The sequence below is a fragment of the Erythrolamprus reginae genome, chromosome 1 (genome assembly GCF_031021105.1).
Source record: "Erythrolamprus reginae isolate rEryReg1 chromosome 1, rEryReg1.hap1, whole genome shotgun sequence".
Taxonomy (NCBI): Eukaryota; Metazoa; Chordata; class Lepidosauria; order Squamata; family Dipsadidae; genus Erythrolamprus; species Erythrolamprus reginae.
This window is the reverse complement of record NC_091950.1, coordinates 417,007,709-417,150,894: the sequence shown is the minus strand read 5'-3', so window position 1 is coordinate 417,150,894 and position 143,186 is coordinate 417,007,709. Positions and strand designations below refer to the sequence as shown.

General features: G+C 42.1%; 4 protein-coding genes across 9 annotated transcripts; 3 read left to right on the top strand and 1 right to left on the bottom strand.

The window, feature by feature from the left end:
- The first annotated feature begins 34,488 nt into the window (after positions 1–34,488).
- Positions 34,489–35,448, top strand: LOC139155646 (lysophosphatidic acid receptor 3-like). The gene has a single exon (XM_070730902.1). The coding sequence runs from the start codon at positions 34,489–34,491 to the stop codon at positions 35,446–35,448; it is 960 nt and encodes a 319-aa protein (XP_070587003.1).
- A 15,875-nt stretch (positions 35,449–51,323) lies between these two features.
- Positions 51,324–58,210, top strand: ZNHIT3 (zinc finger HIT-type containing 3). Its single transcript, XM_070742590.1, has 6 exons — positions 51,324–51,575; positions 52,903–52,934; positions 54,146–54,228; position 56,170; positions 56,381–56,461; positions 57,720–58,210. The coding sequence occupies exons 1-6, from the start codon at positions 51,481–51,483 to the stop codon at positions 57,908–57,910; spliced, it is 483 nt and encodes a 160-aa protein (XP_070598691.1). The 5' UTR covers positions 51,324–51,480; the 3' UTR covers positions 57,911–58,210.
- A 556-nt stretch (positions 58,211–58,766) lies between these two features.
- Positions 58,767–129,717, bottom strand: MYO19 (myosin XIX). The gene is made up of 24 exons (XM_070735294.1): positions 129,327–129,717; positions 117,044–117,179; positions 113,899–114,047; positions 112,917–113,030; positions 111,581–111,713; positions 107,355–107,424; positions 105,982–106,084; positions 98,805–98,901; positions 96,136–96,212; positions 94,265–94,355; positions 91,971–92,142; positions 90,862–90,935; positions 90,048–90,169; positions 88,752–88,865; positions 86,661–86,837; positions 85,083–85,241; positions 83,784–83,891; positions 79,991–80,061; positions 77,508–77,620; positions 70,483–70,655; positions 67,981–68,110; positions 63,399–63,484; positions 61,048–61,356; positions 58,767–60,124 (listed from the first exon to the last, which is right to left on the bottom strand). Exons 1-24 carry the CDS (start codon positions 129,333–129,335, stop codon positions 60,002–60,004), a joined length of 2,910 nt encoding a protein of 969 aa, XP_070591395.1. The 5' UTR covers positions 129,336–129,717; the 3' UTR covers positions 58,767–60,001.
- Positions 129,718–133,082: 3,365 nt separating this feature from the next.
- Positions 133,083–138,207, top strand: PIGW (phosphatidylinositol glycan anchor biosynthesis class W). Of its 6 annotated transcripts, none has more exons than XM_070735358.1 (3): positions 133,083–133,211; positions 134,416–134,877; positions 136,496–138,207. In XM_070735358.1, the coding sequence occupies exon 3, from the start codon at positions 136,506–136,508 to the stop codon at positions 138,009–138,011; it is 1,506 nt and encodes a 501-aa protein (XP_070591459.1). In that variant the 5' UTR covers positions 133,083–133,211; positions 134,416–134,877; positions 136,496–136,505; the 3' UTR covers positions 138,012–138,207. The 6 variants fall into 6 exon arrangements, with proteins under 6 accessions (XP_070591459.1, XP_070591456.1, XP_070591454.1 ...); XM_070735355.1 differs by having other exon boundaries at positions 133,083–133,334; positions 134,413–134,877; XM_070735353.1 differs by lacking the exon at positions 134,416–134,877.
- Positions 138,208–143,186: the final 4,979 nt, after the last annotated feature.

Sequence of the window (143,186 nt, the reverse complement as noted above, 5' to 3'; positions counted from 1 at the left end):
AAATAAATAAATAAATAAATAAATAAATAAATAAATAAATAAATAAATAAATAAATGTAAATAAATGTAAATAAATGTAAATAAATGTAAATAAATAAACAAATAAATACTAGAACATCAAAGTAATAATATATGTGTAGAAATAAATAAATAAATAAAAATCTAGAAAATCAAAATAATAAAGTAATTATATATGTATAGAAAATAATATATATTTTATACATATTATTGCAAATGTATAATTAATATTTATAAATTAGTATATTAATTAATATAATTAATAGTAATTTGTAATAGTAATATGTATAAAATGTAGACATTTTATTATGCAATAAAATAATAAAGTAAATTTTATTCATATTATTATTGCAAGAACTAAATTAATTTCCAAAACCAAACACTCCAACAAAAGAATAATTATGGAAGCCATTGAAAGAGAGAAACACCCCCACAATATGAATAAACGTGATGATACCTCCTGCCTACCAGACATCTGGAAACTAGCCCTAATCAACAAACGAATCCCAGCCACGAAAACTGTTACACCACAGACATACATTACAAAACAGCTGATTAGTCTGCAGGCATCAACTGCAACAACTACTCATGATCTGCAAACACCAACTAATCTGCATACATCAATTACTCAAGGTGTTGCCCCACCAACTAATCAGGATGTTTCAATACAGCCAACCAATCTACTTGCAGTAGATCATGTAATAGATACAAACTATTTGTAATTTTGCTTTCATCAGCTAGCCATATCTTTACCAGGACGAGAGTAGGCCTGTAAGGCAGTAGCTTTAACCTCTAAACCACTGGTTCTCTTCCTCTCAGCTCATACCAGGGAAGAGTTATATGGTTTTTTCTGATCAATCACCCTTGTATACCCAAATATGGGAGGGAGCATACTGCTTCCTTTTTGCCTCTTGGCCCCTCCAGGAGCCATCCAGGCAGTTAAATTTTTAAAGATGAAAAACTATATTGTTATAAATATAGATTATAGTTTTAGGGCATCTCTGGTTTAGGGTATGTCGTGTCCTTTTACGGCGGCTCATTTTAGGGCATCTTGCTCACTTTTGATCCCCACCTGTCATTCAGCTCTCACCTCTGGCTCCTAGCAGCTGTAGCATGTGCAGCGGCTACACCCTGGGCAACAGCTCCAACAGGCTGGCCAAACCTGGTTGAGAGTAGCCGTTGCATCACTGACCTTGTGTGAGATAGGGACTTGTCTATCCTGATCATGTGAAGACTGTTTCCTGCAGACTGAGTGGATGAAATCTACTAGAATCCTCCTCTCGAAACAAACTACCAACTTCAAATACTATGGCTAGACAATTGACAACTGCATAGCCTCTGAACTCATTTATCTGTTGTTCATAAGATCATACACCATAATGTCCTTCCGGTTAGTGACTACTTCACCTTGAACAATAACAACACAAGAGCACAACTTAATACGAACCGCTCCAAACTTGACTGTAAAAAATATGATTTCAACAATCGATTTATCGAAGCATGGAACTCATTACCGGATTCAATTGTGTCAACCCCTAACCCCCAACATTTCTCCCTTAGACTCTCCACAATTGACCTCTCCAGGTTCCTAAGAGGCCAGTAAGGGGCGTACATAAGTGCACTGGTGTGCCTTTCGTCCCCTGTCCAATTGTCTTTCCTTTCTCTCACTTATCATATATATTCTCTTTCTTTCATATATCCTCTCCTCTAAGTTCACTTTACACTTATATATATAACTACATTAGATTTAGATTAGATTTATTGGATTTATATGCCGCCCCTCTCCGCAAACTCGGGGCGGCTCACAACAAGGTAAAAACAATACATAATAACAAATCCAATACCCACCAATCCAATTACAATTTTTTAAACTAAAAAAATCATAAAAAACAACCCCACAATATTAAAAACACGTATACAGTCAATGTAACACCAAAACAACATGGACAAGGGGGAGATGTTTCAGTTCCCCCATGCCTGACGGCAGAAGTGGGTTTTAAGGAGTTTGCGAAAGGCAAGGAGGGTGGGGGCAATCCTAATCTCAGGGGGGAGCTGGTTCCAGAGGGTCGGAGCCGCCACAGAGAAGGCTCTTCCCCTGGGTCCTATGTATTTGTGTATTGGATGAATGAATAAAAATAAATAAATAAATAAAACCTGCTTTCCATTGAGGACCTATATTTATTTATTTATTTTATGTATTTAATTGGATTTAATTGGAAGGGCATGTAATAGATACAAACTAAATGTAAATTGCTCCAAACTTGACTGCAGAAAATATGATTTCAGCAACAGAATGATCAATGCCTGGAACTCGCTACCTGACTGTTGTTTCTTCCCCTAACCCCAAAATCTTCAACCTTACATTATCTACAGTCGACCTCTCCCCTTTTCTAAGAGGGCTGTAAGGGGCGTGCATAAGCGCACCATTGTTCCTACCCTCCCTGCCCTACTGTCCTATTTATCCTTTTTATCACTACTTTCTACTTTGTTATGTTAATAGAAACTGTAACTCTATACTTGTTTGACAAATGTAATCAATAAATAAAATAAAATAAATAGAGTAGGACAACGGTCATGAAGGTGATCTCTGCAAGTGATGTAGTGTGCTAAGAGCACAGCAAGACACAAAAGGTGCTCTGGTCAGCCACTGCACCCAGCCCATCTCCAACTCCCTTGACTTTTGTCCTGCTATTGGAGCAAGGTGGAGTCTGGGAAGAGAGAGTGAGGCTGGCTATGCGCACTTCTCCTTCGCCCAGTTCATCCAATTTCATGTGCAAGTCTTGACATCCCACAACCTGTTAGATGTCAAGGTCCTCTTCGAAAATGATGGACGAACGTCATCATATATTGTAGATATGTACAGTATTCTGTTTTTATTAATATTGATAGTTCCTTCATTGCTTGCTTGACCCCTACGACAATCATTAAGTATTTTACCTCATGATTCTTGACAAATGTATCTTTTTCTTTTATGTACACTGAGAGCATAGGCACTAAAGACAAATTCCTTGTGTGTCCAATCACACTTGGCCAATAAAGAATTCCTATTCTATTCTGTTCTGTTCTGTTCTGTTCTATTCTATTCCATTCTATTCCATTCCATTTGATTCCAGTGTTTGGCTCAATGTTACCCAGCAAACTTTCATAGATGTGGTGGGACTAGAACTCAACATCTTAATGAACTCAATCTATATAGTCTGAAGGACAGAAGGAAAATGGGGGGACATGATCGAAACATTTAAATATGTTAAAGGGTTAAACAAGGTCCAGGAGGGAAATGTTTTTAATAGGAAAATGAACACAAGGACAAGGGGACACCATCTGAAGTTAGTTGGGGGAAAGATCAGAAGCAACGTGAGAAAATATTATTTTACTGAAAGAGTAGTAGATCCTTGGAACAAACTTCCAGCAGAAGTGGTTGCTAAATCCACAGTAACTGAATTTAAACATGCCTGGGATAAACATAGATCCATTGTAAGATAAAATACAGGAAATAGTATAAGGGCAGACTAGATGGACCATGAGGTCTTTTTCTGCTGTCAGTCTTCTATTTTTCTATGTTTCTAAAGAATTCCTATTCTATTCCATTCCATTCCATTCCATTCCATTCCATTCCAGTGTTTGGCTCAATGTTACCCAGCAACCAGCTAACATTCATAGATATGGTGGGACTAGAACTCAACGTCTTACAGTGGTATAAAGTCACCCAATCAATTTTCATGCCTATCAATTTTCATGCCTAGGACAGCACTAGAACTCACCATCTCCTAGTTTCTAGCCTAGTACTAAAACTACTAGACCAAGCTGACTCACCCTGCCTGCAAATTTTATTTCTTACAGTCCTGGAGATCCCATTAAAATTTCCTATTACGTGGGCAGGAAAGAAGACTTATCAACCTCAGCAACTAACTGCTCCTTATGTGGCTACTTCCTTCCCAACCACCCCTTTCCATGCATTTTGTAAAAAATTCCTGACAATTTTTTCAGACCCATCTTCAGCGCAAAGTGCTAAACGAATACTTTACGGAAGCATAGGAGCCAACCAGGCTTTTATAGTTTAAAGTTTGCTAACAGTTTGGGACAGGTAAGGAAAAAATTATGGTGGTAGTAGTTGGTTTTAGACTTGTGGAAAGATCAAAAGTAACTAAGGAATTTAGAAAAGTGGGTTTTGTGCATGGCAGGGTTTTATTTATTTTATTTTATTTTACATTTATTTATTTATTTATTTACTTACTTACTTACTTACTTACTTAATTATTTATTTTGTCCAATACATAATACACATTGAAGAGAAAGATATGTAATAATATAAGTAAAGAAAAGAATAGAAGAAAAGATATAAAAGTATAGGTGAACATATTTGAAAGGAAGAAAAGATAAATGAGATAAGGAGAGACAATTGGACAGGGGATGGAAGGCACACTGGTGCACTTACGCACGCCCCTTACTGACCTCTAAGGAACCTGGAGAGGTCAATCATGGATAGTCTAAGGGAAAAATGTTGGGGGTTAGGGGTTGACACTACTGAGTCGGTTAATGAGTTCCACGCTTCGACAATTCGGTTGCAGAAGTCATATTTCTTACAGTCAAGTTTGGAGCGGTTAATATTAAGTTTGAATCTGTTGCGTGCTCTTGTGTTGTTGCGATTGAAACTGAAATAGTCATTGACAGTTAGAACGTTGTAGCATATGATCTTGTGGGCAATACTTAGATCGTGTTTTAGGCGACGTAGTTCTAAGCTTTCTAGACCTAGGATTGATAGTCTGCTTTCGTAGGGTATTCTGTTTCGAGTGGAGGAGTGAAGGGCTCTTCTGGTGAAGTGTCTTTGGACATTTTCAAGGGTGTTGATGTCCGAGATGTGGTATGGGTTCCAGACAGATGAACTGTATTCAAGGATGGGTCTGGCAAAAGTTTTGTAGGCTCTGGTGAGTAGTGTGACATTGCCAGAGCAGAAGCTGCGTAGGATCAGGTTAACAACTCTACAAGCCTTTTTGGCGATATTGTTGCAGTGGGCTTTGACACTTAGATCATTTGATATTAGTATTCCAAGGTCTTTTACTGAGTGGGGGTTGGCTGTGAGATTTTGTTTATTCAGTTTATATGTGAAGTTCGGATTCTTTTTGCCAATGTGGAGGGTAGAACATTTGCTGGTTGATATTTGAAGTTGCCATGTGCTAGACCAATGTGAGACAAAGTCGAGGTCTTTTTGGAGAGTAGATGTGTTGTCCGCGGTGTTGAAAAGTTTGCCAAGCTTGGCAACTTGAAGATGTGTCGGAAAAGGACAACACACAGCTCATTCTCTCTTTACCTATCTCCATCCGACAACAAACGGATACGAAGAGTTGTATACATTCCTTGGACTTAGATCAACCTTAAATCAATAGGATCATACAAACAATGGAAAGAACATCAGAAAGGCGCTGGGAGAGGGAACATCCTGATGAGATTTAATGGTCAAGAGGTTAACCTATTAACCATGATTAAGGAGAGGCTGGACTTAAAAAGAAACCAGGGAGAGAGAAAGGGAGAGAGAGAGAGAGAGGGCCAAAAAAAAAAAGTTTTGAGGAGCGTAAACAGGAAGAACTTCAAACAATGTGTGTCTTGGTCAGGTGGAGGTCACCCTTATTTGACCTTCATCAAGAGGCTTCATTTCTGAAGTGGTTGGAAAGGATCCAAAGCTGCTGGGAAACTTTGGAAGAACGGTGGAAAAGCAAGGAGGAAAATGGAAGGGGAAAGGATCAAGAAGGAGGTCTACCTGGCTTGGGACCAGGTTATCGAGGGAATGTCACTTCCCAGTCACATCTACCCAACCCATCAGAGCGGGGAGGCAGGGAATGCTGCATGTCCCATCCCCGAGGGAGATACACCTGGTGGGACCCAAACGAAGGGCCTTCTTTGTGGTGGCTCCCTATCTCTGCAACATCATTCTCCCAGAGATTAGAATGGCTCCCACTCTAATACTATACTGGAAGGCGCAGAACACCTGGCTCTGCCAACGAGCAAGGGAACCCAGAGCGGGATGGAGCCCATTAAATGGCTCATGTCACCAGGGCAGGAGTAGTGGGAGGTGGGGGGTGATTTTGTTATATTGTACTGTATTAATTTATTTGATTTTTTTTGTTAGTAATATTATTTTAAATGTGATTTTATATTCTGTAAATTGCCTTGAGTTGCCCTGAGTTAATAAGCAACTAGACAGACAGACAACAGACAGACAGACGGTAGATAGATAGATGGATAGATAGATAGATAGATAGATAGATAGATAGATAGATAGATAGATGATAGACAGACAGATAGATAGATGATAGATAGATAGATAGACAGATAGATAGATGATAGACAGACAGATAGATAGATAGATAGATAGATAGATAGATGATAGATAGATAGATAGATAGATAGATAGATAGATAGATAGATAGATAGATAGATAGATAGACAGACAGACAGACAGACAGACAGACAGACAGACAGACAGACAGACAGACAGACAGACAGACAGATAGATAGATACCGGTAGATAGATAGATGAGAATGGATGACATAGTACTCATTTGTCATTTGTTGAACTTTTGAAATATGGGGAGAAAAACGATTTATTTTAGCTTTTCTCATTACTTTATTGAGAATATAGATAGATAGATAGATAGATAGATAGATAGATAGATAGATAGATGATAGATAGATAGATAGATGATAGACAGACAGATAGATAGATAGATAGATAGATAGATAGATAGATAGATAGATAGATAGACAGACAGACAGACAGACAGACAGACAGATACCGGTAGATAGATAGATGAGAATGGATGACATAGTACTCATTTGTCATTTGTTGAACTTTTGAAATATGGGGAGAAAAACGATTTATTTTAGCTTTTCTCATTACTTTATTGAGAATATAGATAGATAGATAGATAGATAGATAGATAGATAGACAGACAGACAGACAGACAGACAGACAGACAGACAGACAGACAGACAGACAGACAGACAGACAGACAGACAGACAGATAGATACATAGATACATAGATAGACAGACAGACAGACAGACAGACAGACGATGATGGATGGATGGATGGACAGACAAACAAACAAATAAATATGGATATGGATATATAATTAGATAGATAGATAGATAGATAGATAGATAGATAGATAGATAGATAGATAGATAGATAGATAGATGATAGACAGATAGATAGATAGACAGACAGATAGATAGATACCGGTAGATAGATAGATGAGAATGGATGACATAGTACTCATTTGTCATTTGTTGAACTTTTGAAATATGGGGAGAAAAACGATTTATTTTAGCTTTTCTCATTACTTTATTGAGAATATAGATAGATAGATAGATAGATAGATAGATAGATAGATAGATAGATAGATAGACAGACAGACAGACAGACAGACAGACAGACAGACAGACAGATAGATAGATAGATGATAAGAAAGAAAGAAGGAAGGAAAGAAGGAAAGAACTTCATTTTTAAATTCCAGAAGGATAGTACAGATTTCTCTTTCTTTACCTTGCTACATCCCTTATCCAACAGCATGCATATTAAAAAAAACCCCATAAATGTAAATGTAAATCAAATTTCATTTAAAGCCACAGAGGCGGATGGAAGGAACAGCCTTTCTACTTGGCCCTTTCTGCCTCTGAAGGAGGACAATCCATCCCTTGACTTCATAAATATGCTACGGGCCTTTTTTATTCTACAGGCAGCCTTTCAGCTTTGGCAATTTTTTCTCTTTTGTCTTCTCCTGTGGTACGTGCACATGAAATTGGAATTTCTACCCAGTCTGAGCCACATCCTGTTTCTGATTCACACATCGTTACCTATGCTCAGCTGCTTATCATTCTCGTAAGTCCCTCTTCATTTGCAAACTCTCTTGCAAAATTGAAGGTATTATTATGGCTGGTCGCGGAGTCATCCAGATGTTTAGACTGGATTTGGTAGTTTTGTCCACCTATCGAGTCCTTTCCAAGGACCTGGGATAGACAGATGTTCTTGTCTGATGATATGAAAGGTTATCAATGCAAGTAAAGCTGCCTTTTGCAATTGATTGATAGGATTGACTGATATTACTCAGTTGATTTTCTATATATAAATACACACACACACGTAGCTGGATACCCATACAATTTTCACTACAAAATTGAACTACTTAACATGGAGTAGAATGTTTAAACTCCTAGCCAGCAGGCTGGATGAGTCACGCACTGACCACGCCCACCAGCAGTTGGAACAGAGTTCTTTTCAGGTGGGGAGGGGAAGTAGAATGCCTAAGTTCTTAGCATCAGAGCATCTTAATAATAAAATAAAATGATCTGACGGTCATTTCAAAAAATGCTACTCTCTCCGAAGAATGTTTTTTTTTAGCCCTAACCAGGGAATAAAATAATGTGCTGAAGCTCACCAGACTAAGGATGCTAGACAGCTGAATACCTAGTAGGAAGATTTTCCCCACCTATTTTCATCCCCAAAAACTAAGGTGCTTTTTATACTCTGAAAAATAATTTTTGCTTTTAATGTTTTATTATTTTTTATTGATTTTTTAAAATCTTTGTTCTTGTCTTTGGTGTTTGTAAATGCTGTGAGATGAGTGACTCCACTAAATAAATAAATATGCTATTTCCCCTTGTTTTATTCATTTCCAGCTTGGGTTTTAAAGAAGGACCGCACCTACAAAAAGATATTGACAAAATTGAACGGGTCCAAAGACGGGCTACAAGAATGGTGGAAGGTCTTAAGCATAAAAGGTATCAGGAAAGACTTCATGAACTCAATCTGTATAGTCTGCAGGACAGAAGGAAAAGGGGGGACATGATCGAAACATTTAAATATGTCAAAGGGTTAAATAAGGTTCAGGAGGGAAGTGTTTTTAATAGGAAAGTGAACACAAGAACAAGGGGACACAATCTGAAGTTAGTTGGGGGAAAGATCAAAAGCAACGTGAGAAAATATTATTTCACTGAAAGAGTAGTAGATCCTTGGAACAAACTTCCAGCAGACGTGGTAGATAAATCCACAGTAACTGAATTTAAACATGCCTGGGATAAACATATATCCATTGTAAGATAAAATACAGGAAATAGTATAAGGGCAGACTAGATGGACTAGGAGGTCTTTTTCTGCCGTCAGTCTCCTATGTTTCTAAGGACAGGTCTACCACTCATATGGACCTCCTGCTTGTTCTGTCCCGTCAATTTTCCTCCTTGCTTTTCCACCGTTCTTCCAAAGCTTCCCAGCAACTTTGGACCCCTTCCAAGCACTTCAGAGATGAAGCCTCTTGATGAAGGTCAACTAAGGTTGACATCTACTTGACCTCAACATATATTGTTGGAAGTTCTTCCTGTTTACGCTCCTCAAGACTTTTTTGTCAAGTACCTCTCTCTCAATGGGTACTTCTCATTTCTTTTTATATCCAGCCCTCTCCTTAATCATGGTTAATGGGTTAACCTTTTGACCGGAAAATCCCATCAGGATGTTCCCTTTGTCAGTACACAAATAGTCCTCAACAGTGAAAAATTGCAAAAAGATTTACTACCACACTGTGGGCGTGGCATATTTTGTGGGTGTGGCTTGTTGGCCATGTGATCAGATGGGAGTGTCTTGACGATCATGTGATCGGGGTGGCTTAAAGGTCATGTGACTGGCTTAAAGGTGGCCAACTTGATCTCACTCAACGTCAAGGGTTTGGGTTAGGGTTAAGGTGCCTGGCCTCTCTTTTCCTCAAAGAGATACAATTTCCCTATTTACTATGATTGAACATCCAAAATATACTATTTAATTCTATGAATATGTGTCATATGTGTACATACACATTACACACAGGCACACAAAAATATACATCATCTACTATATAGACTGTATGTGTATGTACACACACACGCACAGCTCTTTTAAAATTATACACATTCAACCTCATTTACTGTGATAGGAAAAACATACCCAGAGCCCAAGAGGAAAAAAAAGAAAAAAATTCAATTTTTTTTCTACCGGTTCTGCATAACTGACCAAAATTTTTCTACTGGTTCTGCATACCTGACCGTACTCGTAAGGGCCCATCACTGGTCCTCAACTTACAGCCACAAGTGAGCTCAAGTATCTCTGACATACTTATTAGGAAAGATCTAATGATAGTCTGGAGGACAGAAGGGAAAGGGGGGACACGATCGAAACATTTAAATATGTTAAAGGATTAAATAAGGTCCAGGAGGGAAGTGTTTTTAATAGGAAAGTGACCACAAGGACAAGGGGACACAATCTGAGGTTAATTGGGGGAAAGATCAGAAGCAACGTGAGGAAATATTATTTCACTGAAAGAGTAGTAGATCCTTGGAACAAACTTCCAGCAGACGTGGTTGGTAAATCCACAGTAACTGAATTTAAACATGCCTGGGATAAACATAGATCCATCCTAAGATAAAATACAGGAAATAGTATAAGCTGGACCATGAGGTCTTATTCTGCCGTCAATCTTCTATGTTTCTACATTCTTTGACATTCTTTTCTCTGTTGTGCCTAAGCTGTGTTTATACCTTGATGTCTTTGTTTACTGTGAATGACATAGGCAATTGTTCTTTTTCTTCGACTCCGGCATCTCCTGGTACAATGATATCAATAAACTGTTCTCTTCGGCCCTCAGCAACAGTGATATCTGACGTGTTGTGTTCCAAGTGACGATCTGTCTGTGTTCGAAAGTCCCACAAGAACTTATCGCATCATTTTCAGTAGCTTTTTCCACTTTGTGCTCTCATGGCTTTTCAAACACGGTCTCAACATCTTTTTTTCCCTTTTTCATAGTGTGTGTCTTGTGTTCACAATTGAGCTATTCAATTGTCTATGGAGATTTGCAGTCATCCGCAGCTGGCAATGACGGTTTAACACCGGTAAACAACAGCACACATCAGAAAAGCGCATTAAGGCTTAGTTGCTCATCCCTTGGTGTTGTGCCAGGGCTTGTTTGCCTGTCCCTGGATGTTCGGTGATGGAGCGGAGCTGGGGGAGCTCGAACGCTGGTGGTTGAGATCCAGAAATTGATGGAATATGTCAACTGAGCCCTAGGGCTGACGCTAAAGACTGTTGTGGGTAGCTCTGGCCCAGCTCCTGCCCCAAGGACTGTGGATGTGGGGGAGACATCCACATGCTGCAGGCCTGTTTTGCCCCCCCCCCCTGGAATCTGCTGATGAAGGCTCCTCTGACCAAGAAGACATGAGTGACAGGGAGGAGGAGAGTGTGGCAGACAGCTCAGAAGGAGATCAATTATCTAGCCCCTCCTTGGATTCAGAACAAGAGTTAATGACACAGCCACGCATGCGGAGAGCGATGCATAGGCAACAACAACTGAGAGATTATTAGCAAAGAAAATGAGGCCACCTGTGGTTGGGTGGGGCTGTGGTAATTAGTGAGGCTGCTATAAATAGCAGCCTGTGGGTTTGGCCATTGTGGAGGATTATCTGATCGTTGTGTTTCGTGCCTGCCTTGCTGACTTCGACCTTTTGTGTGCTGATTTCCCCCCGCTTTGACACTAAACCAGGGCAAAGTGTGTTTCACTTTGTGAAAGAAGAAGGACTGTGAATTGCCTCACAGCTGCAAGCTAAGTATCACAGAACTGATAAGGGACTTGTACAAATTACCAGTTTGTTTGGAGACGAGTGCTCTTTGCTATACCAAAAGAGGGCTTGGTTTAAGTGAATTTTCATTATAAAGAACATTGTTTTGAATTTTCAAACATGTGTGTGTCTGAAATTTGTACCTGTGAATTTTTGGGAGGATTCTACCAGAGAGCCCGACAGAACAAAGACGGCAAGTGAGACCTGCAATGCCGGGAATATCGCTGGGCATTTGAAGCGATGACGGTAGAGAGTCGGGTGCTTGCGGTAATGTCTAGATGCTGAGGGGCTACAAGGACGACAAAACACTAGGAGTGCCGGGGATACTGAGGATGGTGCCCAGGCATCAGGAGTGGCACGGTTTGCCCACATGGTGGCCGAGCACTGAGGACGGCATGGGAGACAGTGGCCAAGCATAGAAGGCTGAAAGCGGTGCGGAAGACATCATCTGAGCACCATAGACAATGGCCAGATGGTGAGCGGGCTGGGGTCCTGGCCATGGGAGGAGCCCTCGGACCTATTTTTAGGATGAGAAGCAAATCACTGCCACTGGGGCCTTGCCACCACTAGGGCCTTGCCCCCGCTGCTGCCCCTGCGCCACTATGGGGAAAGAGCCTTCTCTGTGGTGGCTCCGACCCTCTGGAACCAGCTCCCCCCAGAGATTAGGATTGCCCCCACCCTCCTTGCCTTTCGTAAACTCCTTAAAACCCACCTCTGCCGTCAGGCATGGGGGAATTGAAACATTTCCTCCTTGCCCATGTAGTTTCTGTGTATGATTCGACTGTGTGCTTGTTTGTTTGTTTTTAAATAATTTTTATTATATTACAGAAATAAAAAAGGAAGAACAAATACATCTTACTTTGCATCGTTATATCGACATATATTATTAATTATACAATCCTTGTGTTTGCTTCATATAATTATTCTGTACAGATAATCTATATCCTTTCAAAATAGCAAGCTTAATATATCAATACTTAAGAGTAATTTCTAAACCTTCTGTCTAAATGTTTTTTACATTCTGTCTCTTCCTTCACCCATGCCCCCCCTTGAACTGTTTCTTAACAGTTCTAAATTCCTATAATTAATGGTGTGCGGCATATGGAGCCGTGGTTTTATCATATTTTTTCTGATGTACCCTTTATCTAAGGTCAGTTTGGATTGAAGATGGTATCCAGTCAGTTAAAGATTTTCAGAATTTTGTGTTTGGTCACTTTCAATATTTTTTCTATGTGTCCGCCTGTTTTAGTTTAAATTTTTTCTTTTTTTCTTTTTGTTACCCAATTGTAAATTTCCCCCCAAATTTCATAGTATCTTGAGTCCTCTTTGTTTTTAAGTTTTTGGGTGAGTCTGTCCATTTCTGCACAGTCGTATATTTTCTTAATAATTTCTCTTTCTGATGGTGTATCCTCTTTTTTCCAGTTCTGTGCAATTGTAATTCTTGTGGCTGTGATTATGTGGTGAATCAAATAGAAATCATCTTTTTTATATTTTTGATCTATTATGCCCAAAAGAAACGTCTCTGGTTTTAATTTTAGCGTAATTGTTGTAATATCCCGAATCCATCCTTGAATTTTTTTCCAGATCTTTTTTATACGTGGACGTGTGCTTGTTTTTTATATATTGGGGTTCTTTTGGATTTTTTAACTTAAAACTGTAATTTAGATTGCTAAACATTAGATGTGTTACTATGTATTGTTTACCATTGTTGTGAGCCGCCCCGAGTCTACGGAGAGGGGCGGCATATAAATCCAATAAATCTAATCTAATCTAATCTAATCTAATCTAATCTAACCTAACCTAACCTAACATAACATAACATAACATAACATAACATAATATAATATAATATAATATAATATAATCTATGTTGGCTTCCCCTACTACGACTACTGCAGAGATGGGTGGGAGAGACGGTAGTAGGGGCCTCTTGCTTGGTGGTCTCCCAAGTTTAATTTGGGTCGGCCTTCTCGGGGTCCCGTCAGCCAGGCAATACCATCTGGCCGGGCCTAGGGGAAGAGTCTTCTCTGCTCTGGGTGACCGGCGGGTGCACGCACGCATCAGAGCAAAATTTGGATGAGTCACGCGCTGAGGGTTTGGGGGGCTTGCAGAGTGCTCCTTGGGGTGGGGGAGAACAAAAACATTTTTTTTCTTACTTACCTTTTTACTTTCTTACTTACCTTACTTACCTTCAATTCTGGAGACCTCACCTACAAAAAGATATTGACAAAATTGAACAGGTCCAAAGACGGGCGACAAGAATGGTGGAAGGTCTTAAGCATAAAACGTATCAGGAAAGACTTAATGAACTCAATCTGTATAGTCTGGAGGACAGAAGGAAAAGGGGGGACATGATCGAAACATTTAAATATGTTAAAGGGTTAAATAAGGTCCAGGAGGGAAGTGTTTTTAATAGGAAAGCGAATACATGAACAATGGGGCACAAACTGAGGTTAGTTATGTATGATTGGTTTTTAAATTGGGGTTTTAAATTAACTTAAACTTAAATATTAGATTTCTTTACATTGTACTATTATTGCTGTGAGCCGCCCCGAGTCTGCGGAGAGGGGCGGCATACAAATCTGATTAATAAATAATAAATAAATAAAATAAATAGTTGGGGGAACGATCAGAAGCAACGTGAGAAAATATTATTTGACTGAAAGAAGAGTAGATCCTTGGAACAAACTTCCAGCATACGTGGTTGGTCAATCCACAGTAACTGAACTTAAACATGCCTGGGATAAACATATATCCATCCTAAGATGAAATACAGGAAATAGTATAAGGGCAGACTAGATGGACCAGGAGGTCTTTTTCTGCCGTCTATATTTCTATGTTTCTATGTTTCTACCTCTTTGAAATCTTGGTGTGTCTTATACACTAACAGTCTGAAAAATTCGGTACATCATATTGCCAAAACTGTGATTCTTCAGCTGTGGAAATCCACCAAGATTGTGATTTTTGCTTCTTATGACAAAAACAAAATATTTGCAAAGATTTATGAGAGAGGGTGTGATATGGCATCCAGCTTAGAAGGTATTTTTCTAAGAAAAAACAGAAATGATTATTTTTTTTGGAAAACTTTAGAAATCAGGTTCCAGATGGCTGCTTTCCTAGTACACCAATCCAACAATGGTTTTATAAATTCCTACTGAAAAAGGAAAGGAAGCTTTCACGTGGCATCTCTGCTTTTCAGCCCGTTTTTCTTTTTTGGGGGTGGAAGGGGAAAAAAAGAAGAGTTTTTGAGCAGAAATCTTTGGGTGAAAAAGAAGCATAAGAACACAAAAGAAGAGCCATCCTGAATCAGGCCAAAGCCCATCGAGTCCAGCATTCTGTGTCACACAGTGGCCCACCAATTGTCCATGGGGATCTTGAGCAGAAAGGGAAGGCAACCCCCCCTTTCCCCTGAACCCCAACAAATGGGACCCAAGGGAATCCTGCCTGCCTCAACCAACATAGAGGCGGCACATGGACATCCGTTTCAATAACCACCGATACCCTTGGTATCCATGAATCTGTCTAATCCTGCCTTGAAGCTATCAAGGCTGACAGCTGTCACGACCTCTTCTGGAAGGGAATTCCATAAACCAACATAGACATAGAAAAATAGAAACATAGAAGTCTGACGGCAGAAAAAGACCTCATGGTCCATCTAGTCTGCCCTTATACTATTTTCTGTATTTTATCTTAGGATGGATCTATGTTTATCCCAGGCATGTTTAAATTCAGTTACTGTGGATTTATCTACCACGTCTGCTGGAAGTTTGTTCCAAGGATCTACTACTCTTTCAGTAAAATAATATTTTCTCATGTTGCTTTTGATCTTTCCCCCAACTAACTTCAGATTGTGTCCCCTTGTTCTTGTGTTCACCAACGACCCTCTGGGTGAAGAAATATTTCCCTTGATTTGTCCTCACTTTCTTACCTATGAGCTTTAGGGAGGACCCCCTCGTCCTAGTATTATGGGATAGAGAAAAGAACTTTTCTCTATCCACCTTTTCTATCCCATGCATGATTTTATACACTTCAATCAGGTCACCGTTTAAGGGGTGAAGAGTCATTCCTCTGACATTGTCCTCAACTTACAACAGTTCGTTTAGTGAAGGTTCAAAAATGGTTCTTGAGAAGAGGCAAAAAAATCAAATGGTTCTTATCTAGAAAAGTTCGTAAGTAGAGGCATTTGTAGGTAGAAGAAACATAGAAGACTGACGGCAGAAAAAGACTATTTTCTGTATTTTATCTTAGGATGGATATATGTTTATCCCAGGCATGTTTAAATCCAGTTACTGTGGATTTATCAACCACGTCTGCTGGAAGTTTGTTCCAAGGATCTACTACTCTTTCAGTAAAATAATATTTTCTCATGTTGCTTTTGATCTTTCCCCCAACTAACTTCAGATTGTGTCCCCTTGTTCTTGTGTTCACTTTCCTATTAAAAACACTTCCCTCCTGGACCTTATTTAATCCTTTAACATATTTAAATGTTTCGATCATGTCCCCCCTTTCCCTTCTGTCCTCCAGACTATACAGATTGAGTCCATGAAGTCTTTCCTGATACGTTTTATGCTTAAGACCTTCCACCATTCTTGTAGCCCGTCTTTGGACCCGTTCAATTTTGTCAATATCTTTTTGTAGGTGAGGTCTCCAGAACTGAACACAGTATTCCAAATGTGGTCTCGCCAGCACTCTATACAGCGGGATCACAATCTCTCTCTTTCTGCTTGTTATACCTCTAGCTATGCAGCCAAGCATCCTGGCTGGAGAATGCTAGGAATTGAAGTCTGCCCTTCTAAAAATTGTGAAGGTTGAAAAAAGGTTGGTGTAACTGACATTTTTTTATGCATGGGGGAACAATGAAACAATGAATCATGGATATGTATGTAGAAACCAGAATGTTGTAATTTGATTTAGGATGACAATCAGTGGTTGGCTGCAGCCAATTTGCCAACAGTTCAAGCGAACTTGGTGTTAAGGCTTTGCTTACTTTGGCAAACCGGCAAATCCCACCACTGGCTGACCCCTTGGGATGGGGTGAGAGTAAGGACTTTGCATTATCATTGGTCTGGGATGGAGTGGACACGAGGATTTTGCATTATGATTGCTCATAAGTAAGTAAGAACCATTCCAAGAGGAATGGAAAAATCCCTATCTGTAGATCAACATTTTTCAGTCTTGGCAAGTTTAAGATTTAGAACCAAACAAAGTAATAATCAAGAGCCAACGTGGGTTTGTCAAAAACAGGTCATGCCAGACGACTCTTACAGCATTGTTTGACAAAGTGACAAAATTAGTGGATCAGGGAAATTCAAAGGAAGGTTCTACAGTTAGGCAAGAAAAACAAAATGCACAGCTACAGTATATGTGATACATTGCTCAACAGTAGTAACTGTGGGAGGGATCTTGGAGTCCTAGTGGACAACCATTTAAATAGGAGCCAGTCGTGTGCAGCAGCTGCCAAAAAAAACCCAACAGGGTTCTAGGCTGCATTAACAGAGGGACAGAATCAAGATAAACAGACAACAAGTGGTCAAAATAGGAAGCACCATATCCACCCCCATCCCAGTTAAAAGTGGTGTTCCCCAAGGTAGTGTACTGGGACCAACACTCTTCATTCTCTACATCAATGACCTTTGCGATTACATCACAAGCAACTGTGTCCTCTTCGCCGACAATGTAAAACTATTCAACACCACCGATAACACAACTATTCTCCAAAAAGGCCTTGACGCTGTTTCTGAGTGGTCTAACACATGGCAACTTCAAATCTCAACTAGTAAATGCTCTGTCTTGCACATTGGGAAGAAGAATCTGAACTCCAAATACGAACTGAATAATCAAATTATCACAGATAATCCCCACTCGGTTGAAGACCTTGGTATACTAATAACAAAAGATTTAATTGCCAAAGCCCACTGCAACAACATAGCCAAGAAGGCTTGAAGAGTTGTAAACCTAATCCTACGTAGCTTCTGCTCTGGCAATCTCACACTACTTACCAGAGCTTACAAAACTTTTGCCAGACCCATCCTCAAATACAGCTCATCTGTTTGGAACCCATATCGCATCTCAGACATTAACACCCTTGAAAATGTCCAAAGATACTTCACCAGAAGAGCCCTTCACTCCTCCACTCGAAATAGAATACCCTATGAGACTAGACTTTCAATCCTGGGCCTAGAAAGTTTAGAACTAAGACACCTTAAACAAGATCTAAGTATTGCCCACAAGATCATATGCTGCAACGTCCTGCCTGTCAGCGACTACTTCAGCTTCAACCACAACAACACAAGAGCACACAACAGATTTAAACTTAATATTAACCGCTCCAAACTTGACTGTAAAAAATATGACTTCAGTAACCAAGTTGTCGAATCGTGGAACTCATTACCAGACTCCATAGTGTCATCCCCAAACCCCCAACACTTTACCTTTAGATTATCTACGGTTGACCTATCCAGATTCCTAAGAGGTCAGTAAGGGGCGAGTACAAGTACACTAGAGTGCCTTCCGTCCCCTGTCCTATTGCTCTCCTATATCTCCTATACCTTTCTTCTATTCCTATATCTCTTCTTCTATTCTTTCATTGATATGTTCTATTACTATATCTTCTTTTCTATTATTTCTTAAATATATTTTACTATGAGTATCTCCTCTATAACCTTCATCATGTATTTTACTATGTGTATATAGATATATACCCACTAAAACCCTCATTGTGTATTGGACAAAATAAATAAATAAATAAAAATAAAATAAATAAATAAGATCACATGAAATGTTAATGTGAACTTATTTGTTAATGAAATGTTAATACCACTTTACAAGGCCTTGGTAAGGCCACACTTGGAATACGGCATTCAGTTTTGGTTGCCACTATGCAAAAGGGATGTTGAGGAACAATAAAGAGGATTAGGGGATAAATGGAGGCTAAAATATATGAAGAACAGTTGCAGGAACTTGATATGTCTAGTTTAATGAAAAGAAGGACCAGTGGGGGACATGATGGCAGTGTTCCAATATCTCAGGGGTTGCCACAAAGAAGAAGGAGTCAACCTATTCTCCAAAGCACCTGAGGGTAGAACAAGAAGCAATATGTTCAAGTTTCTTTATTTATGTATTTGACTTCTGGGGCCCAGTCCCGTGGGACTCAGGGTTTAAGTTGTAAATTTAGTTTATGGTTTATGATTTAAGTTGTAAATTTAGACTAAGTAATTGGCTAGTAATTCAATCCGTATGGTCATAATTTCATTTTTTCCCTTCTTTCCCACAAATAGTCCAAAAGTAATAAATTCAATGTATTTTCTGTAATCCAAGCTGTCAGTTCTGCCATCTCAACTGACTCCATCACTTTTACTATCCCATGACAACTCCCAACGATAAATACCCTTGTGCAATTGTTCTTTTTTTCCTCTCTCATCATTTAACTTATCATTGCCTAGATGAACACAATGATAAAATGATAGATGTTCTTTTCCTTGAAGCCCAGGTGTGCCAAGGTGTGGCTGTGATGGTGCCATGCACAGAAAGCACAGATGGAACTTGCATCTCTGACTCTGCGGAGAGGGGCGGCATATAAATCTATTATTATTATTATTATAGAAACATAGAAGACTGACGGCCGAAAAAGACCTCATGGTCCATCTAGTCTGCCCTTATACTATTTTCTGTATTTTATCTTAGGATGGATATATGTTTATCCCAGGCATGTTTAAATTCAGTTACTGTGGATTTATCTACAGTAATTGAATCATTATCATTATCATTATCATTATCATTATCATTATTTTTTTATATTATTATTATTATTATTATTATTATTATTATTATTATTATTATTATTATTATTATCATCATCAATACAACACAGCAAGCGAGATCACTATGCTGGATTTCGTATTTCATCACCAGTCGGGCGCTTCCCAAGCACCTAGGACTGCGTGATGTAGCGGCGAATTATGTTTGCCGATCCCAGTAAAGCAGCCTTTTGCAATTGACAGATGGAGATTTTGTCACTTCCGATGGTTTTCAAATGTCCGCTGAGATCCTTTGGCACTGCGCCCAGCGTGCCAAGTACCACTGGGACCACTTTCACCGGCTTATGCCAGAGTCGTTGCAGCTCGATTTTTAGATCTTCGTATTTCACAAATTTCTCTAGCTGCTTCTCCTCAATTCTGCTGTCCCCTGGGATTGCGATGTCGATGATCCATACTTTCTTTTTCTCCACAATCTGGATGTCTGGTGTGTTATGCTTCAAAATTCGGTCAGTCGGAAGTCCCACAGTAGTTTTGCTTGCTCATTTTCAATCACTTTTTCGGGCTTATGATCCCACCAGTTCTTTGCCACTGATAGATGGTAGTTCTGACACAAGTTCCAGTGGATCATCTGTGCCACAGCATCGTGTCTATGCTTGTAGTCAGTCTGTGCGATCTTTTTGCAGCAGCCGAGTATGTGATCGATTGTTTCATCTGTTTCTTTACAGTCTGCACTTTGGATCATCTGTTGATTTTTCAATTCTTGCTTTGACAGCATTTGTTCTAATAGCCTGTTCTTGTGCCACCAGACTATTATTATTATTGTTGTTGTTGTTGTTGTTGTTATTATTATTGTTATTATTATTATTATTATTGATCAAACTCTGTTGAAACTAGAAGCATTTTGCTAAAACATATTGTGGTATTTTGCTAAGTAATTTTGTACCTTCCATTTTTAGCCAAGACTACCATATTTTTTGGTGTATAAGATGTACCTTTCTCCTCCTAAAAGAGGGTGGTAATTTGGGTGCATCTTATACTCTGAATGTAGTTCCCCCCCCCAGCCCTAATTAGGTGTTAACGATCTTCCCAGCTCTTACCTTGCAGGCTCTTTCATTGTTTCTCTTTTCGAAGAATGTTTTCCAAGCCCTAAGTCTTTGCAGGGGTTTTTTCATTGCTCTAACTTGTTCTGAGTAAGTTTCTTTCCAGCCCTAACCAGGTGCTATTAATGTTCCCAAGCTCTTTCATTGTTATTGTATGCAAAGAATGTTTTCCAAGCCCTAAGTCTTTGCAGGTTCCCCCCCCCCCATTGGTCTAACTTGCTCCAAATGTTTCTTTTCAGCCCTAACCAGGTGCTAATGATGTCTCCAGCTCTTACCTGCTTGCAAGCTCTTTTATTGTTACTCTTTGCGAGGAATGTTTTCCAAACCCTGTCTTTGTAGGGTTTTTTGTAGAGCCTGGAAAAATTTCCCAGGAAATTTGAGAGCGGCACGAAGGCCCAGCCAGTTTCCTGCCATTCCCCCTGGGTTTCTCTCTTTGGCGCAGTGTATGGGAGGTAGCCTCGCACCGGGTGTATGGGAGGCGCATGCTCCTCCTCACTGCCTCAGAGTCCCTCTTTTTTTTTTAAGCCTTAAAGTTTTGGAATTTTTTTTTGATTCCCCTCACCTCACCTTCTTCCTTCGGCAGTGACTGTCCTCCTCCTCTTCCTCTTCCTCCTTCTCCCACCCAAATTCCGAACTTTTATTTCTTTCCTAATGGGTTTGCACGCATTATTTGCTTTTACATTGATTCCTATGGAAAAAATTGCTTCTACTTACAAACTTTTCTACTTAAGAACCTGGTCATGGAACGAATTAAGTTCTTAAGAAGAGATACCAATGTATAAACCAATCATTCACATTCATAACATTCTTCACTCATAGGCCGGGGTAGATGTTAAGATTTCAGTGACCCCGAGCTTGTTGGCAGAAATGCATTTTCAGGGCCTTGTGGAAGACTGGGAGGGGGGGGTACAAATCTCCGAGGGGAGTTGATTCCAGAGGGCCGGGGCTGCCACAGAGAAGGCTCTTCCCCTAGGCCCTTCCAGATGGTATTGCCTGGCTGAAGGGACCTGGAGAAGGTCGACTGTGGGATCTAATCGGTCACTGGGATGCATGAGGCAGAAGACGGTCCCGTAGGTAATCTGGTCTCATGCCAGGTAGGGCTTTATAAGTTATAACCAACACCTTGAATTTCCCATTCTTGCATTTTGGGGTTGGGAAACACAGAGCAAGGCACAGAGCACATTGAGGAACTGGCTGAGTAATTTTTTTCTAAAACTTTTCAGGCAAAACAAGTATTTCTCAGGAACACCATTTATTCCCAGAAGGAGTGGCACACAACAATGGAAAGTGTGTTCTTTGCAGTTCTTTAGAAAAACAGTGGCTCCCCCCACCTAGCAGACAAAAGGAAAAATGTTCTAACCTTAGAGTAAGAAGTTAATGTATACCAAAAACAATGATTTCTTTAGATATTCCTTTCTCACTCCATCCTTTCCATTCCTCCCTTCTTTCCTGCCTCTTTCTTTCTTTCTTTCTTTCTTTTCTTTCTTCTCCTTCCTTCCTTCTTTCTTTTCTTCTTTCTTTTTTTCCTTCTCTTTCCTTCTTTCCTTCCTTCCTTCCCTCCCTTCCTCTCTTCCTGATTCTTCTTCTTCCTCCCTCCATCCCTCCCTCCCTCCTCTTTCTCTTCATACTTTTCTTCCTTTCTTCCTTTCTTCCTTCTTCCTTTCATTCCTTCTTTCTTTCCTTCTTTCCTTCCCTCCCTCTCTCCCTCTCTTCCCTCCTCTTCTTCCTCCCTCCGTCCCTCCGCCCGTCCCTCCCTCCCTCCTCTTCTACCTTCTCTTTCTTTCTTTCTCTTTCTTGCCTTCCTTCCTTCTTTCTTTCCTTCTTTCCTTCATTCCTTCCCTCCTTCTCTCCCTCTCTTCCTGACTCTTTTTCTCCCTCCCTTCTTCTCTTCCTCCTTCTCTTTCTTTCTTTCTTTCTTTCTTTCTTTCCTTCCTTCCTTTCTTCCTCCCTCCCTTTTTTCCTGCCTCTTCTCTTTCTTTTCCTTTCTTCCTCCCTCCCTTCTCTTTCTTTCTTTCTTTCTTTCCTTCCTTCCTTTCTTCCTCCCTCCCTTTTTTTCCTGCCTCTTCTCTTTCTTTTCCTTTCTTCCTCCCTCCCTTCTTTCCATCTTTCCTTTTCTGGTTGTGTCTAATTTGTGACTTTTATTCAGCACAGAATAGGAAAACAAGGGACAACATTCAAGGCTATGCAACTGGGTGATTTGCAAATGGCATGTCTCTGTGCTTTATCTCTGCTGCAGATAATTCACCATCGGTGATGAATTGAACAATATTTCTCTAACTCTTATTTTTATTGCCATTTATTGTCCTGGTTGTCAGGCGGTCAGAGTTAGCCTTATCTCTGTGGGTGGATTCTCAGTCTCCTACAGTTAGGTGGGTTTTACAGATGGGAAGCTGAACTGGGTGATAAGGAAACACCGAAGGGTTAAAAATTTTCAGGTGAATGTAATGATTGACATGTGTTAGCTTGCATTTCTAAAGAGAAGGGGGCTCCTTTGAATTGGGGGAGGGTATCACCCTTTCTTGCTCAGATTGCTCACCCACCGACACCAGCACAGACTTCAGAGGAGAATCAGAACTGCAGAAAAAACAATTGCTGCCAACCTGCCTTCCATTGAGGACCTGTATACTGTACTGCACGTGTCAAAAAGAGGGCAGGGAAAATATTTACTGACCCCTCGCATCCTGGACACAAACTGTTTCAACTCCTACCCTCAAAACGTCGCTACAGAGCACTGCACACCAAGACAACTAGACACAAGGACAGTTTTTCCCCGAACGCCATCACTCTGCTAAACAAATAATTCCCTCACTACTGTCAGACTTTTTACTAAATCTGCACTTCTATTTCTACTAGTTTTTCTCATCATTCCTATCATCCTTTTCCTCCCACTTAGGATTGTATGACTGCAACTTGTTGCTTGTATCCTAAGATTTTTATTAATATTGATTGTTTCTTCATTGCTTATTTGACCCTGGGAAAATCATTAAGTGTTGTACCACATGATTCTTGACAAATGTGTCTTTTTCTTTTATGTTCGCTGAGAGAATCTGCACCAAGATAAATTCCTTGTGTGTCCAATCACACTTGGCCAATAAAATTCTATTCTATTCTATTCTATTCATGCAGAATTTGTGCTGGGCATGAACATTCACACAATTGCTACATTATTGGGGTATTGTTTACTTTTTCATTGTGGGTCTAGTATTAATCTTGGTGTTAATCTCTGTTTATCTGGCTGCTGATTGATGGTGAGGAGGTAACTAGTATATCAACAGAGAACAAACCCCGCTCCTTTCTAGCACTGCTGATGTTACATTGTTGGGTAATAAAATGTCTGCACAAAACCCCCCAACCTCAGCTCAAAGACTACCAAGGACCCCGCAGAGAAGTCTTAGTTCTGGATTTTCAAGGATGTCTGCAAGAAAAAACTGAAAACCTAAAACATGACAAGGATGATGTTGGCCTTACAATCTTGAAAACGTTGACTTTTTATGCCCTACGGCAATGATGGCGAACCTGTTTGGGCCCACCCACACACCCTTTGGCCCAGGTGGGGGTTGCTGCTACTGGTACAATCTCCAGGATCATCACGGGCGCCCGTCAGCGTGAGATTTTACTTCGGTGTATGTGCAACGAGCTCAATCTCTCGTGTGAGAGATTTCACCTATTTTATGATTATGATTATGATTATGATTATGATTATGATTATGGTTATGGTTATGGTTATGGTTATGGTTATGGTTATGGTTATGGTTATGATTATGATTATGATTATGATTATGATTATGATTATGATTATGATTATGATTATGATTATGATTATGTTTATGATTATGATTATGATTATGATTATGATTATGATTATGATTATGATTATGATTATTATTATTATTATTATTATTATTATTATGTCAATGCAACACAGCAAACGAGATCACTATGCTGAATTTCGTATTTCATCACCAGTCGGGCGCTTCCCAAGCACCTAGGACTGCGTGATGTAGCGGCGAATTATGTTTGCCGATCCCAGTAAAGCAGCCTTTTGCAATTGACAGATGGAGATTTTGTGAATTCCGATGGTTTTCAAATGTCCGCTGAGATCCTTTGGTACTGCGTCCAGCGTGCCAAGTACCACTGGGACCACTTTCACTGGCTTATGCCAAAGTCATTGCAGCTCGATTTTTAGATCTTGGTATTTCACTAATTTCTCTAGCTGCTTCTCCTCAATTCTGCTGTCCCCTGGGATTGCCATGTCGATGATCCATACTTTCTTTTTCTCCACAATCACAATGTCTGGTGTGTTATCTTATGCTTCAGAATTCGGTCAGTCTGAAGTCGGAGGTCCCACAGCAGTTTTGCTATTATTATTATTATTATTATTATTAGAAACATAGAAACATAGAAGACTGACGGCAGAAAAAGACCCCATGGTCCATCTAGTCTGCCCTTTTACTATTTCCTGTATTTTATCTTACAATGGATATATGTTTATCCCAGGCATGTTTAAATTCGATTACTGTGGATTTACCAACCACGTCTGCTGGAAGTTTGTTCCAAGGATCTACTACTCTTTCAGTAAAATAATACTTTCTCATGTTGCCTTTGATCTTTCCCCCAACTAACTTCAGATTGTGTCCCCTTGTTCTTGTGTTCACTTTCCTGTTAAAAACACTTCCCTCCTGAACCCTATTTAACCCTTTAACATATTTAAATGTTTCGATCATGTCCCCCCTTTTCCTTCTGTCTTCCAGACTATACAGATTGAGTTCATTAAGTCTTTCCTGATACGTTTTATACTTCAGACCTTCCACCATTCTTGTAGCCCGTCTTTGGACCCGTTATTATTATTATTATTATTATTATTATTATTATTATTATTATTTAGATTTGTATGCCGCCCCTCTCCGAAGACTGGAAGCAGCTCACAACAAGAATACAAAATACAAATCCAATGATTAAAACAGGAAAACAGTTAAAAACCCTTGATTTAAAAACACGCATACAACCCAAACAAGCCATACATAAAACGAAGCGGCCGAGGGGGAATAATTTTCCCCATGCCTGGCGGCAAAGGAAGGTTTTTAGGAGTTTGCGAAAGGCAAGGAGGGTGGGGGCAGTCCTAATCTCTGGAGGGAGCTGGCTCCAGCGGGTCGGAGCCACTACAGAGAAGGCTCTTCCCCTGGGTCCCGCCAGATGGCATTGTTTTGTCGACGGGACCTGGAGAAGGCCAACTATGTGGGACCTAATCGGTAGCTGAGATTTGTGCAGCAGAAGGTGGTCCTGAAGCTATTCTAGTCCAATGCCATGAAGGGCTTTATAGGTCATAACCAACACTTTGGGCGACTTCTTTAGGACAGATTTCACTGAAGCCTCCAGATTTACAGTAGGACTGCTTTTTGCTCTCCCTGGGGTTCAGTAAAGACTCCTGATGCCTGGGTGGAACAAAAAACAGTCCAAGGGGCCTACCGGAAGTCAAAAGGCTTCAGTGAGGCCTATGCACCTGCCAACAATCTGATGGCCAGAAATGAAAGATACTATTAAGATAACAGAGAGCTTGATATTGTTTACAGTAAGACCTCACCTATCGCTGGTGTTACGTTCGAGACCCGGCCGCGATAGGTGAAATCCGCGATGGGGAATTTATCGACTGATAGTACTTATTTAAGTATTTATATTGTAATTGTTTGGTAAGTTTTCATTGTTTTAAGTGTTTATAAACCCTTCCCACACAGTATTTATTTTAGATACAGTATTTAAATACAGTATTTACAATTTTAGATTTATTTTTTTTAAAAAAAACCTGCCGATCGACTTCCTCAGAAACCCACGAACCAGCGAAGATCCGCGAATGATTTTTCTCATTAATATTTCTTGAAAACCCGCGATGAAGTGAAGCCGCAGTAGGTGAAGTGCGGTATAGCGAGGGACTACTGTATACTGATGTAATGGGATTTTTAAATGTAAGGTGGGAAAAGGACTGTTGTTTTCTGATATATTTTTTAACTTGATAATATTATATAAGTTCGAATAGAATGGTTTTTTTAATGGAAGAAAATAAGCCTCTGTTGAATGATCAATAGAAAAAGGAATTTTTTATGTTTTATTTTAAGCAAGGTTTTAGTGTTTGTACTTATGTACTGTTTTTAATTCCATGTTGGAGAAAAATAAAACTTCTATTTGGGGGGGGGAGAAATCCGCTGGGCCGTGTGTGCATCACCGCTGGAGCTGACACAGGGCAAAGTCAGGGTGAGCTGGGGTGGCGCATCAGGTAGAGTGCTGTACTGCAGGCCACTGAAGCTGACTGTAGATCTGCAGGTCAGTGGTTCAAATCTCATCACCGGCTCAAGGTTGACTCAGCCTTCCATCCTTCCGAGGTGGGTAAAATGAGGACCCGGATTGTGGGGGAAATAGCCAAGCTCTGTTTAAAAAGTGCTATTGCTAACATGTTGTAAGCCGCCCTGAGTCTAAGGAGAAGGGCGGCATAAAAATCGAATAAATAAATAAATAAGTAAGTAAGTAAGTAAGTAAATAAGTAAATAAGTAAATAAGTAAATAAATAAGTAAATAAGTAAATAAGTAAATAAGTAAATGAGTCTAAGGAGAAGGGCGGCATAAAAATCGAATAAATAAATAAGTAAGTAAGTAAGTAAGTAAATAAGTAAGTAAGTAAGTAAATAAGTAAATAAGTAAATAAGTAAATAAGTAAATAAGTAAATAAGTAAGTAAGTAAGTAAGTAAGTAAATAAGTAAATAAGTAAATAAGTAAATAAGTAAATAAGTAAATAAGTAAATAAGTAAATAAAGTCTCACGTGCCCTCGGATATGTGCCATACGTTCGCCATCACTGCCCCATGGCAAAACTCTGGTGTGTTGCAGCTTCACAAGTCCACGTACAGGCCACTTTCTACTCCATAAATGCCTAATGTCGAAGCCTAGTGTTGCTTTCTGATGTTTGGAAGCCAAATCAATTTTTCCCCTGAAGCAACAAAGAACTAAAGGGTCAAATCCTGAGATCTAATTTCCTGTGGCGTTCAAAGAAGAATGTTGTTTTTTTTAAAAAAATATGTCAGTGCTCAGAATTGTGTTTCAAGAACCGTGTGTGTCACCTCTCGGTGGACTTTCCTCAGATCAGCAAAGGTCATTCTGGTTTTCAGCGAGCTCATTTCTTGAGTGACAGACACTTCCTTTCACAAATCAGCAGCGACTCCAGTTTTATTTCCCCATTGAAGCTGTCAAAACTGACAGTTCTGATAACTGCATGAAGTCACGTAAAAGAAGCTGGTGCCAAGAACGAAACAGAACAATTGGCTGTTCCATGTATCTTTATTGTATGTCTGCTCTGGAGTGGCAGGATTATCCTTACCTTGATTGTGAATAGAATGTTTTTGCTGAATTTTTAAAATTAAGGGAGACTAGGATAGCGCTATTTCGGTCTTGTTCTGGCCATATATATATATATATTCGACACAAAAATATGTAACCCTTCCCTGGTGCAGAGCTGAAGGGATTGGATACTTTAGTCTAGAGGATAATTCTCTGCCTTACAAGGCAAAGGTTGCAGGTTCAAGTCCCAGTAGGTATGGCTAGCTGATGAGGCCAAAATGAGGCCGAAATAGATCTATCCTAGTCTCCCTTAATTTTCAAATTCAGCAAAAAAAACATGTGACACATACAGATAGAATTGTCGGCTATCAATAAAAAATTAACTGCCTTGGAAATGGCCCTGAGTTGGGCGGAGAGGCAAATAAAGAGCTGTGATGTTCCTTCAATACACCAGGGCGATTCGACACAAAAATACATAACCCTTCCCTGGTGCAGAGCTGAAGGGATTGGATACTGTAGCCCAGAGGATAATTCTTTGCCTTACAAGGCAAAGGTTGCAGGTTCAATTCCCAGTGGGTATGGCTAGCTGATGAGGCCAAAATAAGGCTGACTCAGGGCGGCTTACAATATGTTAACAATAGCACTTCTTAACAGAGCCAGCCTATTTCCCCCACAATCCGGGTCCTCATTTTACCCACCTTGGAAGGCCGGAAGGTGGAGTCAACCTTGAGCTGGTGATGAGATTTGAACCGCTGACCTATAGATCTACAGTCAGCTTCAGTGGCCTGTAGTATAGCACTCTACCCGCTGCGCCACCTCAGCTCCTAGAATAGAATAGAGTAGAATAGAATAGAGCAGAGCAGAACAGAATAGAATAGAACAGAATAGAACAGAACAGAATAAAATAGAATGGAACAGAACGGAACAGAATAGAATTCTTTATTGGCCAAGTGTGATTAGACCCACAAGGAATTTGCCTTTGGTGCATATGCTCTCAGTTTATATAAAAAGTCAAGATAAATTTGTCTGGAATCATGAGGTACAACACTTAATGATTGTCCTAGGCAGTGATGGGCTCCTATGGGTATGGTCAGGTACACAGAACCGGTAGAAAAATTTTGAATTTTCTTCTTTTTTTCCTTTCTGGGCTCTGGGTATTGCTTTTCCTATCACAGTAAATGAGGCTGAATGTGTATGATTTTAGAAGAACTGTGCGTGCGTGTGCGTACATGCACTTTATATAATATTATATTTTTGTGTGCCTGTGTGTAAAATGTAGTATATTTTGGATGTTCAGTAATTGTAAGGGAAATTGTATCTCTTTGAGGCGAGACCAGGCCAGGCACTCTAACCCTAACCCAAACACTTGATGTGAGTGATATCAAGTTGGCCCCCTTTAAGCCAGTCACAGGACCTTTAAGCCAACCCATAGTCACATGATCATCAAGACACTCCCACCTGGTCACATGGCCAGCAAGCCACACCCACAACATAAGCCATGCCCACAGTGTGGTAGTAAAAAATTGTTCAGCCCTTCACTGGTCATAGGGTACAAATAAGCAATCAGGAAACAATCAATATTAATATAAATACTGCTCAAAGAAAAAGTAAAGATATGCTTTTATTGCAATGGGCTATTCGTCCCCTAGTTGAGCAGTTGCAGAGCCATTGTTTCCTTGTATTTTATTTTACTTCATGGCTCAAGTATTTTTTTAATCTTTTAATTCCATTTCATGAATAAAGTATTTACGTCATTAAAAAAATATTTTTTAAATCTAACTGCCTTGCTTAGCAACAGAAATTCTATTGTAGTCATAAGGATGACCTGTCCCTTAATAAGGACAGTACATCTTAGTGGAGCTTGAATTCTATAGAAATTATTGGATTTGTCCCTGTAATTTTCTTCTTGGAGGTTGGTCATTGCTAGGCCTAGAGATGGGGATTTCCTAGTGGTCTCTCATCCAAATGTACATCAGGTCTGATTCAACCTTCTGAAATCAGCCAAAATTAACTAGATGGTGCCACCTATTGGGCCAATGCAGCCACAATCTTTTATTGGATTGTTATATAGTATGTCACTCAAGACTCACTTACTGTGATAGAAACATAGAAATATGTAAAACGGATGGCAGAAAAAACCCAGGGATCCATTAAACCTTTTAAGGTTTTAATTCCTTCATTTTTTCTTTGTTTTCTTGAGCAGCTATATAGATTTGATTAAGACATTAAGCAATTAAAATAAAGCATCAATGTTGCTAAACTGAGTGTCTACGGTGATTCTCAGTCATCTAGGTCAGGGGTGTCCAACTTTGGAAATTTTAAACCTGGGAGTCGAGATCCTCCACCCTTAAAGTTGCCAAGGTTGGAGATTAATTATTTTAAACATTAGATTTGTTACATGCTGTTTCTTACTGTTGTTAGCCACCCTGAGTCTACGGAGAGGGGCGGCATACAAATCTAATAAATAGATAGATAGATAGATAGATAGATAGATAGATAGATAGATAGATAGATAGATAGATAGATTGATAGATAGATAGATAAATAAATAGATAGAAAGATAGATAGATAGATAGATAGATAGATAGATAGATAGATAGATAGATAGATAGATAGATAGATAGATAGATAGATAGATAGATAGGATAGATAGATAGATAGATAGATAGATAGATAGATAGAAAGATAGATAGATAGATAGAAAGATAGATAGATAGATAGATAGATAGATAGATAGATAGATAGATAGATAGATAGATAGATAGATAGATAGATAAATCCCTAATTTAGGTTATAGTTGTCCCAAAGGTGGGTTTTTTTCCCCACTTCCAAGAGGCAACTGGATTTTCTTCTTTTTTATTTGATAGACAGACAGATGGACAGACATGGATAGATGGATGGACATAGACTGAACATCAAAAATATACTATTTAATTTTATGTATATATGCCAATGTGTACATTAAGAACATAAGAGCATAAGAAGAGCCATGCTGAATTGGGCCAAAGCCCATCGAGTCCAGCATTCTGTGTCACACAGTGACCCACCAATTGTCCATGGGGATCTTGAGCAAAAGGAGAAGGTAAAACCATCCCTTTCCCTTGACCCCCAACAAATGGGACACAAGGGAATCCTGCCTGCCTCAACCAACATAGAGGTGGCACTTGGACACCCATTTCAATAACCACCAATACTCTTGGCATCCATGAATCTGTCTAATCCTGCCTTGAAGCTATCCAGGCTGACAGCTGTCACGAACTCTTCTGGAAGTGAATTCCATAAACCAAGGACCTTCTGGGTGAAGAAATATTTCCCTTTATTTGTCCTCACTTTCCTACCTATGAACTTTAGGGAGGGCCCCCTTGTCCTAGTATTGTGTGATAGAGAAAATATTTTTTCTCTATCCACCTTTTCTATTCCATTTTATACACTTCGATCAAGTCACCCCTTAAACGCTGTCTTTTAAGACTGAAGAGACCAAAGTGTTGCAACTTGGTTTCATAAGGGAGGTGCTCCATTTCATTGATCATACTAGTTGCCCCTTTTTGCACATCATCATCATTATCATCATTATCATCATTATTATTATTATTATTATTATTATTATTATTATTATTATTAATATGTCAATACAACACAGCAAACGAGATCACTATGCTGGATTTCGTATTTCATCACTAGTCGGGCGCTTCCCAAGCACCTAGGACTGCGTGACGTAGCGGCGAATTATGTTTGCCGATCCCAGTAAAGCAGCCTTTTGCAATTGACAGATGGAGATTTTGTCAATTCCGATGGTTTTCAAATGTCTGCTGAGATCCTTTGGCACTGCACCCAGTGTGCCAAGTACCACTGGGACCATTTTCACTGGTTTATGCCAGAGTCGTTGCAGCTCGATTTTTAGATCTTCGTAATTCACTAATTTCTCTAGCTGCTTCTCCTCATTATTATTATTATTATTATTATTATTATTATTATTACTATTATTATTATTATTCTCCTTATTCTTATTATATTCTTATTCTTATTCTTATTCTTATTCTTATTCTTATTCTTATTCTTATTCTTATTCTTATTCTTATTCTTATTCTTATTCTTATTTATTATTATTATTATTATCATTATTATTATTATTATTATTATTTAGATTTGTATGCCGCCCTTCTCTGAAGACTCTGGGCAGCATACAAACACAATACATACATATTACACACAGGCACACAAAAATATACATTATCTACTATATAAAGTGTATGTACAAACACACGCGCGGATGTACAGCTCTTCTAAAATTATATACATTCAACCTCATTTAGTGCAATAAGAAAAACATACTCAGAGCCCAGAAAGGGGGAAAAAGAAAAAAAAATTAATTTTTTTTCTACTGATTCTGCATATCCGACCAAAATTTTACTACCGGTTCTGCATACCTGACCATACCCGTAGGAGCCCATGACTGGTCTAATCTTAGCTGTGGATCTAGGAGGACACCGAAATTGCAAAACCATTCTGAGGGGGACAATTTCTCCCCACCAGAACCAAGGATGGACAGTTGATACAGTCTTTAGGAGGCAGCCTAAACAGCCACTTGGTCTTATTTGTGTTAAGATGGAGGGAGGGAGGGACAGAGATAGATAGATAGATAAATAGATAGATAGATAGATAGATAGATAGATAGATAGATAGATAGATACATACATACATACATACATACATACATACATACATACATACATACATACATAGATTAGGTAGATAGATAGATAGATAGATAGATAGATAGATAGATAGATAGATAGATAGATAGAGATAGAGATAGATGATAGATAGATAGATAGATAGATAGATAGATAGATAGATAGATAGATAGATAGATTAGATAGATTAGATAGATAGATATAGATTATAGATAGATAGATAGATAGATAGATAGATAGATGATAGATACATACATACATACATACATACATACATACATACATACATACATACATAGAGACATAGATAGATTAGATAGATAGATAGATAGATAGATAGATAGATAGATAGATACATACATACATACATACATACATACAAACATAGATTAGATAGATAGATAGATAGATAGATAGATAGATAGATAGATAGATAGATAGATAGATAGAGATAGAGATAGAGATAGAGATAGAGATAGAGATAGATGATAGATAGATAGATAGATAGATTAGATAGATAGATAGAAGATAGATAGATAGATAGATAGATAGATAGATAGATACATAGATAGATTAGATAGATAGATAGATAGATACATACATACATACATACATACATACATACATACATACAAACATAGATTAGATAGATAGATAGATAGATAGATAGATAGATAGATAGATAGATAGATAGATAGATAAATGGAGAGAGAGAGAGAGAGATGTGTGTGAGAGAGAGAGAGAGAGACAGACAGACAGACAGATTGATTTGGCAGTTCGAATCTCACCGGGCTCAAGGTTGACTTAGCCTTCCATCCTTCCGAGGTTGGTAAAATGAGGAGCCAGATTATTGGTGGCAATATGCTGACTCTGTAAAACCGCTTAGAGAGGGCTGTAAAAGCACTGTGGAATATAAGTCTCTCTGCTATTGCTATCAAAGGCAGAAAATGTCCAACCTTGGCAATTTTAAAACTTGTGGATTTCAATTCCCAGAATTCCCCGGCCATCATGAAGCTCTTAAAGTCCCCAAAGGTTGGACACCCTCCCCCTTGATCTCTAAAGCACAACAGCTTGGTGAACGCTGATGTATGATGGAAAGAATGGAAATATCTCTTGTTTGCTTTTCATCAGCAATGTTTGTCCTTTAATTAATGCCATTCCAGTGTAGGTGGCCTGGATGGGCAGAGAGAGATTAGCTAGAATTTATTGGATACCTTTGCTAGGTGCGATCAACCTAGCAACCTTGGAATAAGGAGCTGATAGCCCTCCTGATTAGATGCTTGGGAGTTAACGTTTAACTGTTTGGGTTAAACAGGAATGCGTCATGTTGAGTGAGTCTTCTCCCCATGGATCAGCAAAACAGGAGGTCTTCATACCAATTGCCAGCCCAGAGTTGCAGAACAGGAGAAGAAAAAGAGAATATTGCACCAGAGATAGAACATAGAATCCTTGGGTTGGAAGGACTTTTGGAGTCTTCTAGTTCAACCCCCTGCTTATACCATTCTGGACAAATGGATGTTCAATCTCTTCAATGAAAACCTCCAGCACCCACAACTTCTGGAGGCAAGCTGTTCCACTGGTTTATTGTTTTCACCACCAGGAGTTTTTTTTCCCTTAGTTCCAGATTGGGTATCTCTTTAATGATCTTTCACCCATTGTTTCTTCACTCACTCTACGCTTTGGAGAACCTTCAAATCTTCCAGTTCATCTACATCTTTAGTTGGGTGAGCGGTGGCCTCATATGATCTACAGGAGTCCATGATTTGGAATATCTTCAGTGGCAGTAAGGATCCAATCAGAAAAGTTTCCTTCTAAGATCCAGAAAGTTGTATGAATAACAATCTGTGGATTTATCTGATCTCGCCTTTGACCTGGATTCTTGGCTTTAGCTTTCCATTCTGATATTCTTGCCTCTGATCTTCAGCTTTGATGGTTGTCTAAGGTTTCGGGGCCGATCCTCACCATGATCCGAAAGCATGAATGTTTAAACAACAGCACCGCTCCCATATGGAACCGCCACCTGGTTCTGGCCTTGGGCATCCCTCAACTTCTCATCACCTTCATCTCCGCACTCTTCAACTCAGGCGTGGTCCTTGGGATGGTGTTCTCCAAGGAGTTTCACAAGCCCATCTTCATCCTTTTCTGCAACTTGGCCATCTCCGATTTCCTCTGCAGCTCTTCCGGCTTCTGGATCGCCATGCTCTTCATCACAAACCCTCAAAGCACCGTTGTGGGGTCCAAGGAACTACTCCGAGCTTACGCCTTCTACGCCATGTCGATCCTGGCCACCATTTATAACCTGGTCATCATTGGGGTTGAACGCTACCTGGCTGTATCCAGAAGTCGAGGGATGAGATGCCGAATCACCAGGAACCAGATTTTGAGTACCGCGTTGGGTATTTGGGTGTGTGCCTTCTCCTTGGGTTTCATGCCTCTCATGGGTTGGAACTGCTTGGAGAAGGATAAGATGTCCTCTCTGTACAGTCCGCTGTGCATGGACTATCTCACCTTCATCACTATTCCTCACTGTCTGGTAGTGTTAGTTCTACCACTCTTCACTTACCTAAACATCATCATCTTTTTGCGGAAAAACCAAGGAACTCTGGGGCAGTGCCACACTACCTACCGCCTAGCTGAAGTCCAGGTTGCCAGAACCAGTGTGTTGATTTGGGTTTTGGCTTTGTTTTCCTACGCTCCTTTCTTCGCCGGGGTTGTGTTTGATTCCACCACTCAACAGTGTCCCAGTGAGCATTCTCGAGCTATCTATATCTTCAGAAACTTCACGGCGATCATGATCACCATCAACTCCCTTGGGGATCCTATCATATACTCCGTGAATATGAAGAAGTTGGGACACAAGCTCAGGTTTCTGAAACTCCCTTCCAACAACCGCATTGAAGTCCAAGTCATTGGACAGACCTGACTTTGGGGTGAATCTCCGGACCTGTGAATTTCCGCCTCCTGGGAATGATCGACAACTGGTATGATGGATGGTGCTGTCCTTTACATGTCTGCTTGGAAATGGATCCCATTAGAAGGAATGTTACTGGGAATTTGGAATAGAAAACATTCCAAACATACAGTGGTACCTCATCTTACGAACGCCTCTTCTAACGAACTTTTCAAGATACGAACCCGGTGTTTAAGATTTTTTTGCCTCTTCTTCTGAACTATTTTCACCGTACGAACCCAAGCTGCTGCTTCTGGGATGAAGGGGTTTCTTTTTTCCCCCTTTTTTGAAGAAAGAAAAGGGAGGGGCGGCTTGGAGAGGGAAAGAGTTTGCAGAGAACAGAGTGCTTGCAGAGGCACTGAAAGGGTGTCTTTTGAAGAAAGAAAAGGGAGGGGCGGCTTGGAGGGGGAAAGACTTTGCATTAACAAAAGTAGAAGAACAGCGTGCTTGCAGAGGCACTGAAAGGGTGTCTTTTGAAGAAAGAAAAGGGAGGGGCACCCCCCTTGCCTTTCTTCCTTCCCACTCACCCTTTAGCCTAGCCTTGCTTCTTCCACCCGCCCCCTTTAGCTTCTCCTCCCTGCCCTCTGTTCGCCTCCCTTCTAAACTTTGGGATTTTCCTGAAGGATTTGCACGCATTATTTGCTTTTACATTGATTCCTATGGGAAACATTGTTTCGTCTTACGAACTTTTCACCTTACGAACCTCCTCCTGGAACCAATTAAGTTCGTATCTTGAGGTACCACTGTACTTCATTTAGTGATGCATATCACAACCGCAGTCAGAATATCAATAGCTCGGATGTGGAAAAAAGAAACGACCCCAGTTATTGAAAAAATCTACCAGTTGTGTAGAGATGGATAAAATGACCAAGGAGATTAAGGGAACAAAAGATAAAGAAACCCACAAGATATGGGACACATGGTATGAATGGATCCAAAACAGATACAAAATATAATAATATATAGTGTCAGTGTACATAGAAATAACACCTATACAGAATAGAATAAGGCAACATTTATAAATGCAATAAGTAATTAAATGTTTTTTTAATTGTATATATTATAAATGTATATATGTATATTAATGAGATTATATTTTGAATTGAATACGCTGCATAATGAACGATAAATATAAATTGTAATAGATACAGGTCACAATCTGTGGAAATTTATCAATTTTATTTTATTATTCTGTGAAAAATGATAAATAAACTTGGGGGGAAAGGAAATGAATCACAACAGTAGTGCTTCTCCATTATTTTCTGCTATGCTCCCCCCCCTGAAGAATTAAAGTATGATCATTTTGTATCAGAACTTTCCTAGACCCAGAAAATTCTTGGCTGACCTATCCAGATCTTGAACTTTAGCCCTGCTTCATCTTTTTCTCCTAACCTCTCTCAGGACTACGGTATTTTATATTTAAGGGTCAAGTTCCCTAAGACAGTCAACACAACCCTAGATCTCTGAATTTATAGCAGATGCTCATTTCACAGGCCCCTAACTCTCCGATCTGGGTCCCAATGGCATTTTAGTGTCAATATTTATTACACTGCTCAAAAAAAATAAAGGGAACACTCAAATAACATATCCTAGATCTGAATGAATGAAATATTCTCATTGAATGCTTTGTTCTGTGCAAAGCTGGAGGTTCTGACAATATGTGAAATTGATTGTCCATCAGTGTTGCTTCCTAAGTGGACAGTTTGATTTCACAGACGTTTGACTTACTTGGAGTTACATTGTGTTGGTTATGTGTTCCCTTTATTTTTTTCTTCCAATTTTGGAGCTATTTCTAAACCTTGTTTCTTTCCCTTTATAGAATAGAATTCTTTATTGGCCAAGTGTGATTGGACACACAAGGAATTTGCCTTTGGTGCATATGCTCTCAGTGTACATAAAAGTAAAATTTTTAATTATTTTTATTTATTCTTTGTGCAATTTACAATACATATGAAAGAGAATAGACATTAAGTAATATATATAATGATAGAAAGTAAGAAAGAAGAGAAGTAGGAGGAAAGGAGAGAAAATGTATGATATATGAGATAAGGAAAGAAGATTGGACAGGGGACGAAAGGCACACCAGTGCACTTATGTACGCCCCTTAGTGGCCTCTTAGGAACCTGGAGAGGTCAATCGTGGAGAGTCTTAGGGAGAAATGTTGGGGGCTGGGGGCTGACACCACTGAGTCTGGCAATGAGTTCCACGCTTCGACAACTCTATTGTTAAAGTCATATTTCTTACAGTCAAGTTTGGAGCGGTTGATGTTAAGTTTGAATCTGTTGCGTGCTCTTGTGTTGTTGCTGTTGAAGCTGGAGTAGTCGTTGACCGGAAGGACGTTGCAGCATATGATCTTGTGGGCAATACTTAAATCATGTTTTAGGTGTCGCAGTTCTAAGCTTTCAAGATCCAGGATAGTTAGTCTATTTTCGTAAGGTATTCTGTTTCGAGTGGAGGAGTGAAGGGCTCTTCTGGTGAAGTACCTTTGGACGTTTTCGAGAGTGTTGATGTCTGAGATGTGGTGTGGGTTCCAGACAGATGAGCTGTATTCGAGAATGGGTCTGGCATAGGTTTTGTAGGCTCTAGTCAGTAGTGAGAGATTGCCAGAGCAGAAGCTACGTAGGATCAGGTTAACAACTCTGGAAGCCTTCTTGGAGATATTGTTGCAGTGGGCTTTAGCACTTAGGTCATTTGATATTAGTATTCCAAGGTCTTTTACTGAGTGTGGGTTGGCTGCAAGAATTTGTTTATTCAGTTCATAAGTGTGGTTTGGATTCTTTTTGCCGATGTGGAGGGTAGAGCATTTGTTGGTTGATATTTGAAGTTGCCAGGTGTTAGACCAATCTGAGACAAAGTTGAGGTCTTTTTGGAGAGTGGGTGTGTTGTCTGTGGTGTTGATATAAATATATTCTACTAAAAAAAATAAAGGGAACATTCAAATAACACATCATAGATCTGAACGAATGAAATCTTCTCAATGAATATTTCATTTGCACAACTATTCCATTTGCACAATAGCATGAGAAATTGATTCTCAATCAGTGTTGCTTCCTAAGTGGACAGTTTGATTTCACAGAAGTTTGATTTAGTTGGAGTTATATTCTGTTGTTTAAGTGTTCCCTTTATTTTTTGGGGCAGTGTACATTTGTCAAGAATCATGAATCATGATTATTATTATTATCTATAATTATTTAATACATTCTACCAGGTAGATCTTCTACTGATATTCTAATGCTGCCTCCTGTGTATCTCTCTATTTGACCTCTTTTGGGAAGTACCTTTTAATATGATCTATTCGGACTGAGTCTGCAGTCCTCCCTTTCTTTACATAAGAGAATTAAAGCTAAACGCCAATGATTTTTGAGAGGTTCTGAATGCAGATTTACAGTAGAGTACATATTGTACTGCTACCCAGTTTTCAGCACCTGAAGGAACGGACAGTTCCCCGCCATCAAAAAGCCAAACAAAACTGGGAACAACCAAAATTGTTTCCAAATTTAAATGTCAAGGAAATGCAGTAGAGATTCAGCTTTAAGATTCATGACTTTATTATTATTTATTAGACTTGTATGCCGCCCCTCCAGAATGAATTATTAATCAGAATAAATCTCTGATCATTACAAAAGCTTGCTTTATTTTTATTTTTTGCTCTTTGTTATAGTAAGTCACCTTGAGGTTCGACTACTGTAATGCTCTCTACATGGGGCTACCTTTGAAAAGTGTTCGGAAACTCCAGATCGTGCAGAATGCAGCTGCGAGAGCTATCATGGGCTACCCTAAATATGCCCATGTCACACCAACACTCCGCAGTCTGCATTGGTTGCCGATCAATTTCCGGTCACAATTCAAAGTGTTGGTTATGACCTTTAAAGCCCTTCATGGCACTGGACCAGAATATCTCCGAGACGGCCTTCTGCCGCACGAATCCCAGCGACCGATTAGGTCCCACAGAGTGGGCCTTCTCCGGGTCCCGTCAACTAAACAATGTCGGTTGGCGGGCCCCAGGGGAAGAGCCTTCTCTGTGGTGGCCCCAACCCTCTGGAACCAACTCCCCCCGGAGATTAGAACCGCCCCTACTCTCCTTGCCTTCCGTAAGCTCCTTAAGACCCACCTTTGTCATCAGGCATGGGGGAACTGAGACATCTCCCCCGGGCATATACAATTTATGAATGGTATGTCTGGATGTATGTTTGCTTAGAAAATGGGGTTTTTAAAATATTTTTAAACAGTAATTTAGATTTGTCATAAATTGTTTTTCACTTTGTTGTGAGCCGCCCCGAGTCTGCGGAGAGGGGCAGCATACAAATCTAAATAATAAATAAATAAATAAATATGTTACACTTGGCTTTTAAAAAAACCCAGTCGTTTTATTGATTTCCCCCCCATCAGTTCTATCTGTTTACTCAACTAATTGCCCCATGATGGATCTCAGCCAGATAGTTCCTCCAATATAACGAGTTATGACTTACTAAAAGCTTGCCCAATAATGAAATTTTTACTTTTTGCTGTGCCCCAAAATTTATTGCTGACATCTCAGTTTGGATTAACAGTGGTAAATGTTGGAGAAGAAAGAAGATTTAAAAAAAGATTTAGATTTAAAACAGATAACATTCACAAAACGATGCTTAACCTGGATTAAAGATACTGTATATTATTTTATATACCTGTACAGTGTTCCCTCGATTTTCGTGGGGGATGCGTTCTGAAACCGCCCGCGAAAGTCGAATTTCTGCAAAGTAGAGATGCGGAAGTAAAGACACTATTTTTGGCTTTGAACAGTATCACAAGCCTTCCCTTAACACTTTAAACCCCTAAACTGCAATTTCTCATTCCCTTAGCAACCATTTAGATTATTATTCACCATGTTTATTTATTAAAGTTTATTTAAAAAAATATTTATTAAAGGCGGATGAAAGTTTGCCGATGACGTATGATGTCATCAGGCGGGAAAAACTGTGGTATAAGGGAAAAAACCACAAAGTATTTTTAAATTAATATTTTTGAAAAACCGTGGTATTGCCGTTTCACGAAGTTCGAACCCGCAAAAATCGAGGGACCACTGTATATCTTTTGTGATAATAAAGAAGAAAATGTACAGTATGTTTTTAATAAATTAATAAAAAGGCTTTGCTGGAGGAGGTATGTTGCACCTCTGTATGATCCTCCTTTCCATTCTAATTTTTAGGGGATGGTTGTGCATAATATATCTCTCTATGATCCTCCATTCTGTTCTCTTTTGGTACCAGTTCGTAAAATGGGCAAAACTCACTTAATAACTGTCTGGCCTCCATTGTGGTCTTAAGTCGAGGACTACTTGTAAAGGAAAATAAAGCAAGAAGGATCTTGTGTGTGGTTCTTTTGCCCATGTGCAGAACCTTTTGCACATGTGCAGAGCATCCGTGATGATGTCAGGGCTAGTGGGCGGAGCCTCCCACCACCGCTACCAGTTCGCCCAAACCAATGTGAACCGGCAGAATATATCACTGGTGCAAGAGGATACGAGTTCATATTGGGCTAGGTATTTTTCCTTATCACTTAAAAAGAAAAACAAACATTTTAAATATCTTAATTCAACATTTCTCTCCAGAACATGTGGTATAGTAAACAATGTTATCTCCGAGACCGCCTTCTACCGCACGAATCCCAGCGACCAATTAGGTCCCACAGAGTGGGCCTTCTCCGGGTCCCGTCAACTAAACAATGTCGGTTGGCGGGCCCCAGGGGAAGAGCCTTCTCTGTGGCGGCCCCGACCCTCTGGAACCAACTCCCCCCGGAGATTAGAACTGCCCCTACTCTCCCTGCCTTCCGTAAACTTCTTAAAACCCACCTCTGTCGTCAGGCATGGGGGAACTGAAACACCTCCCCCGGGCATGCACATTTTATGTATGGGATGTTTGAGTGTATGCTTGTTAACAAAATGGGGTTCTTTTAAATGTTTTAAATTATATTTGGATTTGTTACAAACTGTTGTGTTGTGCTGTGAGCCGCCCCGAGTCTGCGGAGAGGGGCGGCATACAAATCTAAATAAATAAATAAATAAATAAATAAATAAATGTTAATGGGATATGAAAAACATGGCTCATTTTGCTGATAAAATGCGGATAAGTCCTGAATAAATTTATCTTTCATTATAAGGTAGTTACTGATTTGGTGGCTGTGCTCTTTTCTTTCAACCCAAACTATTTCCCACTGTTTTAAATATCACCAACCCAATTAAAGAAATAATTTATTTTGCGGCATTTGGCAACGGTTCTGCTTGCCAGCTAAAAAGAGGAATTAAATAGGTTTTATGACTGTGCCTTAAGAAATATGGACAATACATAAATTAAAGCAGGTTTATTGTCTGCCATTTCAGGATAAAGAACATTATTCAAAGTCCACAAAAGAGGTAAGAGAGTGGGTAAGTGAAAAAGAAATGCAACAACAAAAGGGATATACAGTTAGTCCTCAGCTTATGTCCATTCATATAACAATGTTTATATACAAGATACTAGTAAGAGAGAAACATTAGGACAGGGGACGGAAGGCACTCTGGTGCACTTATGCCCACCCCTTACTGTGGATACGCTAAGGGCAAAGTTTGGGGGGGGGGTTTAGGTGATGATACTACAGAGTCAGGCGGTGAGTTCCATGCATTAATTATTTGGTTTCTAAAGTCATATTTCCTGCAGTTCAGTTTGGAGCTGTTTACTTTAAGTTTGTGTCTGCTGTGTGCTCGTGTGTTGTTGTGGTTAAAGCTGAAGTAGTCGTTGACAGGAAGGACGCTGTAGCAGATGATTTTATGAGCTATGCTTAGGTCGTGTTAAAGGCGACATAGTTCTTAGCTTTCTAAACCTAGGATTGTAAGTCTAGTTGTGTAGGGTACATTCTGTTGCGAGTGGAGGAGTGGAGGGCTCTTCTAGTAAAGTATCTCTGGACATTTTTTAGAGAGTTTATGTCCGAAATGCGTTATGAGTTCCAGACAGATGAACTGTATTCAAGGATTGGTCTGGTGAAAATATTGTCTGACTTCGTTGCTATGTCCTATTCCAGTTAATGGATATTATTATTATTATTATTATTATTATTATTATTATTATTTATTAGATTTGTACGCTGCCCCTCTCTGAAGACTTGGGGCGGCTCACAACAATAATCAAAAACAATATAACATTGCAACAAATCTAATATTAAAAGAGAACAATATATAAAACCCCGACAATTTAAAACCCATGCAACACATACATACCAAAAACATAAAATATAAAAACTTAGGGGAGATGTCTCAATTCCCCCATATACTCTGACAGTATGGTCACTAAATGAACTGTTGTTAAATCAAGGTCAACTTATACAGAGGCCCAAGGATGAAATCCAGCAGGTTCTGACAGGTTCTGGAGAACCCATAGTGGACATTTTGAGTAGTTCAGAGAATCGGCAAATACTATCTACCCTGGCTGGCCCCAGAGTGAGGAGGGAATGGGGATTTTGCAGTATCCTCCCCCTGTCACAGCCACCAAGCAATGCCCACCAAGCCACGCCACGCCCACAGAACCGATAGTAAAAAAACAATTGGATTTCACCACTGCAGATGCCTCCTATTTTATTGTGTATTAAAGGGGATGGAAATATTTCATTTCAATTCAATTCAATTCAATTTATTAGATTTGTATGCTGCCCCTCTCCGAAGACTTGGGGTGGCTCACAACAACAATAAAAACAGTATAACAATGGAACAAATCTAATAATAAAATTACATTAAAAACCCCCAACAATTTAAAAACCATATAACACATACATACCAAACATAAAATATAAGAAAGCCTGGGGGAGATGTCTTAATTCCCCCATGCCTGGCGATATAGGTGGGTCTTGAGTAACTTGTGAAAGACAAGGAGGGTGGGGGCCGTTCTAATCTCCGGGGGGAGTTGATTCCAGAGGGCCGGGGCCGCCACAGAGAAGGCTCTTCCCCTGGGGCCCGCCAAAGGACATTGTTTGATCGACGGGACCTGGAGAAGGCCAACTCTGTGGGACCTTATCGGCCGCTGGGATTCGTGCAGTAGAAGGCGGTTCCGGAGGTATTCTGGTCCAATTTATTTATTTATTTATTTATTTGTTGGACTTGTATGCCGCCCCTCTCCGAAGACTCGGGGCGGCTCACAACATGTAAAAACAGTCACAACAATCCAATTAATTAAAATTTAACGATTTAAGAAAAGAAACCCCATATGATAACAGACACACATACAAGCATACCATGCATAAATTGACGTGCCCAGGGGAGATGTTTAGTTTCCCCATGCCTGACGACAAAGGTGGGTTTTGAGGAGTTTTCGGAAGGCAGGAAGAGTAGGGGCAGTTCTAATCTCCGGGGGGAGCTGGTTCCAGAGAGCCGGTGCCGCCACAGAGAAGGCTCTTCCCCTGGGACCCGCCAACCGGCATTGTTTGGTTGACGGGACCCGGAGAAGGCCCACTCTGTGGGACCTAATCGGTCGCTGGGATTCGTGCGGCAGGAGGCGGTCTCGGAGATATTCTGGTCCGATGCCATGAAGGGCTTTAAAGGTCATAACCAACACTTTGAATTGTGACCGGAAATTGATCGGCAGCCAATGCAGACTGCGGAGTGTTGGTGAAACATGGGCGTACCTAGGTAAGCCCATGACTGCTCTCGCAGCTGCATTCTGCACGATCTGAAGTTTCCGAACACTTTTCAAAGGTAGCCCCATGTAGAGAGCATTACAGTAGTCGAACCTCGAGGTGATGAGGGCATGAGTGACTGTGAGCAATGAGTCCCGGTCCAGATAGGGCCGCAACTGGTGCACCAGGCGAACCTGGGCAAACGCCCCCCTCGCCACAGCTGAAAGATGGTTTTCTAATGTGAGCTGTGGATCGAGGAGGACGCCCAAGTTGCGGACCCTCTCTGAGGGGGTCAATAATTCCCCCCCCAGGGTGATGGACGGACAGATGGGATTGTCCTTGGGAGGCAGAACCCACAGCCACTCCGTCTTATCCGGGTTGAGTTTGAGTTTGTTGACACCCATCCAGGCCCCGACAGCCTCCAGGCACCGGCACATCACTTCCACCGCTTCGTTGACTGGGCATGGGGTGGAGATGTAAAGCTGGGTATCATCGGCATATTGATGATACCTCACCCCATGTCCTTGGATGATCTCTCCCAGCGGTTTCATGTAGATGTTAAATAGCAAGGGGGAGAGGACCGACCCCTGAGGCACTCCACAAGGGAGAGACCTCGGAGCCGACCTCTGACCCCCCACTAACACCGACTGCGACCGGCCAGAGAGGTAGGAGGAGAACCACTGAAGAACAGTGCCTCCCACCCCCAACCCCTCCAACCGGCGCAGAAGGATACCATGGTCGATGGTATCGAAAGCCGCTGAGAGATCGAGGAGCACCAGGACAGAGGATAAACCCCTGTCCCGGGCCCGCCAGAGATCATCCATCAACGCGACCAAAGCGGTTTCCGTGCTGTAACCGGGCCTGAAGCCTGACTGTCGGGGACCTAGATAATCAGCTTCTTCCAAGGACCGTTGGAGCTGGAGCGCTACCACCTTCTCGACAACCTTCCCCATAAAGGGAAGGTTGGAGACTGGACGATAGTTGTTAAGTACGGCTGGGTCCAGGGAGGGCTTCTTGAGGAGGGGGCGCACAAGCGCTTCTTTATAGAGTGGTGGAAAAACTCCCCTCCCCAAGGAAGCGTTGGTAATCTCCTGGGCCCAGCTCCGTGTCACCTCCCTGCTGGCCGAGACCAACCAGGAGGGACACGGATCCAGTAAGCAGGTGGCAGAACTCACAGCTCCGATGGCCTTGTCCACCTCATCAGGTGTCACCAGATCAAACTCTTCCCAGACAGGTGGACAAGTACGTGCCCCAGTCACCTCGACTGACTCGTTGTCAGTCGACTCTGTTTTACAATTGGAGTCGAGGTCGGCCCGGATCTGAGCGACTTTATCAGCGAAAAACGTGTTAAACTCCTCGGCACTACTCTGCAAGGGCTCCCCAACTCCCCCCTGATTAAGAAGGGAGCGGGTCACCCTAAACAGAGCAGCCGGGCGGGATTCCGCTGATGCAATCAAGGCGGCATGGTACGCGCATCTTGCCGCCTTGAGCGCCACTTTGTAAGTCTTAATAAAAGCTCTTACAAGTGTTCGATCGGATTCTGACCTACTCTTCCTCCATCGCTTCTCTAGACGTCTCTTTTGGCGTTTCAACACCCGGAGCTCCTCGTTGAACCATGGGGCTCTACGGGGTCTAGCGCCGCGGAGAGGTCGCAAAGGCGCAATCCGGTCGAGAGCCCCTGCCGCAGCCCTGTTCCAGGCCTCAGCAAGGGTCTCCGCCGAACTGTGGACGAGTGCCTCTGGAATAACCCCAAGCGCCGTCTGAAAGCCCTCTGGGTCCATCAGGCGTCTGGGGCGGAACATCTTCATTGGTTCCGCCTCCCTGCGGGGAAGGATTGGAGCCAGGAAGTCAAGCCGTAGCAGAAAATGGTCAGACCATGACAAAGGCAACACTTCTAAGCCCCTTAATCTCGGACCATTACTCAATTGCTCGGAAAGGAATACCATGTCAGGTGCGTGCCCTCCCTCGTGAGTCGGACCCTGTATTACTTGAGTCAGGTCCATGGCTGTCATGGTGGCCATGAACTCCTGTGCCAGCCCAGAGGTTTCACCGAGTGACGGTAGATTGAAGTCCCCCAAGACAATGAGTCTGGGGAACTCCACCGCCAACCCGGCTACCTCCTCGAGTAGCACAGGCAGGGCTTTTGACACGTAGCTGGGAGGCAGGTACGTGAGAAATAAGCCCACCTGAACCCCTAAGTCCAACTTCAGCAAGAGAGACTCACAACCTGCAATTTCCGGAGCAATGAGTCTACGCAGGCAAAGGCTCTCCCTGGCTATAATAGCCACTCCTCCCCCCCTTCCCTGGGGTCGAGGTTGATGCCATATCTGAAACCCGGCTGGGCAGATTTCAGAGAGAGGAACCATGAAAGGCTTTAAATGTCATTATCAACACTTTGAATTGTGACCAGAAACCGATCGGCAACCAGTGCAGGCCACGGAGTGTTGTAGAAACGTGGGTGAATCTAGGAAGCCCCATGATAGCTCTCGCAGCCGCATTCTGCACGATCTGAAGTTCTGCACAATCTGAAGGTCTTTCAATGTTCTGCAGTTTCTTTTCCTTACTAATGTCTCCTTCCTGACCAATAAATTTGAATAGTAATTTCCAAAATTCATACCAAACAACAACAACAAGAGTTGGTAGGGACCTTGGAGATCTTCTAGTCCAACCCCCTGCTTAGGCAGGAAACCCTACACTACTTCAGACAGATGGTTATCCAACATCTTCTTAAAAACTTCCAGTGTTGGAGCATTCACAACTTCTGGAGGCAAGCTGTTCCACTGATTCATTGTTCTAACTGTCAGGAAATTTCTCCTTAGTTCTAAGTTACTTCTCTCCTTGTTTAGTTTCCGCTCATTGCTTCTTCTTCTACCCTCAGGTGCTTTGGAGGATAGGTTGACTCCTTCTCCTTTGTGGCAACCCCGGAGATATTGAAAGGCTGCTATCATGGTCGGCTGGAAGCTGACCAAGGGGAGATTCAACATGGAGATAAGGAGGAACTTCCTGACGGTCAGAGCGATCAACCAATGGAACAACCTACCAGCGGACCTTGTGAACTCCAACACTCTGGACATTTTTAAGAGAAGATTGAACTGCCACTTGACTGGTGTGCTATAGGGTTCCTGCTTAGGCAGGGGGTTGAACTCGGTGGCCTTCATGGTCCCTTTCAACTCTAACAATAAATAAATGAATGAATGAATGAATGAATGAATGAATGAATGAATGAATGTATGTATGTCCTGGTCCTTCTTTTCATTAAACTAGCCATGCCCAGTTCCTGCAACCGTTCTTCATATGTTTAGCCTCCAGTCCCCTAATCATCTTTGTTGCTCTTCTCTGCACTCTTTCTAGAGTCTCAACTCTCAACATCCTTTTTGCATCGTGGCAACCAAAATGTAAGTTTCAGTTTGATTAGATTTTTCCTCCTTCCATTCCTGTATAGTGCTTATTTTTACAGCAAGAAACTTGCCTGTTTTTTAATTTATTTGCATTTACCATGCCTCTTAAAGTTTTCTCTCTCCTCTGTTTGTTTCCTAGTTTTCGCTCCTCTTTAAATGTAACTTGTCACACTTATAAAAATGCGTCTAATGATAGTGTTCAGAGCATCCGATGCGATATTCAGATCAGCCTGCATGATTATTAACTCGAAATAAATTTTATGTTTTCCCGTGAAATTTTATCTTTAACTCAAGTGTTGCTTAGAAACAATAAATGCCGTCTTCACTTTAAACTGTAATGAGATTAACATTGTGCGTTATCGATAACAAACAGAACTTTGGCCTGGACAGAACTGCTTACTTTTCCTATTGCGCATCTAAATGGAGCTAAAATAAAATTCAAATATTATTGTTTTCTTAGTAGATTTTCATATTAAGTAAATAAGACACATAACATAGCCCTTCATGGTATCGGACCAGAATATCTCCAGGACCTGAGTTTGTTGTATTTTGCATTATTTCTGGCGATGGAGTTCATGGTCTTAATGAACTGTTGTTTGGTAGTTTCATTTTTGCAGGCTATTCTGCACAACCGGGAAGCCATTGATCCATCACTGTACTTTAGTACAGGGCCACTTCTAGAAACCTCTAAGATATCGTCAGGGGCGATTGATTGAGGATGATGGTTGTGGATGATACTACGAATATTTGATAGATCGGTTTCCCCATTTTCCTCTAGGCCAAAAGGTACGGCGTTATGGCGTTTTTGTCCCCGTTCCATGGCATCTTGTATCAGGGTAGAGATGTCGGTAGTAGGGTTTGGAGGTAGAGGTTTTGGTGGCCTTGGTGGGGTATAAAGTGGTGGTGGTGGGGTGGTGTAGGGTACTTGTTTTGGTGTTTTAGCGTTTGTCAGATCTTGGATGTTTTTTTCTATGGAGGCAAGCGGTGGTTCCATGCTTTCTGTGTATGATTGTTGAGTTTTAGAGACTGCTGATAGGATTACATCGGACAAATTGCCGAGGGAGTCTGGTTTGGGAGTACAAGATGGGCAGAAATATTTTACTCCTATATTTATATTTTACTCCTATATTTCTCTTCTATACTCTCTTTGATACATTCTTCAGATCATGCAGAATGCAGCTGCAAGAGCAATCATGGGCTTTCCCAAATATGCCCATGTTACTCCAACACTCCGCAGTCTGCATTGGTTTCCGATCAGTTTCCGGTCACAATTCAAAGTGTTGGTTATGACCTATAAAGCCCTTCATGGTATCGGGACAGAATATCTCCGGGACCGCCTTCTGCCACACGAATCCCAGCGACCAGTTAGGTCCCACAGAGTCGGCCTTCTCCGGGTCCCATCGACTAAACAATATCATTTGGCGGGACCCCGGGGAAGAGCCTTCTCTGTGGCGGCCCCAGCCCTCTGGAACTTACTCCCCCCAGAGATCGGAATTGCCCCCACCCTCCTTGCCTTTTGTAAACTTCTCAAAACCCACCTCTGTCGTCAGGCATGGGGGAATTGAAATATCTTCCCCAGGCCTATATAATTTATGTATGGTGTGTTGTGTGTATGTTTTTTTAAATTATGGGTTTTTAATTTCGTATTATTAGATTTGTATTGTACGTTGTTTCTATCACTGCTGTGAGCCGCCCCGAGTCTACGGAGAGGGGCGACATACAAATTAATTAATTAAATAAATACATACATACATACATACATACATACATACATACATACAAACATAAATACATAAATAAATACATAAATAAATAAATTTAACAAGTGGTAGCCTGGTGCCTAGCTTCATGTCACTGCTATCATGTCTCTCCTAGTCTCCCCTAGTCCTTCTTTTCATCAAATTAGACATAGCCAGTTCCTGCAACCATTCTTCATATATTTAGTCTCCCCGGATTACTCTTTATTGAACTTCTCTGCATTCTTTCTAGAGTCTCAACATCCTTTTTACATCATGGCGACCAAAACTGAATACAGTGATCCCTCATTTTTCACGGGGGATGCGTTCCAAGACCACACGTGAAAAACGAATTTCCGTGAAGTAGAGGAAAGATATTTTTTTATGTATTTAACGAGTATTTGGACTTTTAAAACCCACCCTTTGCATTAAACAGTCATTCTATATAATGTTTCTCAGCTGGAACTACATGTAATATCCTACCAATTTCTTTAATAGAGTACATAGAAACATAGAAGTCTGACGGCAGAAAAAGACCTCATGGTCCATCTAGTCTGCCCTCATACTATTTTCTGTATTTTATCTGCTATCCTATACACGTTTGACAAACAAACAAATTCTGACAGCCCCCCACCCCACCAGCACTCCCTGTAATGAATTTGCAATGATGACTGTACTAAAAATGATTATCTAGCACCTCCTTGTGGTGGAGAGTTGTCATTATCCCAAAGGTGCTTTTTCAGGAGGCAACTGGAATTTCTTGTTTTTTCCTTGAAGACCTTTTGCTTCTCATCCAAAGAAGCTTCTTCAGCTTTAACTGGATGGTGGGGAATGGAAGCATTGATATTCCTTGCAGACAGCTGGTCATTTGCCTTCTGCAGAAAATACAACTTCAGCAACAGAGTGATCAATGCCTGGAATGCACTACTCGATTCTGTGGTTTCTTCCCCAAACCCCAAAAACTTTAAAGTTTGTCTACAGTCAACCTCTCCCCATTTCTAAGAGCGTCTGTAAGGGGTGTACATAAGTGCACCACTGTGCCTACCCTCCTTGTCCTACTGTCCTCTTTTATCATCACTTTTTACTTATGTTTATGCAAACTATTATCCTATACATGTTCCGAAAGAGTTTAAAAACTCATCTTTGCCACCAGGCTTGGGGCTTTTAGATCTTCCCCCTGACCAATGAATGTTTTAAGTATGACTGTCGAATGATTGGATTGATAGGTTTTCTTTTTAATTGAATTTAATGGTTGTCCTATTAATTGGATTCACATTATTGTTGTTTTTGTACATGCTGTGAGCTGCCCGAGTCCTCGGAGAGAGGCGGCATACAAATCCAATAAAATAAAATAAATAAAATAAATAAAATAAATAAAATACATAAAATACATAAAATACATAAAATAAATAAAATAAATAAAATAAATAAAATAAATAAAATAAATAAAATAAATAAAATAAATAAAATAAAATAAATAAAATAAATAAAATAAATAAAATAAAATAAAATAAATAAATAACAATAAAAATAAATAAATGGCAGCCTACATGAACCAGGAAGCACGGCTAAGGTGTCTTTGAGGACATAGGTGATCGAAACATTTAAATATATTAAAGGGTTAAATAAGGTCCAGGAGGGAAGTGTTTTTAATAGGAAAGTGAACACAAGAACAAGGGGACACAATCTGAAGTTAGTTGGGGGAAAGATCAAGAGCAACATGAGAAAATATTATTTTACTGAAAGAGTAGTAGATCCTTGGAACAAACTTCCAGCAGACGTGGTAGATAAATCCACAGTAACTGAATTTAAACATGCCTGGGATAAACATACATCCATCCTAAGATAAAATACAGAAAATAGTATAAGGGCAGACTAGATGGACCATGAGGTCTTTTTCTGCCGTCAGATTTCTATGTTTCTATAGGTAAAACCTGATGGAGGGTTGGACCAGATCAGAGATAGGCAAAGTTGGCTCTTCAGTGACATGTGGACTTCAACTCCCAGAATTCCTGAGCTGGCATGATTGCCTGAGGAATTCTGGGAGTTGAAGTCCACAAGTCCTAGAAGAGCCAACTTTGGCTACCCCTGGAATAGATGACCTCGAAGCTCCCTCCGAATACATGTATGAACAGCCGAGAGATGGATTCGCGGGAGGAGCAGTTGCTGCCGAGTTTGAAGCCAAGCCCCGCCCGGGAGGCGGTCGGGAAGGCGGGCCGGAAGAGGCGGCCTGAGAGACGGCCTTGGAGCAGGCCATGCCGGGGATGCATGGTGAGGGTTGTTGCGTGGTCTGCGGCCGAAAGGGGCGCCAGGCCGCGAAGTACCGATGTCCGAGCTGCCGGGAGAGATAGTAGGTATCGGGGCCCTGTCTGTTTATGCTCAGCGGCCGCTTGCGTGAGGGAAGGAAGGGGCTTCCCGCTGGTCCCGGGAGTGGGATGGGGGGAATCTTGGGGGGGGGGATGTCCGGACTAAGGTGGCTTGAAGATGCTTTGCAAGAACAGGGGGCGTTCCGTTTATTTATTTTTCTATATATAAACTCCCAAATTCCCCAGCCAACGATGCAAAAAGCACTTATTGGATAAAATTGATTTGTTTATTGGCTGGGGAATTCTGGGAGATGAAGTCCACACGTCTTAAAGTTCCTAACCTAGCTCTGATTTAGCAAATGCATTCCGGGAATGTGGGGATCTTGGTTAGAGTTTTGTTTAGTTGCTCTCTTTATTGAAAAAAATTCTGTCTTGTGCAATTCCAGCTCTTTGGTCTGATGGATACTTTGGTACAGGGGTCCACAGACTTGGCAACTTGTGGACTTCAATTCCCAGAATTCTCCAGCCAGCCTAGCATATCATTCTGGGAATTGAAGTCCACAAGTGTTAAAGTTGCCAAGTTTGAAGACTTCTGCTTTGGTGTGTAATATAAATCTTGAAAGATGGGGTAAATTTGAGGAGCCAAGTGAGTTGTATGTTATCACCCTCTGGAATCAATTTGCTTCCTTAACTGGCATTTTGTTCTCTATTTACCCAATCTTGTCTGAAGGATCAACAAGACCTCTGTCCATGTGCAGAGTGCATTCCTCCCACCAGATCCCAAACTGTTGAAATGCAAAAACTTGGGATCAATCACCCAGAGTCCCTTGAAGTTGGGCGGCTTATAAATAAATCTAATAAAAATATTCATATTTTTGTTTTTGTTTAATTTAAAAAAAAACCTTTATTAAAATTTAAAATATACAAATACTTCTGTGACATGAATGCGTCCATAATAATTGAACAATTCAACATCGTTACAACAGTACTCAAATCTTAGCTCTATTCTTATATACTCAGATATTCCTTTTTGATCAAATATACGTAAATATAATTTATGCCTTATTTTGATCAATATATTCCCTATTTTTATTTTCTGATCATTGATACCAGTTTTCCCATGTTGAGCAATGTTCCCAGTCTTTTTATCATTTAATTCTATAGTCAGTTTGTCCATTTCTGCATATTCAATTTCCCCCCCCCAAATTATTACATCCTCTGTCGGTATAGTGGACGTTTTCCAAGTTTGTGCGAGTACAATTCTCGCTGCTGTAGTAATGTGGATAATCAAATATTTAATCATATTTTTGTTCTCTAACTCTTTTGCTCTTAAAACTCCTGCCCTAATGGATAATTCTCTTCTTGTTTCAGTTGTTCTGTGCCCTGTTACAAGAAGCACAAAGGTAAATTTCCTTTTTCATCTGCATCCCTATTCAATGAATTCAAATTGTAATTCTGTGTTTCAGCCTTCCCAAAATCTATATAACTGCAGTTAGTGCAAAATGCAGCCCAGCGAGCCGTTATGGGCCTTTCAAGGTATACCCGCATTTCAACACCACTCTACAAGCTGCATTGGCTACTGATTGCTCTCCGAAAGCAATTTAAAGTGTTGGTCATGACCTATAAAGCCCTATATGGCTTAGGACCAGGTAACTTACGGGACAGTCTTTTGTCTTATGAATCCCAGTGAGTGGTCAGGTTGGGCCTTCTCCAGGTCCTATCAGCTAAGCAATATCGCCTGGTGGGCCTAGGGGAAGGGCCGTCTCTGTGGTGGCTCCGGCCCTTTGGAATCAACTCCCTCCAGAGATTCGTACCGTCCCCACTCTCCTGGCCTTTCGCAAGGTTTTAAAAACTCACCTTTGGCGGCAGGCTTGGGGCCATTGAGCACTAGCATCTTGCTCTGCCTGAATGTATGATTGTGATGGAATGAAGGTGGATGATTGTTTTTTTTAATATTTGGGGGTTTTAGATTAGAAACATAGAAACATAGAAGACTGACGGCAGAAAAAGACCTCATGGTCCATCTAGTCTGCCCTTATACCGGTACTATTTCCTGTATTTTATCTTACAATGGATATATGTTTATCCCAGGCATGTTTAAATTCAGTTACTGTGGATTTACCAACCACGTCTGCTGGAAGTTTGTTCCAAGGATCTACTACTCTTTCAGTGAAATAATATTTTCTCACATTGCTTTTGATCTTTCCCCCAACTAACTTCAGATTGTGTCCCCTTGTTCTTGTGTTCACTTTCCTATTAAAAACACTTCCCTCCTGGACCTTATTTAACCCTTTAACATATTTACCGTAAATGTTTCTATCATGTCCCCCCTTTTCCTTCTGTCCTCCAGACTATACAGATGGAGGTCATGAAGTCTTTCCTGATACGTTTTATGCTTAAGACCTTCCACCATTCTTGTAGCCCATCTTTAGACCCGTTCAATTTTGTCAATATATTTTTGTAGAGTTAGATGAGTTTTAACGTTTGGGATTCTTATGTTTCATTTTGTATTTATTCTCATTTTGTAAGCCACCCTGGGTTTACAGAGAAGGGCGGCCTAGAAATCCGTAAGGTTTAGATGTTAAAAAAAAAATTGTGATTGGAATTTTAATAGAAGAATGCGCCTCCAGAGTGGATCCAGCCATACAGCCTGCATATTCCAGCCCCATTCAGAGAGAGAAATTGCGAAAGCTGAAGGTACATATTATTTTACTTGTGAATTGGAAGGAAAATGTTTCTTCTTCTTTCTGTAATGAGAAGCGGGGAGAAAACCAGATTATTTGGAGCAATGTTTCCCAACCTTGGCAACTTTTTAGATGGGTGGACTTCAGCTTTAAAGATGGCTGGCTGGGGAATTCTGGGAGGTGAAGTCCATCTGTTTTGAAGTTGCAAAAGTTGGGAAATTTATTTTTTTATTTTATTATCTATCTATCTATCTATCTATCTATCTATCTATCTATCTATCTATCTATCTATTTATTGGATTTGTATGCCGCCCCTCTCCGTAGACTCGGGGCAGCTAACAACAATGATAAAAACAGCATGTAACAATCCAATCCAATACTAAAATAACTAAAAAAGACCCTTATTATAAAAACCAAACATACATACAGACATACCATGCGTAAATTGTAAAGGCCTAGAGGGAAAGAATATCTCAGTTCCCCCATGCCTGACGGCAGAGGTGGGTTTTAAGAAGTTTACGAAAGGCGAGGGGGGTGGGGGCAATTCTAATCTCTGGGGGGGTGTTGGTTCCAAAGGGCCGGGGCCGCCACAGAGAAGGCTCTTCCCTTGGGTCCCGCCAACCGACATTGTTTAGACATTATTTGGAGAGACAGGAAATGGCAGAATTGAAATGTTTTGCTCCTTCATGCTATGTACCATATTTTTCAGAGTATAAGACGCACCGGAGTATAAATTGCACCTTAGTTTTGGGGAGGAAATAGGGGGGGAAATCTACCTCTGGCTACCATCCTTAGTCTGTTCAGCTTCAGCATATTATTTTATTCCCTGATTAGGGCTGGAAAAAAATATTTGGAGGGAGCAGCAATGAAAACAAGCCTGCAAAGAATTAGGGCTGGAAAAAACCTTCTTTGGAGTAGCAATGAAAAAATCCTGCAAGCCAGGAAGATTTAACCACCTCCTTAAGGCTGGAGGAAAAAGCTACATTATGAGTATAAGACGCACCCAAATTTTCAGCCTCTGTTAAAGGGGAAAAAGGTGCATCTTTTTTCCTAATGCTTTGTTTTTTCACTTTTAAAACGTCACAGTAATTTTACACAGATCAATACCCAATCTTTTATATTATGTCAATTCTATAATCTACTATTGTTGTTTATATTTACAATATATTTATGTATTGTTTATATTTACCTATTTCCATTTTCCATACATTCTTTCCCATTCTTTCCCATTGTTTTTATTTTATTTTCCATCCAATTATATTCCATCCATTTATTCCAAGTTTCATAATATTTTGAGTTGAGATCTTTATTGTCAGCCTATCCATTTCTGCACATCTATAAATTTTATCTATGTTTTCTGATGGTACTGCATTATTTTTCCAATATTGTGTGTTACAAATCCTTGCTGCTCTTGGGATTATTAAATATTGAATTTTTGGCGGATACTGTTTCCCCCCCAATTCCTAATAAAAAAACATTCTGGGATATTTATTTATTTATTATTTAATTTATTGGATTTGTATGCTGCCCCTCTCCGTAGACTCGGGCGGCTAACAACAGTAATAAAAACAGCATATAACAATCCAATATTAAAACAGTTTAAAACCCTTATTATAAAACCAAACATACATACAGACATACCATGCATAAAATTGTAAAGGCCTAGGGGGAAAGTGTATCTCAGTTCCCCCATATATTCTAGTTCCATGCCTATTATTTCTTGTAGCCATCTTTGCATCATTTTCCAGAATCTCTTCGCTTTGGGACAGGTCCACCATTGATGAAAGAAGGTGCCTAGTTCTAAAAAGGTGTATCTTATACTCTGAAAAATACGGAACCTTTTCAAAGCATGAACATAGAATAGCAAGAGTGGTGAATATCTGTAATTCGGGTGTAGGATGAGAGTGGGGCTCACAAGCTTGGAGAACTAACTTTCCCACTCATAGAATAATAGGGTGGGACGAGATTTTGGAGGTCTTCCAGTGCAATTCCCTGCTTAAACAGGAGACCCTACAACAGCAGCCCCCAACTGGTCCACAGATTGGGGGTTGGGGACCCCTGCCCTTCTCCATTCCACAGGCCTGTAGCACAATGGTAAAATCTGTGTAGATGCTACTTCTTTTGGACGTCTTTAGTAATGGAATTCTCTCTTTTCGGCTTTTTAGGCCATCCTTGGTCTGTGGAGGACATTTTGACCGAAGATGACGAAGACGATAGGGTGCCTCTCCAGAAACTTCAGCTATTGAGTAAGTTTTGGGCATAAAATAAATGAGCATCCAAGAGTTAAGGAAGCTTTCTTATTTCAATCTCCTGCAAATAAAGAACCGAGGTGGTGCAGTGGGTAGAGTGCAGTGTTGCAGGCCACTAAAGCTGATTGCTAGATCTGCAGGTCAGCGGTTCAAATCTCATCACCGGCTCAAGGTTGATTCAGACTTCCATCCTTCCGAGGTGGGTAAAATGAGGACACGGATTGTGGGGGCAATAGGCTGGCTCTGTTAAAAAGTGCTATTGCTAACATGTTGTAAGATGCCCTGAGTCTAAGGAGAAGGGCAGCATTAAAAAATTGAAAAATATCTATCTATCTATCTATCATCTATCTATCTATCATCTGTCTGTCTATCTATCATCTATCTATCATCTATCTATCTATCTATCTATCTATCTATCTATCTATCTATCTATCTATCTATCTATCTATCTATCTATCTATCTATCAGCGTATTTGTGCCTTCCCCAGGATCCAGGGAAGCCTCTAGAGCAGTGGCTCTCAACTTTTCTAATGCCGCGAACCCTTATTACGGTTCCTCGTGTTGTGGTGACCCCCAACCATAAGTCTAGCGCCAATTCTCCCAACAGAGCTTTAAGCTGATTGGCAGGAAGGTCGGAAGGACACACCCCTGTAAACACCCGATTGGTCGGATTGTAAAAATATGTTCCAAGGCGCCAGAATAGACGCTTTAGTTCCTAACACCATTGGAAATTTGTTTTTTCTAATGATCCTAGACTAATGTTTCCCAACCTTGGCAACTTGAAGATATTTGGACTTCAACTCCCAGAATTCCCCAGCCAGCATTTGCTGGCTGGGGAATTCTGGGAGTTAAAGTCCAAATATCTTCAAGTTGCCAAGGTTGGGAAACACTGTCCTAGGCGACCCCTGGGAAATGGTCATTCGACCCCCAAAGGGGACCCGACCCCCAGGTTGAGAACCACTGCTTTAGAGATTGGGGAGGGTGAAAAATGGGCCTACCAGGCCCACCAGAAGTTGGGAATTTGGGCTGTTTTTTGCTTACAGAGGGACGGGAGGGCAAGGGAGGCAATTTTTACTCTCCCCAGGCATTAAATTATGCTTGCGGGCTCCCGAACAGGCGTGATAGTGTGTACACACGCACTTCCGGCACCTGCAGGGAAAAAGGTTCGTCGTCACTGTCTTAGATGCTGAGAACTTTCCCATATTTGAAATTCTCAGCTCATCTTTCTTCCTTCTCCCTCCTTTTCTTAAAACAGAGGAATCGGAGGAGCTCCGAGGCATCCTTTCGAATCCTCACCTCCGCACGCTGCTGCTGACCATTGACCAATCCAAGGACAAGAGCGGTCTCCTGAGAAAATACATGCAGGAACCTGTCTTTGTGGAGTTTGCAGATTGTTGCCTGAGGACTGTCGAGCCGGAAGTGAAGGAGAACGAACTTCTAGAGTGAAGGTGTAGGAGTCAAGTAGAGGTTTCCTCCAGCCCTGGAAAGTGGCTAGCAAATTTGGAAATGCTTTCTCTCATTCCCTGATGACTCTGCGTTGGAATCTCTTGGAAAGAATGAGCTACGTTGCTCCCAAGAATGGTTGATCCAGGCATGGGGGTAGATGAGGTGGCTGAATTATTATTTTTTTGAGCCACCAAATCTTTGCCAGTTTCCAAGTGGCAATGCCTCTGGAAGGTGGCTGGTTTTGAAAAAGAGAAATATGCTTTTATCTTTTAAATAAATTCTCTAATCAAGTCTAACTAACCCACTTTTTGTACTCTTGTCTGATTTTATATTACGTGGGAATGGAAGGAAAGATTTTACTTCTGGAGTATAAAACCAATGTACAGTGTTCCCTCGATTTTCGCGGGTTCGAACTTCGCGAATAGCCTATACCACAGTTTTTCAAAAAATATTAATTAAAAAAATACTTCGCGTTTTTTTCCCTATACCATGGTTTTTCCCACCCAATGACGTCATATGTCATCGCCAAACTAATAATTTTTGCAAATAAATGACAAAAAAATAATAATTGTTAATAAATAATTATGTTTATAAATATCAGGATCACTAAGTGTCTTATTCAATGGTGAGTACCAGTAATAATGGTGAGTAAATGGTTGTTAAGGGAATGGGAAATGGTAATTTAGGGGTTTAAAGTCTTAAGGGAAGGCTTGTGATACTGTCCACAGCCAAAAATGGTGTATATTTACTTCCGCATCTCTACTTCGCGGAAATTTGACTTTCGCGGGCGGTCTCGGAACGCATCCCCTGCGGAAATGAAGGGAACACTGTAGTAAGAATATCAAAGCCAACAACATTTATAACCATCTCAAGTTTATTACATCTTAATTTATACAGAACATAATGTAACCCAGAAATTAGGAAGTGTGATCAGAGACTGTTACTTTGACCTCTGCCTTTTAATAATTTATTTTTTTTCCTGACATTTTATAAGAAATATTTTGAACAAAACAGCTGCATCTCACAAGAAAATTTTAAAATAACCCTTTAGATTTTTTTAAATGCCCAAGCATCAGGTTTTTTCCTCATTATGTTGGGAAACAGACAAGTACAGTACAGTAGAATTTTTAAAATATATATATAAAGTTCCCACTACATTAAAATAGTGTCTTTGGTAATAAATGAATATAATTATGTGGCCATTAAAAAAACCCTGAAAATTTATATCCAAAGGGAGCAGACTTTTGGTATAGCGATCTGCATTATAGTACCCTTTTGAAATAAACATTGCTCTATAGACACTTTAAAAAATAGCATCCTGAAAACTAGCAGGATTAAAATTCTACCAGCTCCTGGCTTCAATAAGATTTAGAGTTGTTATGAGTTTCAAAAATGATTTGGAACAACAATTTTGTTGGGGTACTGATCCAAAAACAGCACCTCTTTGCAATTTGTTAAAAAATCGGCTTTGACCGAGGCTTTTGCAGACATGTAAAACAGATGTTGCTTTAAAAGGTTTTACTTAAAGCCACTGGATTCCTTAAAGTGTCATTATTTAAAGCCTTGGGCAGAAACCTGGAAAAGGGTAGGCTGTTTTATTGAATAGCAGTAAAGTGTTGTGCTTTGAGCACTTCCCAATCATTTTCAAGGGGTGCACAAGACGTGTTAATATCTACTTCCTGATTCTGAAAATAAGGGATCAGATGGACCCTTTCATTAGATTGCTGGATGCTATTAGGCCAAATAAGGCATAGGAGGTAGCTCTGTTTCTGTTATATGCATACAACCATCCCAAATGGGGGGAAAGCAGTGCAATTTATTTTAATAAATTGATGGATTGAATGAATGGGTCAGGACTCTACTTCTGCATCTAGACTAGTGCTTCTTAATAGTGGCCGCTTTAAGATGGGTGGACCTCTGGGCGTTGAAGTCCACCCATCTTAAAGGGACCAAGGTTGACAAAGGCTGTTTTAAACAATCTGTATGTGGAAGAAGTGCTTGAGTTAAGTTCTCTGGTCCTCCAGGAAACATCTGAAGAAGGAGAGCAATAAATACAGGACAGATCAAGGGCCCAGAAGGACCCTTTCAGATTCAAGGTACTGCACATTTATCAAGAAGAATCTGGTTGAACCCGGTCACTAGGCAGCTGTGGCTGTACGGTCTGGTGTTGGCATAAAGCAGCGGAGACCGTCTGCAGTGGAACTTGATGGAGCCCTGAGGATAAAACAAGATGCTAGATGACCAAGGCATTATACAAATTAAAAAGTTACGACCATTGCAAAATGTGAAGCCAGTTAGATAGTTATTTACAGGGAAGACAAAACTGGGGCATATCTAAAGTATTTATTTATTTATTTATTTTTATTTATTTATTGGATTTGTATGCCGCCCCTCTCCGTGGACTCGGGGCGGCTAACAACAGTGACAAAAACAGGATGTAAAAATCCAATACTAAAACAGCTAAAAACCCTTGTTATAAAACCAATCATAGATACAAACATACCATGCATAAATTGTAGAAGCCTAGGGGGAAAGATTATCTTAGTTCCCCCATGCCTGACGGCAGAGATGGGTTTTGAGGAGCTTACGAAAGGCAAGGAGGGTGGGGGCAATTCTAATGTCTGGGGGGGAGTTGGTTCCAGAGGGCTGGGGCCGCCACAGAGAAGGCTCTTCCCCTGGGCCCCGCCAACCGACATTGTTTAGTTGACGGGACCCGGAGAAGGCCCACTCTGTGGGACCTAACTGGTCGCTGGGATTCGTGCAGCAGAAGGCGGTCCCAGAGATAATCTGGCCCGGTGCCATGAAGGGCTTTATAGGTCATAACCAACATTTTGAATTGTGACCGGAAACTGATCGGCAATTATTGCAGACTGTGGAGTGTTGGTGTGACATGGGCATATTTAGAGAAGCCCATGATTGCTCTCGCAGCTGCATTCTGCACGATCTGAAGTTTCCGAACACTTTTCAAAGGTAGCCCCATGTAGAGAGCGTTACAGTAGTCGAACCTCGAGGTGATGAGGGCATGAGTGACTGTGAGCAGTGACTCACGGTCCAGATAGGGCCGCAACTGGTGCACCAGGCGAACCTGGGCAAACGCCCCCCTCGCCACAGCTGAAAGATGTTCTTATATTCCTCACCTGGGGGGGAGCTCGGATGGAGCTGACACCTTGTACTGGGAACCTGGTCTCTGCTTTGGTCCAGTTCATCTTCTGTAAGACTTGAAGGGAAGTGAGGAGAGCAAGGTCTCTCTGAAGCCCTTCCAGCGTTGTCGGGGTGCTTGACAGAACAAGACTGAGAGGCCAGATGTGGAGGATGGAATTCAACGGCCAGGACCTGTCTGGTTTTTGAGTAGCATCGCCTGAGGGACCAGCTGTGCCAAGGACAGAAGGAAGGGGACGTTCCTCTATACCGTCCAGTTCTTCAGCAGCTATCACAGCCATCTTGGTCTATGGAAGAGGAATAAAAAAAATACAGTGATACCTCGTCTTACAAACTTAATTGGTTCCGGGACGAGGTTCTTAAGGTGAAAAGTTTGTAAGATGAAACAATGTTTCCCATAGGAATCAATGGAAAAGCGATTAATGCGTGCAAGCCCAAAATTCACCCCTTTTGCCAGCCGAAGCACCTGTTTTTGCGCTGCTGGGATTCCCCTGAGGCTCCCCTCCATGGGAAACCCCACCTCTGGACTTCTATGTTTTTGCGATGCTGCAGGGGAATCCCAACAGGGGAATCCCAGCATCGCAAAAATGAGCGCTTCGCTGGCAACGGAAATCCGGAGGTGGGGTTTCCCAGCGAGGGGAGCCTCAGTAAAATCACAGCATTGCAAAAACACTGAAGTCCTCAAAACCCCAACTCCAGACGTCTGTGTTTTTGCGATGCTGGGAAACCCCACCTCCGGACTTCTGTCCAGAGGTGGGATTTCCCATGGAGGGGAGCCTCAGGGGAATCCGAGCAGCGCAAAAACAGGTGCTTTGCTGGCAACGGAAGTCCGGAAGCGGGGATTCCCAGCGGCGGCAGTGGGTTTGTAAGGTGAAAATAGTTTGTAAGAAGAGGCAAAAAAATCTTAAACCCCAGGTTTGTATCTCGAAAAGTTTGTATGATGAGGCGTTTGTAAGACGAGGTGTCACTGTACTCCCAATTTACCCACCAAGTAATCATTGACAAAGAAAATATTTATTTCTCTTCTGGATTAAATAATCTGGAAGCAGTATAACATACAAGATCCATGGTGGCGCAGTGGCTAGAGTGCAGTACTGCAGGCTATTTCTGCTGACTGCCAAGCTGTTCTGCAGTTCAGTCTTCACCAGGCTTCAGGTTGACTCAAGCCTTCCATCCTTCTTGTTGGGAGAGTTCTGCGCAGACGGTAGGTAACCCACCAAGTAGCCACAATACACAACTATACCTAATTGAAGTCTTCAATGAAAAACACTGCAGCAGGCTTCCTTGTAAAAATATAGTTTACTTTTCTTCTTTATCAAAATGCTTCTCTTAATAAATAAAATCACTTTTACATTTAACCACTATAATAAACTATCCACAATACTATCATATAACTCTTATTACATCCACCACTGCAACCACTAAGCACTAATCACTAACTACAAACCACCCAGCACGAAGCCACTCTATAACAAACCACTGTAGCAAACCACTCTATAACAAACCAACCCATGCAAGGGTGTTACTCCTATTATATAGGTTACAGCCAATCAGGTTGCAGCACATTTAGCAACACCCATGATTACATGCTGACTATGGTTTACATTAGCCTTTCCCATGGTTACAAACAGTGAAGGGCTACCAAAGCTTTTACTACCACACTGTGGGCGTGGCTTATGCAGAATGCCCTGCATTTAATTTCAACTTTCAGTGCAAATTGGGTGCTCTGGGGTAGAACTCCATTTTTGCTAACCCACTGGGTTCCCCCCACCCCTAATCTGGGCAGCAACCCACCCCTGGTTACAAACCATTTACCTGCATTGTAAAATTACCTCCAGAAATAAACATAAGGTTGGTAAAATGAATACCCAGATTGTTGCGGGGTCATAGGCTGATTGTGTAAACCGCTTAAAGAAGTGTGTGAAGCACTGTGAAGTGGTATATAAGTCTAAGTGCTATTGCTATTGCCTAATCTCAAGCATCCAATCATTAAAAAAAAGAGATTTATTATTTATTCATTCATTCGATTTTTATGCCACCCTTCTCCTTAGACTTAGGGCGGCTTACAACTTGTTAGCAATAGCACTTTTTAACAGAGCCAGCCTATTGCCCCCACAATCTGGGTCTTCATTTTACCCACCTTAGAAGGATGGAAGGCTGAGTCAACCTTGAGCCGGTGATGAGATTTGAACCGCTGACCTTCAGATCTACAGTCAGCTTCAGTGGCCTGCAGTACAGCACTCTACTTGCTGCGCCACCCCGGCTCACTTTACAGATAGTCTTCAACTATCCAGATGATCTGGTACCTTGTTAAACTCGTTTCTCTTACCTTCCATTTCTTCCAGGTCTGTTTTATAATCCTAACAGCTTTACGTAACCTCTGGAAATGTTTCCTAGCTAGCCACTGGCGCACCGCTACCAGAAGAAGAGAGGGAAAAAAATGCATTAAGGGAATATGCTATATGAAGATTTGAGACTCATGAACTTCAACTCCCAGAATTCCCCAGTCAGTTATGCTGCCTGGGAGTTGAAGTGCATACAATTTACAAGTTGTCAACTTGAAAACCCCAATAGCATCTCTCTTAAACTAGGACAAATTACTCTTCTAACTTTCTTGGAACTTGGGAAAATAACAGAATAATAGAGTTGGAGGGGATCTTGGAAGTTTTCTGGTAGAGAGAAGCAAACCCTTCAATCCTTTTCAATAGTTTAAGAATTGTCTCCAACAGTTCCAATTCTTCTGCAAATTGCTTGTAATTTATATCTTCCATCTTTTATATCCATGTCCTAAATTTCTGATATGCCTGTTCAAGACTTGCAGTATAAATAATAAAGAACATAGTAGATGTTCTTAACTTGTGTTTTTATATTAAAATGTTCTGCATGGTTCCCATTTACAATCACTTTTGTTGTTTGTTTATGGTATATTGTCTTGATTACTTTTATAAATTTATTTTAAACCAACATCATTACTGAATGTGGATTACAAAATTTTTGTCTTAATACTAGCAGAGAGATTGAAAAGATTTTTGATTGCATTCATCCATTCATATCGAAATGGATTCTTACCAAAAAGACAAATAAAACACAATTTAAGGATTAGACCGTTTAGAATATTATGAAATACGCCCAGAAAACAAATGTCCCTATTTTTTTTAGATGCCCAGAAAACTTTTGATAATGTAAGATGACAATTTATGATACAACTAAATTGTATGGATTTTGGAGAAAAAATTATAAATGGAATCAAGCAAAAAACCCTACACCATTTCAGGCAAATAGCTTTCCAATCTCTTCTTCAAAACCTTCAGTGTTTTATTATTTATTATTATTATTATTGGATTTGTATGCCGCCCCTCTCCATAGACTCGGGGTGGCTAACAACAGTGGTAAAAACAACATGCGACAATCCAATACTAAAACAGCTAAAAACCCTTATTTTAAAACCAATCATACATACAAACATACCATACATAAATTGTAGAAGCCTAGGGGGAAAGAATATCTCATAATTCCCCCATGCCTGATGACAGAGGTGGGTTTTAAGAAGCTTACGAAAGGCAAGAAGGGTGGGGGCTATTCTAATCTCTGGGGAGAGTTGGTTCCAGAGTTGGGGCCACCACAGAGAAGGCTCTTCCCCTGGGTCCCGCCAAACAACATTGTTTAGTTGACGGGAGCCAGAGAAGGCCCACTCTGTGGGACCTAATTGGTCGCTGGGATTCGTGCGGCAGAAGGCGGTCCCAGAGATAACCTGGCCCGGTGCCATGAAGGGCTTTATAGGTCATAACCAACACTTTGAATTGTGACCGGAAACTGATCGGCAACCAATGCAGACTGCGGAGTGTTGGTGTGACATGGGCATATTTAGGGAAGCCCATGATTGCTCTCGCACCTGCATTCTGCACGATCTGAAGTTTTAAGACATTTCAGAGGGAGAAAGGAGGTGTTTCCCTATGTCAACCCTGGTGCCATCTTTGAGCATCTTCAGGGTTGCCACAGTGAGGCTGGCTGGAGCTATGGGCAAGAGAGGGTGGGTAGTAGAGATACCTGACAGGGATATGTAGCCAAAATAACATTCTTTCTTCTGGGAACCAAGAAAAGTCCCACCAGCACCTGGAGGGGCATGGATAGGAGGCATCCAGAATAAGAAGAGAGACCTGATTGGGGCATGTGATGGATGCGTGTAATGTGGGGGGAGAGCTCTGGATTTTTAACTTGGCAAGGTAAACCTGGGGTACTTCAGATTTGGGCTTTCACTGGCTGTGCCAATATGACATGCTTCTATACCAGTGATGGTGAACCTATGGCATGGGTGACAGAGGTGGCACAAGGAGCTATACCTGTTGGCACACGAGCCATTGCCCTAGCCCGGGGGTAGGCAAAGTTGGCTCTTCTATGACCTGTGGACTTCAACTCCCAGAATTCCTGATCCAATCATGCTAGCTCAGGAATTCTGGGAGTTGAAGTACGCATGTCATAGAAGATCCAACTATGCCTACCCCTGCCCGAGCTCAGCTCCAATTTGCATGTGTTTGTTTGTTTGTTTGTTTAATTTAATTTAATTTAATTTTATTTTATTGATTGATTGATTGATTGATTGATTGATTGATTGATTGATTGATTGATTGATTGTTAGAGTCGAAAGGGACCATGAACGCCATCGAGTTCAACCCCCTGCCCAAGCAGGAACCCTATAGTACACCAGTCAAGTGGCAGTTCAATCTTCTCTTAAAAATGTCCAGAGTGTTGGAGTTCACAACGTCCGCTGGTAGGTTGTTCCATTGGTTGATCGCTCTGACCGTCAGGAAGTTCCTCCTGTTGAATCTCTCCTTGGTCAGCTTCCAGCCGTTGTTCCTCGTCCGGCCCTCTGGTGCCCTGAAGAATAAAGTGATCCCCTCCTCTCTGTGACATCCCCTCGTATACTTGTAGACTGCTATCATGTCCGCTCTGGCCCTCCTTTTCTCTAGGCTATCCATGCCCAGTTCCCCCAGTCTCTCTTCGTAAGTCTTGGTTTCCAGTCCCTTAATCATCTTGGTTGCTCTTTTTTGCACCTTCTCCAGAGTTTCAATGTCTCTTTTGAAGTGTGGTGGCCAGAACTGAATACAGTACTCCAGCTGTGGTCGGACCAGAGCGTAGTAGAGTGGTATTAAGACTTCCCTGGTTTTGGTGTGTGTGCCGGCCAGCTGCTTTTTGGCTCGCATAGAGACTCTGGGAGGGCGTTTTTGGCTTCCAAAGAGCCTCGGGGGGGATGGGGGAGGGTGTTTTTACACCCACCCACCCCCGCAGCTCCAGGAAAGCCTTTGGAGCCTGGGAAGGGCAAAAAACGAGTCTACCAGTGTTGTGTTTGGGCCTGGGCCAGCCGTTGCCCCCACAGATGGGGGAGACACGGCACACAGTGACTGTGAAAGCCTGGCTGACAGCCAGGAAGATGTAGCAGACAGTCAGGAGGATGTTGCAGAGAGCCAGGAGGATGCAGCAGACAGCTCAGGGGAGGGGGCTGGCAGTTCGTCGGACAGTTTATCCTCTCTCAGTTCGTCTGCAGGGCAATACATTAATTTACGCAACCGAAGGGCCTTACAAAGAAGGGATCGCTTTAAGAAGCATGATAAGGCATGATAGGTGCACCTGGGCTGGGTGTGGTTCCCTTAATGAGGGCTAACGGCATAAAAAGGGAACAGGGGCCAAGGCAAACTGTGGCTGTTTATCTGGGTGGTTTGTGTGGCGTCGTTGTTCCTGCTTTGAAGTTTCTGCTCTTGGATTTCAACTCAGCGTTGTGGGAGTTGAAAACTCTGGGACAAGCTGCTGCTTTTGTGCCGTGAGAATTCAGAGACCTCTTGGAACATTTATGCTACGTGACTTTTGTATTTGTTTGCTTTTTCATGAACTTTGTAGCTGGCTGAATTTTCAACTCAACCTGTGTTTTACTCCTGAAAGTAAGGACCGTTTTCTTTAGACTTTTTCTTTTCTGCTTAATATAAGTTTGCTGACTAACTATGCACGTGTGTGTCTGACCTTCTTTCCTGGACCGTTAATCATTGCTTGAGGCCGGTCTGGCAGAACAACAAGGCCCATCAGAAGTTGGGAAACAGGCCATTTCCAGCCTCTAGAGGGAGAGGGGGAAGCTGTTTTTGCCTCGGCATTGAATTATGAGTGTGGGCACTCGGGCATGCGCGATAGCGTGCGCCCACAATCTTTTGGCATCCGAGGGGAAAAAGGTTCTCCATCACTGCTCTATACCTTGAAGCAGTGTTCCCTCTAGTTTTTTTGGGGGGTGGGCGGAAAAGTATAGTGTCTGAGCGGCAGTCCCTTTGGGACTGGGCGGCACAGAAATAAATAAATAAATAAATAAACAAACAAAACCCCCACCCTGTTTTGCCTCAGAGAATTTCAAAATAAAATACTGTACTGTGTGTCTATAACAGTGAGCTCATAATAGGGCAACTCTATCAATATCAAAATGCCACTTAAATAGTTGAGCTAGTTTTAAACTAGAGTTTGATTTTCTTTCTCTCTTCCTTACTCCCATTCTTTTTCTTTCTCTTTTCCTTCCTCTCTTTTTTCTATCTGTTTCTCTCTCTTCCTCTCTTCCTCTCTCTCTCCTTCCCTCTCACTCTTTCCCTCTCGGCTTCTGGGCAGGTTTGGAAAACTCTGAGTTGATGATGATTTTCAAGTGAGCGATTGCTCACTGCTCAGCTTAGAGGGAACTATGCCTTGAAGAACCCAACCTTGGAGTTTTGATTTCCTACAGGCTATGTTACTTGGAACCCAGACCTCCTAATTTGGGCCCTTTAAATTGAAATGGCCGAGATTGAACCTGCAAAGCAGAAGTTTCACTCTGAGCTCTGTCTCTCCTCTCAAAGGACATGTAGAAAATCTTCCAGATCTCTCAGTATAGGATCCTTTCCCCTCACCTGATTGGATGATAATTGCAGACTGTCTCTGCCTGGCAATTTTATTCCTCTTAAACCTTCTCCAACAGCACTGGATGCAAAACGCTTTCTCAGATAAGATAGCAGCTCTTTGAAGTTCGAAAAGCTCCAACTATGGGGGAAAAAATCTTTTTTAAATTTCTTATTAGACCTGGGTGTAGTCAAAATGCACTGCTCAAAAAAATAAAGGAAGCATAGAAACATAGAAGACTGACGGCAGAAAAAGACCCCATGGTCCACCTAGTCTGCCCTTATACTATTTCCTGTATTTTATCTTAGCATGGATATATGTTTATCCCAGGCATGTTTAAATTCAGTTACAGTAGTACCTCTAGATACGAGCTGCTCCACATGCGAGTATTTCAAGTTACGAGCCGAGACGTGAGCAAAATTTCTGTTCCACACCCGAGCTCAAATTCAGGATACGAGCCGAGCTTCCACTAGGTGGCGCAAGAATTCCTTGCTTCCAGTTATCTCCGCGCGAAAAACGAAGTCTAAAAGCATTCGTTCGAGATGCGAGTTAATTGTCATACAAGCTCGGGTCTGGAATGAATTAAACTCGTATGTCGAGGTACCACTGTACTGTAGATTTACCAACCACGTCTGCTGGAAGTTTGATCCAAGGATCTACTACTACTATAATATTTTCTCATGTTGCTTTTGATCTTTCCCCCAACTAACTTCAGATTGTGTCCCCTTGTTCTTGTGTTCACTTTCCTATTAAAAACACTTCCCTCCTGAACCTTATTTAACCCTTTAATATATTTAAATGTTTCAATCATGTCCCCCCTTTCCCTTCTGTCCTCCAGACTAGACAGATTGAGTTCATTAAGTCTTTCCTGATACGTTTTATGCTTAAGACCTTCCACCATTCTTGTACCCGTCTTTGTACCCGTTCAATTTCACAAGAAGAGTCCTCCACTCCTCTGCTCAAAATAGAATAACCTATGCCACCAGGCTTGAAATTTTGGCCTTGGACAACCTACAACTATGCCACCTACAGTCTGACCTAAGCATAATATACAAAATTGTCTGCTGCAATGTCCTACCTGTCAGCTTCAACCACGATAATACATGAGCAAACAATAGATGCAAACTCAAGGTTAACCACTCCAAACTTGATTGCAGAAAACATGTGGTCAATGCATGGAACGCTCTACCTAACTCCAATGTTACATCCTCAAACCCCCCATAGTTTCAACCTTAAACTGTCTACTGTGGACCTCACCCCATTCCTAAGAAGTCTGTAAGGCGGCATGCATAAGAGCACCAGCGAATCTACCACTTCTGTCCTACTGTCACCACTGATTTGTACTAATTTCATGTACTCATGTCCATGTTTATACTTATACAGTGATATCTTGTCTTACAAACTTAATTGGTTCCGGGACGAGGTTCTTAAGGTGAAAAGTTTGTAAGACAAAACAATGTTTTCCATAGGAATCAATGGAAAAGTGATTAATGCGTGCAAGCCCAAAACTCACCCCTTTTGCCAGCCGAAGCGCCGGTTTTTGCACTGCTGGGATTCTCCTGAGGCTCCCCTCCATGGGAAATCCCACCTCTGGACTTCTGTGTTTTTGCAATACTGCAGGGAAATCCCAGCAGGGGAATCCCAGTATCGCAAAAACGAGCGCTTCGCTGGCAACGGAAGTCTGGAGGTGGGGTTTCCCAGCGAAGGGAGCATCAGTGAAATCGCAGCATCACAAAAACACCGAAGTCCTTGAAACCCCACCTCCAGACCTCTGTGTTTTTGCAATGCTGCAAATTCACTGAGGCTCCCCTCACTGGGAAACCCCACCTCCGGACTTCTGTTGCCAGCGAAGCTTTTGCCAGCGAAGTTTTTGCACTGCTGGATTCCCCTGCTGGGATTCCCCTGCAGCATCACAAAAACACGGAAGTCCGGAGGTGGGGTTTCACATGGAGGGGAGCCTCAGGGGAATCCCAGCAGTGCAAAAACGGGTGCTTCGCTGGCAACGGAAGTCTGGAAGCGAGGCATCCCAGCGGCGGTGGTGGGTTTGTAAGGTGAAAATAGTTTGTAAGAAGGGGCAAAAAAATCTTAAACCCCGGGTTTGTATCTCAAAAAGTTTGTATGACGAGGCATTTGTAAGACGGGGTATCACTGTACTTGTTATCTTGTACATGTTTGACAAACTAACTAACTATTTCCCCTCAGAGTCAAGATTATATGCTCAGGGCTAAACCTTATCTCCTCTTTTTTGGTTTACAAAACAATTATGCCAATCAAAATGATTTTGCCCCCCCCTACTGCCTCCCTCCAAGATAGATGGAGAAGAGGAAGAATAGGAAGGCCTGAATCTAAGTCACTTAGAGTGTCTGTCCCCATTCTCAGACCTGTTTCTTCTAACCTTCATGAGGGCTAGAAAATTCTGATGTTACAGAATCCTATCCTAAATTCACCCTGATTCCATCCCTCCCCGGCCAACATTTTGTTTTCCTTTCCAAAACTTGCTGCATGATCCTTACCATGGAGTTGGTCAAAAATACTTTGGTCATGCCACAAAACATAGGTACGTTGGGTGATTTTGTTTCTCCAGGTTTGACAGAAGAATTAATGGGTTTCATCTGCTGAAGTATATCTTGGACCTTAGACTGCAAAGTGTCACACTCTTCTTCTATAGGAGTTGTCATTGATTTGCCTGTTAGGGAATTAAAAAAAAAAAAACCACAGTAAAATGTTTTAAAATATTAGCAGTCATTGTGGGTCAAACTACATGGGTTAGAACCTAACAAGTACTAAGTAAAATGGGACTGACTAAAATCTCTTGAAAATAGCAAAGCAGATGATGCTGTGAGATCTAAATATAATAATAATAATAATAATAATAATAATAATAATAATAATAACAACAACAATAACAATAACAACAACAACAACAATATTACTACTACTACTGCTGCTACTACTACTACTACTACTACTAATAATAATAATAATAATAATAATAATAATAATTTATTAGATTTGTATGCCACCCATCTCCAAGGACTCGGAGTGGCTCACAACAACAATACACAATGCACAAATCTAATGATAAAAGAACAATTTAAAACCCTTATTATAAAAAACACAACCTAACAGACCATACATAAAAAACCATAGTATGTATGTATGTATGTATGTATGTATGTATGTATGTATGTATGTATGTATTTATTTATTTATTTATTTATTTATTGGATTTGTATGCCGCCCCTCTCCGCAGACTCGGGGCGGCTAACAACAGTAATAAAACAGTATACAGTATAACAATAATCCAATACTAAAAACAGTTAAAAACCCATTATATAAAAACCAATCATACATACAAACATACCATGCATAAAATTGTAAAGGCCTAGGGGGAAAGTGTATCTCAGTTCCCCCATGCCTGGTGGCAGAGGTGGGTTTTAAGCAGCTTACGAAAGGCAAGGAGGGTGGGGGCAATTCTAATCTCTGGGAGGAGTTGGTTCCAGAGGGCCGGGGCCGCCACAGAAAAGGCTCTTCCCCTGGGTCCCGCCAGATGACATTGTTTTGTCGACGGGACCCGGAGAAGGCCAACTCTGGGGGACCTAGAGCCCAAACCTCTTGACCCAGGAGTGGACAAAGTTGGCTCTTTTATGACACGTGGACTTCAACTCCCAGAATTCCTGAGCTAGCATGATTGGCTCAGGAATTCTGGGAGTTGAAGTCCACAAGTCATAGAAGAGCCAACTTTGCCTACCTCTGCTCTGACCAGTCCACCAACAGCCAATGTGATGCCACAAGGTTTTTATGGAAACTTTGAAGTGCTAGGCAGATAACCAATAACCCTCAGGGCATCTGGGGCTTAAAGTCAGACTGAAACTGACTGGGAGGGAATCTGCTCCATCTCCAAAGAAAGTCCCCACCCCCTGTCCCTAATTCCCAAACAGTTATAGTCAAAGCGAAAGCTTGCAAAAATGTATTTATTTATTTATTTATTTATTTCATTCATTCATTCATTCAATCATTCATTCATTCATTCATCATTCAATTTTTATGCCGCCCTTCTCCTCAGACTCAGGGTGGCTTACAACATGTTAGCAATAGCACTTTTTAACAGAGTTAGGCTATTTCCCCAACAATCTGGGTCCTCATTTTATCCACCTCGGAAGGATGGAAGGCTGAGTCAACCTTGAGCCGGTGATGAGATTTGAACTGCTGACCTTCAGATCTACAGTCAGCTTCAGTGGCCTGCAGTACAGCACTCTACCTGCTGCGCCACCCTGGCTCCTTTTAAAATGCCAGTGAGCCTTCCGCCCCAATGAACTGGCTGGACCAGGGGTAGGCAAAGTTGGCTCTTCTATGACATGTGGACTTCGACTTCCAGAATTCCTGAGCTAGCACGATTGGCTCAGGAATTCTGGGAGTTGAAGTCCACAAGTCATAGAAGAGCCCATTTTGCCTATCCCTGGACTGGACAAACCTGACACATTCACTTTATGAGACAAAAAAAAAGTAATAAAATCAGATGTGGTCACGGGATTATCTGCTTAACAACCATCATGACTTACAATAGTGGTTACGGGCTCAACTACGGTAGTAAGTGGAAGAATAACTACTCAACATTCCTCTGAGATGGTATACTTGCTCCAGCTGCTACCTCACCTAGCAGGAGACCCTACATCTGCCTCTACATAAGATCGAACTCACAACTTCCTGATTGTGAGGCGAGAGCTCCACCTCTTAGGCCACAGCAGTGGACAAGCAGTTTGAAAACATGCAACTGCAGGTAGATAAATAGGCACCACTTTGATGGGAGGATAACAGCATTTGCCTTGGCATATAATCATAGAAACATAGAAGACTGACGGCAGAAAAAGACCTCATGGTCCATCTAGCCTGCCCTTATATTATTTCCTGTGTTTTATCTTAGGATGGATATATGTTTATCCCAGGCATGTTTAAATTCAGTTCCTGTGGATTTACCAACCACGTCTGCTGGAAGTTTGTTCCAAGGATCTACTACTCTTTCAGTGAAATAATATTTCCCCACGTTGCTTTTGATCTTTCCCCCAACTAACTTCAGATTGTGTCCCCTTGTTCTTGTGTTCACTTTCCTGTTAAAAACACTTCCCTCCTGAACCTTTATTTAACCCTTTAACATATTTAAATGTTTTGATCATGTCCCCCCTTTTCCTTCTGTCCTCCAGACTATACAGATTGAGTTCATTAAGTCTTTCCTGATACGTTTTATGCTTAAGACCTTCCACCATTCTTGTAGCCCGTCTTTGGACCCGTTCAATTTTGTCAATATCTTTTTGTAGGTGAGGTCTCCAGAACTGAACACAGTCTTCCAAATGTGGTCTCACCAGCGCTCTATATAAGGGGATCACAATCTCCCTCTTCCTGCTTGTTATACCACTAGCTATGCAGCCAAGCATCCTACTTGCTTTTCCTACTGCCCGACATGAGATCATGCTGGTCTCTTGACCAAGGAAGTGTCTTTGGATTAAGCTTGCTCTCTTGCCTAAGAAATTTATTTATTTATCTATTTATTGGACTTTTATGCCGCCCCTCTCCGAGGACTTGGGGAGGCTTACAGCATATAATAAAACAATACAAAACATCTTAATCCATTGAATTAAATTTAAGATCTAAACCCCACAAAATCATAAAACAGTCATTCATTCAATCAACTTTCAACACATTCATTGGCCAAGGGGCAAGAATCTAAAGGCCCGAAGCCTGGCGGCATAAATGAGTCTTAAGACTCTTATGGAAAGCAAGGAGGGTGGTGGTAGTCCAAATCTCCGGGAGAAACTGATTCCGGAGGGCTGGGGCCCCCACAGAGAAGGCTCTTCCTCTAGGCCCCGCCAAACGACATTGTCTAGCTGACGGCACTTGGAGAAGGCCAACTCTGTGGGACCTGACCGGTCGCTGGGCTTCATGCGGCAAAAGGCGGTCCCAGAGGTATTCTGGCCCAATGCCATGTATTATTATTATTATTATTATTATTATTATTATTATTATTATTATTTATTAGATTTGTATGCCGCCCCTCTCTGTAGACTCAGGGCGGCTCACAGCAGTGATAAAAACAATACATAATGACAAATCTAGTAATTAAAATCTAAAATAGCAATTATGCATATAAAAAATCTAAAAGAGAAATCCCAGTGAATAAAAGCATATACACAGTCATGTTGTGCACAGAAATACATAGGCAAGGGGAAAGTGTCTCAGTTCCCCCAAGCTTGACGACAGAGATGGGTTTTGCAGAGTTTACGAAAGGCAAGGAGGGTGGGGGCAGTCCTAATCTCCGGAGGGAGCTGATTCCAGAGAGTCGGAGCTGCCACAGAGAAGGCTCCTCCCCTGGGTCCTGCCAGACGGCATTGTTTAGTCGATGGGACCCAGAGAAGGCCAACTCTGTGGGACCTAACTGGTCGCTGGGATTCGTGTGGCAGAAGGCGGTCCCGGAGATATTCTGGTCCGATGCCATGAAGGGCTTTATAGGTCATAACCAACACTTTGAATTGTGACCGGAAACTGATCAGGAACCAATGCAGACTGTGGAGTGTTGATGTAACATGGGCATACCTGGGGAAGCCCATGATTTTTCTCACAGCTGCATTCTGCACCATCTGAAGTTTCCGAACACTCTTCAAAGGTAGCCCCATGTAGAGAGCGTTACAGTAGTCTGTAGGTTTATAGGTCATAACCAACACTTTGAATTGAGTCCGGAAACCAATTGCCAGCCAATGCAGACCGTGGAGTGTTGGACTGACTGCTCGCATAGCTGCGTTCTGCACAATTTGTATTTTCCGAACGCTCTTCAAAGGTAGCCCCATGTAGAGGGCATTGCAGTAGTCAAACCTCGAGGTGATAATAGCATGAGAGACTCCCTGTCCACATAGGAGATGAGCCGCTCCCTCCAGGTGAAATCTTTACCAACCAGGTAGTTTGGCCCCATGGCGGGGAGGGGGAGAAGTCCTAATCTAGGCTTACCTCTACTAATCAGCCTTGTTCTGCTAAAGCAAGGAGAGAGGAGTGAAGTGTGTTGCTTGGAGAGAGAGAAGCTGCCGTAGAGAGAAGCAAATTTTGGGAAGAGTGGAAGAGGAATCCAAGGAGAACTAGGAAAACCAAAAGGGCAGTTGGAAAGAAAGCAGGCAACTCATTTGATTCGCTGACAAAAGAATAATAATAATAATCCAAAACTAAACCAAACACCAATAATAATTCCAGGATTAGTATATAGGTAGTCCTCAAGTTACGACCACAGTGGAGTCCAACATTTATGTGGCTAAGATTTGTTAAGTGAGTTTGCCCCACTTTACGATATTTCCTGCCGCTATTAAGTGAATCGATTCTTTTATTAAATTAGTAACATGGTTGCTAAGTAAATCAGGCTTCCCCATTGACTTTGCTTGTCAGAAGGTCGCAAAAGGGGATCGGCCGTCGTAAATATGAACCACTAGTCCACAGTGATGGAAAAATTTTCCATCGCTTTTCCACAGCGATGGAAAACACCACTACTATAAAGAAAGAAAAGGTACAGCTGTTTTCGTGAAGCAAGGCACTCTGGGAATGAAAGTCGAACTGATGTTTACATTTCAGGACTTAATACAGAGGTACCTCTACTTACGAACTAAATTCGTTCCGTGAGCAGGTTCTTAAGTAAAAAAGTTTGTAAGAAGAAGCAATTTTTCCCATAGGAATCAAAGTAAAAGCAAATAATGTGTGCGATTGTGGGAACCACAGGGAGGGTGGAGGCCCTGTTTCCTAGAGAGGCCCCATGGAGGCTCCTCCCTGCCTTTTCTGGTTACAGTTTCAGAGGCTCGGGTTTATAAGTGGAAAGTGGTTCTTGAGAAGAGGCAAAAAAATCTTGAACAACTGGTTCTTATCTAGAAACATTTGTAAATAGAGGCGTTCTTAGTTAGAGGTACCACTATACAACGATGGGGATACAATTAAGAAAAACTAATTTCTTTACAATTAAGAAAGAGGGGCAGTTTGGTATTGCGATTAATTCAAATTCAGAGGGCTAAATGAATTCTACTCCTGCTTTAGGCATTCTTGTTTCAGTCCAGGGCTCAGGGCTGGATGCGGCCCGCAGGGTGCTTAGATCTGACCCACAGGGCCACCCTGGAAAAGGCAAAGGACCGGCCTGTGGTGTCTCTGCCAGTGAAAATGGAGCTCACGGAGGCCATACAAAGCCCACCCAGGCTCCCTTTTCAGCCGAGATGGCATCCTACAGCCCTTTGCCAGCAAAAACAGAGTTCGGGGACCGTACGCAGCCCGCCTGGGCTCCATTTTTGCCCACGACAGCCTCATGCAGCCCTCTGCCAGTGAAAATGGAGCCCTGGTGAGGCCGTGCACTCCGTTTTCATTGGCTGAGAGCTGCAGGAGGCCGTCACCGTCAAAAACAGAGCTTTGACGAGTGATGTCAAGCTGGCCCCACCCACCCTGGACTGCCCTTTGACCATCACTATCCAGGCTCCCGGAGACCAAACACCACCCTGATGCGGCCCTCAATGAAATCAAATTTGACACCCTTGGCCCAGTTATTCTCTGTCTCTCAGCTCTGGTAATAAGCAATGGCAAATCCTTTTGAAAAACTTTGCCAAGGAAACTGCATATAAACAACTTCTCACAACTATTACTTGCGACAGAGGAATGTTCTGCAAAAATATAACCCAACTTAACCCTACAGTTCAATTCCTATACACATTATGATTTCTGAACTCTTCAAATTCACAAATTTCAGAAAAATGACAGAAAGCAAAGGAAGAAATATGCAGAATAGAGAAAAGTGAACGAAATATTTTAAAAACGGAAGAGAAACTTAATGACTTTGAATGCTCCAAGCAGGTAGTTGTGAAGAGGGTGGAGGAAGAATGAAACTCTGACTTTGGTTTTGTTGATCAGAAAGATTTGGTGTTATAGGAATGGCTAGTTATATACAGTAGTACCTCTAGATACGAGCTGCTCCACATGCGAGTATTCCAAGTTGCGAGCCATGACGGGAGGGAAATTTCTGTTCCAGAGCCGAGCTCAAATTCGGGATACGAGCCGAGCGTCCACTAGGTGGCGCAAGAATCCTTGCTTCTGGTTATCTCCGCGGGGAAAAACAAAGTCTAAAGCCATTTGTTCCAGATACGAGTTGATCGACATACGAGCTCTGTTCTGGAACGAATTAAACTCGTATCTAGAGGTACTACTGTATTAATGTGTAAAAGCAAAAAGTTAAGGTTGGAGTGTGTTTATCTTGTACTGTGCTAAGAAGAGATGGAAGTGTGTCCAATCACATTTGGCCAGTAAAGAATTCTATTATATTCTATTCTAAAAAAAAAGTCAATGACCATTTTTCTTTCTTTTTTCTCTTTCCCCTTGTATCTCACACCACTTTCCCCCCTTAATTTCCTATTTTCTTCTTCTTTTTTTGTATTTTATATAATAAAAGAAAACCTTAATAAACATGAAAAAAACGTTTTTTTCCCCGAGATAGTCCATGCTATTAACACTTAGATAGACACAACCTTAAGCTTACCATTCTCTACATCAGAGGAAAAGTCATTTCCTTGACTGGATGTTGCCTTCAGATTCCGTTTCTTTAATTTCTTCAACAGCCCGTAACGTTCTAAAAAGCTTCCAAAGGAAATCCTGCCAGGAAAACAGTAGGAGGAAACAAGGATTTGATGCATAATTCAATTCTGTATATTTCTGTACAAACAACTCTGGGCTTATCACTACAATTGAGCCTAGAATTAGGGTAATAAATCACGCCAGTTATTAAACAGGTCTCCAGGTGACCAGACCCGATTTTTTTCTGGTGGTCATTAAGCAAATCCATTCTCTGAAATGGGCTATTTTTCATTCATTCATTCATTCATTCATTCATTCATTCATTCATTCATTCATTCATTCATTTACAACAGAAAACCAGAGGTAAATGCCGCATGATTATGTGACACTGAAAATAACTATAAATGTGGGCTGGTTGCCAAGAACCCAAAATTACTTGGTGTATGTCGAAGGTATCATAGCCTAGCCATACCGAGACATACCAACATACAGAATCAGCATATTGATTAATCTGAGTCCTCATTTTACCTACCTCGGAAGGATGGAAGGATGGGTCAACCCTGGTGAGATTTGAACTGCCGAACTGCAGTTAGCAGTCATATGAAATAGCCTGCAGAACTGCACTCTAACCACTGGGTCACCTCTAACCAATGTTCCGTCTAATTTTTTTTCGGTGTGGGAGGAAAAGTATAGTGTCTGAGCGACAGTCCCTTTGGGACTGGGCGGCATAGAAGTATGTATGTATGTATGTATGTATGTATGTATGTATGTATGTATGTATGTATGAATGAATAAATAAATAAATAAATAAATAAGAAAAAAATTCCCTTCTTTTTTTATTAAAAAAAATTAATAATAAAACAAAACCAAAATCTATTACTATTATTACTATCTTCTCCTCTTTTTCCATCCCTGTCTCCTCCCCCCTTGTGTGTGTGTGTGTGTGTGAACTTTTGAACCATTTTCAATAACAGGTGAGCTATTGGAAATGGTTCAAGAGTTCACACACACCCACACCCACCGCTGGGGTTTTTTTCTCTGTTATTATTTGGGTGCTTTTTACCATGCTTTAAATCAAGAGTCATTTCTCTCTCTTTCGCTCTCCCCCTCTTGCTCTCTCTCTCTTTCTCTCACTCTCTCTCTCACTCTCTTTCTATCTCTCTCCCTTCTTGCTCCCTCTCTCTTTCTCTCTCATTTTCTTTCTCTCTTTCTATTGCTTTCTTTCTCTCTCACTCTTTCTTTCTATCTGTCTTGCTTTCTTTCTCTTCTCTCTCTTGCTATCTCTCTCCCCCCTTTCTCTCTCTCTCTCTTTCTCACTTACTTTCTCTCTCCCTCTCTCTCTGTCAGCGAGGGGGCTGCGAGAGCGCTTTCTCCGAGCGCTTCGGGAATGCCTGCCCTGCCTCTACTGCAGCCCCCTTGCTGAAAGTCCGGGACGAAAGCGCTCCCAGCGAAGGGGGTGCGAGAGGGGCGGGGGGGCGGGCATTCCTGAAGCGCACAGAGAAAACCCTCTCTCGCAGCCCCCTGGCTGGGAGCACTTTTGTCCTGAGAAGCCGCAGCCGCCACCGCCGTGAGAGAAGTCGCGCCCCAAGGCAGGAGGCAGCGGAGGAGAAGAGGGGGCGGATCGGGCGGGCAGGGGGCAGGGCCGAGAGGCCAGGGGCGCGAGGGACCGGAGGCACCATGGGGAGGCGGGGGGCGGCCGCGGCTCCCTTTCCTCCTACTGCCGGCACCTCCCCACCCCCGCACGCCCCCCCGCGGGCTGGCAGGGGGATGGGAACCGTGCGCCCGTGGAAAAGGGTGTGCGGGGGGGATTTTGGGGGGCGCACGCGCGCGCGCACAGCTTACATAAAATGCTGCCTCTAACTATTTTACCATCTATGGCAGTGATGGCGGACCTATGGCATGGGTGCTACAAGTGGCACACGGAACTATATCTGCAGGCATGCAAACCATTGCCCTAGCTCAGCTGATTTTTGGCTCATGCAGAGGCTCTGGGGAGGCGTTTTTGCCTTCCAGAGAGCCTCCGGGGGGATGGGGGGAAGCCTTTGGAGCCTGGTGAGTGCGAAACACAAGCCTACTGGGCCCACCAGAAGTTGGGAAACAGGCCGTTTCTGGCCTCCAGAAGGCCTCTGGTGGACAGGGGAAGCTGTTTTCGCCCTCCCGAGGCATTGAATTATGAGTGTGGGTACTCGTGCATGTGCAATAGCGCACATCCACGCTCTTTCGGCACCTGAGGGAAAAAAGGTTCGCCATCACTGACCTATGGTGTGCCCAGAGAGAGAAATACTTGTCTCTACCTAGGATTGAACTCACAGCCTCCAGATTGTGAGGCGAGAGCTCCACCTCTAGGCCATCGCACCACAGGACAACGAGAGAAAAATGCAGGGGGGAAAATACAAGTCAGGAGAACCATAAATAAGGAAAGAAATGCAACCTCTCGAGTAGCTTTACCTAATTGGAAAGCCAGCTGCGCTGATGTTGACGGTTTCTACAATGCCGCAGGCCTTCAACTGATGCAGAACCTGGAAAAGAAAGAAGCTTTGAAGAGCACACCACCCGAAAAACTGACAAGAGTTGCTGGTTGTCCATAAATGTTTTTTTAGGGTGTCCAGGGAGAAAGCATTTTGAAATACAGTAGTACCTCTAGATACGAGTTTAATTCGTTCCAGAACGGAGCTCGTATGTTGATCAACTCGTATCTGGAACAAATGGCTTTAGACTTTGTTTTTCCCCGCCGAGATAACCAGAAGCAAGGATTCTTGCACCACCTAGTGGACGCTCGGCTCGTATCCCGAATTCGAGCTCGGGTGTGGAACAGAAATTTCGCTCCCGTTGTGGCTCGTAACTTGGAATACTCGCATGTGGAGCAGCTCGTATCTAGAGGTACTACTGTACCCTGATATTTCCCTGTAACTTGCAATCTAGTTAAGGCGCGGTCGTAAATGACGTCATACCAAAGGGCTAAGCCGTGGAGAAATATCAATAGCTGAGGAATGAGGTTGTTGCCACAGTAATGCTCATTTTTGCTTGACACTGCCAGACAGCGCGATCCATTTTTTTAACATGATTTCTCGTTGACTTTTAAACATTTTAATACAGTTTGTTTTTCCCCCCTGACGTATTCCATTTTTTGCATCTTATCCCCAACCATCTGTGTCCTCATTTTACCGACTTTGGAAAGACGGAAGGCTGAGTCAACCTTGGGCAGGTCAGGATCGAACTCCTGGCAGTGAGCAGAGTTTGCCTGCAATACTGCATTCTAACCACTGAGCCACCAGGGTTCCTCAACCCAGGAAAGGATTGATGGTATCAGTGAAACCAACAGATCCTTTATAAATATTCATGGGATTAATTTTTGAAAGACAGAAGAAATATAAAGAAAGGACTACCCAATATAGAAGATATTTGGTATTGATAGACAAAAATATTTGTAGCTCAGGGCCAATGTTCCCTCTAATTTTTTTTCGGTGTGAGCGGAAAAGTATAGTGTCTGAGCGGCAGTCCCCTTGGGACTGGGCGGCATTGAAATAGATAGATAGATAGATAGATAGATAGATAGATAGATAGATAGATAGATAGATAGATAGATAGATAGATAGATAGATAGATAGATAAGAAAAAAATCCCTTCTTTTTTATTAAAAGAAATTAATAATTTAAAAAAACCAAAATCCATTACTATTAAAACTAAAACAACCAGCAAAACCAAAAACATAACTATTAATAAAAACAGGTGAGGGCTGGCGTTTTTTTTCTCTGTTATTATTTAAGTGCTTTTACCATATGCTTTAAATCAAGAGTCACTTCTCTCTCTGTTTCTCTCTCTTTCCTGTCATTCTCTGCCTCAATCATTTTCTCATTTCTCTTTTTTTCTCCCCTTTTTTCTATCATTTCTCTCTCTCTCTCTTCCTTCCACTCTTTTCTCTCTCTCTTGCTTTCTTCCTCTCTCTCTCTTTCTCTCTCTCTTTCTCTCTCTCTCTCTTGCTTTCTCTCTCTCACACTCTTTCTTGTTTTCTTTCTCTCACTCTTTCTCTCTTGCTATCACTGGCGAAGGTTTTTCTTATTTTGAATGTTCCGAGCGGGCTGGCAGGGGGATGGGGAGCGCGCACACCCACGCGCCCGACAGCCAGTCTCCGCTGTGAGAACGCCTGCCCTGCCTCTCCTGCAGCCCCCTCGCTGAGAGCCCAGGACGAAAGCGCTCTCGGCGAAGGGACTGCGAGAGCGGCGGGGTGGGGGTTCCCCAAGGCGGGAGGCAGAGGAAAGAGGCGGATCGGGCGGGCGGCAGCGGCGGGCGGGGAGGAGCGGCGAGAAGCCAGGGGCGCGAGGGGGACAGAGGTGCGGGGGGGACGCGGCTCCGTGCGCGCCCTTGGAAAAGGGTGCACGGGGGACATTTTGGGGTGCGCGCGCAGCTTACAGGGAACAGTGCTCAGGGCTGAAGTATGGGATCCTTGTCGCTTCTGAGCTTGATGGTTTTCTTGCGGAAGTTTCATTATCGAAACTAGGTAACCTCAGTGCTAGCTTGCTCTCCCCACTTCAGCTAGAACTAAATGAGTGCTAAGGGTTTCCCTTTCTTATAAATTAGTTGGTGCAATCCTTAGTGGCAGCCAGCGGTGGGCTACGAACCGGAATGCTAAATTGCGCTCACCGCTGCGGCTCGTAAGTTCTTGCGGGGGCTAGCGCGATTTTGCTGCTGTACCTGTGGAGGCCGCAAAATTGCGCAGAGCCGCAGGTGCGCCTGCGTTTCGGCATGCACGGAAGCAAAAAATCCTCGCCGTAACATGGGCGCACCTGCGGCTCCATGCACGATTTTCCAGCCTCCACAGATGCAGCAGCAATATCGCGTTGGCCCCGCAAGAACCTACGAGCCGCGGTGGCGAGCGCAATTTAGCGTTCCGGTTTGCAGCCCACTGCTGGTGGCAGCCCTCCTGGGCTCCATTTCTCATGGCAAAGACACCATAAGCTGGTCCTTTGCTGTTTCCAGGATTTAAGCACCTGGATGCAGACCATGGGCCTTGAGTTTGACACCACCCCATCTCATAAGGTGCTCTTTGTTCTGATTTCTGGTAGAACTTTAGCAATTACAAATAACTCTTACTAAATGCAGTACAGTGATACCTCATCTTACAAATGCCTCGTCATACAAACTTTTCGAGATACAAACCCGGGGTTTAAGATGTTTTTGCCTCTTCTTACAAACTATTTTCACCTTACAAACCCACCGCCGCTGCTGGGATGACGCGCCTCCAGACTTCCGTTGCCAGCGAAGCACCCGTTTTTGCGCTGCTGGGTTTCCCCTGAGGCTCCTCTCCATGGAAAACCCCACTTCCAGACTTCCGTTGACAGCGAAGCACTTGCTTTTGCAATGCTGGGATTCCCCTGCTGGGATTCCCCTGCAGCATTGCAAAAACACAGAAGTCCAGAGATGGGGTTTCCTATGGAGGGGAGCCTCAGGGGAATCCCAGCAGCGCAAAAACGGGCGCTTTGGCTGGCAAAAGGGGTGAATTTTGGGTTTGCACGCATTAATCGCTTTTCCATTGATTCCTATGGGAAACATTGTTTCGTCTTACAAACTTTTCACCTTAACAACCTTGTCCCGGAACCAATTAAGTTTGCAAGACAAGGTATCACTGTATTTCATAAACAAAGAAACTCCATTTTATTCTGTTCTCTTCCTGTATTCCAATACATTTCATACTAGCACATTGCTCCCAGCCCGTTATCTTTCTTAATTGCATTCCTCGCATTCCTTCTAGCCTCCTCCAGTTAACAAGATTTATGTCCTCATAGCATGATTCTAAAACAGCAGAACTGACTGTTAATCAACACGGAATGCTTTTGCTTACTTGGAAGCGGAATGGAAACCTTCCATCTTTCACTCTGCAACGTTGAAACTCCACCCTTCTTCCCCACTGACGTACCAAATACATCACTACAGTATTTAACCCATTCCTCCCCTTAATATCTTCTTCCAAACACCTGTTCCTTACGTTTTTGGACCCTTCTGAATTTAGGATTTACCCAGCGAACGTCTGATTCTTCCTCGCTAGATCCTGGACTCATAGCCCCGTCCTGTGGCTGGCCTCCCACCTGTTCTACTACCTGTAACCCCGGGCCCACCACTAATTCATAAACACTATCTATATCAGAGTCCTCAATTTCCTCATCGTCCTCCAACTAACCAGGAATATGTACAACACCCTTGGGGATGGAGGGGAAATATAAACAAAAATTAGTGTACAAGTCACCTCCTCTTTACTGAAAAGGGCTGCCTTGCAGTCTGCATTGGGCTTAATGCACCGGATATAGTGCGGGGTAGTGCTGTGCAGGATCTCCATCAGCTGCTCGAGGGAATCCTGCAAGAGAAACAAGAGAAATGGGTCCTCGAGGGTTTTGGAAAGAAAAGAACTGATCTGCAGTGAAATTTATTAAGTGGACTTGTATGCTGCCACAAATGTTGCAGTTAATGCATTCCTGCTAAAAGTTTCAATCCATCAGTCTGTCTCTTTTCGGATATGGCTCTGGGTTGGGCCGAAAGGCAAAAGGAAGCACTAAGCTCCTCCCATATTTTGGCATACCAGGGTGATTCAACAAAAAAAACATATAACACTTCCCTGGTACAAAGCTGAAAGGAGGAGATCCTGTGGCCTAGAGGTTAATTCTCTGCCTTAGAAGGCAGAGGCGGCAGGATCAAATCCCAGTGAGGGTATGGCTAGCTGATGAGGCCACAACAGGGCTGAAATAGATCTATACTAGTCTCCCTTCATTTTCAAATTCAGCAAAAATATGTTACACACACACATACACACACACATTCCCACTGCAGCCAGGATTCTGTGCTTGCTACATCATCATCATCATCATTATTATTATTATCAGTCCTAGGTGCTTGGGAAGCACCCGACTGGTGATGAAATACGAAATCCAGCATAGTGATGTCGTTTGCTGTGTTGTATTTATTGCCATGTAATAATAATAATAATAATAATTATTATTATTATTATTATTATTATTATTTAGATTTGTACTTTCATCCACCTTTAATAAATATTTTTTAAAACAAACTTTAATAAATAAACATGGTGAGTAATAATCTAAATGGTTGCTAAGGGAATGGGAAATTGTAATTTGAAATTGAAATTGTAATTTAAAGTGTTAACGGAAGGCTTGTGATACTGTTCATAGCCAAAAATAGTGTGCTTACTTCCGCATCTCTACTTCGCGGAAATTCGACTTTCGCGGGTGGTCTCGGAACGCATCCCCCGCAAAAATTGAGGGAACACTGTATTACTCAGTTCTGTCACAATTTCAAACGGTCATTGAACATATGGTTGGTGAATGAGGACTATCTACCCTTTAAAGATTTGTTGTTTACTCATACAATATCATAGAAGACCACCTTGGCTGTTATCTCCTAAGAATCTCACTTCCTCCCCTTCCTCTGGTTTAACAAATACAGGTTTTGAGGGTCACTGTTGTAGGAGGAAAGCATGGGAGGTAGCAGGAATGAGGCACAACCTAAATTGAAATCTGTAAATGGGACGAACCTTAAATTTTGAGACGACAGTGACAAGTGCAGGTTTTGCTTGAGTTTTGGTATCATTTTCGTCAGGTCTGGTATTAGTCTCTTCCAAAGGAAATAATTTCTGAAGCAAGGCATCCTGAGATTGTTGCAGCAGTGTGATCAACTCTGGGGGAACGGGATCCTGTATTTTTGAAGAAAAATCAGAAGCAGACAAATTATCAGAATATCACCGTGGACCATAAACGTACAGGACAAGCCTAACTGCAGTGTTGCAGCAGAAGGTGCTTCTGATAAAAATTCCAGTCCTTGCTCCACCCCCAACGCATTTTGGGGAGGGCTGGGGTTCCAAAGGGTTGGTGCCACCACAGAGCAGGCCACGTCCTACCTCCTTTCAAATGGCACTCCTTAATATGGATGGAATATATCCACTCCAGGCAGAAATACAGAAAAGTTTATATCTGTCTAACTTTTTTGAGGATGTGTAAGCAAAAGCTGTTGCCACACGTAAGCTTCAGAAAAGAGACCCTAACCAACAGCCAGAGATGTGTTTATTTGTGCATTTAATTTAATTTTTTTTTCCTTTTCATTTTATATTAATTTTACAAGTTATTAGTGAATTTTCTTTTTTCTGTGTTAGAAAGACTTCAAAAATAAGTGGGGTAATTATAACCCCAAATAGATGTTAAATGTATGTATGTCATGTTTGTATTTTTATGGAAAATTTAATATAGTTTAATAAAAAGTAAAAAAAAAATTAAATTTATTATTAGATTTGTATGCCGCCTCTCTCCGGAGACTCGGAGCGGAGTCTTGGAGCAGAGAATTTATTGGTGCTGTTCTATTACCAAAGATAGGGGGGGGGGGGGGGGGGACAGAGAGACAGACAGATAAGATATGAACTAAGTTTTGCTTTATTACACAATTGGATGCTTTTCTTTACTTGCCCATCCAGTAAACCTATAAAAAGCTTAATTTTGCTAAATAATTAAATCACCATGAAAAATCACACCAATGGAATTTGATTTTGGCCTTGTTTTTCATAGGAGGCTTACCAAAAAAAACAACTTACCAATAAAGTCCTTCATGGCATCGGACCAGAATATCTCCGGGACTGCCTTCTGCCGCACGAATCCCAGTGACCAGTTAGGTCCCACAGAGTTGGCCTTCTCCGGGTCCCATCGACTAAGCAATGTCGTTTGGCGGGACCCAGGCGAAGAGCCTTCTCTGCGGCGGCCCCGACCCTCTGGAACCAGCTCCCCCCAGATATCAGAGTTGCCCCCACCCTCCTTTCCTTTCGCAAGCTCCTTAAAACCCACCTCTGTCATCAGGCATGGGGGAATTTAAATTTTCCTTCCCCCTAGGCTTATAGAATTTATATATGGTATGCTAGTATGTATGAGTGGTTCTTTAAATTGGGGTTTTTTAGATTGTCTTTTAATATTAGATTTGTTTACATTGTCTTTTTATATTGTTGTTAGCCGCCCCGAGTCTTCGGAGAGGGGCGGCATACAAATCTAATGAATAAATAAATAAACTGAGATGTCAATAGTTTCCGTGTCTCTCATTTAAATTAAACAACACCAGGGATAATCAAACATACCTTATTTTTTTCCACCATACTCTCAATTCGATAACAGACACTACCAGCATAATGGGATACAGTGAAGTTTGGCTCCTTCCTAAATTTGTCTCGGCTTACACAGATGTTCTTGGACAGAGAAATCTCAATCCGGCTTTGTAACTGTGTGGCATTGGAGGTCCAGTTAAGGCGACAGGCCTGCCAAAGAAAAAGAGACACACGGTGGAGGAAAGTTAGTGAGGAAGAGGAGCAAAGCCAACTAAATTGAGGAATAGACGAGTATTTTGGAGCAGTTCAAAAAGGGGGAAATCCAATGCCATAGAAGACTGACGGCAGAAAAAGACCTCATGGTCCATCTAGTCTGCCCTTATACTTTTTCCTGTATTTTATCTTAGGATGGATCTATGTTTATCCCAGGCATGTTTAAATTCAGTTACTGTGGATTTATCTACCATGTCTGCTGGAAGTTTGTTCCAAGCATTTACTCTTTCAGTAAAATAATATTTTCTCACGTTGCTTTTGATCTTTCCTCCAGCTAACTTCAGATTGTGTCCCCTTGTTCTTGTGTTCACTTTCCTATTAAAAACACTTCCCTATTGAACCTTATCTAACCCTTTAACATATTTAAATGTTTCGATCATGTCCCCCCTTTCCCTTCTGTCCTTCAGACTGTATAGATTGACTTCACTAAGTCTTTCCTGATAATTTTATGCTTAAGACATGGACTCCAGGAAGGACGTCTCCGTGACGTCAAAGCTCCACCCATGGAATTCCCTATTGGGATTCCCCACCTCCATTTGAGCCTCTTGACCGGCCAACAGCTCCGCGGCTCTTCTGGCAAGGTGACAGCCAGGCGGCGGGGCTTCTCGGCGGCCTGCCGAACCCCAACGCCGAACCCGAACTTTTGCCAAACTTCTGGGTTCAGCGTTCGGAAGAACACCGAGAAGCCCCCCGGCTGTTTCAAAAGGCGACAGCCGGGCGGCGGGGCTTCTCGGCGGCCTCCTGAACCCGAACTTTTGCCAAACTTCCGGGTTCGGCATTCGGGAGAATGCTGAGAAGCGCCCGGCTCTTTCAAAAGGTGACAGCCAAGTGGCAGCGCCCAGCAGAGCGCTGTTTTTGCGATATTTTTTTTTGCTTGCACGCATTAATTGATTTTACATTATTCCCTATGGGAAACATTGTTTCGGCTTACAAACGTTTCACCTTACGAACCTCCTCCCGGAACCAATTAAGTTTGTAAGACAAGGTATTACTGTATACAGTGATCCCCCGATTATTGCGAGGGTTCCGTTCCAGGACCCCTCGCAATGATCGGTTTTTCGCGAAGTAGCGCTGCGGAAGTAAAAACACCATCTGCGCATGTGCAGATGGTGTTTTTACTTCCACCGCAGCAGCGAGGAGCCGAAATTGGGGTTTCCCCACCGCCCACGCAAACTCCTCGCTGCCGCTCGCCCGCCCTTCGCCCGCCCACGCCGTTCGCTCGCGCCGCTTCCCAGCTGAGTCCTGAAGCGAACGGCGTGGGTGGGCAAAGGGCGGGCGAGCGGCGCGCGCGCAGGCAGGCAGGCGGTGGACAAGCCGTTCACTCGCGCCGCTCGCTCGTGCCGCTTCCCAGCTGAGTCCTGAAGCGAATTGGCTTCAGGCGAGCGAACGGCGTGGGCGGGCGAAGGGTGGGCGAGCGGCAGCGAGGAGTTTGCGTGGGCGGTGGGGAAACTCCTCGCTGATGCCCGCCGCTCGCCCTCCCGCCAGCAAGAGGGGGAAGACCCAGGGAAGCCGCCCAGCAGCTGATCTGCCCGGCGCCATCTACGCATGCGTGCCCATAGAAAAAAGGGTGCGCATGCGCAGATGGTGTTTTTACTTCCGGGTTGCAAAATCGCCATATAGCCGTTTCGCAATCATCGGGATCGCAATACCCGGGGGATCACTGTATTTCTTAACAATGATGCTGCTCCACGGAAACTATACTTGCTACAGAAAAACTATATACGTTTTTGAAATCAGAACAAAAAATGAGAAAAGTACAAGGTCAACTGCCATGATTACAAAAAAATTTTTTTGTAGACCTGTGTTATGATTGAATGGATTTTATTTGAAAAGGAAGAAATGGAAACCCACCTCGTTGAGCAAGGAGAAGATGCTAACAGGATTCCCCTCAATGGCATCCAGACAAGTTTGATTATTTTGGTAGTTTACAAAGGACCATTCAAGGCCTTCCTCAGCATATTCTTCCTGGGGGAATCAAAATCACAGGGAAATAACAGAGGAGGGAGAAGAGGATTTTAATTTGCCCAAAGACCGCAGGACACAAAAACTGATTCTTGCAGAAGAATCCTTGGAGATAATTCATTGGCAAAGGTGCACCAGTTGCGGCTCTATTTGGACCGGGAGTCACTACTCACAGTCACTCATGCCCTCATCACCTCGAGGCTCGACTACTGTAATGCTCTCTACATGGGGCTACCTTTGAAAAGTGTTCGGAAACTTCAGATCGTGCAGAATGCAGCTGCGAGAGCAATCATGGGCTTTCCCAAATATGCCCATGTTACACCAACACTCCGCAGTCTGCATTGGTTGCCGATCAGTTTCCGGTCACAATTCAAAGTGTTGGTTATGACCTATAAAGCCCTTCATGGCACCGGACCAGAATATCTCCAGGACCGCCTGCTGCCGCACGAATCCCAGCAACCAGTTAGGTCTCACAGAGTTGGCCTTCAAGTTTAAGTTTTATTGGATTTATATGCCGCCCCTCTCCGAAAACTCGGGGCAGCTAACAACAATCATGAAAATATACAATAAAATCCAATACTAAAAGCAAATTAAAACCCCTTAATATATAAAAACCAAACATACATACAAACATACCATGTATACAGTTGTAACGGCCTAGGGGGAGAAAAAAGTCTTAATTCCCCCATGCCTGGCGGCAGAGATGGGTTTTAAGTAGCTTACGAAAGGCAAGGAGGGTGGGGGCAATTCTAATCTCTGGGGGGAGTTGGTTCCAGAGGGCCGGGGCCGCCACAGAGAAGGCTCTTCTCCAGGTCCCGTCAACTAAACAATGTCGTTTGGCAGGACCCAGGGGGAGAGCCTTCTCTGTGGCGGCCCCGACCCTTTGGAACCAACTCCCCCCAGATATCAGAGTTGCCCCCACCCTCCTTGCCTTTCGTAAGCTCTTTAAAACCCACCTCTGTCGTCAGACATGGGGGAACTGAGACTTTCCCTTCCCCCTAGGCTTATAAAATGTATGCATGGTATGTCAGTATGTATGATTGGTTTCTTAAATTGGGTTTTTTTTAAAATTAACTTAAATATTAGATTTGTTTACATTGTATTATTATTGTTGTTTAGCCGCCCCGAGTCTACGGAGAGGGGTGGCATACAAATCTGATTAATAAATAAATAAAAATAAATTACCTGTTGAGCCTTTAGAAAATGACTGACAAAATGCTGCTGCAGTTTCTCATTGGCGTAGTTGATACAGAGCTGTTCCAAGTGGTTTTCCTCAAAGGTTTCAAAACCATAAACATCAAGTAGACCTGGGGAGGCGAAGCAAAGTCAATGGGGAATCCAGATTCTCTTAGTGACCACATGTTTCTTTTAACAATTGCAGGTTCCCTTAAAAACGGTGGCAAAAAAATGTTGTAAAATGGGGGGGGGGGGAAGAGACACACACTCACTTAACAACTGCCTTGCTTAGCAACAGAAATGTTGGGCTCAATTGTGGTCATAAGTCAGGGATTACCTGTAGCCTCATCCCAAACGATTTAGAAACATAGAAGATTGACGGCAGAAAAAGACCTCATGGTCCATCTAGTCTGCCCTTATACTAGTTCCTGTATTTTATCTTAGGATGGATGGATGTTTGTCCCAGGCATGTTTAAATTCAGTTACTGTGGATTTAGTAACCATATCTGCTGGAAGTTTGTTCCAAGGATCTACTACTCTTTCAGTAAAATAATATTTTCTCACGTTGCTTCTGATCTTTCCCCAACTAAACTCAGACTGTGTCCCCTTGTTCTTGTGTTAACTCTCCTATTAAAACACTTCCCTCCTGAACCATTTCACATATTTAAATGTTTCGATCATGACCCTTTTACATTTAAAGCTGTAAAGGTAATCCTCAGCATCCTGAAAAAAACTGTTCTGCAGAAGGTTCAACGTTAAATTTAATGCGGATTCTAACTATTTCTGCCAGCAGTTATGTACCCGAGATGGCCCCAAACAATACCTATGAAATTGTTCCACACGGAATTTGAGGCACAGATGCTCTCATTGATCACAGACACCAGCCAGTCAAAGATCCTGCAAGAAAGATGAAAAACTCTGCCACTCTAATCAGCCCGAAAGAGATATGGTTTTACAAAGCAGCAAAGAAGCTGGAAACACAAATACTGAGTTGTAGGCGTGTATCATAAACAGGACTGAAGACCCAATCCAAAGCTAATCAAACATGAAGCTTATGTTTTTCCTTCCAGGTTAGCTTACGGCCATGTTTCGTCAATGGTGAAATTGGTTGCCGATTAGTTTCCAGACACAATTCAAAGTGTTGGTAATGACCTATGAAGCCCTACGTGGCATCGGACCAGAATACGTACAGGACCGCCTTCTGCTGCATGAATCCCAGCGGCCGATTAGGTCCCACAGAGTTAGCCTTCTCTGGGTCCCGTCGACTAAACAATGTCGTCTGGTGGGACCCAGGGGAAAAGCCTTCTCTGTGGCGGCCCCGGCCCTCTGGAATCAACTCCCTCCAGAGATTCAAACTGCCCCCACCCTCATCGCCTTCCGGAAGACTCTGAAGACCCATCTATGTTGCCAGGCATGGGGTAATTGATGAATTCCCTTTTTGGCTAGTAAAATTTATGTGTGGTTATGATTGGGTAGTATTGACTGATTTTAAATGATAGTGGGTTTTTAGCAATAGTTTTAATTTTTTGGATTTGTACTGCATTATTTATTGTTGTTGTGAGCTGCCCCGAGTCTTGAGAGAGGGGCGGCATGCAAATCTAATAAATTGTTGTTGTTGTTGTTGTTGTTGTTGTTGTTATTATTATTATTATTATTATTATTATTATTACCTTCCGTGTGGGCCTCAAGGAAAGAATCAGATTTTAAGGAAGAGAATAGCGAGAGATGCACTAACTGAGATCTATCAGCTAAAATCACAAAGATACACGGCATCTTAAAATGTGACACAAGGAATGAAAACATAGACTTTTAAGGACATTTGATGCTTTTATGAAGTATCCAAGGCAGTGTTTTTCAAACTTGGCAACTGGAAAATGTATGGACTTCAGTTCCCAGAATTCCCCAAGTACCCATGCTGGTGTAAGGACTTACCTGGCATAAATCACCTTGGCTAAACAGTCTCTCCTTGTTTCACATTCTGCCTTGAGACAAGGCTTCCTGAACACCTGCCGTTGTCTTCCAGCAGTTATCGTCCGGATCCTGAGTGTGTCCAACAACTGCTCCCCAGGCACTCTTAAAAGCCTTGAAGCAGTCTCTGCAAAGCCTGGTTTTAAAAGAATCATTAAAAACAAAAGAAAACAAAAAACATTCAGCCACTATTTTCCTAAAATAGCATTGGCTAAATTTCTGCTCTACAGTGTAAGACTTAGGAGAGAATATATAGGTTTGATCTATGGGTGGTTCAGAAATACGAAATGGGAAAACGACTATCATCCTAAAAATGTTTAAGTCAGCAACTATACAGTGTTCCCTTGATTTTCATGGGAGATGTGTTCCGAGACTGCCCGCGAAAGCCGAATTTCCACGAAGTAGAGATGCGGAAGTAAATACACTATTTTTGGCTATGAACAGTGTCACAAGCCTTCCCTTAACACTTTAAACCCCTAAATTACAATTTCCCATTCCCTTAGCAACCATTTAGATTATTACTCACCATGTTTATTTATTAAAGTTTATTAAAAAAATATTTATTAAAGGCGGATGAAAGTTTGGCGATGACATATGACATCATTGGGCGGGAAAAACCGTGGTATAGGGAAAAAAACAGCAAAGAATTTTTTAATTAATATTTTTTAAAAACCGTGGTATACTTTTCACGAAGGTCGAACCCGCGGAAATCGAGGGAACAATGTACACACAAGCACACAATTTATACAGATACAAAGATCTGTTGGATAACTGACTGGGTTCCTGCATTATACAACATTATACATCCTCAACGTATGACAACAACTGAGCCCAAAATTTATGTTGTTAAGTGAGAAATTTGTTCAGTGAGTTTGCTCAATTTTATGACATTTCTCACCACAGTTGTTAAGTGAATCACTGCAGTTTTTAAATTAGTAATACAATTGTTAAGTGAATCTGGTTTCCCATTGACTTTGCTTGTCAGAAGGACTCTGGGATGCTGCAACTGTCACAAATCTGAGTCAGCCGTCAATCATCTGAATGTAAATCACATGACCACAGGGATGCAGCAACGATCATAAGTGTAAACAATGGCCAAAAGTCACTTTTTTCAGTGCTGTTGTAACTTTGAATGGTCACTAAATGAACTGTTGTAAGTCAAGGTGTTGTGGTTGGCTCTGGCCCAGCTCCTGCCCCAGGGAATGGGGAGGTGGATGCAGGGGAAACTTCAACATGTCACAGGCCTGTGTTATTGCCGACAGAATCAGTGCAGAGTTTAGTTTCCTCGGATGAAGAAGAAGGTGGGAGTGACTCGGCAGAGGAGGGCTTGGCACACAGTCCAGGCAGTCAATCTCCCTTATCTTCCTTTGATTCGGATGATGACATTTTGGACCCAAGCAAGCGCAGAATTATGCGCAGAAGAGACCAAGTAAGAACATATTACAGGAAATAAGGGAGGCCACCTGTGTTTGGGTGGGGCTCCAGTAATTAGGGCTGCTGCTATAAATAGCAGCGTGTGGGTTTGGCCATTGTGAAAGAATATCTGTTGCAGTTTCGTCAGGAATCTTGTGTGCTGGACTTTATTGCTTTTTCACGCCTTTGAAACCAAAGCAGAGCAGCGTGTGTGTGTGTGTCTCACTTCGTTGGAAGTTTTACTTTACTGAAGTTTTATTTTACTGAAAGAGTAATTATTTTACTGAAAGAGTAGTAGATCCTTGGAACAAACTTTCAGCAGACGTGGTTGGTAAATCCACAGTAACTGAATTTAAACATGCCTGGGATAAACATATATCCATTGTAAGATAAAATACAGGAAATAGTATAAAGGCAGACTAGATGGACCATGAGGTCTTTTTCTGCCGTCAGTCTTCTATGTTTCTAAGGGGTGTGAAGTTTCTTCACAGCTGCTAGCTAAGTACTTAATGACTGCTTAAGGGAAATTGTACAGACTACCCGGTTGTTTTGGGACGAGTGCTCTTTGCAATACAAAAAGAGTGCTTAGTTTATTTTGAATTTTGTGATAAAGAAAATTGTTTTGAATTTTCAAACGTGTATGTGTCTGAAATTTGTACCCTTGAATTTTCGGGAGGCTCCTATCAGAGAGCCCGGCAGAACACAAGGACTACCTGTATTATGATGTGCTTTGTTGAATAAGATGCAAATGGCTGGTTTTACACCAGCCATGATTTAAACCATGATTTGGCAAAGCGGAAACTAGATTGTTTTGAGATTGGAGGATTGGCTCATGGGCAGCTCACCTTTGGCCAGGTCTTGTAACTCACAAAGTTGTGCCTCATCTTCTGACTCGTAGAACTGAGTATTGCCCAAATGGAGAAGACCAGCTAGTATCTGTAAGAAAAAGAGGTTGAAAACTGGCTGGTTTCTCTACATTCTGTATGGGTGATGTTTCTGGGCTGAACAACGATCCATAGAAACTGAATTTACTGGAAAGTAACCAACAGAAGGTTTGAAAAGAAACCTGTTCTAGCATAAAAGCTTCCAGTGCTCATGAACACAGACAAAAATGGCATAGAACAAAGAATAACAGAGTTGGATGGGACCTTAGAGGTCTTCTATTCCAACCTCCTGCTCAGGCAGGATGTCCTATACCATTTCAGACAAATTGTTGTCCAGTCTCTTCCTAAAAGCTTCCAGTGTTGGAGCATTCACAACTTCTGGAGGCAAGCTCTTTCACCGATTAATTGTTCTCGCTGTCAAGAAATTTCTCCTTAGTTCTAAGTAGCTTCTCTCCTTGATTAGTTTCCACCCATTGCTTCTTGTTCTATCCTCTGAAGAATAGGGTAGATATCTCACCCTTTGGAGAATAGTTTGACTCCTCCATCTTTGTGGCAGCCCCAATCAGAACTGCAGAAAAAGCAATTGCTGCCAACCTGCCTTCCATTGAGAACCTGTATACTGCACGAGTCAAAAAGAGGGCGGGGAAAATATTTACTGACCCCTCACATCCTGGACACAAACTGTTTCAACTCCTACCCTCAAAACGTCGCTACAGAGCACTGCACACCAAGACAACTAGACACAAGAACAGTTTTTTCCTGAACGCCATCACTATACTAAACAAATAATTCCCTCAACACTGTCAGCATAGTTCCCTCTAAGCTGAGCAGTGAGCAATCGCTCACTTAAAAACCATCATCAACTCAGAGTTTTCCAAACCTGCCCAGAAGCCGAGAGGGAAAGAGTGAGAGGGAAGGAGAGAGAGAGGAAGAGAGGAAGAGAGAGAAACAGATAGAAAAAAGAGAGGAAGGAAAAGAGAAAGAAAAAGAATGGGAGTAAGGAAGAGAGAAAGAAAATCAAAATCTAGATTGAAACTAGCTCAACTATTTAAGTGGCATTTTGATATTGATAGAGTTGCCCTATTATGAGCTCACTGTTATAGACACACAGTACAGTATTTTATTTTGAAATTCTCTGAGGCAAAACAGGGTGGGTTTTTTTTTTCTTGTTTGTTTATTCATTCATTCATTCATTTATTTATTATTTCTGTGCCGCCCAGTCCCAAAGGGACTGCCGCTCACACTATACTTTTCCGCCCACCCCCCCAAAAAATTAGAGGGAACACTGACTGTCAGACTTTCTACTAAATCTGCACTTCTATTCTACTAGTTTTTCTCATCATTCCTATCACCCATTTCCTCCCATGTTGACTGTATGACTGTAACTTGTTGCTTATATCCTAAGATTTTTATTAATATTGCTTCTTCATTGCTTATTTGACCCCTATGACAATCTTTAAGTGTCGTACCACATGATTCTTGACAAATGTATATTTTATTTTATGTACGCTGAGAGCATATGCACCAAGACAAATTCCTTGTGTGTCCAATCACACTTGGCCAATAAAATTCTATTCTATTCTATTCTGTTATCATGTCTCCTCTGGTCCTTCTTTTCATTAAACTAGCCATGCCCAGTTCCTACAACCGTTCATCCTATGTTTTAGCCTTCAGTCCCCTGAACATCTTTGTTGCTCTTCTTTGTACATGAAGCCAGGCTGTTGAAATTCAAGATATGTTAAATCACCCTCAGTGATCAATATGTGCTGATTAGGTGGCGTTACAAATCCTACCAATCAATCCAACTGCTATTGAGCCAAGGTTTAACTGACCTTAAAAATATTATTCTGGGTGAAACTGTCAATCCCCAAGTGGGTCATGGCCTCCCGAGTCACATCAAAGCAGTCTTCTACAAGACAAAGAGACACTTGTTAGAAGGGGATTCTTTCTTCTCTCCTGAAGATCAGGTGGCTCTAATGTAGTCCCAAAAGATGATTTGTAAAACCTAATGATGATTGGTTGCCGACTGGATTCCGGACGCATTTCAAAGTGTTGATAAAACTTTATAAATTTAATAAACACAATATAAACAAAATGCTAGAATTATAATTAATGGAGAGCAGACAGAAAAAATTGCAATTGAGAAAGGAGTAAGACAGGGATGTCCTATCTGTTTATATTAACAATGGAAACACTATTAGTAAAAATGAGAAAAAATGAAGAAATAAAAGGCCTAAGAATAAGAAAAGAAACCTATAAAGTCCAACTCTTCGCTGATGATTTGGTATTTATAATTGAAGAACCACTGACGACTGCACCAAAACTGACCAAACAAATTGAAGATTTTGGCGAAGTAGCAGGACTAAAAATAAATAAACAAAAAACCAAGTGTTGATAATGACCTACAAAGCCCTAAATGGCATCGGGTCAGATTAGTTGCAGGACCGCCTTCTGCTGTACGAATCACAACAACCGGATAGGTCCCACAGAGTCGGCCTTCTCCAGGTGGTTTGGCGGGACCAAGGGGAAGAGCCTTCTCTGTGGGGGCCCCAGCCCTCTGGAATCAGCTCCCCCCGGAGATTCGTACTGCCCCCACCCTCCTCGCCTTCTGTAAGAGTCTTAAGAGTCACTTATGTCGCCAGGCTTGGGGTAATTAGATCTTGGCCCCCTGGCCAAAAAATGTGATGTATGAATTTGTTTGATTGATTTTTAATATATCGGGGTTTTAGCTTATGTAATTTTTTTTAATTAATTAGATTTGTATTTGTATTTATTGTTTTATATTATATGCTGTGAGCTTCCCTGAGTCTTCGGAGAGGGGCGGCATACAAATCTAATTAATAACAACAACAACAACAACAGTCTGAGTTAACATGCACTGGTGTTGAATCAGAACCAACCTAGCAAGGCCAAACTGCTCAAGTGCTAGGACACCATTTAAGAGTTGAAATTGCAGGTAGGGACTATAATTGATTCTGCCTGCTTTAAAATAATGGTCAGAATCACAAATAATGGATGAGACAAAAACAAATTGATTTTATTTTATGACAGAAAGAAAATATTGCAATTTTTCCTGTACTTGAACTTTTTTTTTTTTTAGACTTTGTAATGTAAAACTATTATTTTAGATTTTAATTCTTAGATTTGTTACCATGTATTGTTTTTATCACTGATGTGAGCCGTCCCTAGTCTACGGAGAGGGGCGGCATACAAATCTAATTAATAATAATAATAATAATAATAATAATAATAATAATAATAATAATAATTTTCCTTACCTTCTCACATTAAACTTTGAAATTTGGGAATCCAAATACTGAGAGAAATGGGGTTGTGTGGGGAGAGGTTATTACCTTTTGTATTGGGGTTTCATCCCCAATAGCTGTCTGGGATCACCAAGTTGGGTAGCCAAATACAGTGATACCTCGGTTCTCGACCACAATTCGTTCCAGAAGTGTGGTCGAGAACCGATTTGGTCGAGTACCGAATTAATTTATCCCATAGGAAATGATGGAAATGGATTTAATTGATTCCCAGCCCGTTGACTCGCTGGGAACCAATTAAATTTATTTTCTTTATTTCCTATGGGATAAAAAATCTGAGGAGCTCTATAAGCACTCCAAGCTGCAGGAAGGGTGGAGGCAGCTGCAATCCCAGCAGCTTCGGGGGGTTCCTTTCCTCAGTGCTTCGTCTTGTTACTTGTAGGCAGCTGCACCAACTTTCTCCTTCCCAGCGGGAGCAACAGCGCCGGGAATGTCACGTAATGAAGGGAAGCTGCTGGAGCGGTGGCAACTGCTGAGATGGCTCCAGCGGCTTCCCTTCATCATGTGACGTTCCCGGCGCTGTTGCTCCTCGAAGGAAAGCCGCCACCGTTGCCGCCGCCGGGAAGGAGAAAGTTGGTGCAGCTGCCTACAGGTAACAAGACGAAGCCCTGAGGAAAGGAGCCCCCCGAAGCTGCCGGGATTGCAGCCGCCCCCGGCGGTAACATTTCGGATAATGAACAAAATTTTCTGTGGCTGTTTGGTATCCGAATTTTTGTTTGGATACCGAAGGAAATTTTTGCTGAAAATTTTGTTTGGTATCCGAAATGTACGACAACCAAGGCATTCGAGAACCGAGGTACCACTGTACATTTTTTAAATAAATAAATATTCTAAAACCAAACCAAAATCCCAGGACTTGCTGGGGAGTAAGGCAGATTTTTTGACACCATAGAAATTCCTTATTATCTTTCTTTGAATGCTAGCCTCAGAATTTGTTCCAGCAGTTTTTATCTAGCAGTTTGTAACAAAAAATGTTACACTTTTTTCTTTAACAGCAATTCAGCTTAAGGAAATTATATTAAGTACATTAAATAAATTGTATTTATTTAGGCTTGTAGTCAATCTCTTCCCTTTGTAGACATATTCCTTGTGTGTCCAATCTCACTTGGTCAATAAAGAATTCAATTTCTTTAATGAAGGCTAAGGATCTTTACAAGATCTGGGTTTTTAAATGCTACCTTCTAGAATCTTTTCAGAATTTGGAAGCCAACAGAAAGACGTACTCTCCAGAAGGTCCCATTCTTGGCGCTCGTCCTGCGTGGCTCCCTTTGCAATCTGAAAAGTAAGAAAAGAGCTTGGCAATTTCCCCTTAAATCTACATAGTGTCTCAGGTACTACAGTGTTCCCTCGATTTTCACAGGGGATGCGTTCCGAGACCGCCCGCGAAAGTCGAATTTCCGCGAAGTAGAGATGCGGAAGTAAATACATATTTTTGGCTATGGACAGTATCACACACCTTCCCTTAACACTTTAAACCCCTAAATTGCAATTTTCCATTCCCTTAGCAACCATTTAGATTATTACTCACCATGTTTATTTATTAAAGTTTATTTTAAAAATATATTAAAAGCAGATGAAAGTTTGGCGATGACATGATGTCATCGGGTGGGAAAAACTGTGGTATAGGGAAAAAACCCGCAAAGTATTTTTTATTTAATATTTTTGAAAAACCGTGGTATAGACTTTTCGTGAAGTTCGAACCCGCGAAAATCGAGGGAACACTGTACACCATTTTTGGCTATGGACAGTATCACAAGCCATCCCTTAACACTTTAAAGCCCTAAATTACCATTTCCCATTCCCTTAACAACCATTTACTCACCATTATTACTGATACTCACCATTGAATAAGACACTTAGTGATCCTGATATTTATAAACATAATTATTTATTAACAATAATTATTTTTTTGTTATTTATTTGCAAAAATTATTAGTTTGGCGATGACGTATAACGTCATCGGGTGGGAAAAACCGTGGTATAGAAAAAAAACTGTGACGTACTTTTTAATTAATATTTTTTGAAAAACCATGGTATAGGCTATTTGTGAAGTTCGAACCCGCGAAAATCGAGGGAACACTGTACTATTCTCCCACAGCCGCATTTACAGAACCTGCTGAATGTGCTTACTGAATTAGCGCATTTACTGAATTTGTACAGTGATGGTCGTCTTTGTTGTATCCTGGAATGGCTACCTTGTAACGCTGTAAATAGTTTGTTCCTCTTTTCCAGCGCTGTCTGAGCCCAAGCAGGAAGTCGCTCCTGATTGGCTCAGACGCGGCCGGCTCTAGCTTTGGCGGGAACCGCAAAAGTATAAAAGAAGCGGTTTCTCCCTGCAGAGCCAGTCGGTACTCGCTGAATTGTCACTTTACCTTGCTGAGCTGTCACTTGTTCTCTGAGCTGAATAAAAGTACCGATTGCTCAAAACCCTGTCTCTGGGTCTACTTCACTGGCGACGAACGAACGGAAGAAACTTCGCGTGCAACATGGACAAAATCCAGATCGGCCAGGCTCCAGAACTCTTCGATTCCGAGAAAATGACATGGGACGAGTACATGGCCACCTTCGAGATATTCCTCGAGGCGGCGGGAATGCAGGACGCCGGAGCCGATCGCAGACGGGCTATTTTTCTCAACTACTGCGGCGCAGAGATCCGTAGACTTGCCCAAACTCTCACCGAACCAGAACAAGCAAGAGCCACAGCGTGGGACGTCCTTCAACAGAAACTAGCGAGCCATTTCAAACCAACCAGACCAGCCATGGTTTACCGGCATCAATTTCACATGATGGCTCAGAGAGAAACCGAGTCGATAAGCCAATTCACAACGCAGCTTCGAACGGTACTTGCTCAATGCAAGTTTCAAGACCCGGAAGCTCGCCTCACCGACGCCTTGGTTTTCGGCATGAAGAGCAACACAGTGAGAAATAAACTCCTCACCGAAGAAGAGCCGACTCTACAAACCGTGATCAAATTAGCGCAAACCGCGGAAGCAGCCGACGCAGCGGCAAGAGAATTAAAAGAGCACGGAAGGCGAGAAATCATTGCCAAAATCGACGCCGAGTCTCCCAGCGCCATGGGAACAGACGACCGCAGCCAGCCAACTAGCAACGGGGACAACTGCCTCCTCCTGCAAGACCAGCCGAGACACCCTAGAGCTACTCACCCAGCCCCCTGCGCGGGCTGCCGGGGAAATCACCAGCGCCATCGATGCCCTTTCCGAGACGCTACTTGCCACCGTTGCAACCGGAGAGGCCACATCGCCATCGCATGCAGGGCAACGGCACCAGAAGAAACTTTTGCCACACAACAATACCAGCGACCTCAAAACCACCCCCCCCAATCGCGAGAAAGGAGACCGTTCCGCAGCTCGGGTCAAAGGAATTACCCCACCGCTAACCGAGACTACAATAGAGGTAACTCTCAATTTTCCGTGAATAACACGGCAACCAAAAAGGGGGCTAAAATCGTTATCTCATTGTTACTAAATAACCAGCCTTGCTCAATGGAGCTGGATACGGGCTCGAGATATACCATCATGCCCTGGGAAAAATTTAAGCTATATATGCCTAATGTGTCTAAGGCTGACCTAATTCAAACCTCTTTGGTGATCAGAGACTTCCAAGGGGGGGTAATCTCGGTCCTGGGAACTGCAAATGTACCTATTGCATTTAAGAATGTTAAATGTACCCTTCCCATGCTTATTGTGACGGGGGCCAAACACTCCCTGCTAGGGCTAGCGTGGATGGAACCGTTGGGGATCGAAATTTCGGGTGTGTGTAATGTAAACTGTGATATTATGCCTAACTTTGTGAAAGAGTTCCCTGAAGTGTTCAGCCCCACCTTAGGATTGTATAAGGGACCCCCTATATCTTTCTCTATTGACCCCAAGGTCCCACCGGTTAGACTAAAACCTCGCAGGGTTCCCCTTCCGCTTCTCCCCAAGCTAGACATACAGCTGGACAAACTCATTAGTCAAGGTATCTTGGTCCCTGTGGAACAGGGGCCATGGGATACTCCCATAGTGACACCCCTGAAGCCAGATGGCTCCTTAAGAGTTTGCGCTGATTACAAATCAACCCTGAATAAGGCACTCCAACACCACCCCTACCCCATTCCGGTTGTGCAACAACTCTTACACTCCCTGGGGGAGGGGAAAAGGTTCGCAAAGATCGACCTGGCGCAGGCTTACCAGCAACTTCCGGTCGATGAACAAACAGCAAACGCTCAAACGATTGTAACACACAGGGGGGCTTTCAAATGCACGAGGTTACAGTTTGGGGTAAGCATAGCCCCAGGAATATTCCAGAGCATCATGGAACGCCTATTGTCAGGGGTAAATGGGGCAATTCCATATTTTGATGACATCTTAATTGCAGGGGAAAACCAGGAACAAGTGAACAAAAGAATAAGGGAAGTACTTAAGAGGCTACAGGACAAAGGGTTACGAATCAAGCCTGATAAATGTGTCTGGGGAACTGACAGTATTGAATTCCTTGGGTATAAGATAGATAAAGAAGGTATCCACCCCACAGCAGAGAAGCTGAGAGCAATTAGAGAAGCCCCAGAGCCACGAGATAAGAGTGAGTTGCAGGCATTTTTGGGCCTCCTTAATTTTTATTCCGTTTTTTTAAAGCAGAAGGCAACAGTAGCAGAGCCTCTCCATCGTTTACTCCAGAAGGAAGCCCGCTGGACATGGGGGAAAACTGAACGTGAAGCTTTTTGTCAAATAAAAAATTTATTAACGTCTAAGAGTGTAGTAGTCCAATATAGTGCTTCACTACCCATTAGGCTCACGTGCGACGCTTCGCCGTACGGCATAGGAGGAGTTTTAGCTCACGTTCTACCCAATAAGACAGAGGCCCCAATAGCATTTTTTTCAAGAACCATGACCAGCACGGAGAGGAATTATAGTCAATTAGACAAGGAGGCTCTAGCATTAGTGGCAGGGGTAAAGAAGTTTCACAATTACATTTTTGGAAGAAGCTTTGAGCTAGTCACTGACCACAAACCCCTACTAGGCCTGCTAGCCCCCAACAAGCCCACTCCACCTTTTATGTCTCCAAGACTAATCAGATGGGCCCTTTTCCTCTCAGGGTATCAGTATGAGCTCACCCACAAGGGGGGGAAGGAAATCAATCATGCAGACGGCCTCAGCAGATGCCCCATAGCAGACTTGGTAGAAGACCCTGTTCCTGCCACAGATGTGCTAATGATAGAACTCGAGGAAAACCCACTAACCACAGCAAAAGAGGTAGCTGCACACACGCAGCAAGACCAAATCCTTAAACAAGTGGTGAACTGTGTTCTAAAGGGATGGCAAAATGATATTGTTAAACCTGAATTGTGTGATTTTAAAAACAAAAGGCTTGAATTATCATATGTAAAAGGTTGTTTGCTGTGGGGGGATAGAGTGATCATCCCCAAACGCCTAAGGGAAAAGGTACTCAGAATGTTACACGTGGGCCATCCTGGGATTGTCAGGATGAAGAGCCTAGCAAGGGGGCATTTATGGTGGCCAGGGCTAGATGCTGATATTGAAAGTTGGGTTTCAAAGTGTGACCCGTGCCAAGAGTCAAGGCCCAGTCCCCCCAAAACAACTCCGGCTGAGTGGGAACAGCCTGCTGGCCCTTGGTCTAGGATCCACATTGATTTTGCTGGCCCAGTGGGGTCTCAGTACTTCCTAATAGTGGTTGATGCTTTCTCCAAATGGTTGGAAATAATAGCAATGAACAACATAACCACAAGTGCCACTATCAAGGTATTGAGCAGACTGTTTGCATCCCATGGTTGCCCTGATCTATTAGTGTCTGACAATGGGCCACAGCTAACAGCCAGGCAATTCGAATTATTCCTAGATGGCCTAGGGGTCAGGCATGCCCTCATCTCGCCTTACTCGCCCTGGGCTAACGGGTTGGCAGAACGTTACGTAAGGGTGGCAAAGGAGGCATTGCACAGGTCAGGCCCTGGGGATGTGCAACAGAACTTGGACCAATTCTTATTAACCCAGCACATTACCCCTAACTCGCACACACATGTAAGCCCTGCAGAGTTATTGATGGGAAGAAAGTTGAGGTCACCATTAGACAGGTTAAATCCAAGGTTCTGTGTGAATAATAACCAAATGTGCATGAAACCAGAAAGAGAAATGTATTTGGGTCAAAATGTATATGTAAAATGTTTTGATGGAAATGTAAACTGGATGAAGGGAATTATTGTTAAGCAAAACGCACCCAAGACTTATATTGTTAAACTGGAGGATGGTCGTTTGTGGAAACGACACATAGACCACATTCGGAAACGAACTGAAAACCAATTGCAACAACCCGCTGACTTGGACTCTCCCCCTTCAACAGACTTTAGTACATTGCCCGAACTAAGAAACACGCAAAGAGACTTATCGGGCCAGGGGGAACCATCCAGCGACGCCGAGCCATCCTCGTCCTCCGAGGCCTTCGTTGGGCCCGCCAGGCCAAGTCCGCCGCACCGGGAGAGCAGCGGCGAGCCATCCTCCACAGTCAGTGGCGAAGGAGAAATTGGACTGCGCAGGTCAGCGCGAGAGCCTCGGAGGCCTCACCGATTGGACGACTTCGTCACATGGCTTTCTTGATGGATGAGTCCAACTATGAGGGGAGGGGTGTTGTATCCTGGAATGGCTACCTTGTAACGCTGTAAATAGTTTGTTCCTCTTTTCCAGCGCTGTCTGAGCCCAAGCAGGAAGTCGCTCCTGATTGGCTCAGACGCGGCCGGCTCTAGCTTTGGCGGGAACCGCAAAAGTATAAAAGAAGCGGTTTCTCCCTGCAGAGCCAGTCGGTACTCGCTGAATTGTCACTTTACCTTGCTGAGCTGTCACTTGTTCTCTGAGCTGAATAAAAGTACCGATTGCTCAAAACCCTGTCTCTGGGTCTACTTCAGTCTTGCTTAAATTGAATTTGGACACATGGCAACTTCTAGTTTACATTTCTGGAATCTCCTGGTGGCCTCCTGTCCAAAGTCTAATCAAATCTGAATCTTCTTTGGAGTTTTTTGGTCAGCCAATACCAGCTAAGAAATAGCACCCTCTGGAAACAAACCAAATAAGCCCTACAGCATCTAAAGTTAATACTAATCAGGCATACTATATTGAGAGAATTCAGAAATTAGGTTATTAAATGAACATAACACAATACAGTGGTACCTCTACCTACGAACGCCTCTACTTACGAACTTTTCTAGATAAGAACTGGGTGTTCAAGACTTTTTTTACCTCTTCTCAAGAACCATTTTCCACTTACAAAGCCGAGCCTCCGAAATTGTAACAGGAAAAGGCAGGGAGAAGCCTCCGTGGGGCCTCTCTAGGAATCCTCTTGAGGAAACAGGACCAGAAAGGGCGGGGAGAAGCCTCCATGGGGCCTCTCTAGGAATCTCAAAGAAACAGGACCGGAAAAGGCGGGGGATAAGCCTCCATTGGGCCTCTCTAAGAATTTCCTGGGAGGAAACAGGGCCGGAAAGGGTCGGGAGAAGCCTCCATGGGGCCTCTCTAGGAATCTCCTGGGAGGAAACAGGGCCGGAAAAGGTGGGGGGAAGCCTCCATGGGGCCTCTGTAGGAATCTCCTTGAGGAAACAGGACCAGAAAAAGCAAGGAGAAGCCTCCATTGGGCCTCTCTAAGAATCTCCTGGGAGGAAACAGGGCCGGAAAGGGCGGGGAGAAGCCTCCATGGAGCCTCTCTAGGAATCTCGAGAAAACAGGACCGGAAAAGGCGGGGGATAAGCCTCCATTGGGCCTCTCTAAGAATTTCCTGGGAGGAAACAGGGCCGGAAAGGGTCGGGAGAAGCCTCCATGGGGCCTCTCTAGGAATCTCCTGGGAGGAAACAGGGCCGGAAAAGGTGGGGGGAAGCCTCCATGGGGCCTCTGTAGGAATCTCCTTGAGGAAACAGGACCAGAAAAAGCAAGGAGAAGCCTCCATTGGGCCTAAGAATCTCCTGGGAGGAAACAGGGCCGGAAAGGGCGGGGAGAAGCCTCCACGGGGCCTCTCTAGGAATCTCCTGGGAGGAAACAGGGCCTCCACCCTCCCTGTGGTTTCCCCAGTCGCACACATGGGATAGGGTAAAAATGCCCACCCAGATCCTCTGTGCGAGGCAAAAATCAGCTGGCTGGCACACACATACACGTTGGAGCTGAGCTAGGGCAACGGTTCGCGTGCCAGCAGATACGGCCTAGGTCCGCGACCATCACTGCTTTAGGGAGAAAAGGGTATTTCTCATACTGAGACTCTCAGCAACAAAGCAGAACTATTTTTGATCATCTTTATATGCATACAAATTTTAAAAAGAAAGTATTTTGATTCACGTTAAACAAACACAATAGAAACACAAACCTGGTAAAAGATATGGAAATTCCTTTCCCGAGGGGCTTGATAAGCAACTCTTGTTTTTTCCAGAAGAAAAGTCTGAACAGAAGCACTTGTTAAAAGCTGAGATCTGTAGAATTATAATTAAAATTAAAATTATACACTCCAAGAGCAGTGTGGGACCAGCAAAATTACATTTCCTATTCTATTCCAAAGAGCCTTTCTTCACACACAGCCTTTCCCAACCCAATTGATAGAAGAAGCAATGATTATATTTATTTATTTATTTATTTATTTATTTATTTATTTATTTATTTATTTATTTATTTATTTATTTATTAGATTTGTATGCCGCCCCTCTCCGTAGACTCGGGGCGGCTCACAACATACAATAGAACAATTCACAAAAAATCTAATAAATTTAAAAAACATTGAAAAACTCCATTATTAAACCAGACATACATACATACATACCATACATAAATTGTATAGGCCCGGGGGAGGGGGGAATGCCTCAATTCCCCCATGCCTGATGGCAGAGGTGAGTTTTAAGGAGTTTACGGAAGGCAAGGAGGGTGGGGGCAGTTCTAATCTCTGGGAGGAGCTGTTTCCAGAGAGTTGGGGCCACCACAGAGAAGGCTCTTCCCCTGGGCCCCGCCAACCGACATTGTTTAGTCGACGGGACCCGGAGAAGGCCAACTCTGTGGGACCTAATCGGTCGCTGGGATTCGTGCGGCAGAAGGCGGTCCCGGAGATATTCTGGTCCGATGCCATGAAGGGCTTTATAGGTCATAACCAACACTTTGAATTGTGACCAGAAACTGATCGGCAACCAATGCAGACTGCGGAGTGTTGGTGTAACATGGGCATATTTAGGGAAGCCCATAATTGCTCTCGCAGCTGCATTCTGCACGATCTGAAGTTTCCGAACACTTTTCAAAGGTAGCCCCATGTAGAGAGCATTGCAGTAGTCGAGCCTCGAGGTGATGAGGGCATGAGCGACTGTGAGCAGTGAGTCCCGGTCCAAATAGGGCTGCAATATATGCTTCAAGAATGCCAATCAATGGCCATAAATACTGTGGATTCTGGAAGATGTAGTCTCAACATATTTGTTGGACATTCAGAATAGACAGAATGGCAAATGCCTGTGGGCTTTTATGATCAAATGCAATGTGCCCCAATCATGTGACTATAACTTGTGACATTTTTGTCGATTTCTGGCATTTTCTTTGCTGGTTTTTGACAAAACCACCAGTTTGGAAGAATGGTCCAGATATAGAAAGATCATGAGATGGTGAACTCGACTCAAAGGAGAATTTATCTTCTTAACCTTAAATCTGAAACTGGATCATCGCAATAAGTTAAAGTAGAATATCACTATATGAGTGAATTGACAGTACCTATTTAAGTGAAGTTGTATGTATTTCCCAAAGCGGCTGCTATTATTATTCCGTAGGGTGCATGCGTTTCCTGTGAAATTAACAAAAAAAAAAAGGCAATATGCAAGACACACATGTTTATCACAAAGTTAAAGGAAGTATGAATTCAGATAAGAGAGAGATCAGGCATCCTACGAAAATAGACTAACAATCCATGGCCTAGAAAGCTTAGAACTACGGCGCTTAAAACACGATTTGAGTATTGGCCACAAGATCATATGTTGCAACGTCCTACCGGTCAATGACTACTTCAGCTTCAACCGCAATAACACAAGAGCACGCAACAGATTCAAACTTAATACGAACTGCTCCAAACTTGACTGTAAAAAATATGATTTCAACAATCGAGTTATCGAAGCGTGGAACTCATTACCGGACTCAATTGTGTCAACCCCTAACCCCCAATATTTCTCCCTTAGATTCTCCACGATTGACCTCTCCAGGTTCCTAAGAGGCCAGTAAGGGGCGTACATAAATGCCCTGGTGTGCCTTTCGTCCCCTGTCCAATTGTCTTTCCTTTCTTCCAACTATCCTATATATTCTCTTCCTTTCATATATCCTCTCCTCTAAGCCCACTTTCACCCTCTTTTATATTATCACATGTCTATTTTCTTCCTATGTATTTGTGTATTGGACAAATGAATAAATAAAATAAATAAATAAAAATTATGTTAACATGCAAGGGGATTTGACAGAGCATGCTGTGTAAACCTGGCTGTGATTTATTTTTTGGTGTAGGTGTGTGTACATGCATATAGCCTAAAATCCTGTTTTTTCTATAGTCCATCTAGCTAATAATGCTGAAAACATATTTCTCACTATTCAAGGCAGGTAAAAAACGCAAGGCTCAGAACTGGAGTAATGTAATTTTTAAAAATGTCATCTCCCAAACCGGTTTTACACAATTAGTTTAATTGCCTTGCATCTTGTGGCCCTCAAGGTCCCCAAATGTGGCCACTCCTTTATATAATTTAGTTGTGGGTTGTTGTTTGGGGCTTGGGGCAATGTGGAAGGGCAATCACACATTTTTAATTCATGGCTGTGTTTAGGGAATTTTAGCTGGGTATGCCTGACTTCATAATCAGCTGGAAAAACTACATGCAATAACTATGCCTTGAGGAGTACTTTTAAACTAAGAAGTAATTGTTTCATCTAACAAGCTTTGTTCTTTTTATTCCTCTGAATAATAACAATAATAATAATAATAATAACAATAACAACAATAACAATAACAACAACAATAATAATAATAATAATTCGGTCAGTCGGAAGTCGGAAGTCCCACAGAAGTTTTGCTTGCTCATTTTTTTCATAAGCCCGAAAAAGTGGTCGAAAATGAGCAAGCAAAACTACTGTGGGACTTCCGACTGACCGAATTCTGAAGCATAACACACCAGACATTGTGATCATGGAGAAAAAGAAAGTATGGATCATCGACATCGCAAACCCAGGAGACAGCAGAATTGAGGAGAAGCAGCTAGAGAAATTAGTGAAATACGAAGATCTAAAAATTGAGCTGCAAGGACTCTGGTATAAGCCTGTGAAAATAGTCCCAGTGGTCCTTGGCATGCTGGGCGCAGTGCCAAAGGATCTCAGTGGACATTTGAAAACCATCGGAATTGACAAAATCTCCGTCAGTTGCAAAAGGCCACTTTACTGGGATCAGCAAACATAATTTGCCGCTACATCACGCAGTCCTAGGTGCTTGGGAAGCGCCCAACTGGTGATGAAATACAAAATCCAGCATAGTGATCTCGTTTGCTGTGTTGTACTGACATCATCATCATCATCATCATCATCATCATCATAATAATAATCATCATCATCATCGAGGCTCGACTACTGTAACGCTCTCTACATGGGGCTACCTTTGAAAAGTGTTCGGAAACTTCAGATCGTGTAGAATGCAGCTGCGACAGCAATTATGGGCTTCTCTAAATATGCCCGTATCACACCAACACTCCGCAGTCTGCATTGGTTGCCTATCAGTTTCCGGTCACAATTCAAAATGTTGGTTATGACCGATAAAGCCCTTTATGGCACTGGACCAGAATATCTCCGGGACCGCCTTTTGCCGCACGAATCCCAGCGACCGGTTTGGTCCCACAGAGTTGGCCTTCTCCGGGTCCCGTCGACTAAACAATGTCGTCTGGCGGGACCCAGGGTAAGAGCCTTCTCTGTGGTGGCTCCGACCCTCTGGAACCAGCTCCCCCCTGAGATTAGGATTGCCCCCACCCTCCTTGCCTTTCGCAAACTCCTTAAAACCCACCTCTGCCGTCAGGCATGGGGGAACTGAAACATCTCCCCCTTGCCCATGTTGTTCTGGTGTTAGATTGATTGTGTGCTTATTTTTTAATATTCTGGGGTTGTTTTTTATGAATTTTTTAGCTTAACATTGTAATTGGATTGGTGGGTATTGGATTTGTTGTTATGTATTGTTTTTACCTTGTTGTGAGCCGCCCCGAGTTTGCGGAGAGGGGCGGCATATAAATCCAATAAATCTAATCTAATCTAATCTAATTATTAATATTATTATTATTAATAATAATAATAATATTATTATTAATATTGTTATTAATATTATTATTAATATTATTATTAATATTAATATTATTATTAATATTATTATTAATATTATTATTAATATTATTATTAATATTATTATTAATATTATTATTAATATTATTATTAATATTATTATTAATATTATTATTAATATTATTATTAATATTATTATTAATATTATTATTGTGTGGAGGTATAAAAAGAACAAAGCTTGTTAGATGAAACAATTACTTCTTAGTTTAAAAGTACTCCTCAAGGCATATTTATTTATTTATTTATTTATTCATTCATTCATTCAATTTTTTCACCCTTCTCCTTAGATTCAGGGCGGCTTACAACATGTTAGCAATAGCACTTTTTAACAGAGCCAGCCTATTGCCCCCACAATCCGGGTCCTCATTTTACCCACCTGGGAAGGATGGAAGGCTGAGTCAACCTTGAGCCGGTGATGAGATTTGAACTGCTGACCTTCAGATCTATAGTCAGCTTCAGTGACCTGCAGTACAGCACTCTACCTGCTGCGCCACCCCGGCTCATCATTGCATAGTTATTATTATTATTATTATTATTATTATTATTATTATTATTATTAATCAGATTTGTATGCCGCCCTTCTCCGAAGACTCGGAGCGGCATACAACATTGTAACATAAACATAAAGTTTGTATTTTATCTTTGTTACAATATTGCACAGAGATACAAAAAGAAGGAAGCTTGTCAGATAACATCATAATGCACGTCTGATTAGTCTGATAGCTTGCGATGGACACTTATGGTCTGAACAAGTGGACTCCCAGAATTCTCCAGTCAGCAGGGGGAATTCTGGGAGTTGAAGTCCACCCATTTAAAGTCGCCAAGATTGAGAAACACTGGACCAGATTGATGTTTTATTTGGATTGGATTGTTCTATTTGTTAAAGCATTGGCCCCCAACTTTTACAGACTGGCGGACTGGCGAGGGGAGAGAAGGCATGGTGCTGTGTAAACGGTGGGCACCCAGCCTAGTTCTGAATAGGCCTCGCCGTGAGGGTTCGGGACCCCTGTGCTAGAGCAAACATTTTATTAGAAACATAGAAGATTGACGGCAGAAAAAGAACTCATGGTCCATCTAGTCTGCCCTTGTACTATTTCCTGTATTTTATCTTAGGATGGATGGATGTTTATCCCAGGCATGTTTAAATTCAGTTACTGTGGATTTATCTACCACGTCTGCTGGAAGTTTGTTCCAAGGATCTACTACTCTTTCAGTAAAATAATATTTTCTCATGTTGCTTTTGATCTTTCCCCCAACTAACTTCAGATTGTGTCCCCTTTTTCTTGTGTTCACTTTCCTATTAAAAACACTTCCCTCCTGAACCTTATTTAACCCTTTCACATATTTAAATGTTTCAATCATGTCCCCAGTTTCCCTTCTGTCCTCCAGACCAGTGTTTCCCAACTTTCGCAACTTGAAGATATTTGGACTTCAGCTCCCAGAATTCTGGGAATTGAAGTCCAAATATCTTCAAGTGGCCAAGGTTGGGAAACACTGCTCCAGACTATACAGATGGAGTTCATTAAGTCTCTCCTGATACGTTTTATGCTTTTGACCTTCCACCATTTTATTTAAAAGATCATACTTACCAAAAGCTTCCATGACAGGATTGGAATCCAACACTCTTTGCTCTATCCGTTCCACTGTTATGCTGCCTTCCGGGATATCAGATGAAGCTGCAACAGTTGCATAAAACTTCATCAGGCAGCGGGAAGTCCAGGTCTAGAAACAGATTTTGAATAAAATACCATCTTTAACAAGACCTGGATTCTGTCTTTCATCCTGATTCAGTAACTACAGTTATGCAGATGCAAGAACAAACTACAGTGGTACCTCTACTTACGAACTTAGTTTGTTCCGTGACCAGGTTCTTAAGTAGAAAAGTTTGTAAGAAGCAGCAATTTTTCCCATAGGAATCAATGTAAAAGCAAATAATGTGTGCGATTGGGGAAACCACAGGGAGGGTGGAGGCCCTATTTCCTCCCAGGAGATTCCTAGAGAGGCCCCATGGAAGCTTCTCCCTGCCTTTTCTGGCCCTGTTTCCTCCCAGAGGATTCCTAGAGAGGCCCCACAGAGGCTTCTCCCGACCTTTTCCAGCCCTGTCTCCTCCCAGGAGATTCCTAGAGAGGCCCCACAGAGGTTTCTCCCGACCTTTTCCAGCCCTTTTTCCTCCCAGGAGATTCCTAGAGAGGCCCCATGGAGGCTTTTCCCCGCCTTTCCCGGCCCTGTTTCCTCCCAGGAGATTCCTAGAGAGGCCCCACGGAGGCTTTTCCCTGCCTTTCCCGGTCCTGTTTCCTCCCAGGAGATTCCTAGAGAGGCCCCACGGAGGCTTCTCCCTGCCTTTTCTTGCTCTATTTCTTTCCTGGAGATTCCTAGAGAGGCCCCACAGAGGTTTCTCCCTGCCCTTTCCGGCCCTGTTTCCTCCCGGGAGATTCCTAGAGAGGCCCCACGGAGGCTTCTCCCTGCCTTTTCCGCCCCTGTTTCCTCCCAGGAGATTCCTAGAGAGGCCCCACAGAGGTTTCTCCCTGCCTTTTCCGGCCCTGTTTCCTCCCAGGAGATTCCTAGAGAGGCTCCACGGAGGCTTCTCCCTGTCTTTTCCGGTTACAGTTTCAGAGGCTCGGGTGTTTAAGTGGAAAATGGTTCTTGAGAAGAGGCAAAAAAATCTTGGACACCCGGTTCTTATCTAAAAAAGTTTGTAAGTAGAGGCCTTCTTAGGTAGAGGTACCACTGTAATTCCATGCAAGTCAAAACTGGAAAGGCATGAAACTGAAAGCCTTAACTTCTAACATGGAAAAGTGGGTTAGAGTGGCAACCTTCTGAAGCCAGGACAAAAAACCATCCGGTCGCACAAATGTGTAGGTTGATTCAACCAGAAAGAAGCATGCAAATTTTTTCCAAAACAGTTTTAAAGAGATCGCAGCTTACCTTACCAGCACCACTTTCCCCGCTAACAATTATGGACTGATTGACTAATGGAATTTGGCTCTGGACATTTCGGTAGCTTTCTTCTGCTACTGTGAAAATGTGAGGTTTTAATTCCTAAAGAAGAAAAAGGACACAAGCAATTGGAAAAAAATTGGAAACCGACAATTCAACGGCAGACTGAAACTTTTTCAGCAAAAAGGACTCAACAGTAGCATCCTGGGAGTTGACCACCGCACATCTTTGACTGACAGAAGTGGTACCTCTACTTAAGAACTTAATTCGTTCTGTGACCAGGTTCTTAAGTAGAAAAGTTTATAAGTAGAAGCAATTTTTCCCATAGGAATCAAAGTAAAAGCAAATAATGAGTGCAAACCCATTAGGAAAGAAATAAAAGCTCGGAATTTGGTGGGAGGAGGAGGAGGAAGAAGAGGAGGGGGACAGTCGCTGCCCAGAGCGAAGGGAGCATTTCTTTTCTCTGGGTAGAGGTTTATTCCCTCTCAAAGCGCCCAGAGAAAGGAAAATGCTTCGTTCGCTCTAGACTGCCAAAGCCTCCTTAAGAACCACCAAAAGGCTCTTCTGGCAGCCCAGAAAAGCCTAGATGGATGGAATTAAAGGGGGAATGGCAGGAAACTGACCAGGCCTTTGTGCCACTCTCAAATTTCCTGGGAAATTTTTCCGGGCTCGGGTTCTTAAGTAGAAAACGGTTCTTAAGAAGAGGCAAAAAAATCTTGAACACCTGGTTCTTATCTAGAAAAGTTCTTAAGTAGAGACATTCTTAAGTAGAGGTACCACTGTATTTTGTTGAACTGTGGTGTCCAATGCTAGAGCTGATGACGTTACCTAGTTTGGCAATGAAACGTCTGCAGGAAAACCACTAAGCTTAGCGTGCATCAAGGATCCCATGCACATATGAAGAGTAATTTTAAACTCTGTTTGGTTTTTCAGAATGGCAGCAATCAGCCACTGTGCCCTACCCTCTCACCTGAAGACGAGCGATGGCGTGGTATTCTTTCATCAGCTCTTGCGAGTAGAGTGACTGAACGGGATGGAAGGGGTTGATGGCCACAAAGCTGCACCCCGCTTTGGTATAAAACACATTGATAGCATATCTTGCTTGCAGACATTTCAGAACTAAAGAGAGCAGAACATTTTAGAACACATAAAGACGTGCGTATTCGAATGCAACACTGTGTTGAAATTTCAAAGCAACCTTCAGAACAAACGAACATTTATATTTTTATTTACTGTATACACTCGAGTATAAATCAAGTTTTTCAGCACCAAAAATTTGCTGAAAAATACGACCTCGACTTATATTATTATTATTATTATTATTATTATTATTATTATTATTATTATTATTATTAATTAGATTTGTATGCCGCCCCTCTCCGTAGACTCGGGGCAGCTTACAGCAATGATAAAAACAGTATATAATGACAAATCTAATTAGTTAGACTCTAAAATAACAATAATACATTTTAAAAGTCTAAAAAACAAGAAAACCCAATACTGTATATAAAAAACATACAGTCATATCATACACAGAAAACTACATAGGCAGGGGGAGATGTTTCAGTTCCCCCACGCTTGATGACAGAGGTGGGTTTTAAGGAGTTTACCAAAGGCAAGGAGGGTGGGGGCAGTTCTAATCTCTGGAGGGAGCTGATTCCAGAGGGTCAGAGCCGCCATAGAGAAGGCTCTTCCTCTGGGTCCTGCCAAACAACCTTGTTTAGTTGACGGGACCCGGAGGAGACCAACTCTGTGGGACCTAACCGGTCGCTGGGATTCGTGCGACAGAAGGCGGTCCGGTGCCAGGAAGGGCTTTATAGGTGATGACCAACACTTTGAATTGTGACCGGAAACTGATCGGCAACCAATGCAGACTGCGGAGTGTTGGTGAAACATGGGCATACTTGGGAAAGCCCATGATTGCTCTCGCAGCTGCATTCTGCACGATCTGAAGTTTCCGAGCACTCTTCAAAGGTAGCCCCATGTAGAGAGCATTACAGTAGTCGAGCCTCGAGGTGATGAGGGCATGAGTGACTGTGAGCAGTGACTCCCGGTCCAAATAGGGCTGAAACTGGTGCACCAGGTGAACCTGGGCAAACGTCCCCCTCGCCACAGCTGAAAGATGTTTCTCTAATGTGAGTTGTGGATCGAGGAGGACGCCCAAGTTGCAGTTATACTCGAGTCACTGACGGCGCTCGGGCGCTGCGATGGCCCGAGCACCAGCAGGGACTTTTCAGACACTCCCCTCTGGAGTCTTGCGAGGGCACAAATTATTTCTCAATAAAGGGACCTTTTTTTTCCTCCCCCCACCAGAGGAAGTGCAGGAAGAGGGAGGCAAATGGGAGAGGGAGCCCCCTGGCTGGGGACCGGGCAAAGGGGGAGAGAGATAGAGAAGCAGCTATTGCCAATTCTGCCACTTACCCTGTTTCCCCGAAAATAAGATGTACCCCGAAAGTAAGGCATGTCAGAGGTTTTGCAGAATTTGCTAATATAAGGCACCCCCCGAAAATAAGGCGTAGTCACGTTTACATACGGTACGGTGGAAAAACGTACGGTACCATTCAAAGCTGTTCATAGCGGTAGCGTAATAATGTGGCGTCCCCTGCTGGCCCCTTCCATCGCTTTGTACCGTCCAGTACAGCAGACACAGTCTGCTGCTGTCTCACCACCATTACAGTCTCCACTACAGTGCGTAGGCTGTAGCTCCTCTGGTGGCCGGAAGCTGCAATAGCGGGAGTATACTGTTGTACCATATAAGTGCCGTCGTTTGTGTGTGTGGGTGCCATACTGACAGGTACCGTACCGTAATCAGTGTACTGTACGGTACACTTTCTTTGGGGGTGTCAGCTTTTCTGCCTGTGAATTTTTCTTATTTGAGAAATATAAGGCACCCCCCGAAAATAAGACGTAGCACAACTTTTGGAGCAAAAATTAATATAAGACGGTGTCTTATTTTCGGGGAAACATGGTAGCATCCCCCCCCCCCCGAGCTCTACTCCAACACACACCTCCACCGAGCCATTCTGGGATTCAAGCCTAAGAGAGGCTCCTCGGAACAAGCGAGGCAGGTGAGCGGTGAGCGCACAAACTTTACGCTGAGCTTTTTCTTCTCTCCTCGTGGCAAAGCAGCCGGACACTGCTCAACAGAGAGATAAAGAATTTTACTCTATCCACCTTTTCTATGCCATGCATGATTTTATACACTTCGATCAAGTCACCCTTTAAACACCATCTTTCAAGGCTGAAGAGACCAAGGCGTTGCAACCTAGTTTCATAAGGGAGGTGCTCCATTTCCTTGATCATTCTTGTTGCCCTTTTTTGCACCTTTTCCAGTTCCATTCTATCCTTCGAGGTGCGGTGACCAGACCTATGTGTATGATATGACTGCATTTATGTTTTTACATATTGGGTTTTTTTCTTTTAGACTTTTTAACGTAAAACTGTTATTTTTAGATTTTAATTATTAGATTTGTCATCATGTATTGCTTTTTATCACTGTTGCGAGCCACCCCGAGTCTGCGGAGAGGGGCGGCATACAAATCGAATAAATACAAATACAAATACAAACTGTAGACAGTACTCCAAGTGTGGTCTCACCATCGATTTGTACAGGGCAAAATTCACTTAACAAATGTCTTATAGCAACAGAAATTTTGGGATTTATTTATTCATTCGTTCATTCATTCATTCATTCATTCATTTATTAGATTTGTATGCCGCCCCTCTCCGTAGACTCGGGGCGGCTCACAACAGTGATAAAAACAATATATATTGACAAACTTAATAATTTAAAATCTAAAACAACAATTGTACATTTTAAAAAATCTTCAGAGCAATTGTGGGGGTAAGTCGAGGACTACCTGTAATCTCTGTCGATTCCCCATGGAGTTATTGTTCAAATGACAAATATCTCTGATGTTGCAAGACACAACTACTCACCTCAATTGAGCCTATTAAATCAAATTATATTAAAGGCGGTACCATCTATACCGCAAACTGTGGATTTCAAGGGAGAGAAACATTTTCATGAACAGGCAGGTAACTTGATTGTGTGTGTGTAAAATGAGAGTAGCTCCAAAGCAAAATGTTTTCTGTAAGCGTGTTTCAACTCTTACCAGTTGTGGTGGTTACAGGATTCACTTTGGTAAGGTCACTGATGCAAGAGAATTGTTGTTGGTCACTCAGAAAAGATTCAACTTCTTTGTCCAAAGAGTTATCTTCCACATCATGATGGGCGGTGAAGCCATTAGCCTAACAACAGAGATAAAAGAATTAAGAGACTAATGTAAGTGAGATATAGTATTATTCCAAACATATGAGGATAGATAGATAGATAGATAGATAGATAGATAGATAGTTATCTATCTATCTATCTATCTATCTATCTATCTATCTATCTATCTATCTATCTATTTATTAGATTTGTAGGCCGCCCCTCTCCGCAGACTCGGGGCGGCTAACAACAGTAAAAAGACAATATGAACAAATCTAATATTAAAAGTAATGTAAAAAACCCCAATTTAAGAAACCAATCATACATACAGACATACCATGCATAAATTTTATAAGCCTTGGGGAAGGGAATATCTCAGTTCCCCCATGCCTGAGGACAGAGGTAGGTCTTAAGGAGCTTATTAAAGGCAAGGAGGGTGGGGGCAACTCTGATATCTGGGGGGAGTTGGTTCCAGAGGGTCGGGGCCGCCACAGAGAAGGCTCTTCCCCTGGGTCCCGCCAAACGACATTGTTTAGTCGACGGGACCCGGAGAAGGCCAACTCTGTGAGATCTAACTGGTCGCTGGGATTCGTGCGGCAGCAGGCGGTCCCGGAGATATTCTGGTCCGGTGCCATGAAGGGCTTTATAGGTCATAACCAACACTTTGAATTGTGACTGGAAACCGATCGGCAACCAATGCAGACTGCGGAGTGTTGGTGTGACATGGGCATATTTAGGAAGGTCCATGATAGCTCTCGCAGCTACAGGAACCTAAATGTAAAACATTATCAGTATTTTTTTAAAAAATCTGCATTCCTGCCATAAAACCTTGTGAGATTTGCATTCTGGTATGATTTCTGTGTTTTTCATTTTATATGAATTTTACCTTTCTGGGTTCATTCTATCTCATGTAAATGAGTGTCCAGCGCTGTAATACAATGTATGGCCACAGCAGAGCCCAAAATTTCCATTCCTAAGCAAGACAGTTAATTGAGCTTTGCCCCATTTTACGACCTTTGTTGTAATGGTTGCTAAGTGAATCACTGCAATTTATTGCCACGGTCATTAAGTGAATCTGGCTTCCCCAACGACTTTGCTTGTCAGGATCAAAAGGTGATCATGTGATCTTGGGACACTGCAACCATCACAAATACGGTTAGAAAAAAAATCTGAATTTTGATCAGGTGAGCATGGGATTGTATAACTGTCTCAATTAACAAGAGAGATTTTGGCACAATTGTGGTCATATGTCAAGGACTACCTGTTAATGAATGTTTTTTAAAGTGTTTTAGAATTTTTTTAAAAATTAATTGTATTAATTGGATCTATTGTTATATCTACTATATACGTTGTCAGCTGCGCCAAGTCCTCTTTCAGCTGTGGCGAGGGGGGCGCTTGCCCAGGTTCGCCTGGTGCACCAGTTGCGGCCCTATCTGGATCGGGACTCACTGCTCACAGTCACTCATGCCCACATCACCTCGAGGCTCGACTATTGTAATGCTCTCTACATGGGGCTATCTTTGAAAAGTGTTTGGAAACTTCAGATCGTGCAGAATGCAGCTGCGAGAGCAATCATGGGCTTTCCCAAATATGCCCATGTTACACCAACACTCCGCAGTCTGCATTGGTTGCCGATCAGTTTCCGGTCACAATTCAAAGTGTTGGTTATGACATATAAAGCCCTTCATGGCACCGGACCAGATGATCTCCTGGACTGCCTTCTGCCGCACGAATCCCAGCGACCAGCTAGGTCCCACAGAGTGGGCCTTCTCCGGGTCCCGTCAACTAAACAATGTCGTTTGGCGGGACCCAGGGGAAGAGCCTTCTCTGTGGCGGCCCTGGCCCTCTGGAACCAACTCCCCCCAGAGATTAGAATAGCCCCCACCCTCCTCACCTTTCGTAAGCTTCTTAAAACCCACCTCTGTCGTCAGGCATGGGGGAACTGAGATATTCTTTCCCCCTAGGCTTCTACAATTTATGTATGGTATGTTTGTATGTATGTTGGTTTTATAAAAAGGGTTTTTTAATTGTTTTAGTATTGGATTATTACGTGCTGTTTTTATCACTGTTGTTAGCCGCCCCAAGTCCACGGAGAGGGGCGGCATACAAATCCAATCAATCAATCAATCAATAGATAAATAAATAAATCCAATTAAACTTATACTACCTGTATAGTATTAATCCCTTGTATTTTGATTTCAATTACCACATACCTATCATTTTCATCTGCTAACAATTTTGGTTTTAATTATGGATTAATCATCAAAATTACTCCATTAGGCTTTTTCAAACCTGCAGGGTTTATTTCCCTTATGTGTGTTTCTGGTAGATAAATTGTATTTACTTTCAAGGAACGACCAACCTGAAACCTAGGAAGCAGCTGTTTACAAAATATACAACATACAGACATGCACACTGCTACTGTTGTGGACTGCCAGAATTGAGGATAATCCAGTGATTTTTCTCCAGTACAAGAGATCTGTTTCCAGATCAAGATCTGGAATATACACATATACACATACATCAAAGACAAATTCCTTGTGTGTCCAATCACAGTTGGCCAATAAAGAATTCTATTCTATTTGACATTAGCAGAGAGAGGAGGAATGCCTGAAGGGAAAAGAGAGGCAGAACATGGGTGTGGTCTGTGGAAAGTTTTATGAGGACAAGGGGGAAAAAACTCTGAAAACAAACTTTTTGATTGCTTAGCTTCATCCCACTTCAGAGCAACTGGCGGATAATGGCCTTAAAGCTTATTACATGCATATAATTTTCTGCTTAAAATATATGCTAGTAATAATGGTTATATTATAATAATGTTAGAAAGAAACTAATATAAATTGTATTATTGTACACAACATAATTCCTTGAGAAGAGAGGGAAGAATCTTAAAACGGAAAATAACAGGAGGCAAAATTTTGCCTCCTGGTATTTTCCGGGTTTTTTAAAATTTTATTTATTGTTAGAGTTGGAAGGGGCCATGCGGGTCATCAAGTCCAACCCCCTGCCTAAGCAGGAACCCTATAACATCCTAGCCAAATGGCAGTCCAATTTCCTCTTAAAAATGTCCAGAGTATTGGAGTTCACAACGTCCACTGGTAGGTTGTTCCACTGGTTGATTGTTCTGACCGTCAGGAAGTTCTTCCTTATTTCCAGGTTGAATCTCTCCTTGGTCAGCTTCCAGCCATTGTTCCTCGTCTGGCCCTCTGGTGCCCTGGAGAATAAAGTGATCCCCTCCTCTCTGTGGCAACCCCTCGTATACCTGTAGACTGCTATCATGTCCGCTCTGGCCCTCCTTTGCTCCAGGCTATCCATGCCCAGTTCCCGCAGTCTCTCTTCGTAAGTCTTGGTTTCTAGACCCCTGATCATTGTGGTTGCTCTTTTCTGCACCTTCTCCAGAGTTTCAATGTCTTTTTTGAAGTGTGGTGACCAGAACCAGATTCTTCCCTCTCTTCTCCAGGAATTATGTTGTGTACAACAATACAATTTATATTAGTTTCTTTCTAACATTATTATAATATAACCATTATTACTAGCATATATTTTAAGCAGAAAAGTGAGTAGAAAAATGACCGTTCCCCCCCCTAAAAGTCTCATATCTGCCTAGGAGTTTCACTTCCTCCTTAAAGAGGGCTAGAAACTAGGAGAGTGTGAGTTCTAGTTCTGCATTGGACACAAAGCCAGCTGGGTGACCTTGGGCCAGTCACTTTCTCTCAGCCCTAGGAAGTAAACAATGGCAAAAAACTTCCGCATCTCTACTTCACGGAGTGAAGTAAAAAAGTGCAGGGACTTCTTCAGGTAGTCTCAGAATTGGGCACAATTGAACAGAAGAAAAAGAAGTGTAATACAGTAATAAGTCCTTGCAGTCTCCCCTACAAAAGCTAATTGTATCTAACCCTGTTAGCTTTTGTGCCAAGACAAGGTCAGTATTGTTATTAGGCAAACACTAAATTCTCTGAAAATTTCCCTGGAGAAAATGCTCAGAAAGATCTTGATGTCCATTTTTTGCATGTATGTTTGGTTTTATAATAAGGGTTTTTTAGTTGTTTTAGTATTGGATTGTTGCATGTTGTTTTTATCATTGTTGTTAGCCGCCCCGAGTCTACAGAGAGGGGCGGCATACAAATCCAATTAATAATAATAATAATAATAATAATAATAATAATAATAATAATAATAATAATAATAATTTTTGCATTGCATTGCCATTTTTAAGCAAGTAAGCAGGTAAGAAATAAGACACATAAGCCATAATTGAATTAAATATTCAATTTTGTGTATCAGAGTTTCCAGCTTAGAGCTATGCAAGAACCAAGCAATGTTTGTTGGATTAATATAATTCATTAGGATAGGATAGGATAGGATAGGATAGGATAGGATAGGAATTGTCAATTAATTGTTAATTGAAGTTTTAAAATTAGAATTTTTTAACAATTGATTATGTTATTAATTGGATTGTTTTATTTTATGTGCTGTGAGCCAGCCCGAATCCGGGTGGCATACAAATCCAATTGAAATAAAATAAAAATAAATAGGATAGTATAGTATAGGACAGGACAGAATAGAATAGAATTATTTTTTGGGCAAGTGTGATCAGACACACAAGGAATTTCTCTCCGGTGCATAAGCTCACAGTATACATATAGGAAAGAATGTTTATGATTGCATGTGCTGGGCAAATCCTTAAAAAGTGCTAATTCTGGAAACCTTAATAGTACAGTGCTCCCTCGCCACTTCGCGGTTCACCTTTCCCGGATGTGTTTGGTTGTGTTTGTATGTGTTGTTTGGTTTTAAATGTGATAGGGGTTTATATGTTGCTTTTTTTAATTTTAGATTTGTTTCGCTATAATATTGTTTTTATTATTGTTGTGAGCCGCCCCGAGTCTTCGGAGAGGGGCGGCATACAAATCTAATAAATTATTATTATTATTATTATTATTATTATTATTATTATTATTCGGTGCATCGTGGGGTTTTATATATTATATTTTATACATGCACGCATGCGTGTCAAGGGCTCGCGGTGTCTACCAGAACTGGCGGTGGGGTTCCACTGCGGGTGAGTGGCTGGGCGAGCGGGGGGGGGGAGGCCTTGGCGGCCAGGGTTCTAGGGCTGTCTGGGGATTGGGAGGCTGTGGCGGAGCCAAGGGAGAAGCGGAAGGCTCGCCGTCCTCTGCCTCAGCAGCTTTACTGCTCTGGATGGGACGAGGGGAAGCAAAATCCCTACTTCGCGGATTTTCGTTTACCGGGGTGGTCCTGGAACGTAACAGCCACGATAAACAAGGGATCACTGTATTAACCATTAGTCCGCATAATGTATCAAGCATAGCCTATGGCTGTGATGGCGAACCTGTGCTTGCGGAGCCATATTTGAGGACACTTGAGGCATTGCCCTATGTCAGCTCCAAGGGGCATGTTGTAGGGGTCAAATAAGCAATGAAGATTATTATTATTTTATTATTTAAATATTCAGCAAGGAAGAAAAAGATAAGTAGAGAAAACCACGAGTTGCAAAGGGAAATGGCAACAAGGCCTGGATTTGAGTTGGATGATGGGGTCCCATAGTTAAGCCACCCAGTCCAGGCTTGGCAATACAAGTTGATTGAGGTTAGAAGAGTTTTGTGGGATCTATCCAGATAGCAAATACAGTGATACCTCGCCTTACAAACGCCTCATCATACAAACTTTTCGAGATACAAACCCGGGGTTTAAGATTTTTTTGCCTCTTCTTACAAACTATTTTCACCTTACAAACCCACTGCTGCTGCTGGGATGCCCCACCTCCGGACTTCCATTGCCAGCTAAGCACCCGTTTTTGCACTGCTGGGTTTCCCCTGAGGATCCCCTCCATGGGAAACCCCACCTCCGGACTCCTGTGTTTTTGTGATGCTTCAGGGGAATCCCAGCAGGGAAATCCCAGCATCGCAAAAACAGGCACTTCGCTGGCAACGGAAGTCCAGAGGTGGGGTTTCCCAGTGAAGCGAGCCTCAGTGAAATTGCAGCATCGCAGGAACACAGAGGTCCGGAGGTGGGGTTTCAAGGACTTCCATGTTTTTGCGATGCTGCAATTTCGCTGAGGCTCCCGTCGCTGGGAAACCCCACCTCCGGACTTCCGTTCCCAGCGAAGCGCTCATTTTTGCGATGCTGGGATTCCCCTGCAATATCGCAAAAACACAGAAGCCCGGAGGTGGGTTTTCCTATGGAGGGGAGCCTCAGGGAAATCCCAGCAGAGCAAAAACGGGTGCTTCGGCTGGCAAAAGGGATGAATTTTGGGTTTGCACGCATTAATCGCTTTTCCATTGATTCCTATAGGACACATCGTTTCATCTTACAAACTTTTCACCTTAAGAACCTCATCCCGGAACCAATTAAGTTTGTAAGACAAGGTATCACTGTACAGTACGAGGCAATGGTCATGATTTATCGAACTCAATATATTTATTTGTGTTCATATACCACGTGTAGCCACAAACAAGGTTTTGTTAAAATTTCACATTTTACCTGTTATGCCAGACTTTTAAATGGGTAACCCTCTCAAACAGCCTTAAAAATTCCCTGGGGACCTTCACCCTTTTCATTAAGCCTAAATCTTTAATGAAAGAAAGTCCAGTTGAAATCTACGGGGATTTCCATACAAACATTTCAATTTTTTTTTAGAAGCCACTTTTCTCTAACTTTGTAACTTTAAAAATTTACCATCAACTGACCAAGCAGGATATTTCAGTTTTTCACATGCCGGAGGTAGATTAACCTTGGGTATAAAAATTCCATTGAGTTATGACATTGTACTTTTCAAAAGAACTATCAAGCAGACTGGTTGGAACTATACTGCTCAAAAAAATAAATAAAGGGAACACTCAAATAACACATACTAGATTTGAATGAATGAAATAATATTGGATTCGTATCTCAGGTATTACTTGTTGTGAGCCGCTCCGAGTCTTCAGAGAGGGGCGGCATACAAGTCTAATAAATAATAATAATAATAATAATATTCTCATTGAATACTTTGTTCTGCACAAAGTTGAATGTGCTGACATGTGAAATTGATTATCAATCAGTGTTGCTTCCTAAGTGGACAGTTTGATTTCACAGAAGTTTGAAGTACAGAAGAAGTACAGTACTTGGAGTTATAGAAACATAGAAGACTGACAGCAGAAAGAGACCTCATGGTCCATCTAGTCTGCCCTTATACTATTTCTTGTATTTTATCTTATCTAACTGTGGATTTACCGACTATTTATTTATTTATTTATTTATTAGATTTGTATGCCGCCCCTCTCCGAAGATTCGGGGCAGCTCCCAACAGCAATAAAAACAATATAACAGTGGAACAAATCTAATATTAAAAACATATAAAACCCTATCATTACTTAAAAACCAAATAGCAACATTCATACCAAACATAAAACAAAGTATACAAAAATAGCCTGGGGGAAAAGTGTCTCAACTCCCCCATGCCTGGCAGTATAAGTGAGTCTTAAGCAGTTTACGAAAGACAGGAAGGGGGGGGGCAGTTCTAATCTCCAGGGGGAGTTGGTTCCAGAGGGTCAGGGCCGCCACAGAGAAGGCTCTTCCCCTGGGGCCCACCAAACAACATTGTTTAATCGACGGGACCCGGAGAAGGCCAACTCTGTGGGACCTTATCGGTTGCTGGGATTCATGCGGTAGCAGGCGGTTCCGGAGGTACTCTGGTCCGATGCCATGTAGGGCTTTAAAGGTCATTACCAACACTTTGATGCAGCCGCACGAGAAATTATGGAAGCACCAAGGTACACACATATAACACCGATGCTCTGCAAGCTGCACTGGTTGCCAGTTGGTCTCCGAACGCAATTCAAGGTGTTCATGACTAACACTTTGAATTGTGACCGGAAACTGATCGGCAGTCAATGTCTGCTGGAAGTTTGTTCCAAGCATTTACTACTCTTTCAGTAAAATAATATTTTCTCATGTTACTTCTAATCTTTCCCCCAACTAACCTCAGATTGTGCCCCCTTGTTCTTGTGTTCACTTTCCTATTAAAAACACTTCCCTCCTGAACCTTATTTAACCCTTTAACATATTTAAATGTTTCGATCATGTCCCCCCTTTTCCCTTCTGTCCTCCAGACTATACAGATTAAGTTCATTAAGTCTTTCCTGATACGTTTTATGCTTAAGACCTTCCACCATTTTTGTAGCCCGTCTTTGGACCCTTCCAATTTTATCAATATCTTTTTGTAGGTGAGGTCTCCAGAACTGAATACAGTATTCCAAATGTGGTCATATCGTGTTGTGGTTATATTATGTTGTTCAAGTGTTCCCTTTATTATTATTTTTTGAGCAGTATATTTTTTGAATGAATGAGCTTATTTTGGACATTGGTTAATTTAAAATTTGGTATTTAAATTCCAGCGCTTTTAGTTTGACTGCAAAAGTTTGGGTACATACCCAGGTTGGCTCACATTACACCAAAAGACAATTTTATTTTTTATGTGTGTTGTGTGAGCTACAGTTAAGCCAGTATGGTTTGAAAGCTACAATCAACTTTAATGTATTGTACTAACCTATATTCATTTCCTAAAAAAGGACCCTGTTTTTAAAATAACCTATTGTTGTTAATATTGGATAACTTGCTGGAATGTTGGAGGCTGTTGGGGTCTGGATGGGTGTCAACAGACTCAAACTCAACCCTGATAACACGGAGTGGCTGTGGGTTTTGCCTCCCAAGGACAATTCCATCTGTCCGTTCATCACCTTTAGATATAAAGCCCTTCATGGCACCGGACCAGAATATCTTCGGGACCGCCTCCTGCCGCACGAATCCCAGCGACCGGTTAGGTCCCACAGAGTTGGCCTTCTCCGGGTCCCGTCGACTAAACAATGTCGTCTGGCGGGACCCAGGGGAAGAGCCTTCTCTGTGGGGGGCCCGACCCTCTGGAACCAGCTCCCCCCTGAGATTAGGATTGCCCCCACCCTCCCTGCCTTTCGTAAACTCCTCAAGACCCACCTTTGCCGTCAGGCATGGGGGAACTAAAACACTTCCCCCTTGCCCATGTTGTTTTGTTGATTGACTGTGTACCTGTTTTTTATATATACTGTTTTTATGAGATTATTAATTTAAATTGGAACTGGATGGGTGGGCATTGGATTTGGTATTGTGTACTGTACTGTTTTTTATTATTGTTGTGAGCCGCCCCGAGTTTGCGGAGAGGGGCGGCATATAAATCCAATAAACCTAAACCTAAACCTGGGGGGGGGGGAGTACTGATCCCCTCAGAGAGGGTCCGCAACTTGGACGTCCTCCTCGATCCACAGCTCACATTAGAGAAACATCTTTCAGCTGTGGCGAGGAGGGCGTTTGCCCAGGTTCGCCTGGTGAACCAGTTGCGGCCCTATCTGGACCGGGAGTCACTGCTCACAGTCACTCATGCCCTCATCACCTCGAGGCTCGACTACTGTAATGCTGTCTACATGGGGCTACCTTTGAAAAGTGTTTGGAAACTTCAGATCGTGCAGAATGCAGCTGCGAGAGCAATCATGGGCTTCCCCAAATATGCCCATGTTACTCCAACACTCCGCAGTCTGCATTGGCTGCCGATCAGTTTCCGGTCACAATTCAAAGTGTTGGTTATGACCTATAAAGCCCTTCATGGCATCGGACCAGGATACCTGGGAGACCGCCTTCTGCCCCACGAATCCCAGCGACCGGTTAGCTCCCACAGAGTTGGCCTTCTCCGGGTCCCGTCCACTAAACAATGTCGTCTGGCGGGACCCAGGGGAACAGCCTTCTCTGTGGTGGCTCTGAACCTCTGGAACCAGCTCCCCCCAGAGATCAGGATTGCCCCCACCCTCCTTGCCTTTCGTAAACTTCTTAAAACCCACCTCTGCCGTCAGTCATGGGGGAATTGAAACATCTCCCCCTTGCCCATGTAGTTTTTCTGTATGATTCGATTGTGTGTTGTTTTTTATATTTTGGGGTTTCCTTTTTTTTGGACTTTTAATCTAAAACTGTAACCTAGATTTTTAAATATTAGATTTGTTACTATGTATTGTTCTTCACCATTGTTGTGAGCTGCCCCGAGTCTGCGGAGAGGGGCGGCATATAAATCCAATAAATCTAATCTAATCTAATCTAATTAAAGGAAAGCCGAGCCTCTTTGGCTGCCTCCCCTCTTACGCAATCTGGCAACTAATTTTTCCCAACCTCGCTGCTTCTGCCAAGACTTCTCGTCTCCCACAGCTCAGCTTCGCCCTGGGAAGCAAGGAAGGAACTTCATACATGCGCAGCCGAACTGTTGCGCCTTTTTACATCTCCCTTTTATTTCTCAAGATTTGAAGGCATATTAAGGGGTCAGACGGGAATTAACTCCTTTAACTCCTCCACACGAAACAGAATACCCTACGAATCAAGACTTACAATCGTGGATCTTGAAACCTTAGAAGATGCCTCAAGCACGATCTAAGTATTGCCCACAAGATCATATGCTGCAATGCCCTGCCTGTCAATGATTACTTCAGCTTCAACCGCAACAACACAAGAGCACACAACAGATTCAAGCTTAATATTAACTGCGCCAAACTTGACTGTAAAAAATACGATTTTAGCCATCGAGTTGTCGAAGCGTGGAATTCACTACCGGACTCCGTAGTATCATCCCCTCATCCCAACACTTTACCATTAGTCTATCTATGGTTGACCTCACCGGGTTCCTAAGAGGTCAGTAAGGGGCGTACATAAGCGCACCAGAGTGCCTACAGTCCCCTGTGCTATAGTCTCTCCTATATATTTTCTTCTATCTCTTCTACCTCATCTATCCATCATCTATCTATTATATCTCTTTTATCTCTTATATCTTCTGCTATTCTCTCTAGTTATATTTTACTCCTATATTTCTCTTCTATACAGTGTTCCCTCGATTTTTGCGGGGGGATGCGTTCTGAGACCGCCCGTGAAAGTCAAATTTCCGTAAAGTAGAGATGCGGAAGTAAAAACACCATTTTTGGCTATGAATAGTATCACAAGCCATCCCTTAACCCTTTAAACCCCTAAATTACCATTTCCCATTCCCTTAACAACCATTTACTCACCTTTATTACTGGTACTCACCATTGAATACGACACTTAGTGATCCTCATATTTATAAACATAATTATTTATTAACAGTAATTATTATTTTTTGTTATTTATTTGCAAAAATTGTTAGTTTGGCGATGACGTATGACATCATCGGGCAGGAAAAACCGTGGTATAGAAAAAAACACAGGAAGTATTTTTTATTTATTTATTGGATTTGTATGCCACCCCTCTCCGTATACTTGGAGTGGCTAACAACAATGATAAAAACAACATGTAACAATCCAATCCAATACTAAAATAACTAAAAAAAACATTATAAAAACCAAACATACATACAGACATACCATGCATAAATGAGTATCTCAGTTCCCCATGCCTGACGGCAGAGGTGGGTCTTAAGAAGTTTACGAAAGGCGAGGAGGGTGGGGGCAATTCTAATCTCTGGGGGGAGTTGATTCCAAAGGGCCGGGGCCGCCACAGAGAAGGCTCTTCCCCTGGGTCCCGCCAAACAACATTGTTTAGTTGACGGGACCCGGAGAAGGCCCACTCTGTGGAACCTAACTGGTCACTGGGATTCATGCAGCAGAACCCATATTTTAATTAATATTTTTTGAAAAACTGTGGTATAGGCCATTCGCGAAGTTCGAACCCGCGAAAATCGAGGGAACACTGTAATCTCTTTGATACATTCTACTCTTATTATTATTATTATTATTATTATTATTATTTATTAGATTTGTATGCCGCCCCTCTCCACAGACTCGGGGCAGCATACAAATCTAATAAATATATCCTCTAGTCTACAGTATAACCTTCTGTATCCTATATATCCTCTATAACCTTAATTGTGTATTACTGTGTATTGGACAAAATAAATAAATACAATAAAAATTAACCGGTCCTCTGGTTTACCTAAGGCAATGTTTCCGAACCGTGGGAAGTTGATATCTGGACTTCAACTCCCAGAATTCCCCAGCCAACATTCGCTGGCTGGGGAATTCTGGGAGTTGAAGTCCAAATATCTTCAACTTCCCACGGTTGGGAAACACTGACCTAAGGAGATAGCGGGGTGGGGTGGGGGGTTTAAGAGAAAACAGAGGGAAGCATTGCCCAATCGCACTCACCCGCCGCATATAGATAGCTATGGGAAGCGGATAAAGGTAGAATCGGAGCTGCGCGGTGGTCCCGAGGAAGCCGACGGAAATGTCCTCTAACAACAACCGGGGAAGGAAGGTTGAGGTCGCTCCCTGCCGGTCCCAGTCCCACTCCAGGCAAAGGCGGGGCGGGAGCAAAGAGGCGGAGGCTGCTGAATTTGAATCACCCAAAAGGCTCGGCTCCCGGGATTGAGCGTCCCGCCCGCGGCAGGCTGAGCCCCCAAAAGCCCCGGGCGGTTTGGGTTTTTGTTTCTCTTGCAGGGAAGGTTCGCAAGGGTGGTGCGCGTTTTCCTGCGGGGAACTTTTCCTGCAAAGTTTAAACGCTCCCCCCCACACACCGAAAGATGCAACCCCTGGGAAAATGCAACACGTGGCCCGTGGAAAGAGCTGCTCCGGATTTGTATCACGTGCTCGAGTGCTTTGCGAAAATCGCAGGCGGCTCCGCGTTTTCGCCCAGCGACTTCGCGAAAGGCGCAACTTTTTGCCGCCGCCTCCTCCTCCTCTTCTTCTTCTCCTCTTCTTCTTCCTCCTCCTCTTCTTCCTCCTCTTCTTCTTCTCTTCTTCTTCCTTCTCCTCCTCCTCTTCTTTCTCCTCCTTCTCTTCTTCCTCCTTTTCCTCTTCCTCCTCTTCCTCCTTCTCTTTCTCCTCTTCCTCCTCCTCCTCTTCTTCCTTCTCTTCCTCCTCCTCCTCCTGTTCTTCTGCTCCTCCTTCCTCCTTCTCTTCTTCTTTTTTTCCTCCTCCATCATCTTCTTTCCTTTTCCTCCTCCTCCTCTTCTTCTTTCTCCCTTGTTCTCCTCCTCCTTCTTCTCCTCCTTTTATTTATTGGATTTGTATGCCACCCTTCTCCGAGGACTGGGGCAGCTCACAACATATCAAAACAATATACAATATACATATCTAAAAAATCCAATTGATATAAGTAAAAAACTTTTAATAGAATAGGAATTTTATTGGCCAAGTGTGATTGGACACACAATGAATTTGTCTTGGTGCAGATGCTCTCAGCGCACATAAAAGAAAAAGATACATCTGTCAAGAATCATAAGCAATGAAGAAACAATATTAAAACTCTTAATAACATTTAAAATCATTCATTCCCATTCACACAGCAAGGCACTCGTTGGCCAGAGTCTAAGGTCTAATGACCCCAAGCCTGGCGGCCCAGAGAGGTCTTTACACTTTTACAGAAGGCGAGGAGGGTGGGGGCAGTGCAAATCTCTGGGGGGGAGCTGATTCCAGAGGGCTGGCCTCCCCACAGAGAAGGCTCTTCCCCTAGGCCCTGCCAAGCAACATTGTCTGGTCGATGGGACCTGGAGAAGGCTGACTCTGTGGGACCTAACTGGTCGCTGGGATTCGTGCACCAGAAGGCGATCCCAGAGATAGTCCGGTCCGATGCCATGTAGGACTTTATAGGTCATAACCAACACTTTTGCCTGAAATTCTTTATTATTACAAAGACGTACGTGCGATCCTTCAAATAAAACAGCTGGATTGAAAGGGTCGTTGAAGAGCTAGCTTTCTACTCGAAGGGGTTCGGTTTGCGTAAGGGGAAGATGTCACTCCACATCTGTAACCTGGAGGAATCGCTTCTAGATGGGTGGAGATGCCAAGCGCCAGGATTTGCCGTCCCTAGATTGTTTCAGAGTTAAAGGAAGGGCAGAAGGCAGGCGGCCATCCTGATTAGGATAAGTACCCAAAGCCGTGGTCTCTATAGGTCCATTAGTCTAAATTATGTTTAGTAGAGACTTCAAATACTACGGTTAGACAATCTACAACTACGTTGCCTCCGAACTGATTGAACTGTTGTTCATAAGATCATACACCATAACATCCTTCCTGTGACTACTTCATCTTCAACAACAACCACACAAGAGCACGTAATAGATACAAACTAAATGTAAATTGCTCCAAACTTGACTGCAGAAAATTCGACTTCAGCAACAGAGTTATCCATGCCTGGAACTCACTACCTGACTCTGTTGTTTCTTCCCCCAACACCAAGATCTTCAACCTTAAATTATCTACTGTTGACCTCCCCTTTTCTAAGAGGTCTGTAAGGGGCGTGCATAAGTGCACTATTAAGTGTACCATCCCTGTCCTTCTGTCCTTTTATCCTTTTTATCACTTCTTTATGCTTTGTTATGTTAATACAAACTATACTGTAATTCTATACTTTTTTGACAAATATATAATAAATAAAATAAAAATAGAGAGATGCTTGCAATTTTATGTCAGTGGAAAGATATTTTTCCGACTTGGGATAAAAAAACCTATTGTCCTCTTTTATCATTACTTTTCACTTATATTTATACAAGCTGCTTTCCTGTATGTTTGACTGATGAAAGAAAGAGAGAGAAAGAAAGAAAGAAAGGACAGGGAGTCATTGCTCACAGTCCCTCACGCCTTCATCACCCCAAGGTTCGACTACTGCAACACTCTCTACATGGGGCTACCTTTGAAAATGCTCAGAAACTTCAGATCGTGCAGAATGCGGCCGCGAGAGCTATGGTGGGGCTTCTTAGATCTGCCCACGTTTCGCCAACACTCCACGGCCTGCACTGGTTGCCGATCAGTTTCCGGGCACAATTCAAAGTGTTGATAATGACCTATAAAGCCCTACATGGCATCGGAACAGAATACCTGCGGGACCACCTTCTGCTGCACGAATCCCAGCGGCCAATCAGGTCCCACAGAGTTGGCATTCTCCGGTTCCCGTCGACTAAACAATGCCATTCGGCGGGACCCAGGGGAAGAACCTTCTCTGGTAGCCCCGGCCCTCTGGAATCAACTCCCACCGGAGAATTCGAATTGCCCCCACTATTCCCGCCTTACGCAAGATGTTGAAGTCCTATCTATGTCACCAGGCATGGGGGGACTAACTATCTCTTCCCCCAACACCACCTTTTTTCTGACTGTAATACATGAGAATATTGTGATAGAATAGAATAGAATTTTATTGGCCAAGTGTGATTGGACACACAAGGAATTTGTCTTGGTGCATATGCTCTCAATGTACATAAAAGAAAAAGAGACATTTGTCAAGAATCATGTGGTACAACATTTAATGATTGTCATAGGGGTCAAATAAGCTATGAAGAAACAATCAATATTAATAAAAATCTTAGGATACAAGGAACAAGTTACAGTCATACAGTCCTAAGTGGGAGGAAAAGGATGATAGGAATGATGAGAAAAACTAGTAGAATAGAAGTGCAGATTTAGTAAAAAGTCTGACACTGTTGAGGGAATTATTTGTTTAGTAGAGTGATTGTGCAGTTATATATATATATATATATAACAAGGCCAGAACAAGGCCGAAATGGGACCATCCTAGTCTCCCTTAATTTTAAAAATTCCAGCTAAAAACATTTGATACACTGTCAGGCATGGGGGAACTGAGACATCTCCCCCGGGCCTATACAGTTTATACATGGTTTGTTTGTTTGTGTGTATGTTTGCTTTTAATAATGGGATTTTTAGTGTTTTTTAAATTATTAGAATTTTTTTTTTACATTGTCTTTATTATTGCTGTGAGCCGCCTGAGTCTACGGAGAGGGGCGGCATACAAATCTAATAAATAAATAAATGAACAAACGAACATACATACATACATACATACATACATACATACATACATACATACATACATACATACATATATAAAACGAACATTCATTGCTCAAACAACGTGGTGAATCAGGCAATACGGTTCAGGAGGATATTTGCTGACGAAAGTGTCGCGAGGAAACGGATGCCTTCTTTACTTCTTTTGTGTGTGTTGTGCGTAGCAGCTGGAAGGTTAAAATAGTCCGCAGCGGAAGGCAAAAGAAGAAACTGTATCCCAGGCTTTCAAACGTAATATTCCTTTGAAAAGGCAATTCTTCTTTCTAAGATGCGTCATTCTGTGGAGGAAATATTCTCATGTAATCAAGTCCTGTTTATTTTATTTTGAAGGAGTTGCTCTCCCTAGTGACTCATGTAGTTTATTATTTCAAAGCATTTCCGGGTGAATATTTGAAAAATGCAAGGAAATGGATGACATTCAATTGGATTTTAAACTTTTCTGTCTTCCTGTTGCAGTCTCCCAGCCTGTCTGAATTAATATTCAAGATTTGGGGATACAGTATTTGTAAGCTTGTATTTATTTAATTGCTTCAGAAGGGCAGGTCCCAGACTCACTTGCTGTCTAGAGAAAAGTTCCCATGAGATTTGGTTTTGAGTTTTAAATTTAATTATATTAACTGTTCCTATTAAAAGAAAATTAATTTAGAATATTTTAAATTTTCTGGGATTGTCACAATTGAGCAATGCTGGTGTCTGATTGAATACTTAATTGCTAGTTTGATTTTACTGTTTTGAAACTATTTTTATGATCAGTAGTTCCAAAAAATGGTAGTTCACAATTGGTTCTGCCCCTTCCTTATGGGAGAAAAACCTAAACTCCAAATTTCATATTTAGTAGTGAGCCCAAAAAAGAGATTAACATTTCAACACTCTAGACTGGTTTGGGAATAAACAGAATTGAATGGAATGGAGTAAAATTGGATGTGTTTACTGGAATACTGTACTGCTCAAAAAAATAAAGGGAACACTTAAACAACATAACATAACTCCAAGTAAATCAAACTTGTGTGAAATCAAACTGTCCACTTAGGAAGCAACACTGATTGACAATCAATTTCACATGTTGTCAGCACATAAAACTTTCTACAGAACAAAGTATTCAATGAGAATATTTCATTCATTCATATCTAGGATGTGTTCTTTGAGTGTTCCCTTTATTTTTTTGAGCAGTACATAAAGCAGCCGATCACATACTGTACTGCAATGTTTTGTTTTAAGTTCAACATGCCTTGTCAATCAGAATGCATTGCAATATTTATTTGAATTTGTAGATTGAGGAATTTCCGATAACCAGAAAAAAACATGCTGCAAACAGCGATGAATTTTCCTTGAATTATCTGCTTATGCAAAGAATTACTTATTTCTTTATTACATTTATATCTCTTCATTAGATATCTGCTCTACCTTTTTCACACAGTATTTTCTTTTCCAGTAGTTATATGGAGAAGTAATGAGTTGAAATTTGCCAAGGGATGAATGTAAAATGAGAAGGAAAAGGGAGTTGCCTTTATTAACTGAAGGACAATTGTTTTTCTCTGTGAATTGTGATGGTCATTTCTGGATCACAATCTTAGGCCAGAATACATCTTGCACACATCTTTCTCACCTGCTTCCCAAAATTGTTAATGGGGCTGGAGAAAATCCTTAAGCTCAGCAATCCTGGACAGAAAGGAGGATGAGTGAGTGATGTTCCCTTGGCTCCTCCTAGACAGTCTTCTCAAAATGTGTGGACTCTCAAAAGTTTTTAAAAATTACCCTGATGAAGAATTCCGAGAATTGAAAGGCAATCAATCTGGAGGCTATTAGAGAGAGAACTTTAGAAGATGACCCATGAGTGGTTCAATGGACTGCCAGAAAAAACCAGGCTCATGTTGAATTTAGTCACATCTGAGCTTTGGTAAGTTTACACAGTGCATGCCATTCCAATCTAATAGATGTCAGCTGAGAGGATCTGTGGTGGGCTACCTAGGTAGTAGCCAAAGACCACATGGCCCCATATCTCCTAAGTGTCTCAAGTTATGGCATCCTTTTATTTATGGACATGAAATAAGATGGCTGGGATGTCAAAATCCAACTTTAATTCGTAGCACAGATGTCTGCTAAGGTAGAGGGAGTGAGCATGGAGAACAAGCAACAATACATTCTGCATGATGACCCTGTAGCTGAATGTCCATAGTTTGGGTTGTCAAAAGCCATTAGTGGATTAAAATGGGGTGATTTGGATATGATGGGGAAATGGGCTTGGGTATGTCACTAGAAGCTACCTTCTACCTCAGTTCTTACCAAATGGTTATACAGTGTTCCCTCGATTTTCGCGGGTTCAAACTTCGCAAAAAGTCTATACCACGGTTTTCCAAATATATTAATTAAAAATACTTTGTGGGTTTTTTCCCTATACCACGGTTTTTCCTGCCCGATGATGTCATATGTCATCGTCAAACTTTCGTCTGCCTTTAATAAATATTTTTTTAAATAAACTTTAATAAATAAACATGGACAGTAATAATCTAAATGGTTGCTAAGGAATGGGAAATTGCAATTTAGGGGCTTAAAGTCTTAAGGGAAGGCTTGTGATACTGTTCATAGCCAAAAATAGTGTATTTACTTCCGCATCTTTACTTCGCGGAAATTCGACTTTCACTGGCAGTCTCGGAACGCATCCCCCGTGGAAATTGAGGGAACACTGTAATTCTACGGTACCTTCTCAAAGCTGTGATCTTGCAGAGATGCTGGGAATGATGGTTTATTGGGAATTCTGTGAGTTGTTCCTCTGTATCTGGCATATGTTAGCATGGAGAAAGCCAACCTAAGGATTGTTATTATAGTTGAACCAATGGAGAAATTACACTAAAAGGGTTCAACAAAGAAAGAATGGCTCAATACATGGATTCACTTTTTGTCAAGGGATTCTGAGTTGAAAATAAACAAGCCTTGCTTTGCAGATGTGGCTTGCAGCCATTCACTTATGACAACCTCCCCGAAAGATACTTACAAACCTGGATTTGAAATTCAAATGGCCACTCTGCATGATTGCATTTATGTTCATTTGCAGCAAGCCATGTCTGCAATTTGCAACTTTCAGGCTACAAAATGGTGCCTCTGGCAAAAATGCCCATTGCAGACAATGGATTTGTTTAATGACCACAACCACATAGTTCACTTTATAACTGCCAATTTGCTTAACCAAAGCAAAAAATAATAACATGAGCACAGTCACGTGATAAGTCCCTTAATGGCTAGCATGAATTATAGTCATAATTCTGAGGTTCATTACAATCATAAGTGGAGGACTAGCTGGGGAGAGAATGTATTATTGCTAACTGATATCTTTCATCAACTGTTCCCCAAACAAATATACTGTCCATTATTTTGTCCAATAAATTCTCTACTGTACATTGAGAAACTGGAAAGAAGTCACTGAAAAGTGGGAATCTATTGAAGTAAACTCAGTTGGTTTTGATTTCTGTTTTAATTTTCTTGCCATTCTGATTTTTGTTTTAAATGTAACTTTGCAGAGGCTGAAAAATGTCACAGCAGCTGGTAAAAGAAGCCTTTCTGAGTAACCTAAATGGAACGACGTTACTTGAAGTTTCTGTTGGCATATCTCTTGCACCATTATGTGTTCTCACCAGAGGACTGCTCCTAATTTTGTACTTTCTCCACAATGGAAGACCTTTATGCTCAATGTATGGTAATTTTTTTCTAGACTTCACTGTTTTAATCATCCCTTCGATTCTTACTTGTACAATTTTAGCTGACATACTCCATTTTGTGATCCTGTCCATTATTGCATTCTGCACAGGCTTGATTTTTGTCATTTACACTAAACGGACAAATTATGCTCGAGCATCTCTTAAGCAAATATTGGATGACTTTCTTAGAACCAACTTGGACCCAGGAAACATTCCCTCCATAACCTTTCTTCGAGTGTTCGTCAATTTATTGACGTCCATTAACATCCTGGCGGTAGACTTCCCACAGTATCCCCGGAGGTATGCCAAAACGGAGTCTTATGGGACAGGGGTGATGGATTTGGGGGTTGGAATATTTGTTTTTGGAAATGGTCTGGTTTGTCCAGAAGTTCGACTGAAACCTGGTGCAACGCAAAACAAATTCTTTTATCTCACAAGGCAATTGTTGACCATATGGCCCCTCCTTCTCCTTGGCTTTGGACGACTGATGAGTGTTAAAGCAGCTGACTATTATGAGCATGTCACCGAATATGGTGTGCACTGGAACTTTTTCTTCACTTTAGCTGCTATACGAATAGGGGCATCGCTCCTTCTGACTGTATTCCCTGTGCACAAAGCCTGGATCGTCGCAATAATGTTAGCTGTGGTTTACGAATGCTTTCTTGAGATTACACCTCTGAAGAGGTTTATTTTGCACGGAAGCAATGGGCAAGATTCAAGGACTGGTTTTCTAAATGCCAACAGAGAGGGCATATTTTCTGTCGTTGGTTACCTTGCTATCTACATGGCTAGCGTGCAAGTAGGTTTACATTTGTTAGGAAAAAGAACAACACCAAGAGTGTGGCTTAAAACAGTCTGCTACTTTTTACAGGCCATTTTAATGCTTTTTATATGTCTCTGCATTGCTCAGAGGTACATTGACACGGTGTCCCGACGAATGGCAAATCTTTCTTTTTGTATATGGATTGTTGCTAATTGCTTCATCGCCCTTAGTTCATTTTTAGTGGTTGATCTTATTCTCGTATTCACAAAGCTTGTTGTGGGTGGGGCTGATATTCCTAGTAGTTGGAACATTCTGCACCCATCCACATATAAGAAGTCTGAATTTCGGCACAGAAAAAATGAATCTCAGAATATGTGCATGATCAGTGCTGTGAACAAAAACCAGCTTCTGTTTTTTTTGCTAGCCAATGTTTTAACTGGTTTTGTAAATATGCACTTTGATACAATGCACAGCAACACACTCTCGGCCATGTTAGTTGTGCATTTATATATGTTTACAAACTGCTTAATAATGTATATGTTACAAGCAAAAAATATAATTTTAAAATGCTGGTAATTTACAAAACCGCAGGACATATCTAGGTAGTCCACAGGCATGGACATTGACTCGAAGACACAAAAATATTGCCAAGAAAAATGATAAAAACTACAATACCTTTATGAAATATAAAACCTTATAGTGTTTTTCCTTAGATTTGGGATAAATATGCATAAGATGGTTGCTTTATTAAACGGGGATATTTAGCATTGCATTTCTGACTTGGAAAATGGAAGGGAATTGTCAATAATGTGATATGTTTACACACCTTTGTGACATTATGAAATCACTGGAATGGATTGGGCCGCCCCGAGTCTGCGGAGAGGGGCGACATACAAATCTAATAAATAAATAAATAAATAAATAAATAAATAAATAAATAAATAAATAAAATGTAGGTTAAAGGATAAAACTGATGAAGACAAAGGCACCTGTTTTTATTCTTATTTTAGAAAAAATAGATATAAATGATGCAATCAGAACATCAGTGCTGGAGTTCAGGTGTGGCTTGAAGGTTCCTTACACCTGCTTTACTGTTTTTACTCAGCCCAATTAACATATACATAGAAACATAGAAGTCTGACGGCAGAAAAAGACCTCATGGTCCATCTAGTCATATACTATTTTCTGTATTCTATCTTAGGATGGATATATGTTTATATAGCTATATTCTATCTTAGGATGGATATATAGTATATTTAGGCTGGTTTTGGACCCTCAATTGAGATGGAAGGTGAATCAAAGTATAAAAATTATAGACGGCCATTCTACTTAGGTTTTTGGAAATGGATCAACTACCTACCTATATTTGCTATTAATTGGGGGGAAACATCAATTAATGTTGTGACATACAGAAAATGTAGAAAATGAAGTTCTCATTTCTAAGTCATAATCTCTGCAAAGTAGTTTGCAGTGAAACCATGCCCAACAAGTCATTATACAATAATATGCCATTTTCAAGGCCATGCAATAAACTAAACCATTTATTCTGAAACACTATTTAAAAACAACAGTATTTATGCAACTGAAACTTGCCAATTGCAGTAAGAAAATGTGGACTGGACAGGTATTCCTCAATTCATGATTGGGGTATGTAATGGTTATTAGACATAAAGGGACCAGAGGTCACCCCAAGGCTATGTCCCTTTCATACATGCATGCAATGTTACAATGCACATACAAAGGAACCATGGCAACACTTAAAACTGCTTTCACAATTCATTTGCAATTCTCCCCATCATTCTAGACACTTGAGCCAGGTGAAATAATTTTCAAATAATTTTGACCTGCAGCCCTTGGTCATTTTCTTTTTATAAATAAAATTATGCGTTACATTGTTATATGCTACTTCAAATTTATTTATTTATAATGTTAAAATGCTAGATGAAGGTACCTAGTGAGGGAACTGTCACAACTTTTGTAATGACAAATGGAATGGCAAATTACTGAGCAGGCTGAAAACTAAATACTACTACTACTAATAATTAATAATAATAATTTATTAGATTTGTATGCCGCCCCTTTCCGAAGACTCGGGGCGGCTCACAACAGTAGTAAAAAAACAATCTCAAGGAACAAATCTAATATTAAAAAGAAACACATATAAAACCCCTCATTTAAAACCAACAACACTTACATACCAATCATAAAATATAAAAACCTAGGGAGGTGTCTCAGTTCCCCCATGCCTGGCAATATAGGTGGGTCTTGAGTAATTTACGAAAGACAAGGCGGGTGGGAGCAGTTCTGATCTCTGGGGGGAGTTGATTCCAGAGGGGCGGGGCCGCCACAGAGAAGGCTCTTCCCCTGGGGCCTGCCAAACGACATTGTTTTGTCGACAGGACCCGGAGAAGGCCAACTCTGTGGGACCTTATTGGCCGCTGGGATTCGTGTGGTATCAGACAGTTCCGGAGGTACTCTGGTCCAGTACTAACTAGCAGTCTGGGGACAAGCCAAGCTTTGTTAGCAGAACCTGGATCTTATAGTGGCTTAATGCCAAGTTGACCCATATCTGAGTCTGCGGAGAGGGACGGCATACAAATCTAAATAATAATAATAATAATAATAATAATAATAATAATAATAATAATAATGAATGCAATAATATGCAAGTCTAGTCCTTGATTGTTTGTTTAGTAACCAAAGTTATAACTGCACTAAAAAGACTTATGCCCTTTTTTCACACTTAAGGACTTTTGCAGCATCCCCAGTCATGAATAGAATTCTTTATTGGCCAGGTGTGATTGGACACACAAGGAATTTGTCTTGATGCATAAAATTCAGACACTTGGCAATTGACTCATGACATTTGCAGTATCCCAGGATCATGTAATCACTTTTTATAATCTTCTGACAAGCAGTCAGTGCAGAAGCCAGATTCATTTATGCACTGTGGCAAGAAAAGTTGTAAAATGAATCAAAACTCACTTAACAATCCTAACAACAGAAAATTTGGGCTGAATTGTGATCTTGGCAAGGATTATCTGTCACCATGGATAAAGTTTCCAAATGGATGCAAATTATTTTTCAGTTTTACCTGAGTGCTGGTACCCAAATTGCTGGTAGTATGTGCTAGAAGAATAGAACAGATATTTTTCTGCTCTTATTATTGTGCCATTTCTCAGTCCAGATTGCAAGAAATGGTCCCAGATTTGGCATTGTACATCTCCAAGGTTTTAAAAAATATATTTATAAGATGTATTTTGGGGGCAAAGCAGGCATACATTTGTTTGTTTATTAGACTTCTATACTGCCCTTCTCGAGGCAACTCGGGGCGGAATACAACATTGAATAAAATATGTAAGAAATCTAAATAACTATAAAAGATTATAGAAATTTACTAATTTTTTTAAAAAAGACCCCATATACAATCACACACATTCATCCAATCCAATCATATCTAGTATCGGCCGGAAATAGTCTCACTCACAGCCCCCCATGCCTGTCGGCAGAGGTAGGTTTTTAAAGCTTTATGAAAGATCAGGAGGAAGGGGGCGGTACGTATCTCTGGAGGGAGTTTGTTTCAGAGGGCCGGGGCTGCCACAGAGAAGGCTCTTCCCCTATGCCCTATCAGTCAACATTGTCTGGCTGACGGGACGTGGAGAAGGCCAACTCTGTGGGATCTAACTGGCCGCTGGTATACATGAGGCAGAAGACAGGCACAAAGATAATCTGGTCCTTAGCCATGCAGGGCGTTATAGGTCATAACCAGCACTTTGAATTGCACCCAGAGAACATTTGGCATCCCGTGCAGACTGCGGAGTGTTGGAGAAATGTGGACATGTCTGGGCAAGCCCACGACTGCTCGCGCTGCTGTATTTTGCACAATTTGTAGTCTCCGAACATTCTTCAAAGGCAGCCCCAGGTAGAGAGCATTGCAGTAATCAAACCTCGAGGTGATAAGGACGTGAGTGACTGTGAGAAGTGACTCCTTATTCTAGTGATGGCGAACCTTTTTTTCCTTGGGTGTCAAGAGTGTGCATATGACTTTAGTAATCGGGTTGTCGAAGCGTGGAACTCATTACTGGACTCTGTAGTATCATCCCCTAACCCCCAATATTTTACCCTTAGACTATCCACGGTTGACCTCTCCAGATTCCTAAGAGGTCAGTAAGGGGCGTACATAAGCGCACTAGGGTGCCTTTGGTCCCCTGTCCTATAATCTTTCCTATATCTCGTATTTCTTCTCTACTATATCCTCTATAACCTTCATTGTGTATTATTGTGTATTGGACAAAATAAATAAATAAAATAAATAAAAATGCCTGGGGAGGGCGGAAATAGCTTTCCCCCACTCCCCAGAGCCCCTCTTTAGGCTGGAAATGGCCTGTTTACCAGCTTCTAGTAGGCCCAATAAGTTTGTGTTTCGCCCCCCCACCCCCGGCTCCAAAGGCTTCCCTGGAGCTGGGGGAGGGTAAAAACGCGCTCCCCATCCCCCCGGAGGATCTCTGGAAGCCAAAAACGCTCTCCCAGAGCCACTGTGCGAGCCGAAAATCAGGTGACCAGCGTATACATGCACATTAGAGGTGAGCTAGGGCAACGGTTTGCATGCCAGCAGATATGACTCCACGTGCCAGCTGTGGCCCCCGTGTCGTAGGTTCGTCATCATTGCCCTATCCAGATAGGGCCGCAACTGGCGCACAAGACGTACCTGTGTGAAGGCCCCCCCTTGCCAGAGCTCAGATGGTCTTCTAAGCTCAGCTGTGGATCGAGGATGCCCAAGCTGCGGACCCTCTCTGAGGGGGACAAAGACTCCCTCCCCCAGGTGATGGATGGAAACATAGAACATAGAAACATAGAAGTCTGACGGCCATCTAGTCTGCCCTTATACTATTTTCTGTATTTTATCTTAGGATGGATATATGTTTATCCCAGGCATGTTTAAATTCAGTTACTGTGGATTTATCTACCACGTCTGCTGGAAGTTTGTTCCAAGGATCTACTACTCTTTCAGTAAAATAATATTTTCTCATGTTGCTTTTGATCTTTCCCCCAACTAACTTCAGATTGTGTCCCCTTGTTCTTGTGTTCACTTTCCTATTAAAAACACTTCCCTCCTGGACCTTATTTAACCCTTTAATATATTTAAATGTTTCAATCATGTCCCCCCTTTTCCTTCTGTTCTCCAGACTATACAGATTGAGTTCATTAAGTCTTTCCTGATACGTTTTATGCTTAAGACCTTCCACCATTCTTGTAGCCCGTCTTTGGACCCGTTCAATTTTGTCAATATCTTTTTGTAGGTGAGGTCTCCAGAACTGAACACAGTATTCCAAATGTGGTCTCACCAGCATTCTATATAGCGGGATCATAATCTCCCTCTTCCTGCTTGTTATACCTCTAGCTATGCAGCCAAGCATCCTACTTGCTTTCCCTACCGCCTGACTGCACTGTTCACCCATTTTGAGACTGTCAGAAATCACTACCCCTAAATCCTTTTCTTCTGAAGTATTTGCTAACACAGAACTGCCAATACAATACTCAGATTGAGGATTCCTTTTCCCCAAGTGCATTATTTTACATTTGGAAACATTAAACTGCAGTTTCCATTGCTTTGACCATTTATCTAGTAAAGCTAAATCATTTACCATATTACAGACGCCTCCAGGAATATCAACCCTATTGCACACTTTAGAGTCATCGGCAAATAGGCAAACCTTCCCTACCAAACCTTCCCCTATGTCACTCACAAAC

Bases quoted from the DNA above. Each gene is read 5' to 3' on its own strand.
- LOC139155646 (XM_070730902.1), top strand. From the start codon at position 34,489: ATGATCCGAAAGCATGAATGTTTAAACAACAGCACCGCTCCCATATGG.
- ZNHIT3 (XM_070742590.1), top strand. From the start codon at position 51,481: ATGCCGGGGATGCATGGTGAGGGTTGTTGCGTGGTCTGCGGCCGAAAG. The intron at 51,576-52,902 runs GTAGGTATCGGG...TTCTTGTTTCAG, and splicing joins CCGAGCTGCCGGGAGAGATA to TTGTTCTGTGCCCTGTTACA. The intron at 56,462-57,719 runs GTAAGTTTTGGG...TTCTTAAAACAG, and splicing joins CCAGAAACTTCAGCTATTGA to AGGAATCGGAGGAGCTCCGA.
- MYO19 (XM_070735294.1), bottom strand. The intron at 106,085-107,354 runs GTACTGTCAATT...ATAATTCTACAG, and splicing joins ATACAACTTCACTTAAATAG to ATCTCAGCTTTTAACAAGTG. The intron at 90,170-90,861 runs GTATTGTTTGGG...TCGCCTCCCCAG, and splicing joins CGTGTGGAACAATTTCATAG to GTCTACTTGATGTTTATGGT.
- PIGW (XM_070735353.1), top strand. From the start codon at position 136,506: ATGTCACAGCAGCTGGTAAAAGAAGCCTTTCTGAGTAACCTAAATGGA.